Here is a 144179-nt window from a genome sequence, read left to right on the forward strand (position 1 = left end):
CACACTTAAACAGCAGAGATGTGCGTGAAGCGCTTGTGCTGTCGAGACATTCCTCATTCCTGCACAAGTGCAGAAGAGCTGGCACACACAGTTAATTCACATTTAAGGCTGCCTACTTCCAAGTCATAAGATCTGAAAGCTCTGTTGCAAAGTAGCCAAAGCAGAAGTTGTGGTTCTCCCTGCACAAGCACAGAATTTCTATCAGTCTTGATACTCAGAAGGTTTTTTTTTTTCCCCTAGCTGCTGAACAACTTGCCTCAACGCAAGGATGATTATGTGTTTTGTTTAAATTTTTGATGCTTAACAGGATTGAGTCCCGTCGCTTATGTCCATTTCTAATCTTTACGTCCACATTGCTGGAAAAGGAGCAAGTTTAAGCAGTGCGTTTGCTAACGTTACCGACAAACGCTACCTTGCGCTGCAGCACCGCGTTTTTATTTCTTGTTTCACTGCTCCACCTCCTGGTTGACTTAGCATTCATTTTTCAAGCAAGGGATGTGGAGGGATGTGTCTTTAACTGGGAAATTCTCCTTTTCCCGTCACTTTCACGTTTGTCCCTTCTGTCACACCGTCTCTAACTGTCCGTCTCCCTGGTGAGAGGGGAGCAGAAGCGGCTGAGGAAACCGCACCACCCGTAAAAATAAACACCCAAGGCTCCCCCCCCCCCCCAGAAGAGGTCCCCTCCTCCGGGACCTCCGCTCTCCTCAGCCCAGCTCATGTTTCTGCTGGGCTCACAGCGGTCACGAGGGCCGCTCCGGAGCGCGCTTCCCTCAGCGGACACAACCCGCCCCGGGAGCGAGGAGCGCCGGGGCGCCCGGCTCCCCTCAGGGCCCGGCGCGCGGCGGGCGCCGCAGCCCGCCGGCGCCTCGCCACGTCGAGATCAACGCCTCAGTATTATCTGATAAAATACCCGGCGACACCTTAGCAAATCGCCTGAGGAACCAAGCGGGGGAGCAGCGGCGGCGGCGCCCCGCCTCGGGTGACAGGCGGCGGGGGAGCCTTCGCCACCCACCCGTCCCTCCTGCTCCTTCGGGAACTTTCGGCTCTGCCCGCCGCGCCTCGAACTCCGCGCCGCGGCCGGCCACGCCCCTCGGCGCTCCGCCGCGGCCAATCAGAGGGCACCGCGTGTTCCGCCGCTCGCGCCGCTAGGGGCCCGCGAGCCTGTGAGGCGCCTTGCGCGTGCGCCAGGCGGGCGAGGTGTTGAGGGGGGCAGTGGCGGCGGGGGTGCCCGCTCCTGGCCCGGCTCGGCCCGGCCCGGCTCGGCCCGGCTCGGCTTGGCTCCTGGCGCCCCGGGGGACCGGCCTGAGGGCACGGCCAGGGGAACTGTTGGCTGCGGGAGTGGCTGTTGGCGTCTGGCGGGGAGGAGGAGGCCGCGTGGCGTCGTTTGGAGGGCGGCCGTTGCTTCTCACTGGAGCCCCTTCACCGCCCCGGGGCTGGCTGAGGTACCGGGGAGGGGGGGAGTACCCGGGCTGGGGGCGCGGTGGATGTGCTGGCAGCCGAAGGCGGGTGCCTTCCTCCACGGATCCGGCCCCAGAGACTGCTGGAGGCCGGCGGGGCTGCTGGGAAGGGAGGAGGAGGGTTCTTGTTGGGGAGGTGACAAGTCGCAGGGGCTGGTGCTGCTCGTCAGAGAGCTGGCCTCAACCGACCAGGCTGTAGGGCTTGGCCTGTCTGCTGGCTGGAGCTTCTAGCGTAATGAATCAGGATGGATTAAACCTCAACTGAAACTTGAATGCAACACCTGTGGTCCCCAAATTACACTTGGGTGAGGTTGCAGATCTTGCTGTGCTCTCTAGTGTAGCTGTCCATCTTGAAAATACCTGGCCAAGGTGCTCAAAGCTGACTCTAAGAAGCTGTAATTTAGCCACACTAGCTGTACTGGCACGAGACCCAAGAAAGCAGGGAAGCTTGTAGAGAAAGATATGTTTTTTTAGACCAGCTATACAGTTCTAGGCAAGAAACAAAAATTTCTTGGGCATCTTGAAGGAGATCTCATCCAGAAGCTCGTTTGTTTGCCCTAGCTGTATAATCTTGTCTAAAGAAAGCTATTGTTGTGCTCTGTGAATTTATCAGACTCTTTAGCAAAGAGTGGGTTGGAAATATTCCACTGGTTTAAATTTTGGTCTGTTTTTGCCTGACCTTCGTAAATGATACTCAGTTTCCCTGTTCTGTACATTTTTAAGAGACTAACCAAAAGAAAACTTGTGTGCCTGCCACTGTTAAAGGTTCCTTGGTATCTCTGTTTTTTTAAAAAAAATCAGGTATGTAAAGTACAAATACTTTAATGTTCACACTTCTGTGCACTACTTAAAATGGTGCATTTATCATCATTTATCATGTTTAGATATTCATGGCAGCAAATGAGAATTAAGTTGGGTAGGAAAGCTGATTTTTCTTTTTCAGCGATATTAAATGAGGATAAATTAAATAGTGCTGTTCATAATATTTATTGGAGTAAGATTGGGGAAGGAGAAGATCAGACACTAATATTGTAGATGGTTTTTCTTAGAAGAGAAAATGACAGGAAGAGCTAGAGCCAGAGCAAGAGGAAGACCTCGTCAGGAGACGGCTATTCCTTCAGTAGGAGCTGCATCTGTAAGTTGGTTCTCTTTTTAATTAGCACAACTAAGGTTTGAAATGGCACATCTCAGCTACTTTGTATTATTGCTGCACATAGATACGTAATGTCAGGTATGTAGTTGCATTAAATTCTTTTGATTAAATAAAATTTTGTGTGATTACAACAAATGCTTTATTGTAGTACAATTATCCTAAAAGAGCTAGTCAAAACAGGTAGATGTTTTTGTATTATGCTTTGTCCTCAGTGATATCTTGCAGAGAAGCAGGTCATATCAGGCTGTTGATACCACTGATGAATGTTTATTCAGAACCTGGGTCTGGCAAGTCTTCTGACCCGATCCTAATATTTTTTTGTTTTAAAATCAAGGGCTTTATGTCTCAGTATTTGAACTAGTGTTTAGGGCTTGCTTTGTATGTGTATGCCTTGTACTAAGTGCAACTTGGAGATGCCACAGACCTTGGGATTTTTCTAAAAATCTGTCAAATCCTCAAATCTGACAGTTCTTTATCATCTTTCATCTGAAATGTGGTTAGAATGCGGGAGTGTCCCTAATCCATTTCTCACCAGTGTCAAACAGATGAATTTAAATCATGACAGAAAGTCATTTATGCTTCTGTTTCACAAATAGTGAAATGTGCCTTGCTTTACTGTGCACCTTAATTGAACCTGGATCAGACCTAATAAACAGATCATGCTAGTTTGAACATGGGCTCTGTGACTTCAGTAGAGTTGATAGCAGAAGTTAGGAGGTGATAACAGTATCCTGTTGTGGATGACAAGGAAAATTAAAGAAACAGTATAGCTGCTTTACATGGAGTAGGAATGTTAACAGAATCTGAGTTGAGACAAGTATATTTCAGCTTTGCTCCTCCCTTGCCTAGGCTGCCACTGATGTGCCATGCAGGCTATGTGTGCCTTCCTCCAAGGGGTTAGTTTGTGTTTTAGCCCTTAGTTCCAGAAGGGTTTCCAAGCTGTATTTCAAAGAGGTGGCAGAATGAAAAGAGTTTAGTATGAAAGCTTTGGAAAAGTAGGGCTTAGGTGTACACTTCTGTCTAAACGTAAGAGAGAACATAATCCATGCTGATTGCAGGGAAAGATGGGATGCCCATCATCGGGATGAATCAGCTGAGGGTAACTGGGGTCAGTGTCTAGTTGTTGGATTAGAGAAGCCAGGCAGGTGACACTGTAGCTTCCTGTTGGAGCAAGGATGGAATATAGATGAGAGAGGCACAGCAGAACTCATCTTTTCAGAGCTATTTTGAGCGCTATAGAGCGCACAAAACTTGTGGAAAATATGCTGTTACTGTGATAGTACTGTACCCTAATAGTTTTAACATACTTTGTAGGATTGTGCACAGTAAATTCCTACAGTAGTGCTTATGGTTATTTACAGATTTCCCAGAGGGTATGCTATTGATGGGATATTGCATAGGGGAATTGCAAGATACGTACCTTGTACTCTGAGAGCAAAGGGGTACAGCAGATTCAGAAATGAATTGCTGGCAGGTTACAACACTGGTTTCAGTGCTTTATTGTAGGACAAGACAGAGCCAAGCTGGCTGTGTAGCTCAGGTTTCAGGATCATCCTTGATATTGGCCTGTTGCTTGCTTCTCTTTAAAGTAGATTTTGTTACTCAGCAGGAGGAACAAACCATACTCTTGTGGCAGACTGCCATTTTGTGGTTACATGTAATGTGAAACTGTGAAGTGTGGGATTGTTCCTGTCTGAAGATTTAGTGTTGTAGTCACTGAATAGAGTAAATTTTTTTTTTTTAGCATGAGAAGCTTCCTTTTGGGGCGAGGGGGGTCCTCCAGCTGATTCAACGTATTCCAAAATATTATTCTAGACATGACATTTTCAGTATTTTTTTTTTTTATTATTCGCTGGACACTAAAGTTACAAGAGCTGTTTTTATGAAAATAAGTAGTCCTTTGTTTGGAGTATTAGATGATGTTTTACAAATGAAAAATTCAAAGACTTTGGATAGAGCTTGGAAAGAGGAGGATTACGTTTAATACAGGTTAAACGAACATAAAAGAAATCCAAAAGCCTGTTATTTTGGAGTTTGACATGCAGAGGAATAATTCTGATTTCTGTTCTTCATAATACTAGTTATGAAGCTGAGGGTAACTTTAATATTACTCAATAACTGATACATCAGTCTTTATTTCCCTGTATTAAGTAACTGTTAAAGAAATTCAGGTGTTCTGGGGTTGGTTAGTGGCTTTGTTTTTGCAGTACTCTCAGCAGGATGTTATTTTCCTACTACAAGTAAAGAAAGTTGTTCCCAACTGTTGCAGGCTTTGCAGGTTCAACAGACTTTGCCAAGTCAGCAGTCTGGCCATCTGCAACCTCAGCAGCCATGCCTCCTGCCACTGCTATCAGCAGGAGAGCTTGCTGGCCGTGGGCGACAGAGAGGCCCTGGGGGTGTTCCAAAACCAGAAGGTGAGAAAGGGAGAAAATGAAGTTTATTGCCCACAAGAACATGTAATTTGGCAGAATGCAGTTAAAATGTTTTTTATGTTGTGTTTTTGAATTTTTCTTCAGAATGAGATTAATGACAAAGATTTGGAGAAGTATGTATATTCTGTGATCATAGTATTGTTGTTCTAATTTGCTATGTAACTGAAACGGAACTTTGAAAACTACCTTAAATGTGCTAGACTTGAACACCATTTCCTCTATCAAAATAGTTTGGAAAATACCAGCTGACATGGTTAACTACATGTATTCCAACAGTAAACTTCATTTGGATACCTTATTATTATTCTTGAATTGAAATCAGGAAATGCAGCTTTCTTACCTCTTTCACATCCATGTGTTTAAGCAATTCAGTGAATTGGCTGAAGCTGAAATAAAGGATATGTCTTCTCTGTTTGCAGAAGAGATTATTGACTCAGATGATAAATTACTCCAACTCTTTCAGGTGGCTCACCAGCTATTCTATCTAATCATTAGTTAACTGTCTAAATCTTGGGAAGCTAATACATATTACCTGAATGTTATGTTTAGATGAGTTTACTATATAACAAAAGCTGAAACTTAACCTTTTATAGTTTCTCTTAATTTTATATGGATCTCACTTTCAAAATTAAAACCGTATTTAATTCTGATATGTATCTAAAGCTCCTTTGTCATTCTTATCCTTTCCCAAATTTCAAAACTATAGAATTTCAGATTTCAGCGGGCTTTCAGGAAATGTCTTTAGGAGATAGGGGTGGACGTCGTCGAGACTTCCATGACCTTGGGGTAAATACTCGGCAAGCCATAGAACATGTTCGAGAATCAAAAACTGGTATGTTAACATTATATATAGATCTATAAGCAAACCAAAATGTTACCGTTTTATTTCTACTTTTAGCTTTTATTTGAAAATGCAAACTGACTGTATTACATTATCACTTAAAGAGCTAAATAAAGAAATTTTCATTGTGTTTAAGAAAATGGGTTGCTCCTGATACATGAAGAGCAACAGTTAGATAACATGTCTGATGCGAAAGTACTTCAGACAAACTGTGTGTAGTGTTCTAAGTATTTAGATAGAAATAATACTTTTATTTTCCTCATGTACACTTCTCCAAGCAAGACTTCCTTTAGTTTAAAAACTTAATGATATGCTATTGAAATTGTTACCCGTACTTGTTTGCTTTCTTATTTCTCTGATTGTTTTGTAAGGATCTATGTTTTTTTTCTTGATGGCAGTATTTTCTACCTTGACAAATTTAACTAGTGTAGTTCTGTCTTTAGCTTACTTAGACTTCTGACCTAACTCTTCTTTGTGATATTTTGGAGCTTTCTGGAGCTCTTCATGCTACAGCTGAAGCAAATTATCAAATATTTATATTCTCTTCCACACAATGAAGGCAAACTGGAATTATTTGGCTTCTTACGAATGTATTTTGTAATACATTCACCTGACCAAATACATACAGATGTCTGAAAACATGGAAATTGAGACCCCTTTCAAAGAAACATTTTAGTGATTAAAAAGGTGCAAGTTCTCTGCTAATAAAACTTTAAATTAACAGGTGTCTCAGAGACATCATAACAATATTAAAGAGCAAATATAGTCTTCTCTTGCTTAACTGGCTGATAACTGAAGCATGATGCAGGCCCAGGAAATGGAAATTGCTTCTGCTTGAGTCACTTTGGCCTGGAAGCAGTATAGCCGTTTTCTTTCTCATCTAGATATTTTCTGTCTAGCTCACATATATCCGTACTTTCTAGGCAGCTGTATTGATGGCCTTTTTTCTCTTTGTAGCTTGTACAGTTTTCTAGCATAATTAACATGCTCTGTATCCGCTAGGAGTTTTTGTTTCATGTGGATTATTCTGTTTTGGATAGAAAAAGTGGTTAATCACTGATTATCCATTTTTTAATTGATTTTTTTTTTAATCTACTGCAAAGTATTTTTTGTATCAGATTTGTGTCTTTAAAAGAAATGGAAATGAAATGTAAACAGATTGAAAGAAATACTTTAACTGATCTGGAGTTTCTTCTCACAGTATTGGTTTCAAAATCTTGAAATACCAAAAGGAATTTTTTATCACTGCATATGAATGGGAATGTGGATATCTTTGGTGATTGATACCTGGTTAATTTTTTATTCTGTACCTATAATTCATGTAAAGAAAGAATAATTTGTTCACATCTTCTGGCCACCATTACCTTCTGACAGAAATTTCTCTCTATTGTATCTGGTTCTGCTCCTTTAGGAGACAGGCTACTGATCTAAACGCTTAACTCCTTCTATGTGACAGTTTTCCTGCTAGATGAAAGAGTTATAAAAAGATCTGATAATCAGGCACAGTATGATCATAGGTAGCCACCTATGTGAGCATTTTCTATAAGCTACTGTGTTGTTAAAATATTACGATTATTGACATACTTGCTTACCATTTTAGGTTCTTCAGGTATTATGATAAGATTAAATACGAATTATTTTCGTTTGACATCTCGACCCCAGTGGGTTTTGTATCAGTATCATGTTGACTATAATCCTCAAATGGAAGCACGCCGTCTTCGATCAGCTTTGCTCTTTCAGCATGAAGAGTTAATTGGCAGGACACATGCATTTGATGGAACAGTATTATTCTTGCCCAAAAAACTAGGGACTAAGGTATGGTAAGAGAGTGCTGTATTCTTTCTACCTTGACTTCCTTTTTATTACGCTTCCTCTTCTAACTAGTGTGGGTGAACTTTGTGAATTATTGTCTTATGAGCAATACTTACTGGACTGAATATATAAGCTAATTTACTTGCCTGTAGGAATTTGGTAGTGAACTTCTAATGCTCAGGTTCTGCAGAATGGAATAATCCACACAGTTGTCAATAGTGCAGACAGTATTTTTCCTTTAGTTTTCTTACTGCTTCAATCTTTTCATAAGTTGTGTATTCTAACATCCAACATAATTGAAAGGGTGGGTCAGAGTGACTATACTGTACTCTTACTAATGTTCTGTTCCAAGTTGTCTGCTGGTATAAGATGCTTTGGAATAGCCTCCGTTCTGCTCAATTAGTCTTCTTCACCCAATGAATGAACCAAGCATTCTAGATTGCAGTTTACAATCATAGACAAAACAGGAACTTAATTTCCTACTGTCTTGGAATTATTACCTAGAGTCTTAATGTGCTGGTAATTCAGTATTAATGGAGCAAAGTCCAGAAATAATCTTGTTTGCCTCTGGTTTTATTAATCAACCTTCACTCTCTCAGGTTACTGAAGTGTTTAGTAGAACCCGAAATGGAGAAGATGTGAAGATCACAATCACCTTAACTAATGAGCTGCCACCTACATCACCTACATGTCTGCAATTTTACAACATAATTTTTAGAAGGTTTGCTTTCCAAATTATGTCTCTATTTGAAAAATATTTGGCTTAAATGCTCCCTTTCCAAAGGATGGGCCATGAATCTATATGACAAATGTAAATTTGCAAAACTCTGTAGCTACCATTACTACATGACCAACTGCATCCAGCTACATTTTTTGCTCTATGAAACATGCATTCCATGCACATGCTTTTGGCACATACCAGTGTGAGATGAATCTATACCTCCTCTCTGAACAGGTAGATTGACTGACACTAGATTTGTCTACTGTTGTAGACAGTTCCCTTCCCTCTGTCCATGTCCTCTGCATGTAAATTTTCCTGTTAAAGCAGAAAGTAGTACAGAGTCTTAAACTGACATCCTACTTGCGTAATCTTTCTATGTAATTTTGATATCTGGAGTACCTAGTTTCACCTGAAATGTAGCCTGATTAAACTACTACCACCAACTGATGGGCAAAAGGCAGTTTTATACTAACTTATTCTCAAGTGCTTAGTTGTCATTATCTTTGCAAGTGTCCATGGCCTTTCTATATTTCATTTGATCAGAAGTTCACATCATGACTTGTTTTCATCTAGCCAGATGAACGAAAAATGAAGTTGTGCAGTGTTTTGCAGAAGGATGGGATTGTGGGTGGTTTGATTGACTGAATAATAGTAGTAAATAATGTAATTATTTCAACTTCTAGGCTTTTGAAGATAATGAATTTGCAGCAAATTGGACGTAATTATTACAACCCCAATGACCCAATCAGCATCCCTAATCACAGGTTTGGAAAAAAGGATGCCCAGGTTTATGGGGGGGTGGGGAGGGAGGGAAAGGATGATGTTTTGGTATCAATCCAGTAGTTCATCTTCTAATAAAACCATAGAATTTAATATTCCTAAAGCAGTACAAGACTTCTCGTTTTTAATTTCTTCTGTATATATACCTCTAAAAGCTGATTATTTTTTACTAATCTGTGTTCTGCTATTACATTTTACTTAAATGTTAGAAACCTTATTTAAATATGTCCAAGGCTGAGCTCTTTGAGTACTTTAATTCTAAAGCTTGTAAGTGTCCAGCCTTCGTTCTGAAGGCTATTTAATCTGTCAGAGAACTTCATAGTTGGTTGCATGCTGCTGGATGGGTGGTTTTGGAACTATCTTATTGGGAGCTGTCATTTCCCACCCACCTTACCCCCTTGGGTGGCCTAGAGCGTGACTGATGCTTCTGGCTAGCCGTAGGCCTGTTGTACATGTTAGTAAGCTCTAACTCAGCTGGGGCCTGGTCATATGGTTGTGGTGCAGACTCTTCCCTTAGACTAGCCTGTGTAACCTGGTTGGTAGAAGAAATTGGGCAGTGTTCTTCTAGAACACTCGTTTCTGTTAGCCTTTGACTCTCTTAAGCATGCATTGAATACTCACACACTTCTTATTTAAGATATTTAAGACTAACAGCATGAAATGAATTTCTTAGGTTTTGCAGCATCCTTAGTGAGGTTATATTGCTACATCATTAAATTAATCTTTCAAGTTGATTAAAGATATCTGCATTAAAAATGTTTTCTGGCCTTTTGGGATCTTGCTGATATTTAGATAATGGTTTCTTTGCATCTTGACTGCTTTCCAGTGTCTGGGGAAGTAGATGGAAATAATTCAAGGGCGAAAATAGAGATATTTTAAAACATGCTAAGGTTCTGTATGTTCTCTTCTGACAGGTTGATGGTTTGGCCAGGCTTCACAACTTCTATTCTCCAGTATGAAAAAAGCATTATGTTGTGTACAGATGTGAGCCATAAAGTTCTTCGTAGTGAAACAGTGCTGGATTTTATGTACAATCTGTATAACCAAGTCGAAGAACAAAGATTCAGAGATGTCTGCACTAAAGAACTGATAGGTCTAATTGTTCTTACGAAGTAAGATGTTTAAATTTTTTTTCCCTAATATATGTTAAGCATCAGTTAGTGTAGGTGGTTGTAACAGAGTACATGGCCCAGTCAGATGGGATACCAAGATGTACTAGAAATAACTGAGCGCCAGATTAATGGTTTAATGTAGTATTCTGTAGCTAATGCTACTTGATGTGTGCATATCTGAGGTCAGACTAAATTATATATTTATTGTGGATATATGGCTTGAAAAGCTGTTATCTCTGGCTTTTTCATGTTGCAGTCTCTTTGCTTGGCAGTATATCTTACCAAATAAAACATCTAAACTAAATTTGCTATGAATGAGTCAGTTGCACTTCATTTAGCCAAGGTGACTTGTGAAAGCTAAGAGGGCTTCATTGTTTAATTTGCTTTAGTTATGGTTCTTGTTAGACTGATTAGTCTATTCTTACGTGACTCAACACTTTTTCTCCCCTTACATGTTTTTAGATTGCTGTATAAATAGTGAACCTGTTCTCTGATGATGAACATAAAAACAAAAAATTCTGCACTACCCTGGCAATGATGTTAGTGCTGTTGCTTAGTATACAAACCAGGGATATAACATCTCTGAGAACCAATTATGACTTTCTGTCAGAGAAAGATAAATTGTAGGAGATTCAGTGTTAAAACTTATACATAGGTATTTTATGCTTTTTAAAACATTCACTGAAATCTTAGTAATATTCTTTTCCCCCTTTCCCCTTTAGATCTTAATGATTCAAAATAATCTTTTAGTAATCTATGAGTTGAGTTGGTATTATGTAAGATAGTCTTTTAGGATTCTTATCTTCTCAGACTTGTTTGTTTTTCTGGGATTTTTTTCATACCCTGAGGTAGACGACGAAGTATCAGAAAGCAGGAAAATAGTATCGTTGTCAGCTTAACAAACTAATCAAGGTGACAGCGTTTGCAAAAAGCAGAAAATGCTTATTGGATTGGGTCTGGTTTTTACTCAGTTCTTCTAAAAGCTAATTTGTATCTGTTATAATGGGTAACTTGAAGTTAGTGCTGATGGAAACAAAACTTCAACTTACGTGGATACTGCAAGTAACTCTTCTCACAGTTATATTTCATTTATATTTGGTTTAAAGTTTTTAAAAACTAATGAAATGTTTTATTCAGGTACAATAATAAAACATACAGAGTTGATGACATTGACTGGGATGCCAATCCAAAGTGTACCTTTATCAAAGCAGATGGCTCTGAAATCAGCTACATAGACTACTATAAAATGGTATGGAGTGTTTGCATTCTACTTAAACCTGAAACTTCAGAGCATCAATAGAAGACTAGTTATAATGTATGGATTAGTAATTAACAGCCATCTTTAGTAGAATGTTCTCTTTAATGGATGTTATGGAATCTGGAAGAATCTAGATGGCATGCATTCTACCTGTGTTATTTCATAGTGCTCAGATTACAAGGTTGCTCTTATAATAGCTGAAAGGGCACAGTCCAGTTTGACTATTACATTTTGATTACTGGCCGTAGAAAGAATAAATGGACAGCCGTGTTAAGAGTTTGATGCTGTTTGATAATTCTTGGAAATGCAGTTTATATATGTATTTCATAGCTTAATGTTCTCTGCAGCTGAGGCCACAGGAATTAGAGTATTTTTCTGCACATCAGTTCCTTCTGTAAAATGGAATGGGGCAGTTGTGTCCCTTTCTCCTGTTTCTGTTGAAAGAGTAAGGGAGTATGAGTGATCACCTAAAATATGTGTATTTATGGCATTGGCTTGTTCTGAATAACATTGTTCACTGAGGTAGTTGGGGAATACCTACTAGAAATAGCATGTGATCACTGAGCGTTTTCAAGGGAATAAGCTTTTTTTCCTTCTAAGAATAAGAAGGGCAGAAAGTTCCCCTGACTCACTAGAGCACCTTCCAAAACAAAATATCAGACTGTTCTTTGATGATTTAATAAAATAGAACAAAAATTTATATTGTCCATTGCAGTGCAGGATGGGATTTATAGTTGATAATTTTTTCTCTGGCTTTTCTCATTTGTTGTGATCTAATTGTTGTTTATTTTTAAAATGCCTCCTTTTGCATGTATGCTGAGGTGTAGTTCTCCTTAGCATGTCAGCACACACTTAAGACTGGAAAAGAGATAAAGTAGGAAGTAATGTTTGTAGCATCACTGAGAGTAGTGACTGAGCTTGTCGTATTTATTCCTTCTAAATCAAATTAGTGTCTGTTAAAGCAGTCTTGCCAAATGCAAGGAAAGGTTGAAGAAGGGTTGAATTTCAGAGATCTAGTTAGAATCTTGTTTGAATCTTGTGATGTCTTCAGTTAAATTGCTGTATAGGGCAGGGACCTGAGCACTGGAACAGATTGCCCAGGGAGGTTGTGGAGTCTCTGCTGGAGATATTCAAGGCCTGCCTGATGAAACCCTGTCTAACCTGCTCTAGGTGACCCTGCTTGAGCAGGGAGGTTGAACTAGATGATCTCCAGAGGTCCCTTCCAACTTTACCGATTCTGTGATTCTAAATGATCATCCTAATCTTGAATTAGATGCTTTGGGTGGTGCTGACTTGAGCAAAGCAGGAGGGTTGTTTCTGCTGTAAGTAGAGGATAGTGAGGATAATGCCTCATTTGGCATTTTCTGGTAGTACAAGTTCCCCTTAAATTAGATGTACTGTTGGGCAGGGTTTTTTTTTTCCGCTTAGGAAAAAAATTCATTCAGTTTCTAAAGTGAGCATTATTATTAAGAAAAGTGTGTGTTATGAGTAAAATAACACATGTTTCTAATGCAGCAATATAATCAAGAAATTAGTGACTTGAACCAGCCTGTCTTGGTTAGCCAGCCTAGGAGGAGGAGAGGAAGCATCATGCCAGGACCAGCTGTACTAATTCCAGAGCTGTGCTACCTAACAGGTACTGTTGCAGGGGTTTCTAAGCACCTGTCAAACTGTATTTCCTACCAGAACTGATAGTTTGACAGCAAGCTTTTGATAGATTAGTCAAAAGTAGAAATAGTTTGCTTGTATAAATGTGAGTTTAGAATCAAATTTTGAAAGGAAAACCTAGATATTTAAATGAGGCTATAAAGTAGAGGGATTTTTGCTCTTACATAGCCTTTACATATCGTATTGAACAGTGACCCCTTGATAACTTGTAGACTTTTTGGTCATAGAACTTCTCTTTAAAAGAGAAGTTTACCATGTAGAAAATAGAGAATTTTATAAAAATGTAATACAGAAATACATATTTTCATCTGTGAGATGTTCACTTTGCACTTGCAGTATCTGTACTCTCAGCACTGCTTTGTTGTGCTTTGTGATTATAAATATTGAGCTGTGCTTACTTCAGGGTTTTCTTTTTTTCTCCAAGTAGAAAAATCCAGAAATTCATTTTCCTTGATATGCAGGGTTAACTGAGAAGATGCGTAATGATTTTAACATGATGAAAGACTTATCTGTTCATACACGACTGACACCTGAGCAAAGGCAACGTGAAGTTGGAAGACTTATTGACTACATCCAGAAGTATGTTACCTTGATGTTCTATGCATTTTTAGCATGGAAGATGTCTGAGATCATTTATGTTTGGGAGACTTACTGGAACAAAACTTGGAAAACTTACTGGTGTGCATGTGTGTGTGTATGCCTGTAAAATGGATATCAGCCAGACACTGTTCGTTTGTTTTAATCTAAATCTTGTTTTTAAATAGAGATGACAGTGTTCAGAGGGAACTTCGAGACTGGGGTTTAAGCTTTGATTCTAACTTGCTATCCTTTACGGGAAGAGTTGTTCAAGCAGAAAAGATCCATCAAGCGGGAAGAGTGGTAAATAAACAGCTTAAAATCTTTTAGACCTCTCGCCAGTGAAACCAATTCTTAATGGATGAAATACTACTTGCTGATTTATTAAAAGAAAAAGGATTATGTGTGAAATCATAAACAGATCATTTATTGTTCAAACAGGACATTTCTAAGCTTGTCATTGTTTGTAAGTCCTGTTTAAAATAAGTAAAGATTTTTTTCTGACTTGCGTTACTATAACGTCTTCCTTTCAGAACAATCCCTTCTGTCTATACAAAGTGGTTTAAGATAGACAAGGTAGGAGAATAGGGATGTTTCTAACTAGTTGCTGTTTGTTTAAAATACTAAAGCTTTCAAATGAAAAGCTATTAATTATTTGATTTTGGTGGACAGTACTCATGCAGAATGTATTCTGTCAAAACTGGGTTAAGTCTTCAGCATGAATAACTGAAGTTTCAGTGAAATAGTAAACTGGTTGCCATAAAACACTAAAAAATCTTCTCTATAGAAGTCTGTGCCCTAATGCTGTGTCAGTCTCACAAATCTACAGTGGAATTATTTTTTTTAACTAAATCATGTCATGCGCTGCCTATCTTGGAGGTTCTTCAGGAAACAAGATGTCAGCATCTCCTAACAGAGATGCAGTTAACACTTGAGCACAAGAACGCTATGATTTGAATCTCAGATTTACTGTGTTCAAACCTGTTGTTAGTTAGTTGCCAATTTTTGACAAAACTTGTCACAAAACTGAAATTAACCAATCTATATGCATGCTAGTTTACAACTAATAAAATTGATGCTCGTGGTGTTAATTAACAAAACCTGCGTAAGTGGCTCAATTGCAGGAATGAGCTATCTAAGCCCGTTCTATTTGAGAACAAAGAATGTGGCCTTCCAGAAAGTTTGATTGTTTGTCAATAGATGCTAGATGGAAAAGGTCATTTTGCAGTATCTTTATCTGTGTACTCGCTAAAACTTTTTTTTTAATTCTAATTCTTGAAAAGAAATCTGACCTTTGTATTATATTTCCCTGTTTCTTAAGAAGTAATTACCTTAAATGAAATGTCAGATCTAGGGAGGAAAATATGTTTATACAGAATCAGCTATGTATCCAGCCAAAATCTGTGCAGCAAATAGTAACAACTTATGTGGGGTAAAAATCAGAAGCATTTTCACATAATTCCAAATGAAGTGTTCAAAGAGGATGGTTTGAGAGGATTAGATAAAGCTTATTTTAAATTGATTAAAATCATGTCAGATTTTTCTAGGCAGAGAATTAGACATGTATAAGGAAGTAGCTTTAGTATAGCTTGTTTGGTAGGACATTGTTTTTCTTTATTTCCTACCCCTTCATACCAATGCTCATTTTTACAGTTTGACTACAATCCTCATTTTGCTGACTGGTCGAAGGAAACCAGGGGAGCTCCCTTAATCAATGCAAAGCCTCTGGACAACTGGTTATTAATATACACACGGCGCAACTATGATGTTGCTAATGCATTACTTCAAAATCTGTTTAAAGTCACACCATCCATGGGAATCAGAATGAACAAGGCAATTATGTAAGTTTCTGAGAACTCTGCTGGGAAATACTTTTACACTTACTAAAGTATTTCTGTTAGCATGCTTAGGTTGTTAATTGAAGAGAATTCCATGCTGCCTATTTCTGTAAGATCTTAATAAAGCTGATTTTGATATGCAGATTCTTCAAGTGACAGTTTTAGTCACATTTCTGTCTGTGGAAGCTTTTGCTGGGATTTCAGCTTGCCAGAGCCTAACAGTATTAGACATCTAGTTATTAAGCAAAACCTTCTCAGTTGCAGTTTATATATAGTAGAAGGAGGAACATAAACGTTCTTGCTGACTTTGGGCACATCCTGATTTGTTTTCTTTACAAATACGTTCTTTGACTGCGTGTGCTTGTTTTTAACTTTAGCTTTAGTTGCTGTGGGAAGCCTTAATTGGAGGCAATTCCTCTGAATGTTGAAGAAATGTGAATATTGTATGTTTGTTAGCAGGTATAAATTTATAAAGTACTGATGCATAATAGGTATTTATACTTTTGTTAAAGTTTCAATAACTGCCAATTATTTTTTCTGTGGGTATTCATAGTTTTTTCTCTTCCTTTTCAGGATTGAAGTAGATGATAGAACAGAAGCTTACTTAAGGGTTTTGCAACAAAATGTTACCTCTGATACAAACATAGTATGTATTTGAATCCCTAATTTCAAAGCATGTTAATCTATAATTGGTATCTTAATAATACTAGTGGATACATTCTCAGAAAAGAAAGCTTATGGCTCCTCAGCATCTACTGTTTCCTGCATGCCCGCTCTCATACTCTTGTTCAAGTCTCAGACAATTTAGAATGTTTCTCTGCAGAAGAACCTCTGTACTTGGTCCTGAAGTATAGACAGTAAAATATTGCAAAATTTCTTTTTATTATGAACTTTTGAATTTCTCTCTTGTGTATAGGAAACGTTCTTGAAAGAACTACAAGTGTAATACAAATTTGAGACTGTAGCTGTTTAATTTTTTTTTTCCTTTAAAGGTAGTTTGTCTTTTGTCTAGTTCCCGAAAGGATAAGTATGATGCTATCAAGAAATACTTATGTACAGATTGTCCCATTCCAAGTCAGTGTGTGATTGCTCGCACTTTAAGCAAACCTCAGAGTATTATGGCCATAGCAACCAAAATTGCCTTACAGATGAACTGTAAGATGGGTGGAGAACTTTGGAGTGTTGAGATCCCGGTAAGTGAGGGTGTTTTTTTTGTTGTTATTTCTTTCGAACTACCCTTCTATACTTGAGTCTTAATTAAAAGTAAGACATTCTACTTTTTGTTTTTTAAAAAAGATCTGTTATTCTTTTCTGTAGCTTTTTAGCTTTTTATGTCTAGTAGAGAGGGTGAGTGGGTGGGTGGCAGATACTTTTGGTATGTGTGCACTTACTAATACATGTTCTGTGTTGATTTCTTTTAAGCTGAAACAGCTAATGATTGTGGGAATTGATTGTTACCATGATACTGTGTCTGGAAAGCGGTCAATTGCAGGATTTGTTGCTAGCCTGAATCAAGGAATGACACGGTAAGATTCTAGTACTGAAGACAAAATAAGTCTTTCTAACGGTCCCTTAACCGAAAGGAAACTTTGTGATTGGTTATATGTGTGTGAACTGTTAATTGTTCTTACTGTTAATAAGATAACGTGTTAAAATAAGAACAGACTTCACTTGTGAATTCTTCCTTGTACTCTGTCCCTTATGGACAGCTTTTTTTTTTTTTTTTTTTTTTTTTTTTCCTTCCAGAGTGCTTGTAGAAGGGGGCAAACGGTGGGGCAAGGGTTGGAATAAATAGAGGGCAGTAGGGTGACACTCTTCTGTCTTTTGTGTTGACTTACTCAAAAGCTTTTTGGTTTAAGAGGAATTTCATGTGATGCTAAGGAGCTTTGCAGGGGCACTATTCTCTTATAGTAAACTAACTCTTACTTAACTGCCTTGTCTCTCAGTAACCCTAAAGACTAAGTGGTTATAGCCATTTTAAAAACAACTCTTTATTGAAGTAGACCTAGGAAGTGCTTTGAAGTCATCTTTTATTTTCATCTTCACAGGTGGTTTTCACGCTGTGTTCTTCAGGATCGTGGGCAAGAACTTGTGGATGGGCTCAAAGCCTGCTTACAAAGTAAGAGAAGGTCCTGCTGAGTCAGATTTAAGGAATGATAGCTTAGCTTTTTCAAAACATGCCTCTGCTGTTCTGAGGGGAAGATTGCAAACTTATATTTAGATTGCAAACTTATACTTAGATGTATTAAAAATACATTTGTAAATGTTGCTGACAATTATTAGCATTTTGCATACATTCGGTCATTGATTCCCTTGTTTCTTAGCCATAGTTAAGTAGTACCAATATCAGTGCAATGTAAAGAATATTTTGGAGGAGACTGATTTAAAGGAGACCAGAATTAACTTGTTCACTTTAAAGTAGAATTTTCTTCTGACTCCTGAAGAAACCTATCATGCAGAACAAGTGGAGGCAACAATTGTAAAATAGATGCGGTGAGTGGCCTGTGAGAGGGGTTTGTTTTAAGCTTACAAATGAGCAGCCCTGAAGTTCTCAGAGTATAAAAGGAGGGAATGATGCTTTCATTTTGGCAAGTATGCTATCCTAGCAAATCCATACTCAGTTATATAACCATGAGATTGCTGCTTGTTTCTCATCATGATTCTTGCATATGTTATCTCTGAACAGACTTTAGTAATGCAGGTTCAGAAGTCTTTATCTTCTTCCCTCAGTCTGATGTTCCTTCAGTCTGATACCTCATTTGCTGAATCCTGTATATAAACAATTCTAATTATGTAATTGAACGTATACTAGTACTTCTAATGTAATCATGTAATGTATATAAGAATGAGATCCAAATGTGTTCAGTGAAGTGAATCATTTTAGGTGAGATTTTTTTGGATGACTGATTTCAATGTAGAACAATCTTAAGAGCTGAGGACTGAATAAGAATAGAGAATATGATGAACTGAGATTTTGGTATATAGCTAATCTGTTTGCAAAAGATCATTTGTTGAATTACACCAATTTCTGCAATAAACATGTTCTAGGGAGCAGGTTCATGCGAGAAAGTGTAAATAGGCATGTAAGATGGAGGATGCGTGAAGTGTTCTGTTCTGCTTGGCATTGCTAAAGCTTCAGCTGCTTTAGTACTGCACATGCCAGTATCTCAAGAAAGATGAAAGTTTGTGGCAGAATCCAGTGGAGGTGATACTCAGAGGTTTAGAAAGCATCATCTCAGTGAATGTGGGGTGACTAGATGGAAAAGATGATGGTTGTGAGGGACGTGTTTTCAAGTCAACAAAGCTATTGCAAAAGCAATGGTAATACCTGACTGGGCAGTGAGAACTAGCAGACTTAAGTAAGTTTTGGCTAGGTATTGTCTATGCAGGCTTGAAGTCCACGTTGTTGAAGAGGTGGGAGAAAATCTTGGATAACAGTTGAGAGGGATGGTAGCTTCTTGCTGTCCAGTGTCACTAGATCACTAGATTGGATAGCCACTTTAGGTTCTTTCTGTGTTGGTGCACAGGTAAATCAGAATTCTTTTCTTAACTTCTGTGTATCATGATGCATATCTCTTTCAGGTAACTGAAAGACTTGAGATCCCAGATTTCAAAGCTTACTGCTATTTTTTCAGTAATATAAATCAATTTAGAATTTTACTTTTGGAATGAATTTTCATTATAGATAACTGAGTCTTTCTTACTTTTTTGTTCTTTTTAAAGCTGCTCTAAGAGACTGGTTCAAGTGGAATAAGTATCTGCCTTCTCGTGTTATGGTGTATCGTGATGGTGTAGGAGATGGGCAACTAAAAACCTTGGTTAATTATGAGGTACCTCAACTTTTGGACTGCTTGAAGTCTGTTGGTAAAGACTACAAGTAAGTGTTTCCATCAAGCCACTCTTTTTAATACCGAAAGAAAAATACATGCTATACTACCAGAAATTATTACTGAGGAAGATTGTGTCATCTTTTCATCTTTTATTTATACTGGAGTGCAAATAATGCTTTTCTGCTGAGTTGTCTGTGCGATTTGATGTATCTAACTAGTACAAATTACAGGCATACTAAATCTTTTTTTTTTTATCTTCCACACATACACATGCAGATGCACTTTAGGCCATTCTTAATGTATGTGATAGTTAAGACCTCTTTTTTTTAAACTGGTTGATCATAACCTGACTATGATTACGTGTGTGTGTGCGTGCGCTAATTTTTTTTCTTTCCACATCTAGAAGGACTGTCCATTTGGTCTAGTCACTTACATTCTGCTCAGTCAGTTTTTACCATTCAGCTTTAAAACTGTTACTGATTGCAATGATTCTTTGACTTCATGTTTCTCAGTTTCATTATTCAGAGCAAATTATTTGTTGATACAGCAGGCAAGGAGATCACAAAAATTTACAGCTGGTAGGAATTGAAGTGCTTGCTTCTGTTCAGCTTTTGTCAATGGCTTGATCTTTACCAAAAATACTGTTAAAGCAAAGCACTGTTGGCTGTATGTAAAAGATGGGGTGGAAAGATAGCAGAATCAGATTTGTATTTAAAGATCACTTTTGGGGCTTTGTGCAATGTCCTACTTAATCTAAAATAATGAATCAGTAGAGACTTCATCCGTGAAATTAATGCACTGGAGAACTTGAAAGTTGCTTTCAAGTTTAAGCCCTAGAGAATCTGCTTCTGAAATACTCTCAGTGCAGTTTTTCAGGATAATTTTTTTTTTTTTCAATTTAGTCCAAGACTTAGTGTGATAGTTGTGAAGAAACGAGTCAATACCAGATTCTTTGCACAGTCTGGTGGAAGACCTCAAAATCCACCCCCTGGTACTGTTGTTGATGTAGAGGTTACTAGACCAGAATGGTAAGTTTCTATAGAAGTAATACTTCTGTTGGCTGGCATCCCATAATAAAGAGAATGTATCCAATGTTAAATTGACTGTGGGAAGTAGAGTAATACTTTCTACACTTCTGCCTATTTGATAATAAATCCTAGTGAATATGTAGATGAAAGAAATGGAGATGCTTAAATTTTATGCATCTACTGTGCAGTAGTTCATGGTTTTCAATATGTATGTTTGCATAGATCTTATATATATTTTAAGTAAGTTTGTGTAGCTTTTTAGTGTCATTTTATTACTGTTTTCTGGTTTAGTACTGAATCAATGACTATTGATAGGATTGCCCAACTGCTCTAACTGAAATTCTACCTGGCTGTAGTATGGAAATTATACTTAAAATTCTGTTACTTTGTAAGGGTGCAGTTTATGGGCAAGCATTGGAACTTTCAGTTGGTGGCTGGGAACTCACTTTAAAAAGTCTCAGAATTATATAATGTATTGGGTGCATACATAAATGTAACACAGACATCTCATTGGCTTCACTTGCGGGCTGTTGATAGTGGTCATTCTTGGAAGTCACACTCCAAGGATCTCTCTGTTCAGGCACCTGGGAAATGGGGGAAAAACATTCAGTGCACTATGGAAGGCTTGACTTTGGCAAGGGGACTCTGGAGCATGTAGAACAGAACCCAGTCTTCTGTGGTAGTGCATAATTCTGATAAGTAGTTTTGCCTTTTTTCTTGTATTATCCCACCTCACTTACTGCATGTATTCCAAGCTTTGTGACGGTAATTTGCAGACATCCAAAGATGACTTAGGGTGGTGTGGTAAATAAGGCTTATAAGCTAAGTGTATGTGCAGGTTAGTTATCAGGAGGAAAGTTGAATAATGAAGGGCTGAGATCTTCATGCCCTGAAAACCTGTGGCATATCACAGCACTTGTATTCCTTCAGATACCCTGTCCTTTCAGAAAAGAGGAAACTGCATTATTTTGCAGCCAAAGCATAGTCATACTCCTGGGGTTTACTGACCATGCTTTGGGGAAATAGGTAGGGCGAATCTGGGGGAACTTGCATATTTCTAACAAAAGCAGCCCTTTCCATATCAAACTTCTGGGGGTTTTGCTTCTTTTATTACAGGTATGATTTCTTTATTGTGAGCCAGGCAGTGAAAAGTGGTAGTGTTGCACCCACTCATTATAACGTTGTTTATGACAGTAGTGGACTGAAACCAGATCATGTACAACGTTTAACCTACAAACTTTGCCACATGTACTATAATTGGTCGGTGAGTATTTTCTCTGGGAAAGGATAGTATTTTTCTTCTAAGATAAGAGCATCTCTATGCAGTAAGCAGTAAGACTTATAAGGTGTGCAAAGAGGAAGGTGGAAGGAAGGTAACCTTAGAACACCCATGTGCATCCCAAAAGCTTGCAATTATGCCTCTTGACCTGGTGTGACAGTCTGAAAACTAGTCACGTTAAAATTGTCATCTCTCTGAAGTTTGAAGATCTAAAGTAACTTAGTTTCACTACAAAAATACTTGCTGTCTTGAACATTGTCCCCAAATTCTATGGCAAAAGCAGAACTGAAATGACTGTTTCTTACCTGCAGAAATACTTCCTCCTTTGTGTGGAGTGGAGATGGAACTGCATCTCCATTTCCCTCAAGACTTGCCCTTTTGCATACTAAGAACAGCACACAATCAGCTCATGCCTGAAATGTGCTTTAGCTTTGTCAGTTTGGTAGCCGTAAATACCTCGCTTGACTTCCTGTGCCCCATCCCTGGTATTATAATACTGAATGTAAAGCTGCATGGCAGGGGTGTGTGTGTGTGTGTATTTTGGCTGGGGGGGGGTGATGGAGGAGAGAACCTCTCTGCATCTGTGTTTCTGTAAAACACTTTAATAATTTCAATGTATGTAATGTTTGATAAATCTACACAAGTTATGGAGAACATAAATTTCACACATACCACAACTTCTGAATTTCAGGGTGCTCATTGTTAGAGTGACTGAATGCTTTATGCTTTGTTAAATGAATTGAAAATAATTTTTTTTCCCTTCTCTTCTGTAGGGTGTTATCCGAGTACCTGCTCCTTGCCAGTATGCCCATAAACTGGCTTTCCTTGTAGGTCAGAGTATTCACAGAGAACCAAACTTGTCGCTTTCAGACAGACTGTACTATCTTTGAAGTTGAAATATCAGCCGCAAAAAGTAGTGCGCAATAGAATGTACACTTGTTGGGGGGGGGGGTTGGTGGTGGTGTTTTTTTTAAAGCTAGCTGCATGTGTGGGGTAATGTAAATGCACAGCTGTGAACCTTAATTTTCATTGCAGGGGGAAAAAGGACTTGAGACAGCAGGGTTGCATTTTGAGTATGACTCTGCTTGCAATAAAAAGTGTACATTTTTTTCTTCTTGGATTCTTCACAAAAAAAAATCATTTACTCTTGGTCTTACATTTTTGGAAAATCTTAGCCTTTTTTTTTTTTTTTTTTTTTTTTTTTTTTTTTTTTTTTTTTGAAACCATACAGGGTATCTAGTTATGGTGACCAAAATCCTTCTCCAGCTTCTCCAGTTCTTGCATTTAACTTTTCATTTTCAAAATGCAATCAGCTGTTCTTAGTTATTAAGGCTCTGTTTTAAGATTGCATACTGCTGCAAAACCTGTGGAAGAAATTTTTAATGCTTGCAAGTGAATTGCAGGAAAATGAAAAACGATCTTGTGTTCACTTCTCTTCCTGGTAATAGAGGAAAAGGGATTTTAGGCTGGCACAAACTTAAGGGAGAAGTTCTAGGTATGCCAAAGTTTCATGAAAAGGCAGGCAGAACCATTTCTGTACCTATCACAGATACAGGAGCACTTCTATTATCTGAAACTACAGACTGTTTTCTCTTAAAAGTGATGATTTCTACCAAGCTTGAATGCTGTTACGTGGGATTTAATTACTTAGCATGGGCTTTTTCTTAGTACAGAAATCATATGAATAGCATAGTATAAGTAAATCATTGTTTTAGATAATTGCAAACGCCTAACTAGTTGGAACAAAATGATCTTTGATGTAGTTATTTTTTAATTTAACAAGCATTTAATTAGTTTCTGTCAAAGAACATCAGTGCCTATATCAGCACTGGCTTGCAAAAAAAAAAAAAAAAAAAAAAAAAAAGCATCCTAGATAGTTGTACTATTCTTCTTCTTCTTTTTTTTTTTTTTTTTTTTTGGGGGGGGGGGTGTGCAGTTCCAAAGAAAAGGGAAATGGCTTTGGCATTGGTTGGAATGTAATTCCATGCAACACTTTTGTTTCTAAGATTTTCATAGCTAACTATTAAGCAGGATTAGCTTAATTTCTAAAGCAAAAAGTACACTGCAGTTGTGTTTGTGGAAGATGATTTTGGGGCTGCGTGTGTGCGTGCGTGCGTGTGTGTGTGCGTGTTATGAGGTGGCGAAAGTCGTGCATATGGAGGGGGAGCTATTTGAATTACTGCTGGGTTTTTTTAAGTTTTTATTTTTTTTTTTTTTTACACTAACTGTTGTGAAACTTGTTCCGGTATTTTTGAGCAATTTAAATAAAGTTGTTGCTGCTGTAGTAGTTGCTTGCCTGATCATGTTAGATGTATTTTTATACAGACTTTTAAGACTAGCCTCTGGACATACTGTGTGGCACGCTGGAGTAACTTCTGTGACTATTCTTTTCACTCTGAAAAGCTCCTTTCCTAGCTTGAGGAAAACGGTACCAACCTCTTTCTTGCCCCTAAGGTTTGTAATGAAGAGTATGAGGGTGTGGGGGGCAGGTGTGTGTGGTTTTCTCTTCTTCTTTTTCCTCCCCTCAAATATTTTAATCTTAGTGAAGCTACTGGCATGTGATGTTTCCCTATTCAGTACTTACTATCTCTTTATTTCTTTCTTTAATTTCTTTTAATTTGTTCCTAGCTGTCACAGGCATTCATTCTGATCTGGTTCCTGGTAGTTGAGGTCAGTGAAGAAGCTAGTGCAGCTGTTGCCTAACATGAGCTATGGGAGGGTAGAAGCTGAACACTGCGCACTGTTTCTTCTCTGCTTGGGTGCAGTATTTGAGCATTCTGGCTGCACTGTTACTGTTTATTTACTTAACAAATCTTCTTTCAGCTATGGTGGGTGTTTTTTTTTTTTTTTTTTTTTTTTTTAAGAGCAGAGTCTAGAAATCAAGAAGGTCATACAGCAGCTATACAAAACATACTGCAGTCTACAAAATATCAAATTATTTATTTATATAAAATATATTACACAACATTGTACACATGCACACACCCACACAGTACTTTACCACACACTTAGGCCAGTTATTTTTTTAATTAAATGTTATAATCTAGCACACAGTATCTTACAATAATTTACATTATCTGAAGACACAATGGGGAAGCTTTGATCATTCATTTACAAACCCTCTGTAAATTACAAAAAGAAAGGCAGTCTGAAAAGTATGTATAAACAGTAAAAACAATTTACAAATGGACAAAAATTACAAAATAGTCACAGCCAATGACTGCCATCAATGTGTAAGGTTTTATTATTATTTGAGATGCCAATATTGTAGATAACTTAATTTTTCAGTTGTTGCAGCCTTTTTACTGGCTACGGCTTGTGTACGTAACAGTTTGGGGTTTAGACATGCATTTTAGTGTGAATCTGACATCAGCAATATGAAAATGCCTTTTAACTGAAGACTGCACCTCCACAGGAAAGTAAAAGGGGGAGCAAAACTTTTTTTCCTGGTAATTTTAGAATATTGAACCAGGAACTTGAAAACTGGAGTTTATGTAATTGAGACTGTGGGTGCATTCTCTGAATAACTTATACTGTATCTGGGTTTAATTTAGTGATTATGTTGACAAAAGAAAGCCAGACAGGGGTGTTTTGTTTTTTCTATGTTTTTTTTCTTTCTTTTTTTCCCCTTAAAAAAAAAAAAAAAAAAGCATATTGCACAACACTTTCAAACTCCCAGGAGTTACATCAGACATTGAATGGAGTCAGCAACATAGTACTTGATCTTAAATTACCATGTCTTAGGGAAGATGAAGACAGTAGAATACACAGTACATACAAAGTATACGCTGTATATTTATTAGACAGTACAAATCATTGTGCATTAATAAGGCAAAACATCAAGGCGGCTTAAACTAGGAGTTTCAAGACCATCTCTTTGAACCATCATCAGTGAAGAGGGTTTTCTTTCCCCTGCTCATAGTTAAAGAAAACTAAATGCTGAGCTATATCCAGTGAAGTTACAGGTGTGGAGGTGACTTCAAATCAAACAGTGGTCTCCTTCTGGTCTTATCCCTCAATTTTTTTTTTATTTTTTTTTTTAAGCAGCAACAACTCCATTTCCTTTTCTTGCTAGTTTGATTATGCAATTCACATGATTCTATTGATGTCAGTTAGAAATGCAAAGGTTCGGTAAGTAAGTTGTACTGCATAGTCATGAAAGCCCTAGTTTTGATGTTTAAAAAAAAAAATACACAGAGTGGAAGCTTTACAGGTTGTCCAGGAGTACATGAATCATTTCACTGCACCAAGCTTTTTCAGCAGTTTCTTGCCTTTGGAAAGCAGACCCTTTTTCTTTTTCGAGGACATATCCCTGCCTCTCCCAGGACTACCAGAACCCATAGATGACGTAGGTGACCCAGAATGGAGATGAACTGTGGGGGATGGTGCTCTCCTTGATGTACCTGTATTCTCAGGAGGAACCTATTAGGTACATTGTTATAATTTATTGAATGTTTGAAAGCTTAAAAGCTATTAGCATCAAGAAAGTTGGTAACATCACTTGTCCCATTACCCACTTACTTAAATAAAATGTCTGGTTCATTTTTTTTGTGACTTAAGATACCATAGGGATTTATGGAAACTAGTATATAAATTTTGAGGAAAAAAAAAAATACAGGCAGTAGGAAATGCACACGCTATTAGAGCGCAAAGTTGATCACACTTTTAAACAGAGTTGGATACGCTGGTTTGGCCATAGTTCTGGCAAAAGCCAACAAAACTGGGTTTGCTTTACAGTACTCTTGACAGTGAGCACAAAAATGAAGAGGGACACTTGTAGCTATGGATATAAGAAAATTAAAATGTGTTAATTGCCACAGATCAGCAGTCTGTAGAAGCCAAACCATTTCCAGAAGGAACTACTGCAAATGCTACATAATCTCCCTCCCCACTTTTTTTTTTTTTTTTTTTAATGTCCCTTTAAATGCCTTTTCCTTAAAATTAACTAGCATATTTGTATACATATTTGAGAAGATGGCACACTGGCTTAATAGAAAAGAAAAAGAAAAAAAAGCTAAAAATGAACCTTAATTACAATCAAAGAAAGCTTAAAGACCCTGACTGCTTGTGTATGCTGCAGCTATGAGGTTGCTGAGTGAAAGTGAAGACTTGTACGATAGAATGACGGCATTCCTAAAGTATTTTTAAATAGCGCTATATTTTCTTTTAATCATCAAAAACACTTCACTGAAAAGGCTAAAAACTACTTATGCTAAGCCTATGGTAACTACAGTGCCCTGCTGACAAAACATGGTACTATCCATTAAGGTATTTTCATAGTAGAACCCATGTCTTATGGACCCCAGCTATTTTATATTTAAAACATTAGCAATTAACTGCCTGGTTGTGCAACAATGAATTAAGCAAAGGGGCTTCAAGCCAACTTTGATTTTAAATCAAGGTCTAATTCTAATGAAAAAAAAGAAAAAAAAAACTTAGTAAAGCACCCCAACGTACACCTGAAGATACCATATATTTAGTCTAATGCATCCATTGAGCTGCATATTTCATATCAAGACTTCTATTGCATTGGTAAACCAAACAAATGCTAGTATTTCACGTGTGTGTATTTTCTGGAAATCCTAGTGAATTTCAGCATATGAAGGGATCAGTTTTTTCAGAATTGTTGATAAGCAAATGGGGTATAACCAATCATGGAAAATGCAGTTTAAGGCAGACAGCTTAAATATAGCTATATTTGCATTTAATGAGTTTTAAAACCAACTATACCCTTGTAAACTACAGTACTTATCAATCAGCTTACATCATCTCGTTCATATGCTCTTTAAGGGTTGGGGGTATTGTGCTTTTCTCTTTATATAGGTTCTTGGATTTTGTACATCTCAGGTTGGCTAACAATGCAATATGCAGCTTTTGTTTGTAGGGTAATTAAACATCAAACTCTCCTTTCTATGTAAAAACAGAAACATTTAGCTCATGAAGAAATATGTTCCAAACGTTGACCTTTATAAAGTGAGGCCTAATTCACTAATTTCTAAGAGTTCCTTTTTATAAAGGATTGTCTCTTAAAAAACTAAATTGATTTGAGTATATACAGTTAAAGTATACAGCCTGTTGTTCTGTGGCCAATGATTTTGGAAACATATTTCTTCTTTTTTCCCCCACAGTTAAATTTCAAGACTTGCATTAGATAGTCAGGTAGCTTTAATTGATATCATTATTGGTATCTTCAGTTGCTCACTTACGTGAAGGCTACATTGCCTTATTAAGGTGTGAAATGAACACTCTTCTTCTGTTTCCAAGCAGATGAGCAAAGAAATAAAAATATATATAAAATATATAATATATAAAGGTATTGCAGTGATGAAACAAAACCAAAAATGAGAGATTCTAAACATGACTAGTCTGTCATAAAAGAGAAGTCCGTGGGCAGTTTAATGCCAGTTGGAACAGGAAATCTTAAGGGTTAAAAGACAAACACTGTCAGTTGTATTTACAATTTGTATTTGGAGGAATGCTTGTACCAGTCTGTCATCCGCAAGGACTCTTGTTTTCACCTATGTATTGCATGTAGTAGGAATACCTTAGCGGTGTTAAGAAGTAACTGTTTTCACCAGGGAAAAGCTGACAAAACTCAATTTGTAATTGAGATAGTCTATTGACTGCAATTAAAATTTAAATTTAGATTCTTCATTTACAAACATTTGCAACATGCTGGTTTAAGGCTAAGCAAAATCATTATTCTCCAATGTTTTATATATTTGAAAGTTAAATAATTTAAAACGGGGAAATGGATTTAAAATGGTAAAAGTAATGTCTAAATTATATATGAGACAGAATGGAATGGAAAATAAAGATTTAAGGGTTTCCCTTATTCAGTTGCTTACCCTTTTTGCTTTTGCGCGCATCGGCGTATCTTGAACATAGCGTGAGGGTGCATCAGACAGATACACTTCAACATCATCAGGCACTTCTTCAAGAAAGTTGGAAGGAACCAGCCCCTTCTGTCCATTAAGCTCACCCTATATGAACAGTTTTCTACTGAGTGAATATTACAATTAAATCAAACGTAGGCGCCCAAGAAGTTAAAAACTTCTAATGGTATTGTTCAAAGCCAATGAGGAAGAGGACGTATGCACCTAAGGTTACATCACACTATCCAAACTAGAGTCAGGCTTGTTTGTGTCTGCTAGATTTTCCTGTTTCTGTAATTTAACAGTGATTGCTATTCATCAAAATACGTGTCTGTAATTCAAGATGATGCTAAAATGTGTATCTTAAAGGTGTTTCAAGTACGCTGGCAGTTTCAAGTACTCTGTTTTTTTTTTTTTTTTTTCTCCAAGTGAAGTATCATGCCCATTAGGAAGAAGTCATCCACATGCACATACAGAGACATGTGCAATCAAAATACAAATGTTCCAGCCAAACTAAGTGAGTCCAATTTTGCCTGTAAAATGCTAGAGGCAGCACTGAGCTGTATGAATAACAGTCCATAAATACACGTGTGTAGGTGGCAGGAGTGAGCCATCTTTAGTCCGGTATTGGTCTCTTCTAACTGAGAGTGTCTTTTGGGTTCCACTACAATCTGCACAGTAGTGGAGTGTTGTGAGGCTGGAGTCTGATCTTGGCTTGCTAAATGGACTGTTTTGTAAGCCTGTTGCACAGCTGGAACATGGGAGTAATGCTACTAACCCCATTTTGAAAGTGCTTCCAGGTATACTATATAAAGTTGCTTAAAAAAAAAAATAGGGTCATACCTATTGATACACAAAATATCAAGATGGAATTGTAACCTTGTGTCCAGCCCAACCCTCACTTAGTAATTCATGCTAGCAAGGGTTGCTGCAACTGAGCAAGTCAAACTGACAGTTCAAACTGACAAGGTAAAAGCCAACTTACATAGTAAAATCCATCTTCATCGATTTCACCGAAGACAGTAATAATGTCCCCTGTGCAGAACGTAAGCTCAGCCTGCGGAAAGAGGAACGCGTGCCAGTTCATATTGTGCTAGGTAAGTAACATTGGTGAAGAAATTCTGGTGAAACTGAGCTGAACCATAAGAGCAAAATCCGACACACCTACACGATGGGGGGGGGAGGGAGGGGTTTGCTTTTTTTCAAGCATTGCCACCTCTAGGAACGTCTCTCGCTAGGCTCTAGATACCCACAGGAATTCTTGGGACAAACAAGCTGAATATGCCCAGTCCTCGGAGATACTCAGCACCCATCTGCAGAAAGCCGGGAGCACCCTCAACACCGACACGGGCTCTGCGCTGCACAAGGGGTTGAACTAGCCGACTTCAACGGGCCCTTAATGACAGTCCCGTGGCGAGGACAAGGCTCGGCTCTCTCTACTAACGGATACAAGAACAGCTGAGAAACACAACACGAACCAAATTGTGGAGACAAACCAGATTCTTTTTAGTAAGGGCTTTGTAACAGGCCTCTCCAGGCTCTTACCTGCAGGCTATATATGGGGCAGAGTATTAATTTCTTGTGGTTTAAAATTAATTTATTTTTTAAATTTCTTGTGGCCATGGAAAAGAGGAAGAACAAATAGTGTTGTTCGCAACGTATCAGTGCAACATTTTTGATTTGTTGCCCATATTACTTTGTAACACTCTCTAATTTAGGATCAGATTTGGTTCACTGTAAAAAAAAAAAAAAAAAAAAAAAAAAAGACTCAACTCTGGTTCATTTTTAAAATATCAGGGCCCAAATATTTCTAAAATGCAGGTGCAGGACTCAGTTCCTCAATTAAAAAATTTCAAATTAATCTACACACCAGCTAAAAGATGTATTAAATGATACCTGAAGAAGCTTCTAGATACGCAGTACTTTGCTTCACACTTTGAGTGTAGCCTGACAGTTCTACCACGGTGCATTTAGTTTACACCTAAAATAGCATCGGTGACTGAGGAACTTAACGATGTAACATCAAAAACAATGTAAAAAGTGACTGCACTGTTTGATTCCTTTGTTGCTGAGGACCAATATGAAGAGATGGGAGACTGCAACCATGTAAATGGAAGATAAACCCATGATGAAGATCTAGTTAATGCTCAACAGTTGTTTAAAGTATCATTATGGTTTTTTTAAAAGGATTATAGACAAGATAGATTGCTGAAAGCTCTGTGCAACAGTTAAAGAAAAAATGTAATATAAATGCTGTTCTGTTGTAAAATATTGCTGTTTCGGGTGGGAGGGAGGCTTGTTTTCTGGATGAAAGGGAGGTTATAGGCATTTAAAAAGCATGCTTCACACTATCAGTTTGTCAGTGTGAGCTGGGATGTTTCTAGGAAATAATCATCCTCTTACCTGGAAACATACACGGGAAATTTGAAAACAGTAGTTGGGGAAGACGCATTCCCTTCAATTTATAACTGTATGTTTTTTTCCTTTATACGCTTACTTTACATACATACATATATATATTGCACAACCATGTATCCATAAATGACTAAGTAATGCATTGAGCCACACTAGATAAATCGTACAAGGGATATTCCTTGAATGTGTTTGAACAAGAACCATAAATAATTGTGCAGTGGTCATGAACCTTTCCTAAATACACATCTGTCTGCAAACATCTGATCAATGTTTGTATTATTCAACTTTATATTATTCTTCTATACGCCAACTACTGTATAATAATGCTAATTTTAACTATGTATTAACTAAATTATGGATATATAACCTTAAAAAAAAAGGAGTAAATAGTCCCGTCAATACCTCTACATCAACATTAGGAGAACTTTCTCTTGGATCGTAATCATACAGCGCCACCATCCTTCTTGTAGAAACTGAATGTTGTCTGCCACTCCGTCTGTTCCTTTCTGTTCCAGTCATAGGGAGAGGGAGGGAAGGAAAAGCTATCAAAGTTATTTTGAAAAGACAAAACAAGGCACAGTTTTTCCCTGTGTCGTTTTCACAAGAGTGCAGTAACAAACTCCGTATTTTCTCTAGTGTAATGGTAGGTGGCCACAGATTACCAAACCTATTAACACAGATACAGGTTTCAAAACAACACGTGCATTTCAGAAATAACTGGACAGCTGGGTTGCCCTCATTCTTCTACGACACTGAATCCTCTGAATTATTTGCAAAAATAATGTTCAGAAATTTACAGCAATCCTTGGTTGGAAGAAACAGATGTTACCAGGGTTTATAAACATAAACGGTCAAAATTCTGCTTGGTTTCACTTTAGTCAAACTTCCACATTTAGTGACTACTACCTCCCATCCACCTCCAATTTATTAGGAATTCTGGGCATGGGATTATTCTTCTTCCACTTTCTGCGATGTGACTGGAATGAGAAACGGACATTCGCACAGCTGTCCCAAGACAAAAGAGGTTTCCATTATGCAAGTAGTCTGCAATATTTTCAAGACTCTATCACTACAAAACCACATTTCAATTATTGTTTAATTTTACAAATTTCCTTTGTGGGGAACAAAAGGAAAGGAATAAAACTTGCGATTTCCAGGAACCGCATGAAATGTTTATTGACCAATATTAAACATTTATGGAGAAGTCCAAGTTGGGCTTCATTTTAAATCTGAATGATACCAGGATGATTCTTGCAGATGGCTGCTGTAGCAAGGGAAACAGGCTTGTTAGTACGACTCACAAAGAGGCACTGAGGGCAGGTCTGAGGAGCCGTAGGAAGTGCGACAAAGGAAACCTGGGGCGAGGAGGAGCCCTACGACTGGTCCAGCTCGAGGGTGAGCGTTACGGGCTCAGCTAACGGAGGAGCAAACACCGAGTGTGGCGCGCGCGCAGCGCGTTCACGTCGCCCACCAGCTAACACCGACGTGCTCGGCCAGAGGAGATCACTCACTTCTGCAGCACGGGGATTTGAGTTATTCTCCCAGCTACCAAGGCAAGGGATTTACACAGAACACGGGGAGAGATCTGCAGCGAAGGCATGGCCTGTACCAGACGGGGGACCCATTCCCCCGTTTCCCCAGAGCCTGGCCAACCCACACCTAAACGTCTCAGATCAGCACTTCCCACTTTGATGTACTTCTCCGGCACAAGAGAATGCCCAGCGCTCAGGGACAAGGGGCCCTGTATGTAATTGCTACGTGACAATATTCTCCAGCTTCTGGTTTGCAAAAGATCAAAGGCAGAAAAATAAAACTAGACAGGTCAAGTCATTTCAGCTAATTTACAGCTTGAATCAAATTATTGTTTCTTAGCACAGACCTCTTTTAGACTTTCTGGATCTGCGGTGTACAGAGCGTGTGCTCTCTTTGAAACGGTCACAGCTGACTTCAGGAAAGGAATGCATACAAATAAAAGAAGAGAAGATATGAAGCTGTTCAAAGTTCTGTTTTTTAAGGATTTAATGTGGGCAAAGGATTAAGAAAAATATAGTCATATGAACACAGTATGTTAAAGTGTCTGATATGACATTAAAAATGCGAGTAACAATATGAGACAGACTGGCAGTTTTGAGCCTGCTTCTGCTAACAGATCCATGTGGGTAGCCTCAGTGACAGCAAAGGTCTGAGCACATGGATCTGTTTGCTGTGCTGAATTTGTTCAGTTTAAAATTAAGCCAAACTAACTATTCTGTCCAAATTCATTAGTAAGAGAGTTCATTTCTTTTAAAATGTGACTAGTAATTTTAATTCATGCTAGAGACAAAATAAATGATGCTTTTAAAGTGCTAAAATATTTAAAGGTGAACTGCTGGGGGTAGGTTGCTAACAGCTCTCAGAAACATCCAAGAGTGAAAAAAATCGCTTACAAAAATAAGGAAGGGTAACTTTTCTAGCAAGAATTGCCTCTCCCTCTGTCCAGGATTAAGGCTTTCTGATTTCTCAGCTATTTCAGGAAATACTGACAGTTGAGTGCAACAGAAAAGAGCCAATTACATTAGCAGCATATGACCCTTAAAATAGACAAAATATTCAAATTATGGGGAGTTCTGTAAGTAACCAGTTTCATTTTCAAGGATATTCTGTATCAATAACTTGTTTCAAATAAGGATGTAGCTGATCAAGCAAGTTATTTTCTGTATTCAAATGTGACCTCAGGCTAGAATTAGAAATAAATTAAGACACTTACTAATCCAAACAGACCCTCAGCTGAATTTATTGAGGTACCTAAAGTAGGTTAGGTATCTATTTCCAAAAGACTTCAAACGACGTAGATCATATTAACAACTATCTTTGAGGAATAATGCTCTAGACAGCTAAGTGATTCAGGCACATCTGTAAGTCCTACTATGTGCCTATCCCAAGTTTTTGGCTTTTAAAGGGACATATAGGTATGTGCTATACATACAGCAGCAGATGTGCAGTGGCATTTACAGGTGCATGTGGGTAGCAGTATTTGGTAATATTTATATGCCATAAATAAATGAATATACAAATTTGAAAATACAGCACTTAAGAACTTAAATCACCCCTCCTTTTCATGGTGGACTGAGAATTTTTAAATATCTCAGTATCTTGAAAAAAACCCAACAATTTGTCTCATATTTACTAATAAGATTTTGGAAATGATAAGGTTTTATTCAATCTAGGAAAACAATTGTGGAAGATTTCTTTGTTTTCTAGCAACCACTTTTACAGTTCACTTTTAAACAGGACTGAACCGATTCCAGCCCTTTATACTCTCTGAATTATGTTGAAAGTTTTAAAACATATTGAGATAGTTGTATAAAACGTATCTTCAGAAGGAAATGCAAGTTAAGATATTTGCATGTGTATCTCCGTACAGTACTGAACCAATGATTTAACACTACTGATTCATAGCAGAGAAACACTTGGTCAACCTCTGCTTTTTAAAGGGTTTGTTATTGTAGTATCTGTAAAATTTCCTAATATCCCAAATTATATTGTACATAACCCTTTGCCACCATCCCTTTAAATTACTGGTAAAGTAGGAAAATGTAGAAGAGTAAAAAGAACAACAAATAAGTGATTCTTTTTATGCTTTTCAGCAGTGAGCATATCACAAAGCACCTCAGCACAGCACACTCCAAAGCACAGGCATCTTGTTCTGTGTCTAGAAATCTTTCCAGTGACAAAGTAATAATAATAAATAAATAAATAAATAAATAAATAAAATAACAGGTGCAGTAGTGAAGATACAAGTCCTCATTTACAGCAGAAAGTGGGACCAAGATTACATGTTGAATAAGGTCATCCAGACACTGACACAGAATGTATCCCATAATGGAGTAAATTGCTGTAAAATTTAGATGCATCTGCATATAATAAAAACAAAAGGCAAAGCAGATCCAGCCAAGTTAATAGCACCCAAAAGTTAGGTGAAGCATACGTATTTCCCCTTACCTATTTTCTCAACTGGTGTGTTCAAAGGAAGAAAACCTTGTTTTAGAAGCTGATCCATCATCTCTTCATCATCTGCTTGGATCTCAGAGACCATATTACATGGGATAAGGCCAATTCTTGTACAGGTTTCACCCCGATAGAATCCATCAGCATCTTTGTCCCCATAAACCTATTATTCAAAGAATAATAATGTTGGTCAATCAAAGTTTTATCATTTATGATTTTAATACAGTAAAATGGTTACTAAGTCATAGAGGGCTACAGTTTAGATGTGAATATATAATATCTGTTTTTGAATACTCATACTACAAATTTTGAACTGTTAATTTGTGACTTTAGATGCATCAGCAGAAATTACACTTTTTTGTTAACAATAAAATGCACATAAAAGTGAGAGATACTTCCTTTGCGTGGCAAAAAAAAAAAATACACTTAATGGTTTACACTGATGTTTACGGAATTATTCATATTTCTTGAGGTACTATGCTCAATATTAACTAGTTGCAAAACTGAGCTAAAGTTTTGCTATTTTGAATAGAATATCCAAAAAATCCTGTATCACAACTAATATACTTGATATATGTAGTCACTTAAGCTCTGCTATTATCTTTTCAGACAAAATGAATTAATGTATAAAAATAGCACGGATTTTTTCAATAAGAATAGGTAATTCCAAAGTTTGTCTTAACTTCCAAAATGTAGACAATTCATAAAGGCTACTAACGATAAAAAGGCCCAATCTATGACTTTATTATAAAGGAATGAAGTTCTTAAGGCCAAACTAATCATTGATTTTAGATTGTTCCTTGTTTAAGCACCACAGTTTTCTCTCTTTACTTTTAACCCCCCCACACACCCCAAATCAATCCCTTCCATCCAAATCAGTTTGTTAAAACTGATCTTTAGAGAGCCTCAATTTTCTGAAGCTGGAACATTTTTCAGTTTTAGTCGCTACAAGTACATAACGTCCCCGGCATTACTACTGCCTCACACAGTGCAGCACACGTGACCGTGATGCATGCACAGGACAGACTTCATGCAGCCTTTGGTCCAGCAGATCCACCCATCATCCACTTACCCACTATGTGGGAAAGGTGTGACAAGTGTTTTGAAAATACGAACTAAGCAACTTTCACAACAATTTGATGAGAAGTGCAAAGCAACAGATGACACAGTAATTTCCATGGTCCCAAATACAAAATAAACATTACTAAAACTAAGTATCTGATGTGTGACCTCTATAGACTTTTCAGTATCAAACCTACCTAGTTGTGAAGAAATAATTAAAATAACCCAAGTAAAATGGTAATTTTTGCAAAGAAAAATAAGTTTTTATATCAATTTTCATATTCCTAGCATAATTTTGTATCTAATATTATGTCATATAAAGAGATAAGCAAAATAGCGAACAAATTATTTACCATTAAATACTGTGGTTTAGGTTATGGACATTTGTGTTAGGATCTAAATCAACACAATCAGAGGAAATCAGTATTTTAATAGCTTATGTTGCAATTTCATCTTGAAAACTAGTATTACTAGAAATGATTTGATTTATTCAGATTTAGTTTCAGATCACACTTAAATCTGAGTTACCCCTGGACAACCAGCAGTCCCTCCTTCTCACTACTCCGCTTTCTTTTGCATCAGATGCATTAGACAAAGGGCTGCAGAATTAGACACTTAGAGCTGTTGACTGAAGAGAAAAATCTGTAACTTTGTTATAATCAAATCAGCAAGCTGAGATAGTTCACTGTGCAACTGCACAATCATAAGATCTGCGACAAGCTGCGGTCAAAGGCATGGCTAAGATAGGAGCAAGAGTGGGACAGCTCTTCCAGTGCTGACGTGTGCTTAATCAAGTCCCTAAATACCTGAGGCAATATTGAGATTTTTGCCTATTAACTAAATATTTTAAAGTCATTAGCATCAGATACTACATTCTAGCTCCAATAAGAGCTAAAGCCTGAACCTCGGCAGGAAAAAAAGTCTTGGACTCTAGTCACACAAGCTGCTTTCTGTGCAGAGAACAAAGTGGACCCTGTTTGTAACACTGGTCCTTTGTTTCTTTTGTTTTTAGATCCCACCTTAATGATCTGTCCTTCTTTAAATGGCAGCTCTTCTTCTGCAGCATCAGGGTTTGGGGACATTGTCAATGGATCGTAGTCAAAGAGAGCAACAAATATTCGAGTAGAAATATCCTCTGTGCCAGGATCTGTTTCTGATTCTTCATAAATATCTGGAGAAAGATGGTCATGACCACCATAGCCATCTATGAAAGTGAAGTCAGAAAAGAACAGTTCAGTAATACAAATTGGCCAATGTTCCAGTTCATATTTGAAAAGAGTTTGGCATTTTAGTGGAAAATATAACTCAGTGCATATCATATGAAGTTTGAGCATTTTTTTAATGTTATATTTATACTGAATGTGGTCTTATGTACTACACCACATTAACAATTACACACGTTAACATAACTTGCTAAAAAAGCATATTTTGTTAGGTTTACTAGAGTTGCCATAAACTAAGGAAGTATGTAAAAGTGACATAATCATGAGTCCTGTAGGCTGTAAAAATAACCACGCTTTGGATCCACCTGTTTTCTAGCACAGGTGCTTCTGCTCTTCACAGACACATGAAAGCACACCCCAGCTGTGTTGATATACCACGCTTTAGGCACCATTTAAAACATGGTTATAACCTCCTCTCTCCAGATAAGCAAGAAAACACATTTCATCCCAGGGTTGGAACTACACTACCCATAATTTAGTTTAAAAACAGTCAAAAGCAAACATAGCTGTGCCCCCAAATGACACCAAACACTAACAAAAAGTGTGTTAAAATCCAAAGGAATGGTTAGGTTCGGCCTTTAACTATAGGCTCATTAGGAAAGATCATCCATGAATATCACAATACTGACACTGCACTAAACTCCACTGCAGGGAACCAAATCAATTAGGACATAAAAAGTGAGAACTGACATTTTGGCTCATACATATTTTAGACATTTCAAGTGACCTGAAGAACGCATTTAGTTTGTGATTCAACAACACATTTAAGGATGTATTTCAATAAAACATCTAGGTAAAATAGCTAAAAATGAATGTTTTATTTGACAGCTTTCAATGGCTTTTAATTTTATTTTGAAAGAGCACATAGCAGCACTTTCCCCAAAAACAGGCTCTTTCAAGACACATGAAACTGAAGACCCCTAAATTAAAGCACTCAAAATAAAAGCCACTTTTGAAAATCTTGGCTTATTGTGCAAGTCCCACTAACTTCAATGGGAGTCTGGTACTTTTGATATGTTCTTTACTGAATCAGTATTTTTCATCTAGTTTGCAAGATCTTTATATGGTAAGTTGAGAATACAATGGTGTGATCTACAATGAAAATGCATTAACTATTTCAGATCTTTAACACACCATTTTCATACTGATACAATTTCTACTGTAATCAACTCTTGCAAATTAAAGACTCCCATTTTTGGAAATAATTCAAACATTTGTTTTAATATTGTTGATAACATTCCTCTTTTTGCCTCAATGTCAGATGCATTTTATTCAACATTTGACATTCTTAAAATACTGCAAAAAAATTTCAGAGGGGCACAGCTTTGAGGGAACAGCTACTGACTCCTGGGTCCAGAGCGCAAAAAAGAATGTGAATAGGGGAAATGCAGAACAGCAAAAGGGTAGGGAAAAAATTCCAGCCAACAAGCTTTACGCAGACACACAGCACAAAACGGAGGAGTGGAAGAAGGGCATGTATGGGACAGAAAGCAATGGGACACAAGGAACGGGATTCTTTCCTGTTGGGTTCCCCTTCCTATAGTCGGGTTGCCATTTTATGATTCATCAGACCCACCAGGCAGTGGAAACAGGGAGGTTAAGGGGTGTTTTCTTTTCTTTTCCTTTTTTTATTTTTTTAATTTAAAAGATGGATTTCTGCATCAAACTTCAACTGCAGTTAATAGGAGTTACATGCAAACATGAATTATAGCCAAGTGCATCTCAATTAGAAGCACTGAACTATAACAACTCTGACTCAGAATAGTTACATTTGCTTCAGTTAAACAGCATGCAAACATCTCGAGTAGCTAGCTCATTAGCCAGTTCTGTCAAGAATGTGTGTATACACATATATACACATGTATACACATATATATGTGTGTATACATACACACAGAGAGATATAACCATGTATGTAAAATTGCAGTCTTTGCATGCCTCCAGCCAGATTCCCAACCGGTGTAAATTAACATAATTGCACTGAATTCACTAGATAGACACTGATTCACACAAATTGATGATTTGGTCAGATATGTTTGCTTTGAAACCCAACATTAAATTACAGTTTATCTAAACTTTAAGGGCCCCTTGCAAAAAGCTGAATGCTCTTCCCAGCTCTATATATGGCCTAGGCTGCTTCTATGCGTTGTGTGTTAGACACTTCAGTTCACTGTGTTATGAGCTACGAAAACTGAGTTGTTGATCATGTAATGATTTCTGTGCTGATGAAGCAACAAATACTATCAGTAGTGGGTATAATTATTACCATACTCACGTAATGCAAGTTACTCATTATGGTCTAATTATTCCTAAAAATAATAATAATTTTTTCTTTACCAGGTGACAGAGCCAAAAACCTGTGTAATCACTGTGAATCAACCTTTAGCCCAACTGGTAGATCAGAATAATGTTTGGTAACACTTCTTCTTACTACAGGTCATGGGGTTGTGATATCCAGCTACTGTTCAACCCTGTCTAGTCTACATGAATCAAGTGGAAATGCAATTGTTTTGATGAATGAGTGTTTAGGTATATAGAGTAAATACTGACTGGCATTACTAGCAGCGTAGCTTCACAGAGGTTCATGCAATGCAGTGTGCTTGGATTCAGTTGAATATGGAAAGGTGGCTGCACAGCACTTTCAGAACAGATGACTAAGGGCCGGAGGTCCCTTACAGCTGAGCTGGCAAAACTTACCTGAGAGCAAGGCAGACAAGACTTAAGAGCTAGTTCCCCTTGCATTGTGCATTGCATGCAATGTTGTCATACAGAAACCGCACTTGTTAACACGCAGCTCTAAAATGTGTCTGTCAGAAAGGATGAATAATGTTCGGCATACCGTATCTATATTCAGAGGCCATGGTACGCTGCTGAGGCCATTTCTTGTGTCCACCAATGCTGCGATAATAAGCTTCTTCTTTTACAGGTGAAATATTTCCCTCACTACCTGACCGAGACCGACCGCCTTCACTGTTACTGTCCATTGTAATTTCTATGGAGAAAAAGGGAATGATCTATTAAAACATATTGTATAGTCTCCTTTGCGGTGGCTCCGAGGGCAGGCTTTGCCTACCTTCTTTTCTGACTCACATACAGTACGAAGGCTAAACACTGCATAAGCTTTGCCAGATGTCTGTCTCAGCATCCAGAAATACTTCAGCAGGGGAATCACAGAAATAGACACCTCCTTTTTAAAAGCATCTTAACTTTGTGCTTCTTAAAATTCACATAGGGTAAATACTGTTAGCTCTATAGGTAGGAATCATCTTTTATTATGAGGTTTAAATAATCCTACCTGCCAGATCTGCAAGGTCAAGAGCACTGTAAACTGTGCTTCACCTTCTAAAGTATACAACCTAAAAACAAAAATTAGTTAATTTACTTAAATCCTACCTGCAAAAAGATACTAATCCAAAGTATTTGTAAATTAATTAAAAAAATGCCTCAAAGAATTTAAGTTTCAGGATGATTTACAGAAAGATTTGATCACTGGAATCCCAGTCACACTACATTTTTGAAGGTCCTTCCCACTAATTTAACTCCCCAGAGCTACATAAGGAACTTTCCATCACTGAAGCAACCTTTTAAAGCTGCTGAAAAACTCAGTAACTACTCCAGGCATATGCATAGAGGAACAAGCTAGGAAACTAGGTAACCACTTTTTTAAGCTATATGCTGAGATCAGTAAGACTGTCATTTATTGAAGCAGTCTAAAATTTGGCTTAATCTTTCTCTCTTTCTTTCTTTTCATGTCATTCTCTCTTTCACCCTTTGCAGAATTTCTTATTATAATGACAGAACCATAATAGCTTCCTTCTCCTAAAACCATACTTGCAGCCCTTACTCATGGGAAATTTTCTCACTACTCAGCAGGAGTTTTAAACAGTGGGATAAGTTTACACAATGCTCTACTATATGCTTTTGGATGTCCTACTTGGGACTTTATTTACTTGGGATTTTATTTATCTGACTTGCTGATACATTTCATAGCTTCTAGATTTTTTCCAGCAAGTTTTCAGGAAGCAACTTTTGTGCAGAGTTTCATACAGTGTTTATATTTGCTTCAATTATTCTCAAAGTGATTTGTTCCAGTACGATGTTGAAAGTGAGAAATAATGCATATATATCTTTCTGCATTTTTAGTAACTAGTCTATTTAGCCAGAATTAGGACTCTTGAAATCTAAGCCCCATACATCATCAGTTTTACAGCAAATTGTTTTTTTGTTTGATACTGAACATAGTGTTCTGTAGTTTGTATGTTATCAGCATTACACAATGTTATAATTCATTTCTAATGCAACTTCCTCAAAGAACATCTGTGTATCATACTTAGCACAAAATACACTAATTCATTCTTTATGTTCCACTGAAAGAAGTAAGATATTTCGTTTGCTGTTTAGTTATCTGTTTGAGCACAGATGATTATAAGAAATTAATTTCTTTATCTCATTCCTAAGACGTTGCTCTTGAACTACTAAACAGCAAAGCCATTATTTAGTAGTCTCCATGTTTCAACTTTTTTGACAGAAAGTGAGTGCTGATATGTTTAATCATTTCCCTTGTCTTTTATTTAAAATCAAAATGAAAAGGAGACCCAATTAGTTCAAACAAATCTGATTTAACCCACTCTCCTGCTATTTATGAAAAAAATGTTCTAGCAGATAAAATGAAAGAGGAACTTAAATACATAACCAGTTTTGAGTAGTCTAAATATATAAAAAAAAACCCTCCACTCTTCAGGGAGGAAGACTGCTTTCAGACAAAAAGAAAAGAGACATTAAATTCTAACAGACCAGATACCATCATCTGAAAGCTATTTGGTTCAGCTAACAGTAACTTGTCAGCAGAAGCACAGAGGCTCCCTGGAGTTAATTCTCCCCCATCCCCTTTTTGTACTAGTGTAATTCCATTGACATCTGTGAAGATAATTCTGGTTTATACCAAGATATGGGAGCAGAATGAGACCTCTCAGTAGCCACACTGTATTGCAGACACTAAGAAAGTTTCATGCGTTACAGCTGTGTCCTTCTCATCTATGATTTCATTAATAACAATTACTATTCAGCAGATACCGAATAATTGTGACCATTAGGAGAATTTTTCTTTAAGTTTAGAGAACAGCAATTCAATGTAAGCCTATGAAAAGGGAAAAATATTTAATACTTTAAAATAACAGCATTCCTTTATGGTAAATCTCTGTACTTCTGACAGTCCCAATTTGTGACATCTTTCCCTCATATAAATGTCAGGTAAGAATTGCCTGACACTGCCTCCTGGTCCTCCTGATGATGCCTGTAATATTCACAAATTAAAGTCCACGTTAGGAACAGGGACCAGGGTGATTTTATACCTTCATGGAAAAAATTTCTGCTAATATTTCACAGAATAATTCCTGTACCTGTTTTGCTTATGTTTCCTGACTTTATGTGTGAATATTCCTTACTTGTTAGCGTAGAGCTCAAGTTTTAACAGATACGTATTTGTCCATCATGTCTTCATTCCATTATCTTTTCTGCACTACTTTTTGGATTTTCTGGTATTCACTGACATATATTTTAAGTCATGAGTAAACCAGAATAGAGATGATTGTTAGAAACAGCAAATACAGTAATGCAAGTCTACTAATTTGTTGTATTTAACAACTTCCATTTTCTCCTGCTTAATTCCAAAAAGTAGTTAAGAAAATGGAAAGTGATTGCAAAATGATGGAAATGAATGGAAAAATGGATGGCTGAATGGATGGCTGAATGGATGAGTGATTGTTTTTTTTTGATTGTATAGTAGCTTGCCTGCATTATAGTTTCCTTTTAGGTAAGATTTGATAGTATCTTATCTTAACCAAACTTAGAAAAGCTCCAATGCTCACTAAATTCAATGAAAAGACTCCCAGTGATGTCAATGGCTTCTGATTCAATCCCAGTACACTTGTATTTAGTTCATATTAAGATGGAGACACTTTTAGTTTCATTTCATTCCATTTAAGAAAATAAGAGCAACCATGCTTCAAGATAAACTTCCACTGTTTCTGATTTAAGGACTGCTTTCCCAACTCTGAGGCTGCAAAGCACAGAAATGCACCAATCCATCCAACTAACCAATGGAAGGGACCAACATTGGTCGAGACCTTTGTGGCACTGCACTGCCATGAGAGGACCTTCGCCCTGCATGCTCCGCCCTTTCAGGCCGTCCTGCAGATGATGGATTACCTAAAAGCTAAAAAACAACAACAGAAAAAACAGGTTTGTAAGTTACATGGGTGATATCATTATGGCTACATGATTGGACATTATTATGTTAATCACACTTGGAAGTATAAGCTCTAAAGGCAACTAAACTTAGTTTTTAACTGAAAGGTTAGCTGAAGAGTTACTGTTGCCTAACAAACCTGCAAAAGAAAAAATGGTTCCCTGAATTATGGCAGAGTTTTGCAAACAGCAGTCACATATCAGAACAAAAAGAAAAGAAAAGAATTGTTTTGGAAACATTCTTTTGCCTTTGTTGTTGCTGCTAAGATGACATTAAGATCTCCTGAAGAGGGGTACAAGCAGTCATTAGAGCTGTGGAGATCGGACACCACTGAAAAGTTAAGCCTGTTCTGGTTTCAGCTACACGGTTTTGTCCAGTTTGCAGCATGTGAACAACCGTACGTTCTTCTGTCTTTGCAAAAATGGCTTTTCTATAACGACCTTCTGTTGTTAAAGCCTTTTAAAGGTCATTGAAACGTGCAGAAGGGAATGCAGACATACTTCATCTCACTTCACAGCTGTTTCTTTCTGTTCACTACTTTGAAGAACATGTTGCTATTTTAATAACTAAATGATCCTATTTTAAAGGTCTCCAGGGTTTATCATGCAGCGATGGAGATTAATACATCTTGGGCACCAATTTTAATAGGAGAAATTGTAAAGAATCATTTCAGAATAAACTGCTGGGCTAGAAGAGCAGGCAGCTGATTTCTATTCTTAAAACACATCAGATTCGAGATTTCCACTCTGGACTGTTGTAGACTGAGACAGTAAAGCACTTGCTTTGGTCTTTTGGGGAGCAGGGAAGCCTAAGGATGCATCTATCAAAGCATGGAGACTCCACCATAGATTAATGGACAGAAATGCAAATAGGCAAGATCACACACAGGCATCCTTGAAAGCTATGGATCTGCCCTGGCCTCTCCCTTTGGATGAAGCTGTTTGCCTGCATTCTCAAGCAGAGATGCAGTCTGCAACTTCAAAGGCAAGAAGAGATGGTCTGAAAAGGAAGGCAAAGTAGTGACAGTGCAGAGAGAAGGTAGAAAATGGAAATATGATGAACCTGTGACCGCATTTGTCTGGGTCACTGTCACACTAGGGGAGAAATTGCTTGATTCTTGTCCAGAGATGCTTCATGATAAAGAGCATATCCTGAAAATTCTGAGTGACATGAATAAAAACAACATCATGAAATGGAATCCTCAAGACAAACATTAAAAATAATAATTACTGATGAAGTATTTTTTCCAGCTAAAATACAGCCTTTTTTAAAGCAACATTTAGATGGGCAAAATAAAAACAAAGAAAAACAATCTTTTGGAAAATTATAGTTCAGCTAACCCTTAATTAAAATTTAGATTCAGTTGTCCTTTAATAAAAGCAGTCATTATTGTAATTTGTTCTGTGGGAAAATCATTGTAAAGCAAATTATATTGATTTTAGCGTGACACAAAAGAGGACTATAAAGCAAAATGCAGAATAATAAACAAAAATGAATGGGGAGAGGGGAAAAATGCAGCAGATAGGCCCAAAAGATGGACTCTAAAAAGTAATTCAGAAAAAAAAAAGATAAGGAAAAAAAAGAACAAGGGAAAGAAAACAGACTGATTTGGCAAGCAGATTTTAGAAGGAAGATTTATTTCACACACCAGGGAGTCTTCTGCATCTCTGTGGGATGACTTTGCAAGTGGACCAGCTGCCCTAGCTTCAGCCATTTTTAAGTCGGTCTTCCAGCCTCCCTGAACATCTTCATTAGACATATTATCTGTTCTATTACATTTATGAGTCTCATACTTTCTCTCGTAACTGGGCTTGACCTGTTCACTCCTGGGCTCTACAAATGAAGGACCCAGGTCACCAAAATCTTCTTCGATGCTGGTTTGTCTGGTTAAGGTTTTCCTGCGAGCAAGCAATGGCCTCATGCTTTTTCTGCAGGAACAGTTAATAGTCTCTGCACAACAGCTAGATGCAACATTGGCAGAAACTGAATCGCAAGCGTATCTGAAATTAAAACGAGATTCCTCTTCTTCACTTCCACAGTCTAGTCCACTGTCTGGGCTTCTTGATAAGGATCGGCTATATTTACATCCCTTGTCATCTGAAGCAAAATCCTCCATGCCTGCAATTCTGTGCTTGGCTGGGTACCAGAAGTTGTGCTGCTGGTCTTGATTGTAGGACCTAGGTGCTCTAGCATCTCTAGCTTTTGTAGGATTCTTTTTATAGGGCATACCTAAACCCTGCTTGTACAGCAATTCAGAGTATTCACCATCTTCTTCAGCTACTTCTGGAATACTGAAAAGCTTTTTACTGTGATGTATTTGCTGTGAAAAGTCAGGCTGTTCCAAAAAAGTGGCTTCAGTGGTCTTATTCTTATCGCATTCCTTAAGATTATGTAATGTTAAAAACCAGAGAGGGAACAAATAGTGTGTGACAAAAATAAAATGGGAGGGAAAAGGGAGAAGAAAAGAAAAATAAAGACAGAATTAGTTTTAGAGCAATGGCAAACATAAGACATGCAGCTTATTCAGTGAAAAGGATGTCATGCTTTGAATGAGAATCTGTGAAAATAAAGACATGATTAAGAAACTGCTGGGTGTCATATACAACATGAGAGGTCAGTACAAACAACTGGGTGATGCTCTAACAAGAATAAACCCATGCATTCAAAACAAAGTAATAAAAGCTGCATACAAGTTCCAGCATGGTGAACGAGAATGGTATTAAAACACAGCACTAATGCTTAGTATGCTCCTTGCCCCATACCAAATTGTGATTTAACTTTAGTTTGTAGTGATAAACCTTAATCTGAGAATGAAAATTCTATTCTAGTAAGCTTTCTTGCTTTGTACCTGTTAAAGCATCCTATATGAATAACAAAATACTTGAAGATCTCCTACCAGAGGAGAGCTATTTTGCAAACTTGGAGCTCTAGTTTCCTTTGAAAAATTGTAAAAGTTGCACCATTTTTAAAGCTTGGCTTCCACACAAGGAACCCTGAGAAGCAGGCTGCTTTCTGGTGTCACTTGGTCATCAAATCTCTCATCATAATCTTGTATCTGCTTGATAAAACCAGTATTTGAAAATCAACCTACTAATACAAGTAGAAGTTTCTAGTTGTATCAGAAGAAGGTAAAAGCTCTCCCAGCCTGGAACAAATAAGCATTCTGAACATGATAGATTTATTTTTCATTTTTGTACCATAACTACATAAAACGTTGGTTAGTGTTAACAGAATAATGCTATGAGATATCTTTGTTGGCCTCTGAGAAGAGATGAGAATACTGACACAAGAGGTGCTGGTTTAAGAGGTTTATAGATTCTATGTGATGGATATCACCTCTCCTTCTGCTTTATCCAATACCCAGATCATCTAGGTCTCTGGAGACAACAGCACCCAGAAATAATGACAGAATCTTCTTGGAGGCTTCAACAATTCCTCTCCGAGAATGTTAGACTCAATTGGCTTTGGAATGTCTTCCCTTTCAGGTATTAGGGGCTAAGTTATTTTCTCATTATATTTGTTTGAACTATTTAATTCTTTTTTAAATATATATCATACTTGTGAAAATTTTATGACAAACAGCCATTAAAACAGAAGAAAAGCTAATAAGGATAGTTTTGATTTGAGTTTAAATATCTCACATTTTAGAATGCTCAAATCTGACAAGTGAGTTGAATCCTGCCTTGATCACCCATGCAGGCCTCTATTTTAGGGACTATCGGAGGGAATAATAATCTCCCAATAAAGTAAGTAATGTATCTTCACATGAAACATTTTGCTGTTATCTGAAGGTATCTATTAACATGGCAGAGCAATACTGAATGGCAGCTATGTTCAACCACAGCTGAAAGTGGATGGCTGGCATTCTTTCAGGTACAAATGGAAAGGGCATCTGAAGGATTACATTCTGGAAATTTCAGTAAATACGTTTTTCATTTTTTTTTCTTAATTATGGATGTTACAAAGTGAAATTGGATCTAGTAAAAGAGAGGAGAACTATGAAGCACTTTTGGATCAGAACCTGAATTTTACATCAGCACACTTACCAGCCCAGTGAGCAATATTCTCAAAATCATATTCATAACACCCCTGAGTCCTTCCTCAGAAAGTACTCACATACTGAATTCCACTTCTGCAGAATGAGTGAACCAACCACACCCCACACATATTACATCCACAGTGGTATGCCTGCAGACTTTACCAGGTCTAAAATGATTTATTACACCAGTTAAGGATCTGGACTTCTGTATTTAGATATCAACATTGACAATACTAACGCAAAATCAAGAAGTAAATATATTTTCTGATGCATGAAGAACATGAATAGTATATGGATGCTTCACTATTTTCCCAGAGGAAAAGGACTGAAGCAGCACACAGAGGGATTTCAGTTTCAAGCTTTATGTTAAAAAGTAGAATCAAAATATTATTTTTTTTTCTTTTAAAAAGGTTAAAAAGAAAAATTGAATTATTATTTTTCTTTTGAAAAAGTACCTGTCTCATTCCATAAGATATCAAAATAAAAGGTCTGAATTTAGAGTACATGAAACTGGTGTCTTCTACGCATGAGAAAACAACATGGGTTTTTAGTTACATAACAGTATGTTGGAGGAAAAATCCACCTGCAGCTTCCTTATCATTCAAGTTATCCAACTTGCTAAGAAAACACAATTTAGTGTAATTGCTAGACAATAAAAAGCAGATACAATTTATACATAAAAATATACTATAGGAAATGCAAATTCTGCATTGAGTAAGTTCAACATCTTAAGTATACTTTAATTGTAATAATACAATTTTCTTTCACAATGAGTATTCCTGTTGTAGAGTTAAAGTATTATTCCTGGTGAGTATTTCCACAGAGACAACAGTCTCTGGTGATTCCTCAATAAACATGCATATGGATTTCTGAAAACATTTTTATCAAAGTCACCCAAATCTCTTTCTTTAAGTATGCTTTAAAGCCTGAGAAAGAAATGGCGTTGGTGGGGAAAAGGTGAAGAACTCCCCAGATATGAAAAGCTGTTTTTTTTTCTGTTTTGTTTTTTTTTTTTGTATGAGAATATATGTTTAAATAAACTTCATTCTCCAGAAACAACTCACCACGTGGATTACACATCCAGGTTTTCTTTCGTATAGACATGCAAAAAACCCTAGATACAGAGCACAAATCGCAACTTCCACAATTACATACAGGAATATAGTCAACTAGCTAAAACATTAGCTATCAAATAATGAAAAAAGTGTAATCAACGTATTAAAAGTGGCCTTGACATCATAAACAACGTGTACCCTAGATCTAGGGCTATACCACAGCGTATGTTTTCATGGCCTGTAAAATCCATAACTGACTTTAAAAATGCCTTGAAGGGAGAATAATAAATACAGAGACACTCTCGAGGTTTCTCTGCTGTTACTCGTACCTTGAGTGCATTGTGTGAAGTCACACTGACTCTTCTTCTTCCTCCATCTTCTAGCTGCATTTCAGAGTACAGCTCTTCCTCGTCTTCTTCCATAATATCAGACAAGTCAGAACCTCTGCTGCTCTCTGTATGGTACTCTTCACCATGGCAATAGTGAGGCTAGTATTGAGGGCGAGAGAAAGAAATCTTGACGAGCTGTAAAGCTGAAAATCCTGGCACACCACCAATGAGGATTAGAGAATTTCCTAAGTTTGAATATTGTATTAATACCATATATAAATGCATGTTTCTTTCTGCTTTATTCTAGTGGGCAGATCATGTACAAAATTTATTTGCCCAGTTATGCCTCCAATTCAAGAAATCCAATCTTAAGCCCACATAGGTGATCCAAAAAGGGAATGTGTGCATTCACAGCACCAAATCTAGCTTTAGTCTTGACTAAACTTCTTTGATTTAAAAAGGTCCTTCATGCATCAGTGGGTTTTTGCTGGCCAAATTGTAAAGCCCTAGGATAAGCCACATATCATCTGTTCTCACAGCTGTTTTTTTACATCACATTATAATTTACAAGTGATCAGCATTTAACTCTTGCAGGATGTTACCATCATTGTATACAGCTGGCTGATGGAGTTCAAAACTTTAATTCTCTTAAACACTGTAGGAATAGATTGGATAAAACTTTAATGTTCTTTTAAAAGTAGTTCAAATATTTTAAGTTCCTCCCTGTTCTCAATTAGTTGAAAGATAAGGATGAAATAAGTATGTCCTACTGAACTGCTATTTTTAAATAGGAGTGGCCTTTATTAAACTCTTGTTTAGCCAGAATTTTCATCTAACAAATCTGACCATAAACAAATGACACATTTTAAAATTGAGGTATCTGTCAGATTGAGCAGAATATTTGAAGAATCAGGTAGCAAAATTCTAGAAGGCCAGCAATTACTGCAATCTTTCCCCCAACAATATTAATGAATAAATAATTTCTGCAGTACTAGATACATTTCTGTATCTATATAACATGCTGCCAGCAATCAATCCCAGCAATGAAAGAAAATGTCTATAGCAAGCACTTTCTCCAAAGTGAAGATGCATTCACTCTCCAAGAGAGAAAAATTCTCCTCTTTTAATACTTTGAAGATAATTGTCAAGATAAAAAGACTGGAGGATGCAGTATTTAGCAGTAATTCCCAGTGCCTCTGAAGGCCAACCCTGTAAACATTTCAGATCCTTCAGATACATTATGTTAGGATCATCTTAGAAATAAAGCCACTGCAGGTAAACAATGCTTTTGGTTTCTCTAGGAAATTAGAAGATAAGACTGTGCTTATCTTTCACAACACTGTCACTCTTATACTAAATGTGGTTATTTCATCAGTTCCATCCTAGGAGAATCTTTGTTCCAATTATCGATGAAAATCACTCCTTCACTCCTGTTCTCAACAGTATCCAAATAGACTTGGGCATTGCACTGGCATAATACTAAATAATTTGCCAAAATCCACAGATGCCTTGTAGATTATCAAAGGCCAATATTCCTGGAAGAAAGCTGCAAAGAATCTTAGGCGATCATGCAGCAGACCTAGCAAACTGTCTTCAAGGCTTCTCCAGTGTGATTCCGACAGCAGAGGTACTACTCAATTATTTAAAGAAATCTTCTAATAGAAGCACTAGATTAACTAAGATATGAAATGTAACTAAGATATGAAATGTAACTATTACATAAGCAATAATTGTGCAATTAATTCTGCATGGACTAGAGTATGCACACCCTGCTCAATAACTGAGTGCATTTACACATGCAGTTAAATCCATATGTGGCCACATGTACTAAGGACCTGTGGTTATTATTTTACATATTTTCTATCATTGTCCATTTTGCAAGTGTCTCAAGCTGTGTCTGATGTTCAAGGCCTATCTCCAATATTTACTTCCTTTGTACTTATTATCTAGTTATAGAGCACATCAACAGCTTACAGAAAATAGTATCTTCACACATCTCTGTGACAAAAGAAAGTATTATTATTCCCATTTTACTGATGGGTGATAGGTCCACTGATCCAGATCCTCAGAGGTATTGAGTTATTGGCACTTAGATACATAAATACTTGTGAGGATCTGGGCAAGAAAGACTTGAACATTATAATGACAATAGCAAAATAATAATTTCCTACGGGGGGGGGAAAAAAACAACCACAAATTATGTTACTCCAAACTGTATTTTCCTAGAATCACAGTACAAGTCTTATTAAAAGCTCCCAACCACAAATGAAAGATTCCAGTTACATTTGGATATGTTACAATTACTATAGGAAATCCAGAAATTGTTCTTTACTAACAAACCATGCAGTAAAAGTGATCATCTTTCACAAACAATGCAGATAAGCAATTAAACTACAAGTAGATGCATCTCATAAGCTATAAAGAAAATGTTTAATAATCAATTTAAGCTATAAAGTAAATGTTTAATAATCAATTTATACTTAACACACAGCAGCTATGAGGCTAGACATAATTTAGCTGTTACTCCTCTAAGTGCATTTTTAACAAAGTGTTTTAAAGCAATAAGGAAGTACTTTAAAGCAATAAGGATTCTTGCAGTCTCACATGAAGACTAAATTTAAATCCTAATCAAATCTGAGAATGCTTGCAGCCAGATTGTATTTCAAATCTAGCTTTGAGGACATACCTAATAGAGAATAGAACTTAATCTTTTTAATCTTCAAGGAATATAACTCTAAGTGTTCCCAGCCATCAAATGCTCATGTTCAAACCCTCTCTTTTGTAAATTCAGTAAAGCAGACACATGACTGAAGGTGTAACACTCTCAGCCACATTTTAATGATCTGAAGTATTAAGTCCACATGGAGCAGCAACTTTGCACCCATGTGGCAGATGGACCTAAGGTTACTTACCAAGGTCATCTACAAAGTATGGTTAGCAGAAAAATGAATTTGGACCTTCTTGGTCCCTTATAAACACTCTAAATACTTGACGTCAGGCATTTTTAATAAGATCACTAGTTTCTTTAGAATATCTTGGCCTATATGTATCCAGAATAATTGAGCATAGAAGCAAAGAGGTATCTCACTCCCAAGTGTGTTTTGTAGACACAACATGAGTGCACATATTCTAAAAATGGGAACTACTGTGGTGAAGGTAGAATCAAATCGAATCTTGAAGGCAAATATTTAGAGCATTTGAAACTTAAAATAACATCCATATATTTATAAATACTTGAACTTCTGTAATGAACAGAACCAAAATTTCAGAAAATCTCAGAACTGGTGTGTAAAGAAGGCATGCCATTGCTTGGACTCCATCAACACATGAGGTCAAATGTTTGGCTAAAAAAGATTATTTGATCATGCCAAGACATAAGAAAATACCTCTTTGCTGGAATCTACATCTCTCTTGAAACTAATGCAATAAATTACTTCATGTTTGTTTTCCAGCAGGGTGAGATCAAAAGCTAAGCAGATGTAGAAAACACTTTTTGGCAGTATTTTTCTTTTCCTTACAGCATGCCAAGTATATACAGTGCTGTTTTTCTGCTAATCAGGATTACAAGTTATGACTTTTATGGAAGACAAAAAATCCTTTTCCCTTTCTCTTTTTTTCACAGTATGTTTTCATATGCAGCAATAGCATATGCTGCAAAAAAGGCCTATTCACTTTAATTTCCAGTGCTTGGGATTGCTGCTTGGGATAAGAATCTGTTTATACGGGTAGTTCTATGCATTCAGTTCTTAATTACAGGACAATCATCTCCATCTCCATCCCTTAGCTCCTTGTTTGTATAACTTACAAGAATGGCCACTACTGCTAGCAGTCGGACAGTGCTCTGGATAGCCTGCTGAGCTTAGTAAAATACTTTTTTCCTGTCAGACACTGGACACAATAACAAGACCAGGCTACTTACTTGCTTTCCAAGTTCCGACCCTTTCAGGAAATCGTCAACTGAAGCCCCCCTCCTTTTGATATTAGGAGAATCATAGCCATCTTCCTCATCATCTGAGTTAGCATACTGAGCTGCATTACTCCTTTCGCTGAACACATTCCTCCTCTCCATCTAGAAAAGCAATAGAAAATAGAAAATTGTGAAGCAGATTTGTTCCCGCAGCCACTGAGAGAAATGGCAAACTTAAGACATAAGGATTCCACATACCTTGCTTTCAGGACTCAAGAACACAGAATTTAAATATATTCATGGGCTTACAGTAATTTGTTGCTCTTGACTGCAACCTCTTAGGTGCTTTGGGGTGTTTTGTGCTTATAGTATTATTTTCACTCATAAGCAATTATATGCTTTTACGTGACCATCAACTTAGTTGATAACTTTCTTCCCCTGTACCACTATTACCTCAAAATACTGCTGAAGGCAGGGTGCTCCTACAGGACACAGTATCGTAATCCTTCCCCTAAAAAAAATGGGCAGTTGAGGGCATTATTTAGTGTTTAAACTCTCTTATGGAGAAAAGTACTTTCTGCTTATGTCACCTCTCTGACAAATCCAGAACGTTGCATTCCTTGATATGTTATGATTAGCAAATGACAGGAAGTGCTTCTTTTCCATCAAGTTTGCCTTAAATTTTTCAGAGTTCTACAAAAATTTTACTGCCAGAGGCTGCCTGAGGAAGACACTAATGATCAAATTTCTCTCTTGGCAGGGGGTTACCAAAAGATCTAGTCACTTCAGCATTTATGACCTCTGTACAAAGAAAGGTAAGAATAAGACTTTATGCTCTTCCTCTGCTCAGAGATGAATCTTGCCATCAGCTATTGAATTCTGCTGCCCCCTTTAGTGTTAGGACCCCATGGTCAATGCCATCTAACAGGCTGGGTGGAGGGCAACAAGAACACACAGATAGCTCACTCTGCAGTAACCTACTGCAAGAGGAGAGCTTCTACTACCGGGGACTACCCATGACAAATATCACTGGCAGAAGTTGGCTTAACGTAGATTGAATGTGGTCTTAAAATTTTTCCCAGATTCCATGAATGACTCAAACTACACCAAAATTACTGTAATTAAACAGTTTGGGACATACTTTATGTCAGCAGTTTTCAAACACAAATAAGTATTTCAGTTCAGTATTTCCTCAAAAAGGAAGAAATACATATATGTATTTTGCAAACTGTATTGATGCAATGATTCCAGAAGTATGCAGTTTTCCAAAAGATGAACAATCACTCACTAGCTCAGTTCTACCCTGAAAAGGGATAGTCAGTGAGTTGGGGCTGTTAAGGTAGTGCGAACTGTCAACGTGAATGGAATATTCTGGAAATACAATGGGAGATCAAAGACTGGACATTAATAACAGGTGACTGCCAGATGGAAGGCAGAGAAAATATATGAAAGCAGTAATACTGGAGCTTGAAACAAGTAATTGGCAACTGTCAGCAGCCTGTGATGAGAAAGTAACTGCCTATGACACAAGGGGTATTTAAATATTGGATGCTTGGGTAGGAAAAACAGAGCACTTGTCATGATGCATACACATCAGCTATGCTTACCACTCTGACCCAAGAGCTTCAAATATGGGGCTTTAGTTAACTAGCAAACATGAGTCACTGCAACAAGCCATGGGTCATAATGCACTCAAAAACAGGAGTCTTCTTTATGCCATGATGTTCCTAGCATTGACAAGAGGAGTTGTAATGAAAAGCTTTTTCTCAAACAGTAGTTCTGTTGAAGCAGTTGTAAACAACTGTTAGCATGCAGCATCATGAAAGGGACCTTCCTGGAGGGCAGACTGATGACATCATAAGAAAAAATGTTTTATGTGTATGCAAACTGCTTATTTGTTACTTTGAAAAAATTTTGATGATCTATTGCCATTTTTTCAGAAGTAAGGCTCTGCAGTTTTTGGAAGTGACATTTCTGGTTATGCTATAGGATTTCTGCAGTTGATCAAAGGTCAATAAATGCTCCATATGGAGCATATTTGTGGTAGTTGCTAAAGAAGTTTATCACACTGCTTCTTAGCAAGCTACTGATCTTCAGAATTCAGGAATGAGTCACTGCTCATTAAGACATGTACTACAAAAAATTCTTTGATGAGAATTGCCACAACAAATACAGAGAGCCCAAAAAAAGCCATAGGAAAATACTTCCCCTTACCCTATTGCTCTCTGCAACTCGCTGTGCAGCTTCTCTTGCCATGGCTTTTGCGACAGTATTTGGGACAGGTGTGCCTTGAGGCTGAGGGAGTATTCGGTTAGGCGATGGAGACCTCCTCCCCTGAAGTGGGCCATGAAAGTTAGGGGCAGGCAGCTCCAGTGTGTGCCCATGAATGGGTGATGCCGAACGAGTCTGCTCCCATGACTCATCCATTTTTAAATGTGGACCTAAATGTTCGTCTTTGGTTTCTGGGACTCCGGCACTTGCTAATGGCTTAGATTTAGGAGCAGTTCTAGGGTGAGGGGTTGGAGGCACCAGTAGGTCAGATGGAATGGCTGCAACGGAAGAGTCCACAGATTCTCCTTGGGCAGAGAGTGTTCGAACAGTAACTTCCTTTGCTTCCAAGTTCCTTATTCTCATTAGCTCCACCAATGTATTCTCTGCTGTAGGAAAGATCACCTCTGCCACCTAAGTACACAAACAAGTAACTTATTAGCATGAAGGCATCACTTTCCCTGCTCCACTCTCACTAAAACACAGCCTTCAAAGTATTAATATCGAGTGAATTATTGCCAATGCTGAGGAACCCACATTAGGGCTCCACATCACTTAGCACCAGTTGTGTTTAATCCTTTCAGCCCCCTTGCCCCTCAAATGAAGTGCTTACAGAAAGGGAGCTAATAATCAAATTACACAAGAACAAACACAGGGGTTCTGTGGAAACCCAGAAAGTCAAGCACACATTCAAGTGCTGTCACATGCTTATTGCTGCCTTTACCTGTCAATGGAAATGCACCCGATGAGCTGGTCATTATAATGCTGGAGAGAGAACTCACCCGTTGACCTTTTGCATAAACACCATAGCCAGTGACATTGGCACCATGGGAGGTCCCTGTTGCTGTCAGAGTTGGTGGTTTCCAGGACACCTGTACAGTTGCCGCTGTGGACCCAGCCCGGACAGTAACATCTTGAGGTGGAGCTGGAGGACCTAAGAAGGAAAAATCTGGTCACCAGTCAGCATTAGATCAGAAATATGCAGGTCCATGACACAACTGTAAGTTGCAAACACAGAGCTCAAAGCACTTATCTACATATTTATTTACGTATTTATTTTTAAGGAGACAAAATATATTTATTGCAGTTATAAGGTACAAACAAAAGCATACAAGCACTCAACAGGTCATGGAGCCAAGAACTGACCCTCGGCTTTCAGCCATTAACTAGGCTATATTCATTTGCAAGCTGCTCTGTACCTACTGCCTGCTCTGAGCTTATTTTTATCCCTCCAGGCTATATAACTGCTATTTACTCTGAATACAGGAGACATTAACAGAAAAATGTGGTAAAAAAAGTACCAGAGAATGGCACTATGTTAATGGAAAACTGCTGCAAGTGACTTTTTGGTGTATGCTTCTGGGACATATGTATACTCTTGATTTATCTGACAGTGTAAAAGGACTGGAAACTGTAACCTTAATCTTTTGAGTCAGCAGAACGCTGGTGTAAGGGACAATCAGACTCCTCTGCATTGCAGAAAAAATTAAATTTACTAGCCTTTTTAGGGATTTTATAGTACATTAGCGTAACAGCACACCAAGTACATCTTTAAAGTCATTATTATCCTACTATAAATAGCTCAATTTTGAACAAAAATCCAAAGTAAGAATATCTTAGAGATTATTAGTTCACACATATTTCAAGTACCCTTTCTGTTAATTTAATAGTCAAACACTGAGAAGCATATCACATTACAATACTTCAAAAGCAGGGGTCAGCTACAGCCACCTCTGGCTAATAGCTGAGAGAATACAAACCTTGGCTGTTGTGAATTTGTTTTTGTCAGTGAACTTTGCACAAACAATTTATGTTCATCTACTGAGACAGAAAAAGCTACAAATATTACAACCGTGTGCATTCACTGCCACTGGACAAAGTATGATACAATTGTAAACATCACACAAGTTTCAGCCTTGGGATATTCTGGCAAACTCTCAACGTGTATCCATAGTTTGTTGTCACTGAGTTTCATCCTGTAGAGGGCATTGAAACACAATTCTGATCATGTTCAGGACACTACAGGCAGAACATTACATTCTTGCCTATACCATCCCTTCCACCTCTAGCATATTTTTGACTTGCAGGGTCAAAGCACATAAACTGACCTAACTATTCTTGCCAAAGACATGTATTTAGGATTCAATTTCAGCTTCCCCATCAAGTTTATTTTATGACAGCCAGGAGCTCCAATCTAGCAGAGCTCTTCAGTTTACAAGAAATAACATATCTGATCTAGTCCAGTATCTTGTGTCTAAGAATTACACTCATCTGCTGCATTAGCAAAAAAGCCAACCTCCTCTATCCCCCCCTCCCCCCAAAAAATAAACAATTCCCCTGTTGTCTATCTTCACCTTCAAAGGCCACAACAGAGATCAGTTAAATAAACTTTAATGCACAAGGCTTAGTATGGTTTCTGTTTTCCTATCACGAATTGTTCTACCTCTTGATTACCTTTGTTATCAACATAAACATGTATTTTGTTTTGGAACTCTGCTACACTTTGGTCTTCATGAATCAATGGCTTAAATTAGCACAAAAAAAAAAAAATCACAGTCCCATTGGTCCTGATCCTATATGTACTTATGTCTATTTTTAAATCTGAGTGCCTAAAAGAGGACTGCCTCTCCTGTTTTAACTTAAGCAATGGTGAGTTCATTTTTGCTTAATGTATTCCTAAAAAAACCCTGGGATTGCTACTGTGTGAAACTTTACAACGTTCACTGACCTCCCCTCCCCATTCCCTTTTACTATAAGCAGCTGACAGTATGCTTTCCTGTGAAACACAGACACCAATGAGCCCACCAGTAAAGAGTAGAGCTTCTCACCTTCAAAGAAAGTGAGCATATGTACTCATTTGTAAACACTACTGAAGCCCTCAGAAAAATGTCAATACAAACTTTATGAACTGCCTGTGGCCATTTATCTTGCACTTTGTGCTGCTCTGGTTACTAAAACTGACATTCACCAGAACTAAACGCTTATGTGATACCACTCACCCCATGCATCTTCCTAGAGAAGCACAATAATGGAAGATACCCTTTGCACAGAATATCTTTATTGCTTTCTCAGCATCTTCTAAAACATCTTTGAAATGTGTCCCTTACAATGGAAATTAATTGAAGAGATAAGATCAGTATATAAAAGATTAGTCATATTAAAGATACTTTTTCTACCTATTTTCTTTCTCTTTTTTTACCTGTAGTTTGGAAGAAAAGGTACATGATTACTCAGAGATAGTAATATTTGCAAAACAAAAACATAAGACACTATAATAATAATCCCTATTGTTCACTTAGATTTCATGAGCATACTTTTCCCTTTGTTTCAATGATATTTGAAATATAAGCATCAACCTCTAATTTCTTCAACACTTGCTATTTTCTTTCCTCTAACACAGTGAAGAGTTGACATGCTTTTTAAAAATGCCCACTGGGAAATGAAATGGTGGGGAAGATTCTGAGATCTCTAAACCTAAAAGCAGAGGCTTTCTGGCATATTGGCTCCTCAACAGAGGATGAGTCATTCATTGTTTTAACATACTTCAGCAACTAGCAGGAGGTACAGTGTGTTACACATCTAGCCTGAAAACTTTACTCTAAAGGCCTTTCCCAAACAACAAAAAGCAAGATACCTAACAAATTCAAGTCACCACCTAGACAGCATCACCTAGCTCCCACAGAACATAAACAGAGATTTAAAATGTCCCATTCTTAGCAGATGCTACAGTAGCAATATCATTTTATCCTGCTGAAATGATTTAAGGCAAATGAGTAAATGTCTAAGCTTAAGACATTTTTACTGAAGCTAAAAAACCAAAGGCATACAAGCTTAATTCCCTTTGTACTCAGCTAGTATTACTTCCCTGCATGTCTCCTTCTATAAAAGTCCTGCAAACTAAGGAAGAGACCAGAACTAATTCCTAATACAATGCTGAAATCAAATCCCAGCAAGGAATCAAAGAAGGCATAGCACAGTACATGCTTTTGAAATTTCATCCACCAGGAGTCACCTGTACTTCAGTGCCTCTGCTTGGAAGGCATTCAGTGCTCTGAAAGTCTGAATATATATATATAAGGAGTTTTCTACTAGTCCTTGGTTAGATGAATATACAAGTGTTCTTCAAATTTCTCAAGTACTGCTGATTATATCATATATCCCATAAATTATGAGACTATTCTTTAAAAGCACTATACATTATTTTAGCTCCAGTTTTCAACATTACTTGGGTGATTTTAAATATTGAGATAACACTGGTAATACTGTCAAACATTCCTAATGTAAAAGCAAGGTGGGACAAAATAACCTGACTTTTCAAAACATGACCAATTTGTTATCTTTATAAATTCAGATTGCACCTGTGATTAGAGTCTCACAGCCAAAAAAAGATCTGCAGCCAAAGTGCATCCTCTAAGTTACTGTGAGATCCTCTACGCTATCTATGTTGCTTTTCATTATAGAAGGGCCAAGATTATCCTGGTGAAAAGTGCTTTGAAACACAAAAATAACATGCCATAAGTAATAATTAAGTATACTTTTTTCAATGCTGGCCACAGCAAAGAAAATAAACTACTACTAGAACAGCTATAACTGGGTGAATTAAAAATAAATGGAGATTATAAAGCACAGGTCTTACAGTATGTGACCCATCATGATGATAAGTATGGCTCTTCCTAGTTTACCTCCCGCAAACGCTTCAGTCCTTACCCAGGTATAAGGAGAGAATAATGCAGGACAGAGATGAATTATGCCATAATGCAATCTAATAATCCTCAGCCTGTTCATGGAAGTGACAGGGATTACAGCATGCAGATAATGCTTAGGTTCCCATATCTAGAATTTTCAGAAAAACTAAATTGCACAGTTTTGGGGTACGTAGAAAAATAATCAAACCTGCTGGCAACGTAGAAAATTCCACAAAAGCTTCCTTTTTCTCTCGTTGTTCCAGGGGAAGCTGCCAGGGCATCTGATGGGGCTTTGCCATAACCTTCACCTTGTAGGCCATATTGGGTTTCAAATTAAAAAAATGGTACTTGTAGCTAGCAGCCTTGACAATGTCAAATTCTTCTTCGTTAAGAAAAATCACATGACTATAATTACTATTTGTAGGGAGCCAGGACAGCTCAGCAGAAATCTGGGTTATATTCTCCACTTTAAGATTAGAGGGGGCTACAATGACATCCTTCCCAACTAACAAAGTGCACTGCAGTTCATCTGAGTTACCCTTGTTTGTAATGCTCTGAATTGATATTCGGTATGTACAGGCAGAAATGTTAAGCTTCTCTATAAGAGCTTTAGTTCTGCTTCCCAAGGCTATGTTCATTCGTACTTCTTTGTCAACCAGCACATTGTAGCTGCTAATGGTTCCCCATCCAGGTGGCACTACTGGTGGCTCCCAGCCCACAATGACACTTTTGGCTAGTTGTTTAATAAGGGTGATTTTTCTAGGATAAGGCACAATGTCTTCTCCAATTTCATCTATATTCACATCCAGAGTCCCTGCGCCATTGCTGATTATGTTAGAGTCCATGTGACTTGGTGGACTTATCTCTAGAAGATCTCCTTCCAAAGTAGGACCCGAATGATTGATGAAATTCTGATCTTGTTCACTGCTTAGAGTGCTCGACAAACGGGTCTCATTGTCTTGAACAAAATCCACAAAATTTGAAGGGACCAGTCCTCTTTGTCCATCTAGAAGTTCTCCTGGCGAGAGAAAAAACAATGTCGTCAGCACCCTTGAAAGAAGAGACTTCTTTAATTGTTGGCTTAAGTGTTTTCTGAGAAATGCTACCATGTTGAAATGAAGTAGTACATCAAATAAGATGAAATGGATCAGTTTCATTTGGTTAAGAAGATTTAAATCTACGTATGGATTAAAATTCTACTTAAAAGTAAACCACATATTACCACAGCCATAAAACATATTTATACTGCAAAATACCGCATGATGCCTACTGAATAAAGAGTTAACAAAAAGCAGAATCCTTCTTCTCCTTGGACTGTTGGTTTCTTTCATTTTGTTTAAACTTACTTCGCAACATTGCTATAAACAAAGAATAGTCCTTAATATAAGAAAAAAAGTTGCAGGCCACCACTGAATCAGGTGGCTAATTACCAATGAAGATCAAAGTGTAAGTGACCTGTACTTGAATTACTGAACATCAAAAGAAAAATGAAGCCATGAAAATTAAATTGTAAAGGGTGATTTTAGAATAAAAAGCTCTGTAAAGTAACTGGCAACTTTGCTGCTATTAATCAACTTGCATGAAACCATTAAAAGTTTTCATTTCCAGTGATTTACATTAATGCCTTGCAACAAATGGACAAGATAAGGAAGAAGATACAGGTGAAAATTAAACATACATTGCATTCACAGCTCAGGAAAGTAAAAGAACACTAAGGCAAATCCCATAATTGTCAGTAAGCTTCCTTGTCAACTTAAATCTTGCAAGTAGGAAAATCTGACAATTTAAAATGTCTTATAATTAGCTATGCCTGCAAGGAGCAGCTTTGCTGGTGCAGAAATTCTGGTAATTAACACAAATATGATAGGGCTAATTTTAGCAACTGATTTGGTAGTAAATGAAGAAAAGCATTGGGAGCGTGTTTGACAGACAAAATGATTTGAATCTGCATCAATTAGCATATATTTACAGATAAAAATATATTTACAGGTAAAAAATACCTTCATAAAAGCCATCTTCGTCCATATCTCCATACACATAAAGGTATTTTCCTGCTGTAAGGGGGAGCTCTGCTTCTGGATTTTCATTTGGTCCATCAAAAGGGTTGTAACTGCAATGGAGTACAGATGGAGAACATGCATGTTCACTTACAATCCCCACACAAGTGAATACTAGTCAGAAAAAGAAGCCGTACAGTTTTGCATAGGAAGGTAACTCCAGTCTTTTTGCTTACCTTTTGAAATATGTATTTTGAGACATGCCTACATGAGTTAGTGAGTACTATGAACTGTAAGTGGATTGCAATAGGCTGCCATGAAACACAACTTATTCACTTAAGTGCTAAAAATTTAAAGCCATATCCTTCTACAAATAATTTACCCATGAATTTCTCACTTAGGTCTCTTTGAATACACTACTGAGATAAACCTTCTTCATATTAAAAAAAATATATAAAAGTTCACTTGCAGGGCTGAAAAGACAGTCCACATATTCCATTCATTTTTATACAGCAGATTTTTACACAAGTTAAAAAACTTCAGCAGAGATAAGTTAAAGAAAAAAGCAGTACATTATGGCTAAAAGCAAGCTAGTCGTAGAATAAACTTCTTAAAAAGTAATTAAATCCATAGTCTTGCCAGACTGTGAATGGCTGCATTCTGCTGGTAACTAGACATCACTCCTTGCTGTAAGTCATGGTAGAAAACAGAACTCGACAGGAGTCATTTAATCCATGCTGTCTAACCCTAAACTGGCCCAAGCTATGTACTACCGCTCACTCAGGCAATCTCAGGGAATTTAGGTGAATATTAGAAGCTATTTAAAACCAATTTGAAATGTAAGAGCATAAAAGATCAGAGCTGCTGATGATTAAAGATTCAGTATACAGTTATTCTCAGCCTGCAAATGTCCCTAGGGATGACTGCTATCTTGACAGACTCCAAGAACTTTGGGGTATGTTTGCATCTCCTTTGTAAATAAACACACAGACACTTTGTGCTGTTTATTTAGTTAGCTGTTTAAAAATCCTTTTGCCAAGAACTGCACAGATTAATCTGCATTTAAAGAAAACAGTGCCCACCTACCATGCTACAGTCTTGCAAATAGTCTTACTTGTAGCCTGCAAGCTGATTTAAACGCACACATATTCTCCTCCCTAAAAGCTTTCCTATCTATAGTCTACATTAGTAAGGTAATACACACATGAAAATGATATAAGCTATATAGGCCTCAGTCACATGAAAATCATATAAACTATATCTGAACAGAATACTTCCATGAGCACCACACTGATTTCTGTCTTTTGAGATCACAGTACCCTGATGTGGTGGAGTTGAAATATATAAAAAAAGAAAAGCCTGCCTAATTCTGAAAATGTACAGAATACAACACAGCAGAATTCTTCTCTTGCAGCTCCTATGCTCTCTGTTTTTCTAGTGGTGAGGGCATGTGATACACTTGAAACATCTGTACATTGAAAAGAAAGTGGTGCTCACATCACTTATCATACCAGGCTTTGAAAAACTCGGTGATACTGAAACTATAATGAATACATTGCCAAAGGAAAGATGCTGTCAGGCATAAAAAGTTTTTCCCAATAATACCTCACATCTGAAATTTTATGTGCAAAATAAAGGACCTGTGGAACTACTAAATCTTTCTGGCATGGATGAAAGAACAATTCATGTGAACAGACTGATATATCCTCTATAAGGTAGGAGGGTAAGAATTCTCATTTAGGCATTGAAGTTAGAAACACAGTGGTGGGTAAAAGAGTCATGCCATGCTAAACTTTCTCTGACAATTAAAGCACATGAAAAGGGCCATTATTTTGCAACCAGTGCAAACAGGAAAGAGGTCTGCTATGCATAGCATGCAGGCTTGAGTTTGCCTTTAAAGCCTAGAGGTACAATGATCTGTTCTTCTAGCATGACAATATCAGAAGAAAGTGAACATCAAATATTAAGGAATTCAACAGACCAATTAGTACATTTAGTTCACTTACTGGCCAGTGCTGGGATCCAACCCTGAAGAGCCTAGATTGTCCAGATCTAACAGGCAGACCTCCTTGCCTGCAGAGAATACTGCTGCCCTGTATGTGCTGTAAAGTAAATTCACAACCCAAAGGAAGCAGGAGTATTGCTTTGTTAACCCACCTATCCAATGTGAAAAATGCATTCGCACTTAACTTTTGACCATGAACAAAAGGTGCATGAATAAAAGTGAAGGAAAATGTTGAATATTAGAAATACATATTACATATGTAATGAGCTTTTTATGTTACCTATAACGGGCAATGCAAAGATGGACTTTCCCAGAATATCTCTGCTTTGAGGTATTCGAATTCCGATCATTATCCATCTGTACAGAAAAAGAGACAATGTGATTTCAAAAAGATGAAAACACTGTTTTCCTGACAGGTGATGTAAATCAGAAACAGAACATGCAATACTAAAAAAAAAAAAAAAAAAAAAAAAAAAAAAAAAAAAAGATGAAATTGTGACATGGGATAGAATCGATTAATTTTATTTAGAAATGTTTAGGCCAAAAAGGAATTGAAATTAGATTCTAACACTGCAAAGAAATTCAGCTCACTGCCTGATCTCTTGCTACAGATTCAGATTGTGTGCCTGATTTTGAATGTGGGCTTTTCTCAAAAGCCTCCAAAACTGACCCATCTGGAGACTGATGCCTCATCATTTGGGCAGTGGTCATAACTGAAGGGTATGTGTGGTCAACCATACCACTTGCTTGGCATGACTTCAGCATACCAGTGTCTCCTGACCACTTCACCCTCCTGACTGAGCTTTTATTAAAGTCACTGTTATAGTATAGTAAAGTCGGTTACTCCAGGTTGGTCTATTATAAGGGATATGTCTAGTGTTTCTGGGCTTAGTACAGCTATATAATTACACAGCTAACCTATAACGGCACCCTAAAATTTTAATCAGAAAACAATAGTAGTACCCAAATACCAATGACTAAGTACTTTAGACAAATGCTAAATTTTTGAGCTACTGCAAGTGTCAGCTTCCATACCCTTGCAGAAAACGAGTATCAGGTAAAATATACTCCTTTGCCAATTCAATCCGCAGCAGCAGCAGCTGAATGCCACCCTGTAACTCAAACACCACAGTCCCTCTGAATTTACCATCATACTTAACGGAGCTCTTCAAAGCGACACATTTATTTCATCACAAGTCTGGTCTAGAGAACCTGGAGATTAAACTGTGCTGCTGAATCAACACAGACTACCTTATTTTAGCACTGCACTAAGTATCTTACTGGTAAAAGAGTAATTCTTTCAGATTGAGTGTAGTAGAGTTTTGAAGTGACAGATGAGCTTTTTCCTCTCCACTTACACTATAGTTTGCTACAGGCCCTTTAAGGAAAAATGAACTACTTTTTCCCTGAGCTGAGGGAACTTTAATTAAGGTAGAAATATTAGGTTTGACAGTGGGATCAAATAGATAAGTTGTCTAAAAATGGAGTCTAATTTCACAATCCAGATAAAGAGTGAAGATTGAACTTCAACTTTCAGGTTTAAAATGGTCCCTGCTTGGTTCCCAGGATGGAATAGGAGGACAGTGAGAGTCAGCTAACAGATATCCTCCTCTGTGTATCCTTTGGGGATGTAGGTAACCTTTTCAAGGGTTATCCTCCTGATGTCTTTTTAAGGGCATGTAGTAATGCTCATAACTAATGCAATAATAACTGTTCCAGAGGCCATTGTTGCTAGTAATAATCAGGAAAATTGCAGAAATAGTTTTACAAAATACCATTTTTTATTGTACACTTCACAGCATTAAGTCCCATTTTTAGATTATGTTTTTGAATATTATTTCCTTAGGATTTCATTCATACACTCTCTCCCTGGGTTCTGGATACCTCTAAAAAAGAATGGAGCTGAATTCCTGTGAGCTTGAATAATGTAAATATGTATCACATAAGTATACTCAAGAAGGCACACAAGGAACAATTTGGCAAAAGAGGGCTCGACTTTCTCAGTGAGAGATAACTGAAAAACAATAGAAAAATGGAATTAAATTTGACATGCAGTTCTCTTGCTCCTTGCTGTTAGTTCTGCTTCCCTAAACCTCGTTGCTATGCTGCCTTTTCTAGTTTAATTACTCTGGGCTGCTTTTTTTGTGGCCTCTTCAAAAAGCAGCAAATATTCCCATGTTGCTAACCATACATATATATTTATTTGTGGACAAATCCTTAGATATGCTTGAAGGATGCCTACTGTACATGAATCTAGTATTTTGTGGAATATCTTACACCATTCTTAGACTTGCAATACATTTAAAAACATTTTGATTCCATCATCTTTCAAAGATTCAGCAGTAGTGAATATGAAATTAGCTAGAAATATGCACAGAGCTGCATTTTATTTACTTCTGTAAAGTGTAAGAATGCGAGTCAGGACTGTATTTTATATGAGTGACAGGTATAACCTAAAGACCACTTCCTCATCGTTCTTTGCCCTTACAGAACAGGCTTACAATATTTAATAGAAGATAATAACTTCCTATACTTTCTTGTATTTAACAATTATCCTAAATATCAACAACTGACTTGTTATGGCACCTTTGTAAAGGTCTTCTGAAGTTTCCAGCAGATTTCTACTAGAATTCTACTGAGTTCCTAGGAAAAACAGAATCTTTTAAAAGTACATACAAATACAAGGTGGAAAGTTGAACGATATAAGAGCCTGATCATAAAATCCTGTAACTTTCATTTCCAGATTACAGGCTCAAAATCAGTTTGAAGAGTGTGCTGGAAACTGCTCTTAGCAGGTGGTATCAGTTTAACTGCCGTGAGAAGCTTTACACATCATGAAAACCAGGCAAACAACAAGTCCTGCAGAATGAGCCACTTCTCAAACCTACAGCATACCTGCCTGGACAGGGCAGCGCATGGAATCGCTCTTCCAGTTGCCCAGGCTGTGTCAAAGTGACACCTTTTGGAAGATATAATTACAATAAAAACAGAACACAACATAACATAGACATACACCAAAATAGATGCAGACAGAAGTGCCGACTTTCATCTCTTAACACAGTATAGAACTCTTCAAATGCATTATCAAAGGCTGAGATTTTCATAGAAACTTGAGGATCACACACATCCATTTTTCATGCTGCATAACTATTGAAAATCTCAGTTAAATTCCCACTGATCATGTTGCCAAGATATCTAAGAAAATGCAGACATTCCACCTTTTAACTTTTTAAAAGCAGATGGATCTCCCTTCATTGGTCCCGGGAGAAGAGAAGTCCTAGCTCCATGACACACATTTCTAGTAACAAACTTAAGACTCACGTCTGAATCAAATCTGCATCTTGGGCTACCAGATCTTGACTTGGACAGGAATGTAGGTTTGACGGACAATTGTTCTGGTTTATCTCCAGATATCTGCAGGGGTCGTATAAACTCTGAAATCACACAACGACTTCCAGAAGGACTTTCATGACCTGACAATGAACAAAATATATACAAGAACAAATAATTGCTATCTATTAGAAACTCCACCAACCAATACCAAGAAATGCAAAAAAACCAACAAGCAAAAAACCTCGAAGCTAGTTTCCTGTAATGAAAAAGTCCACCTGCTTTCTGAGCATCCTAACATCTTTTGAAAAACAATTTAATGTGTTGTTTAACACGCCCACTTATTTGAACAGCACTGAAAAGATGCTGTTGGAGCTCTTCTATTTCTTGCTTTCTGAAATTCTGGCATCTATTGGAAAATAGTATCAACTTGTGCACTTATCTTCTGAGAAAGTGACTAAAATGCTGGTAATTTAGTCGGCAGGATGTTCATTTTGAAACAAAGGGAGGTGGTTTGGTTTGTTGCATGGTAGTAAATTCCAAGACCACCTTCTTCATGCTTACTAAGAGCTCCTCATTAACACCAGTACTAAAACGCACAATGTGATCACAGTGCTATCTCTCAGGTTTCTAGAAAAACAGGAGACAGAACATGAAAATAATAATAAAAAAAAAACAGAAATACTTTTGTTTGAATATTTGATTTTTTTATGGAACACCTAAAAACAGAAAGGAAAAGATAGTTCATTTGACACATTTAAAGGATCTAAGGAGGCAACCTTGCAAGAGGCTACACTCTCTAATCTATCAGCTCAGATAGAAACCAGGTCTAATGGTGAGAGGAAACAAGCAAAAAGAACCACCCCATTAACGTTGCAGGAGACACTAACAAAAGTGGTATATAAAACACCTTATGTTTTTCCCTTTCATTGTTAGGTTAGTCCTCAAACCACACAGAAGCAAGCTGTAAATTGTAAACTGAGCCTAATCATATGTGCAGTAGCAGCATAAGCTGTAACAAAGCACACAGTATAGGGCATTGCTGACACAATCACATATTCAGGGCGCATTATCCTCTCCCTCTTTCTCTCCCTCTCCCTCTCTCTTTTTAACATAATGAGTCTGTGCTCTAATTTTTCACACCCTGAATATATGTAGGTTCAGCATTCCCTCCCCAGTTCTGCCAGGGATCTGGAAGTACAAGCTTCTCAGATGCATGTCACCAGGATTCATTCCTGGAATCTCTTTATTTGTACTGCGGAGGAGAATGAGTTCCAAAACACATCATCAGAGGGTTTTCTGGTGTGCTCCTTGCTCCAGTATGATTAATTTTCTCTGTATCACTGTAATTTACAGCAAGACAGCTTAAGCACGTTAGCGGCAGGGAAACATACAAGTCATCATACAAAAGATTAATTATAACTAGCCTTGCTTGCAGCAATCCTCAGACTGGAAAAGGGTACATTTTTTATTCTTGGAATCTTTCTCACGTATATAACAGTAAAGTCATCCTCATTCAGAAACCTTTAGCCAATTTAGCTCCTTCTGTTTGCTGTTAATGTGCTTGCCATATCAGCCTGTCAGTGCCAAGTCTATAAATAATTGGTCTAACTGTGATTACTCATTCAAAGGAAACTGCTGTTGGGTCTCATGCCTCCTGGACTTTTCAGGTTTTGCCATTAAATCACCTACACTAGATACAAAACATGGAGAAAGATTTTTAGACTGGGTATCCTTTGCTTTGCATAATATACAGAATGATGATGATGTACTATTAAGAATTAACTCAAGAACTAGCAAGACAGAGACAAATATTCAGCTATCTTATTTTTTCCACCTGTAAAACAAGGAGCAGAATATTTATCTTGGGTCCTTCATAGACACTATCTAGGAAATGGACTCTGCAGCAGTTGTACTTGCATCATGTGCTGGACACTTGCATGGTTCCAGATGGTGCTAATAAGGAGATACAGCCCACTTAGATATCTCACTTTCTATCTCAGTAAGCCTATACCCACATCATGCATGTGAAAAACACAGCTTTTGCCCCAAATCTAGCTAGGCAAAATGGATCTATTTACCTAATGGGATTTACTGCCTCCTTCAGTGTCCTCTGTTTCTCTATTTATGTAGCTACTTGTGCAACGTAGTATTTCCTTCCTTCCACAAACGCTGCACTGGATGCTGTCAACTCCTGTCTCTTCATGAAGAAGTTTATGAAATAGCAGCAGCTGATCCTCTAGGGTTCTTGCAGAGCTGCTTTTATCTAGGGTTGCTTTTATCTAGGGCCACAGTGTAACCTAATTCCTGGAGCAGCTTAAAAATTACTGCAGTTCTGAGGTATTCTCATATCTACAATAAATTGGAAAGAACAGACCTTGCACAAGCCATATCACAGAGTTCTAGCAGTTAATTTCCATGGACTCTGCACAGCAGTGTAAATTCATGCTGACTACGTATGTCACAGTTGGATTAAAAATATATAAACATACCATTTATCAAGAAATGCCTTAGCAAAAAGCTAAACTGAGATTCACTATGCATGCAGTACATTCCTTCTGATATCTCCTCAATCTCTGAAATCTTTTTATCATTTCTGTAAAGGATGTCTACTTTTGTGGATTACGAATTGATAAGTACAGCCATATATGGCTGCATTTGAAAACTAGTCTACTTTTACCATCAAAGAAAGAAACAATTTCAAACTAAGTTCTCTTCTTCCTCTAATGACAATTTCACTAATTTCCCTGAACTTGAACAACATATGAATATGGAGAATATGAGGAATATGGTGGAACCTGTCCTATTAAGAATGCTCTAAAATTTCTTTGACCACTAGCAACTAAGAAAAACAAATAGCTTTCCTTTCATAGTTGCACTCTGCAAAACACTACAAGCTAAAAATAAAAAAATTGCCTTTATTTTGCCATGGCTGGCAGCTAGTCTGTTAATGAAGTCTGAAGAACATCCTTTTAAGGAAAGAGGCAAGGAAGAGTTCCAGACTATTTAATTTAGATGTCTGAGCCAGACTTAAAGCTGACCATACTTAAGTTCAATTAGACCCTCCATTTTATTTATGGGACTATTAATTCATTACGGACTACCTAAATTATCTAGAAAGACCATTTAAATGCTCCCTTTATCTGATATATAATAAATCTTGATGGTTTCTGTATCTGGTTGTGACATTATTATATATTTAGAGTGAACTTCTTATGCACTAATCTATTCTGGCTAGGTTTATTTCATTTCCTGATACATTCAAACATCACAAATTAAGGCAAAGCAGCTGGTCATAAACTGATCTCATTTCCGTCCTTTGCTTTGCTTTGAAAGCTGTCCTTGTGTTCTTTCTTCTCACACATAATAAAAATAATTACACTTCTGGTTTGAAGAGCTTGCTGTAGTATTACCATCATTATTGTGAAATGGTTGATTTCAATAATTTTAAATCCTACTCACTCGCTTAAACATTACTTGATTGTTATCCGTGTATTCATACTTAGCATGAGTACTGACCATGGATTTCTGATGTTTGTATACCAGTGCTGCAGGGCCTGGATTCTAAGTAGCTTAAGTATCAACAGGTAATGAGAACAGTTTTACAGAGCAAAGCCTTTAAATGACTTCAGTATAGACCTTTACTGTGCTTTAAGTGTTTTTAGTCAAAGATTTCTTGGAGGTTTTCGCTACGTTTTGGAGGTTTTATTAAAAGCTGTTTCCATTAGTATTTAAAGAATAAATATTAGGCAGCTTGGAGAGTTTGACTCAGGACCTTGGAAAGCTTAGTTGTTCTTCATTCAAAGACTGGGACCTATTGAGATAAATTCCGGAGATGGGGACTGTACATTCACAAGCTGCCTAAAGAAGATTTCAATTCCTAATTACCTTTCCCTTAAAATTACTTGTTGTTTTGAAAATCCTGTCCTTAGAGAAATAAGGAGCTAATCCTGCTGTTATTAAGGAAATTTCCACTAATTTCTACTAACCTCTACCACGTCTTCTGAATTCTCTATTTAATGTACTTCGGTAAGACAGTTGCAGCTTCAGAAAAGCCTATAAACTATTACGCACCACAATGGGTAAGACTGCAGGCACCCTGAATTTTGTGCTTAAAAACCCAAACCATACCAAGCACACAGTCACTGAAGTGAAATAAAAGGAGGATGTCGTCTTGGTTTCACATCGAGTTTAACGCCCTTCATTGAAAGTAATTGCTCATCTGCAATGATAGGGAAATGATTTGTGATTTCAAGACCCTACACCTCAGAGTTTTTCTAGAAGCTTAGTAAGATGAAATTTAAAAAATTCAGGACTATTTAATTTTTTCAGTTCCACTTCATGTTTATTCTAGAACAATTTGGGGGGATCTCTAAGCAACAGAAACGACCTAATAGGCAACTACGAACGTTCCTTTGCAGATCAGGTAGTTCATTCCATCTAGTTCAATCACTCTAGCACAGATGATACTGAGCTAAGTATCACATGGCTATAAGCACACTCCTCAGTGATGATAATAAGGTAGTTAAACACAATCTAACATGGGATTTACATGTGAGTGAGAGTGTCCTCCAGTAACCTCTTCACCAATGTATTGCATTGATCTTTGAAAATTTCTTATGCACAATGAACTGTTAACGAACTTGTATACTTTGCAGGAACAGTTGCCTTTGGCAACAGGAGATGACCTGGCAAAAGTTCAACGCAGATCTTGGAAAGGCACACACTGAGATGAACATATTAAGCACCATAAGCACAGGAAAACCCATACAGATGTAAATGAATTTTATTCTTCTGATGTTACAGTCTTTGTTTTGTTTAAAACTCAAATCAGTATTTTCAGTGTAGCCTCCTTCATTTTGGAAATACCTAGTAATTAAAATGTTCACAGACTAACATAAACACAGTTAAAAATTTAAATACACCTTTGCACAATTTGGTAAATGTCAACAGATATTATCCATAAGTAAATCTGTTATAATATATCCCACAAAGCTCCTTTTCAATCCAAATCCATCTGTGATAGAATTAGTGGTTTTGTGGATACCGTCTGCCAGTTTAAATTTTTTTCTGTCAAATTTGTATGGAGAAGTGCTAAAAAAAACTGTTGAAAAAATGTAACTAATATAAATATATTTTCATATTTGTCAAAATAATTCACTCAGTTTTCCCATTGTCTCCTCAGCTCTAACTACAAGTTTCTTTTATATGATGGCTAATGTAGTCTGGGGGTGTCTGTTCTTTCTCTCCCTACAACCTTACTTCAATAAGTTAGCAGACCAATTGCTGCAACTGAAACAATAAAGGTTTTCCAACAAAGCCTGTGCATGTAGAGACTCATTACACTTCAAACAGATATCGAGAGTTACACGACGAATACCTTATTTTAACATTGATTAGGCTTATCATCACCACACCCAATCACCTATCTGAATAAAGCTGGAACAATCTCAATAAAGTCATAAGAAATAATGGGAAATTTGCAACAAGTCACAAAAAAAGGATCAGGACCAAATTCAATCCTCACATCTGCACAGTCAACCTCTATTTACATCACTGCATCACATCTCAAAACCTGAAAGCAGAACAAAACGCCTACAAATAAAAAGATATTCCTTACCTTTGCCTATAGAAGTTGCTATTCCATTCATTAACTGGGATAAAGATTTACTAGGAGAACCAGGGATATCTGAGGATGCCACCGAGTTACTGCTCAGGAGGTCAATCTTCCCAGCTTGCTGCCGAAACTTCTCCAGTTCTTTAGACAAGAGGTTAAATTGTTCGCTCTGTGTCCGGCATTTCTCCTCTAGCTCTCGGACCTTGGCCTGCACAAGCAAGACATAAGACAGATGTTATGACTGAGATGAGAGAGATCTATGTTTGCATGAGATTTTTGTGAAGTACCAGAAAGCAGGGATAGGCAAACTAGTTGGGATAAACAGGCTCACAAACACATTTTTCTCTCCTTAAATTCTGATGATATTTAGAACAAAACCTTTTAGTAGCTCTGCAATATGGAGGTAAATATTCCCCAAATCCCAAAGTGCAAATTCCTCATCATGATTTCTGGAGGTGCTAAGAACATCACTGCCAAGAACACCTGCAAACAGAACCTACAGTTTTGGGAGATCTACACACATTTGAATGTCACTTTTGTGTGCTTTTCCAGCTTTCTCTAAATTCCAGAGGTTTCTAAGGTTTGTCCATACCATAGTTGGCAAATATTTCTGTTTTAATTTGAAGCATCAGGTTTTAACAAAACAAGTTAAAAAATAACTTCCTGTGCTGACTTTGGAAATTTCCCTATGTGCAATTTATGAATTCTTGAAGTGAAAAAAATGGATGAGATGATGAAAAGGAAAGTTTCCCTAGCTGAGACAAATGACAATGAACATAGGAATTCAGGATTTCTTGTATGACCTTCACTCAAAAGAATGTAAGCAGTGGCAAAGACACTAAGGAAGGAAATGAACACAGTATCTTTATTTTACCCAAATTGTGTATTTATTGTACCAGCTATATTAAGGATAAATTAATGTTTTCAATGTAATATATTCACACCCAATCTGCATTTATAAACAGCTTGCATATCTGTTTGCATTCACTATCAAATATTGCTGAAGAGAAAATAACAGAAATTCAGAGTGCCTAGAAGGTTAGGAAAGCACATATTAACACCTGTTGCAAAGACTCGAAGGATCAGCAGAGCTCCTGAGAGTTTCACTTGTGAGGTCTCACCTTTGGGTAAGAGGAAACAGTTGGTCTGTGCTCTGGAAACGTGCCAGAGACGGACTCCACCATTTCAAGCCCCAGGAGCACTCAGGTCTCGTGATGTGACCCAAACATTGCTAGCAGAATTAGCTCAATAGAGGCAGTAATAGGCTCCTTACTTGAAAAGCTGATGCATTATTTCCCAATCTGATGCTTTATCATGAGCAAACATCCCTTTCCCTCATTAAAACTCCCTTTATTGCATATGCCTGGATAAACAGCTGTGTTAACAAAGGAAGGCTGGATATCCATTAGGTTCATTCAGCTGTACTGAAGTTTTATTTTATTTTTTTCTTGAAAGAGCAAAATCTTCTCAGTTCATATGAGGAAAACATGGATCTTAACACAACTAAACATAAACGAACACACAGTATAGCCGTCAGTAGAACACAAAAATCCAAATTTCCTGCTACTGAAGGTGGCATTGTTTACTCCTTTTTTGTAATAAATATACTTCTAAAATACAATGAACTTTGAGGATATAGTTTCCTCCTTTTGATTCAACAAATTAGTTTAGTTCTGGTAAAGAAGTCCCACTGTATTTATCTGACCAATTATGAAACTAAACATAACAAGATGGAGAGACATTGTGGGAGCTGCACAAAGATTAAATGTTTTTGTTTTGTCTTAGAATCACAGAGTTGGTAAGGTTGGAAGGGACCTCTGGAGATCATCTAAGTCCAGTCACCAAGCGAGTGGCCCATACGGGGACTGAACCCGTGACCTTGGCCTTATTAGCACCACGCTCCAACCAATCGAACTAAACCTAATTCTCACTGTAGCTTTAAGCAAATCACCAGACTGACCAGCTTTAAGCAAACCAGAATGACCAGAAAGTGAGCCTTTGCTTCTTGTCACTTTGCTCATGAATAAGGCACCTATGTACAATTTTAAAAGAATATCAAATAGACAAAGCAGTTAAAGCCATTTATAGGTCCTGTCCTTCCAATGCAAAATTTTAGGAAGACACTATTCAGCTCTGTTAGGAATAAAAACCGACTTTTCCATATGCAGTCGTAGAAACTCTATCATGAAGCAAAAAATAAAAACATCATAATCCAGACTGCAACAAAATGCTAAGACTAGATTAAAAATATTATTGAAATATTATTTATTTATTATTTAAAATGTATTTGCATTTCAGGATTGGCCTTACTTGATTTTTCCCTTGAATATCTAAAATTCTCATTTTCAAGTTGTTCTCTGACAGTATGAAGCCTGGAAAAAAAAAAAAGCTTTACTGTTTTTTTCTAGTGAAGGTTATGATTTAGAGGTGACCACCAGACCAATACCATATAAAGGAAAAATTACCATGAGATCCACAATAGTACTGACAGGAGGCACCCCCAAGCCCATTCTTTTTTCCTCACTTCAGACAACTGTTAGCTTCACTGTTAGTATCTAACAGCCAGAATCATCTCACTGTAGAAAACCTACAGAATATCCATGTACTACCAAAATTCCATTTAAAACTTATCAGGATTTTGGAGTGGCACAGACTTTCTGAACAAGAAAAATGTCCTATTACAAAATAAAATCTAAAAAAAATCAAAACAGATCTCTAGAAAATTATTTGAGTAGACACAGTTGAACACTGGTGATTTGTACGTCAGAACTGAAATACAGCTAAGCAGCTGATGCACTCTTTTCATGTCACGTCTTTAATATTTTAAATGTTCCTTACAAAAAAGATTTATGCAAAAATGACCGCTCATGAGAGATACTAAATGGGCTTTAAACAGAGTAGCATTTATATGTTAATAAAACAAACAAATACAGATTTCGACAGCATTCAGACAGAAGACAGCTGCTTTATACTTGATGTTATTTACTAGTTTTTGATGTATACCAAGAAGCTTTGTGGATTTGATTTACAATTAGTTCATTTTAATTTATGTCCCTTGTCCTTTTAAAACTAAATAATATGTCTTGGTAGAAGCTGCTAAATGTTAAATTGTATTGAAATTTTAATGAAAATAGAGGATCTTCTACTGCTTTTTGAAAAAAAAACCTTGGAAATTTAAGATAGAAGTTAAGATATTGATCAAATACTGTAATATTGAAATAGTAGTGCAGCAACACACAAAAATATATAGATGATTATAATTGTACCACTAACAAGAAACACCAACACCTCCTGAAAAATGCAACAGATCATTCTTCAGAAAGAAAATCAATATCTTCACCTTTTCCTTAAAGATTCTTGTCACTTCCCAATTTCTATGCAAGAACTGTGAGAATGAATAATTGGTGTTGGTTGAAGGGTCCAGCTGTCTATTCTTTTCTGTAAGACATTGCCACTTATGTCATGGTGCACTACTAGACTCCTATCAAAACAAAAATAATAGATGAAGGAATGGAACACAGACTTTCTTCTGATCAGGGAGAAAAAGTTACTCCAGAATTCACTTCTTAATCTTACCATGAAAATATAATTTACTTGGGAAATAAGGACTACTGTAAATCCCTACAATTTAGATTTATTGATTGTATTTCCTACTGACAAACTTTGTTACACCTACAGTTTTCTTAGGTACTGAATTATTGGCATTTGTAGTACCATAAACCTAAGTCTGATTTCAGTTCTTCTGAAAACCTGAAGGAAGCAGCAGTAGTAGAGCATGTTACAATAAAAAAAAACAGTTAGCTCTTTCTATAATACTTTTAATCTTCACAGAGCTTTGTATTTAACAATTTTACTCTTTCTATGTCTAATATAAGATACTACATATATCACAATGCTGGTGTCAAAAACTAACAGCTGAACTTCGAGATCTAGAAATATTTTCGCTGTTACAGATCTGGCAAATGGCTACTGGTTATTTCACTTTCCAACTAGCACTGGAAGAGTCTATTTTGGGTAGTTTAGGAGTTTACTTATAAATGCCATAGATTGATGGTGTCTATTAATAGTGGCAGATTACAATACGATCCTGTGCGAGAGCCCTGCATCTAACAGACTATTTGAGCATGTATGTACCATGTCCCTAAAGAGGCAGGCATGCACTTACGCTCTCAGTAGGACTGAATTTTTATTCTATATCATGGCTCTGCCCGTACAGACCATCCTAATAATGATGGCACAAAAGTGCCAAGTCTACCAAATTCCTCTAAAACTGGATCTACTGATAGTAGTAGTTTTATGAAAAGACATTCTCTACTGCAGACCATAGTGACAGTATTTAACTCAGGACTTGCCAAGTTTTTCAAATAATACACAATCTTGTTTCTAAAACTTAAATATCTTAAGTCTAAAATGAAGCTGACGATCTGTTACAATACACATACTATTCACACAGGACACATAAGATGATGAGCAACTTTCCAGGTGGACAGTCTGAATACAGATTAATGATTAGCTCACATATTTGGCTACCAGGTTATCATTTCATAGCTTAACTGTATGCAGCAGCAATGGCCTTCAGTAGATGCCTCAATATATCAACCTCAGGTGAATATATCATGTAAAATTATCTTTGTATTAGCAAAGAAACAATCTGAATTCAGACAAAACCCACAGTCTGAAAGCTACTATCTTGAATAAACTATTGAACCATTCTCACTGGGCATGCTTATAAGAATTTAGCTGAGTTGTCATTAAATCATGCCATATTCAAGGACTAACCCTTTGTAGAAAAAGTTTCAGTTTTTGGTGATTTGGTATTAAGCTAATCAATGCCAAGCATGCTTGCACAACAATGGTTCTAGCACACATCCCATGCGAGGTAAGGCAGGACTATCATACACATTTTCAAGTGAAAGGAGCAGGATTTAGGATAGGGAAAGGAGAATTTATGCCCTAAAATACCTGCATGCTGTCCAAGGTGTTCTGGATGAAGTGCAAAGCAATAAATTCCAAACAAGACACAGTAAACAAAGAGATGTGAAATAAACAAAGAAATAAAAGCAGTTTTGAACACTTTTTTGTTAACATTTCAAAACAAAAAACATTGAAACAGTTAAATGTAGAAACATGCATTAATGCAAACCCACTACAGAATGCTTCAGGAATCAGTACTCCTGCTGATTTTGAATCATAAAAGGCAGATTAAATAAACAAAGTGCTAAAAATTAACAGGCTTATGGCAATAAAAGGCAAAAGCTTAAAAAACTTTGATGAGGTTATGCAAATCAGGAGAAGCAGACAGATCATTTAAAAAGGAATTTAGATTAGCTTGTCAGGGGTAAATAATCACTTCTTTGTTTCTACTTATATCTTCTTGCATCATATACTTTGCTTTAGGTATTAAAATAATTATATTCTTAAAGAAAAAAACAAATTTATTATATATGATAACAGTGAAAGTATACGAGTAAAAGATTTTATGTGGGAATATTAACTTTCATAGATTCAAATAAACGCCCTATATATATATATATATATATATATATATTTTTTTTTTTTTTTTTTTTTTACAGATGATGAATGCAGCAGAAAATCGTCTTCCATCAATGCATGACCAGATAACTATACAGAAAGAATTACTCAAAAGAGGAAAGGGACTATCTTCTGTTAAAAACACATTTCTAAGAGAAATATTGCGAAGATGTTTGCTATAGCCAATCCATGATATTGCATGTTCTTTATGATATGTTATGTTATGAATTAGTAACTATTTAATGTGATTTTTTTCCCACAGGTAGAAAAAATAGTTTGGCATTTATCATTGCAAATTTATTATGCATGAAATAAAGATGAAAATAAAAAGATAAAAGGAAATCTGGATGCAATTAGCATGCTATTTCCTAGTGTGTGTATTTTCTGACACTTTATCTCATCCAAGTGCATCAAATTATATGACTGGAACTTTAAACAAAATCTGTAGAGCCTAGTTTTGAAATAATGGAGCAGAACTGCTTGCTTTAGGAATCTCTTTACAGGACTTCTAATTTCTTCCACATGTGGTTGTCATTTGTCCTATCTTGCACAACACTGTGGGTCAGTCTGCATTTCTGAATAGCAGACTGGGAAGGAAATAAAAGGTTTTGTCAGCACCAGACAGATATTCAAGTGTACTAATTTATTGTAATTTTCTGTTGACCTTTTCATGTGGTTGCATACATCATTTAACCTTAATTGTATGTATCCATTCTAAAGGTTCCATTATTATAAAGATCCTGGTTTTACAACTATGAAGCTTCAGCCTAAGAAAAAGAGGCTTTGCAAACCTTGCCCTATTCCAGTTAAAACTGACAGCAAAGCTCGTGGCTTTTGAATGGTAAGAATTGAGTGAGTTACAACTTGCTTCTATTCTTCATGTCATTTGTATAAAAGAAACAAGGCATTGTATATCCTTACGCACAAAAGACTAAATTACTAGATTTTCCCTTAGGATTAATGATGATTCTGAAGCAAAGCTGGTCAATAAACAACCGCTAATTAATCACCAGGAAACGCCCTGTGTCAAAGTCGTAATTGCTATGAGCAATTACCAATGAAACTATTATGATTTTTTTATGGATGATGTTGCCTTAGCCAGTAGGGGCAGGTAATTAGTGTTTTAAAAATTAGTAAATCACATTATCTGAATCATCTCTCAAAACTTGAATTTATTTAACAGTGTTACTTATCTAATGTAACAAAATCACTGGAAAACTCTAAAAACACATTGCAGCATAGCTGGAAGACATTTTAAAAAGGCCATTTCTGGTGGTATACAGCAATAGGCATGGGTTGCATCAGGAAAAATTCTAATAGGATGCAAGAATAATATTCTTCAAATGAGGATGATCAGAAACTGAAAGAGGTTGCCCATGGAGGTTGTCTTATCTCCATTACTGGAGATATTTAAAAATGGACTGGACAAAGCCTTGAGCAGCCTACAGTAACTTTGAAATCCTTGCTTTGAGTTCGGAGTTCCCTTCTAATCACGATTATTCTATGACTCTCATTAAAAATTAGAATATATTTTTGGTGCTCTTTTATTTTCAGTAACCAGTTCAGGATTCCTGGAATCTCCAGTAACAAGTGTTCCAGTGTCTTCTGTCTACTACAACCTTTTTTAGGTATCTCAAAGTAGTCAATTTAATTTTCTTTTCAGGATGAAAATTCTTGGTTCCTTATTTTACACATTGTTGTATGTTTACTAGACAATACTTAATAAGGAACCTTCAGTAACTGATTAGTATTTGCAGCTAGCTAGCCTTAATATTTGCAGCCTAAATTATGAAAATCATTTCTCATGAAAAAAATCACTTCCCTTTTACACATCTGATAGTAGTGTAAAAGAAATGGTACCAAAATTTTCATTTTATACAAAGAGAAACTGAGGTACACAAATGTTGCTTCCAATGTTGCTTTCAGTCATAACTGAAAACTTTAAAAGATGTAATCACATTAGAAGTTAAATTAGAAGTACATATTACTTGAATCTATCAAAGGGTATTATACTGTCATGATACTACATTCAGAATGGAACCTCCACAACCACAGGTAATACAAATGATATCTTCTTACCTCTAGCAACTGAACTGCTCCTTCATGTTCCTTCTTAGCTTCAACCTGAGCCTTGTTTTTATAATTTAGGAAGAAAAGAAAAAAATCAATTAGTCATGCCTTATATAGTACGCTCATATCACATATATCAAAGTAGCATACTGTCTACTCAAACCAAAGCCAATTATAGTCTTTGAGGGCTGGATCCATCAATACAGTAGAATGCTTTGGTTCCAAGCCATCAAAGAGAGTGAGATTGATATATAGAATCTCACTGAAGTTTAATTGCTTCAATATTTTGTTGGACAAGACAAGCATGTTCCACACACTGCAAGAACGACCCTAAATAACTCTGAAACAGTCTAAATTGAAAGTGTAAAATAAGCTCTTTATTTTTGTTAATTTACACTGCAGAAGATTCACAGAGCCCACAATACCTGTAAGGAGAAAGTTACACAAAAGTTGGACACAGTCCTTAGATAATAGATACTGTTGCTGAGTCTAAGTAAATAGATAATTCGCAAAATCTTGGAAGATAAGTTGTATAATGACAGAAGTGCAGTATTTAGGGTTCAATTCAACTGAGCCAAAGAGGAAAAGAGGGGATTAATCAGAGCAGGAAAGAGTATTTTATGCATCTCAAATTCAGTTACCAAAGTTCGATCAGGAAAAGTCTAAAGCCTTAGAAATACAAAAAAAAAAGCACATCGTAACTTTGTATTACTTCATTTCCCTTTAAGTTTGCACTATCTCCTTTATTGAAGCTTGTTCAAGATGATCAAAACTCTGCATTAACCAAGCAAATGACAAGCTGATAGCAGTGTGATGCATCAGCTATCCCTCTCAGCTCCCTTGTCCTCAAGGACTATATTCTGCACTTCCTCATCGAAGAAATCTTATAAATCCTCCAGTTTAGCAGAGGGTAACATGCTGCAAACTTTCCAGTTTAAGGTGCTAGAGATTCCCATGACACCACTAACAGAGTTCTATAAACTTCACTTTCCTCATCTATAGTGACTCTAATGACCTATCCTGTTATTGGTTCAAATGGGAGCTGGGACAGGCTGTAGTCACAACAGAAAACATATACTCAAACTATATGTTATCATTCTGTATAATAATAAAGTCTCTTTTGGCCCTCCAAGCACAGCCATATTTCATCCTATACTACAGTAGTAAGTCTTTTTGCTAGCACCTGATAAAATACTGGCTCCAGAAGCATTGGCAAATATATGACAACAGGTAATAGAAACCCTTGTGTTATCCATCGTTACAAGTTTAATAAAATCCACCCAGAAAACAAGCTCTTGATAAACGATTAGGAAAGCTGCATCAATAGCTATCTCTCTTTTTTCATCGTACTGTCTTGTATTAAAGCTTTCTTGGAGGAAAGTAAAAAGCACCTTTATCTGATTCCCTATCGACACTGAACCTGGATGAACAACATTATATTTTTCTTTCTAGGGTGAAAATCTGAACAATCTGATGGGGAGAAACACATGTGGAATGATTTTTATTTAGTATATCAAAATGGGACAGGAAATGCATCAGGCTGGAGCAGTTACTGGCCTTGTTTTAAAGTGCACAGTACTGTGGTTCATCAGCAAATTTGTGATGGTATCAAGATATACAGCAGAATGCCATCCTGTTATTGCCTACAGATACCAGTTTCATTTCATGGCCCCTTTTAAAGTAATTAGATAAATCTAACCAAAAAGGAGAAAAGAACTTAACACATGTCTATTAAGCACACCAAGTGGTCAGCTCAGGATGAAATGTGAGCCAGTAATTCCTGTTTAATGATAGAAGTAGAGTATTACAGTTACCTAGGTAACGGATATATTTAAATGACTTTTCTGACAATATACACTGCATTATAGCATTGAAAGATGATGTTCTGGATAACAGCAGTTTAGAGGCTAGAAGCAGGATAAATTAGTCTCAGTGTACATCTCCACTACCATGCCTGCAGGTATATGAGCTAGTTTGGTATCTCTGCAAGATAGATCAGTACAAAATATAGACATCCTCTGAAATCTTTTAATATGTTGAATGCTTTCCCCCTTCTGCCTATACAGGGTACTAATCTGGTGTTCACTGCAAGGTTGTTACAGGAATAGCTCTATAGAAGAAACTAGGCATCTCAACCAAGCTGGGATCCTGCTGTGACTTGACAGAATGGAAAAGAATCTGAGCTTGAAAGGGCTGAAAATCAAAACCAGAAAAGAGGCCTTTCTTTTGAGAGGTATCTAAAATGAATAATACATATAGACTTTCTCAAGAGATGCAATAAGTAGCATGGTCATTTAAGTTATCACAGATCCTTATCATAAAAAGCAATAACAATTAAAAAAGACACAATAGCAACTTAATCACATAATGAATTAGCTATTTCAGGGCAAAAATTAATGTCTGCACAAAGTCCTAGGAGGAATATTTCAGGCTAATGAAGAAATGAAGAAGAATTAATTATTTCTTAAATGTTTCTTAGTAATGCATAACTGAATTGCTACAACGTATTTTAGTACAGGAATTCTAAGCTAAAAGTGGTAAACTCAGTGAGTGGTAAATGATTATTAGATAATTTTTATCATACACGATCATTTACTCCATACTACTTGGATCCACTGTCAGGAATTTAATCACTAGCTTCAGACACTAAGCCAGTTACATTCAGTAAAATACTGAATTTAAAACCTCACTGGTGCTCAAAAAAGTCTATCTTGCTAAAGCTTAGCAAAAACAACTGGAAAAAACAGTATTAGAGAGATTGGTCTCCGACTGCCAATCTGTAACGAAGAGACCTACATCAGTTGGATTTAGAAGGATGTAATAAAAATGAGCAAGACAAAAAGCTGTATGCTTCTTTGATGAATAGTAACGCTTTGCCAAGAAATCAAAGTTCAGGTAATAGCAACTGAGTATAACAAGAAATGGCATTTTGAAATATCCTTAGACAGGTTAATTTTACAAGGCTTACAGAAGATGAACTGGAAGATTTCATCTAATCAAGTGAAACTTCACAGTTAAGGCAAAACTATACTTAGACAAAATGGGATTTTTGTTGTTTGGTAGCTTTGGACTAACATCCTTTAAACTAAGAGATCTGTTTTATTACCCATGGTCCATCACTGGAATTTGCCATTTCACCTGATTTTTCCTTTCTCCACTTACCTTCTGCAGGAGTTCAATTTCCTGCTGTTTTGCGTTGAGAACAGCCAAGGCTTGCTCATGCTCCAACTCCAGCTGTTGCCGCCGTTCAGCAGCCTCTCGCATATGCTGTTTCACAGGAAAGATGACCAAACTATCAGGATATTTCAATAGACTCCACCAGCAAAAAAACATGCTGACATTGTGGGGCAGGCAGATATTCATCTCAACACAAAAACTCCCTGGTTTCACTGAGAGACAAAAGGCAAACTGGACAGGATGTCAATTCAGTCAGTCCCTAGAGACATAGTGCTACTCTGAAACTCAGGCATTTTGGTAATAATCTCTGTTACGAGATATGACCGTTTACCATTGCTAGCACTGTGTCCTCCATAATATAGAAATGAGCAGTTACTATTGTATTCAGCAGGAGGCAGAACTGATGCACACTTACATATGGTGTTGTGCTGAAAAATTTAATCTCGGAAAAGATTAGCTTGACAGTTCCCCAAATGACTGTTTAGGATATGATTTTGAGATTTGTGTTTCAAATTATGATCCCTAATGAATAGCTTACTATTCTTAATCTATAACTACTATTTATAGTAAATTAAATTAATATAGTAAATTAAACAGAGCAAAATTAATACAGGTGGATTTGGATAGAAAGGTCTACGCAGTACTGAAAAACAACTTTTAAAGAATACTTACTACTAATGATTTAAAGTAATATGAGGCGAAGTTCTCAGTAAGAGTGCAAGCTGAACAATGTCAAGATATCCTTTGTAGATGGAAGTCTTTTTCATTACAAGTTAATATTATTCTACCCAATATCATTATACTGCCAAACACTCTGTTTAATAAACGGGAGTTACGAAAGAACTCTACAGATTTTGATCTCTTCCCTGGTGAGGCTGGTATTAAAGATTTTTATTTTCCAAATTATATATTCTTCTCATAATACTCTCAGAGCAGAAGCACAATTCCTTATCAGTATACCAGGGTTATTACGTAGAAACCTATTAGGGATCAGCACTTGGAAACACAAATACATGGCTACAATTGACTGGAGTAAGCCAAAATAACCCTGTATTGTGTACAAGAGAATATTTTATCAAAGCATATTGCTAACCTTTAATGAGCTGTTATTCTGTGCTACAGATTACTAATAACAAAGAGAGGCAGTAAAATGAGGCTTGCTTCTCTCAATCTTAGTATGTTTGCAAAGGAAACATAAATGTTTCCAATACTCCATTTGATCTCTGCCTAGCGTTTATTTTCATTTGATGCGTTGGTTAAAAACAAAATACTTCAAAGATTTTTCCAATTCTATAGTTTTGACCCTCAGTAATAGCTTGTTTCCTGAGGATTTTTTTGAGGATTTAATATTTTGGCTGTAGACATTTTTGACCCATGCATATTGTGCAAAAGTTAATTGGATCTGTTCATGGATAATATCTATTCTTGATATTTAATAATGACCAAAAACTGCGGTCCCAATTCTCATCTCATCTGAACAAATATAATCTATTTTACTCTCTAGAATTACTCATGATTTAAATTAGTATGAAACTACATTTACTGAGCTCATCAGCTTCCATCACGTCTCATGTAAAATTTGACACTGATAGAGTCTCATCATATTTCTTATATTCAAGAAATGGTGAGGCAATCAAGCAATTCTCATACTGCAAATCTGTAAAACCATTAATTATCACAAAAAAGGTCTCTCTTCACTCTCCGAAGATTTAGTAGCAGATTTGACATAGCATATTTTGATATTGTTAAATTCCTACTACTTTTACAAAAGCTACTACAACACATTTATAGTTCTCTGCAAAGATCACTAAATAATTACTACAGTGACCATATAATGAATCCATAAAATGAAATAAACAGATACATTGCAATGCAGGAACTGTCATTCTCCCCAGCATTTAATTTCTCTGTTTCCTAAAATCTGTATTTGATAATCCGCAATTCATATATTTTAAGGCCAGAAAGGACCATTTGGTCATCTATGCTAACCTAAAAGTATCTTATAGTCATTTTAGTACTGTCATGCTCTACTTAGTATTTAAAGCAGCAGAGATCTCTCACCCTAACATCCGTCCATCTGTTGGCACAGCAATTAACCCCCCCCCCAAACCAGAAACCATTCCCCGCTCCCCACTATGCCCACAGATTGGTTCTGTCTACAATTCTGTTTTGCACTTCCTATTCTCATATCAGCTGCTGTCTTTGCTTCTTCCAAGCCTCAGGTTAGTGGAGTGGAGGAGGGCTGTAGATATCATTAGAAGAACAGTAGGAGGAAAGCGCTGAGTTGCTGAATTCCTTCTGCTTTTTCCTCCCTCCTCAGACAAAAAGGCTTGTGAAGAGAAGATGAAAACTATCCTTTATGGAGCAATTCTGATCCAGTTCCCCTTTTGCATAGATGGGCCAGCAGGGAAAGGTAGCCAGTTAGAACAGGTTTTATCTTAAGCAAAGAGAAAACCAAACCCACAAATCTCAATAATTAAAGCATCCTGAAATTTTACTTCTGAGTAATTGCACCCTGGTGCAATGTAAGTACTAGATTTTTAGTCTACCCAGACCAGGATACAAAGAGCATTACTTACAATGAACTTACAATGTTTGCTCTGTCTGAAAATTAAGCTTTTCATTAAAAACCTTACATTATCAGAGTTTCATCTTTAAGAGACAGGGTTGAAACTTTGCCCATTAAGACATTTGGAAGTTGCTCTTCTAGGGCTTTAGAGGTGGTCATCAATTTTGGCAACATTTGACTGCTTCCAGATTGAATTCCATGATGACCACATTGCTGTGGGTTTGCACAGGTGGTAGGAGCTGTGAGCAACAGTTTTTTTTCACAAGGCCATAATGACACTTTGTATCAAGCCAGACCAGAGGACAGAGCTGTCTCTAAAGTGAAATATTTCAAAAGCTGTTCATATTTTCCTCATCAGCAGTCACTTCTCATCCTTTTTTTTTTCATCTTGACTCGCATTCAGTAACTAACTGTAGAGTGAAATTCTGCAACCAGTTGTTGATAACGTTTTCCAAAGATACCTCTCTTCCTGATAGTTTAAGATCCGTTATAGACACTTTGTCTACTGCACGTCATACTGTCTGCCTTAACTAGTAGGGGCATTCAAGCTCCTAGTTTGGAACGTATGTTACGTTTCTGTGAATCACTGTATGAACAACATGAGTATTAAACAAGTAATAGAAATACTGGATTATTGGAATTCACAGCATTCTACATACCTTTAGGACCTGCTCTAAGTTCTCCAGCTTGGCTTGGAGCTGATGTTTTTCCTTTACAGCCAAATCTCGTTCTTTGGTCACTACGATAACGGTTTCTCTAAGATTTTCATAGTCTGATTTCACCTAGAAAAATAAAAATGTGATTACTCCCTGAGTAGATAATTAACCAAGAGAAAAACACATCTGACACAAACAACATTTCTCCATGTGAAAATCAAAATAGGAAAAAATTGAAAGAGCTCAAGCGGTGTACTATCTAAAAGGTCTATATGTATACATAGAAACAAAATTCACACATTGCATATTTTCTTGGAATAACCTTTAGTATAAGTTGACTTCAGAATAAAATAAAACATTAAAATAATATATATGATCTACCTATGCTAACAGGTAATATTTGTAATCAGTTTCTCTTCAATTCAAAAATATGCATTCAACAAAAATCTTTCTCTCCCTTCAAGTATTTGGATATTGCAGATTTTAAAGAATTAGTTACTCATCAAGTAGGATTTGTTTTCCTATTTAATTTACTTGGTGCTAACTTAACTATTTTAATATGACTATACAGGATTTTGTAAATCATCAGTGATAGTGACCTGCTCATTTCATAAATATGTACATATAGAAAATAAGAAAATATGATATTAAACTACATTATCCTGCCATGGAAAAGTTCTTTTATTTGAATTCAGATCAGTTGAAGATCTGATTTCTTATTCCAAAGCACTTTGTCAGTTTATATACCATACTTACATATAACCATAGGATTTTTATAGCTTGTATCATATCAAGAATTGCAATTTTTACATTTACATTTTACATTTACAACCACTAGTACTAACCACTTGGGTAAAAAATGTTTACGTATTACTACAAAAATAATGCTCTTCCCTTCCTTGCAATGTTGATAAGAAGTAAGAAAATAAAAAGGAGCCATAATATTTCCAGCGAACAATGTTCCAGGCAGCACCTGTTTTCCTTTGTTAACAGCAAATCAGACACACAAACAATGCTGGCAGGATTACTAAGGAAAGGGAAAACAGTATGAAGTACTGGGAAAACATGCAGGTTTAATCTTGGTGCAGCTCATCTTTCCTTCTAAACTCAGTCAAGGAAGTGACAAGATCTTTCTTTCCGTTTAATTAGCGTAATTTCATTTTTTTAAAAGAACCAAGGGCATTAAGCAATCTCCAACACTGTTATCTCCTAGAGGAGTTCCAAAGGGACGTTTTGGAAACTGACTGAGCCTTTCTATTTGCCTTCTGGTTCCAGTTTGCTAACTTGGAAATTCTGCTATGGACCAAACAATCTAAATTGCTCCAGCAAGCCCTGATATTTTGTAAGAAGCTTTTTAGAGTGCGATGAACTAGGGAAAAAAAAAAAAAAAAAAGGAAAATGGAACAAATCATGTTTTCCACAAGAACTGATGCAATTATTGTCAACCTCAGGATTTTTTCTACACAGAGTTTTCTTTTTCTTTCCCTGCATTTCTTTATAACTAAGGAAATTATTAAACAATGGATTTTCAGAATCTATTAACTTCCTGCATCCTTTGCATTGTATTTCGCTGCTTGGATCATTCAATGTATATTGTTGGAGAAAAATGGGAGTGGAAAAACGAAGCAATGAGGTATTGCCATCAACAATGCAGGTTTGTTTTGTCTGTGTTTCTCAGTTAATTTACTGAAGGTGAATGAAATCAAAGATTTTGAACAAGTTTCAATAAAAGATCACTCTCCTAAGGCTTCAGTTTTTCCTGTCACTAGAATAGGTGAAATGGACTGACTACATTTGTAAAGTATTTTCTAAAACTTATTATTATTGTAGCCTAAATGTTTCGGGAACTGGTGAGCATGGAACTTTCCTGCTATGTGTTTTTTCCAGCTGGCAGTGAAAGGGCTGTAGGCTACAAACAGTACATACAAGATTGCTGATGTAATTTAGAAAAGATACGAACTACAAATGAGTAGAACTGTAGTTGTTTTACATATCTCAGAATCTTTCATTCAGGATCTCAAAGCACAGCAGCCAGATTAGCTAAAGCCTAGGAACAAGTGCCTTCCAACAACTGCCTTTACCAACTGCATTTTGATAATTGCCATTATTTTATCTAGCAATACTCATGACCCTCAGCATTTCTACAGGGCATTCTTGTCAGGACCTTCACCTTCTGAAGATTCTGTTATCACAGATAATACTATGATAAAAGTATTTATAGTACTCATAAGGTGGCATAAAACATGCAAGTCTATCATTTGCTTATTTTTGCTTATACAAAACTTGTCACTAAATACATATTGAACAATCTCTCTAGCAGGCTGTTTAAGAACATATGGCCATACATGAACTTGAATTACACACAGAACACATCAAAATATCAAAATACACCATGGCAAAAAAGTTGACATCCTAAACAGATCTAATTTAATGAAAGAAACACAGGGATCTGTGATGCTTCTCTGTTCAATGCATCAAACAATTTCCTTTCCAACCCATACCTTCCTACGTCTTAAATTTGTCCTCATCTGAGTCAATTATGAAGGTCAAAACATTGCTAAAGTGTATTCCACATTCTGAACTTTTAAATCCAGAAACTGTTACCAGAAAAACAAACCAGCAGTTTATTTCAGTGGTGAAACAGTCCATCAGCCAACTAGTGAAAGGCGATTTCTTCCTGTGCCAAATACAGTTTTCTTTCACTGATATGCTCAGACTGAAAAATGTTCTCTGCCATTCACAGTTTCCCATGCTGTATATAAATCACAAATATTGAGCTTTAATTACTGTGCCTGGCATACAGAAAAGCAATCTAAAACCCACTCTTTGCTGTAATCCTAGATTTCCTTCTCACAAAACTGATACAGTTGAGAAAATACAATTCACAAACTACCATAAAAATGTTTTTTTTTAATATATATATACATATCTATCTGTGTGTATGTGTGTGTGTGTGTGTGTGTGTGTGCATGTGTGTACATATATATATATATATATATTAGAAATAACTTGTGAACATGTAATGCCGACTCTATTTTCATATAAAAACACGCGCCCATATAGATTCAGATAAGCAGTGAAATGAATCAGGGCCCAGCATCTAGATGCCACTTTGAACAACACAACAGTCTATCACAAGTACTCTGCTCTTGGAATGCATCTGCACTTCTCCTATGTAGAGGGCCAAAACTGTGTATAAATGAAGTACAAGCTAAGCTTTACTTGGAGGATTTAAAGTTAGGACAGCCTTGTACTTGCTCTTTTTTAGTGTCAAATTCCAGCAACTGCACTGTATAATAAACAAGCAATAGTTTTATCTGTGCTATGTAATAGAATAGGTGTACAGTACTGTAACCCCATTTTCTAGGAGAAAGTGGGTCTGCTTTCCTAAAACAGTTCTCAATGGGGAAAAATAATAAGTTATTCTGCACAGGTTTTCCCTTTCAGTGCTTTCTCCCTGTGTTAAAATTCTTCTCCAACTTAAACATGCAGTAATTTTATAGTTTCACAGCTTCTGAAATAGTACTAAGTAACCTGACGTGCGCAAAAAAATCTATCTTTAACCTCATTTTATGTGTTGTAAAACAAAAAAAAGCAAGTCATTCCCTCAAAACACCTGCTATGCAATCCAGAACACACAGATTTGTCAACATAAAGTATGCTGCGAAGATGCTCATCTCTTGCATGTTTTTAAAGCTGCCAAAGGCGAGAGGGTATATATAAAGGAAGTCTCTGGTCTTATTGAGGCTATGATACTAAATAGTGCAGAAACCCAGAACTGTTGCAAAATGCCTTTAAACAGTATTTCATATATTTGAAGAAACAAACGTCCATAATATGACAAACTCTGACCCTAGGATAGTAAAAGGTAGATTTACTACTAACACCACTTATGTTGACACTTCACTTTTATACTTTAAATTGCTTGTACTAGGTTGTTCAACATATCTCAAGTTCTCTATTTGGGCAGGAGACAAACTTTATCTATAATAAAATATAAATATTGCATAGTTCTTCACCTTCTGATAACAAAAGAGGACTAATGTTTCTAGTGTCATGAGTGTACTGAGCCTTCAACGCATTAGTACTGCACGTTGTATCTGTGTCAGCTAAAATACAAAACTGCCTAAGTAAGATTCCTTATCCTCATGTGCCTAGTGAAGTAAACAGTAAGGGTGATATATAAGCAACAATAAAGAGAAGAGAAAAGCAATTAGGAGTGGGAGAAATTCTAGAAAGACGGATGAATAAAATTAAGTGATGATACGATCCACACAGTTTCCTTCTGCCATAAAAAAATATTACACTGCTTATTTATATAAAAACAATTTACATTCTTCACCAAACTGCAACAGGAAATTTCAGGTCTGTGCTACATACAAAATGTAGAATATATGCATAACCACCTTTGAATCTTAGTAATTTGCCCCATTTTTCTAAGGGACTAACACCTCCTTTGGTCTGGAATTTAAACACTGGGCTACTCCATGCCTCACACACATCAGAGATATTGAAACATACAGTTATCAATGTGTTTTGTGCATTTTGGGGATGGGCTTTCATCAGAGCCTATGTGAGCTATGGCTGTTCTGATGCAAGTGAGGTTGCTGAGCAACTCACTTAAATCCTGTACACATCCCAGATTGGAGTTATATTTTTATCTAAATGTAGCCATGTAAAGTGGCTGGTTCGTGATGTTCCTTCCTTCCATCGTGCGCATGTGTAGTGAGGTAAGACACATCAGCACCTTCTTCCATACTACTTACGCCATGCAGTGTTTGCCACAGATATAATCACTAAAGTCAGAAAATACATATTTTGTCCTGTAACAGGGATCAAAAAAAGAAAAGAAAAAGAAAAAAAGAAAAATAAATTTTTATAAACTATTCTTAATTAAAATATTTTATGTACTCAAGCGAAAACAAAGAAAAATGACTATATATTCTACTTTTATCCACTCTGCAGCCTGATTTTTATAACAAATGAATGCACATGTTCTATGCTTGTGATGTTACCTGGTCATATTGCAGTGCTTTGTTAGACACACTTGCATACTGAAGGCTCAGGCGATTCTTTTCTTGCACAGCATCCTTTAGTTCATTTTCCTAGAACACAAGTAAAGTGTGTTACACACCATTTATCTTCATTATGTTGCATCCTATTAAGTGCTGAAGGAAGCAACATTTTGCATTACTTGGTATTAACAAACTATTACGAGTAATAACAGGCACAAAGCCAAAGGCACTGAAGATGCAGAAGCAGCAGATAACCTTGCAATTTGTCAGCTCTATCATAAAACCAAGTATTTTCAGTAGATTATCTGATTAAAGATGTGCAGACAAAGGGAGGTGACTTGACATTACAGGCCTACAAAAGTATCTCTGTGTGGTTACAACAAAGAGCTCAAACCTGGCTGCCTCTCTTAGAGCTGGTGAAAGACTTGGCTCCCAGAAAAAAACAATGCTCTCAAACTTAGACGATCACAAGGCATTTTCAGGTTGAAAGCCAACAACCAGAATACATAATCATTTACACTTTTTTATATTTGTATAAATACTTTGTTTATATTGTATATTTATTTATAATATATGTACATTTATACATTCAGATAGAATCACTTTTAGGATCTGGGTAGAACATCTATGTAATACAGTCGTAGGGAAACTGGAAATGCAAACCGAAGTCTACAGGTAATTAGTCTACCCCTAAACATCAGAGTATTATGTCAGCATCAAGTATATTCATCTATTTATATGGTGTTATAAGAAGGTGGCAAAAGCATAAATAAAACTCAAAGATACAATCAAAGGTCAAACTGAGGGGAAAAACACTTTCTGACATGCAAAAAATTCAAGGAGCTCAGGAAAAACAGCAACATCCACTGGTAGTTCTCAGAACCTCATTTTTGCATGAGTTTTTGGAGATAGTTCTCTGAGAACAAATCTCTCATACCCATCACATGGAAAATAAATATTGAAAACATTTCAGAAATTCATGAGATTTCACTGAAAGGTTAGGAGAACTCAGGGGAAAGGTTACACACTAGCCAGACCGGGAATTTCCAAATAACTACATTTTAGTTGTTATATCAACAGTAAAACTGAACTATCTCAATTCGCTCCAGCTTCTCTATCCCTGCTTTATGAGTTAAAATGGGTTTTCTATATGGTACATGCATCTTTTCCTGCAATTAATTACTTCTAAGATCAAACTTGATTAAAATTTAGCCACTGGCTTCAAAACTTATAGGGTTGCATACACAGACAGTGTGATTATATGAATCATAGGAAACAACATTAAAATGTCAGTTATATAAAATATCTCACACAGAAAAGGATATTCTTAGTTCTTCTAGGTGACAGTGATTTTAACATACCAATTCATTTTGTACATAATATTCCACTTCTGACCACACTCTGAATGGTAGTCTGATAGCCAAGTTTGAATGTAAACAAAGGACAACAAAAATATTTAGTTCAGCTTAAGTAATGATGTTAAAAAACACTATTATCTTGCAGTTTCGGAGTGTCTTAATGTTATTTGGAAGCTGTCCTTCGACTACTAAATGTTAAGTGCAACAGTCATGAAATAAAAACAAAAAGGACTGAAACTGCAGAATATTCACAGTCTCCTAACTACAGATATAGCTATTATCTCACGCATAAGGAGCTCAGCAATTACCGTTTCTCAAGTTCTGTTAAATCTGTTGTTTAGGATGCAATTAAAAGTGGCAGTCACACCCTGTGAGATGCTAGACAGTTCTGAGGGCCAAAACAAGGAGAATTTCTTAGCTCATGTTACAATTTTTATAGGTGTGAATTAAATCAGTAAATATTTTTATAATATGGGCAAACTGCACTATACGGTTCCTTGGATATGCAAATAAATCATTGTATGGTATTAATTACTGAAAAACACTTGTGAAACATTGTACATCTATTCTGAACTTTACAATGGAAAAATAATCTACACTACCTGCTTTGAAACCCTTACAAATTACAGACCGTACCTGCAACACTTAAGTCAGGCCAGATTTAACACTGACTATAATGAAAGCTTGCATTTTTTGCAAATCAGTATTGCTGACTTTAATGTGGAAAAAATGACAACAAGTTACAAGTTTTTAAATGGGGAGAGGAAGAAAAAGAAGTAGAGTAACTGACATGAATCTAAGCCAGCACCCTGCACACCACACTAAAATTCGCCAGAAAGGAAACTGGTTTATTGAAGATGGCAGAGCAACTGGGCTGGCTGTTAATCCTGCCTGAAGAAAATGCCTTTTACGATGTTAGTTGCAAGGCTGAATGGAAGTAGGGCAATAACCATCTCAGTTTCACTGGTCCTTATTTCTGTTATGTTTCTGTTAATTTTATTAGTAATGCCTATATTCCCTATCCCAACTAAATCCTTTAGGATCAAGAACTATACGAACAACTACTGGCACATTTCTAGCCTAGAAAATACAAAGATAAAGAAAGAAACACAGCAACCAAGAAACCTGGAAGCAAAGGTCCATTTGCAATATCCTATTGCAACAAGGATATGATGTATTTATAAACATTACCAGTGTGTTTCAAAGTGACATAAATAAACTGCTTGCTCTCAGAAGAAGCATTAGGAACAAATGATTCATCAATAGTCTCAGTAATGTGAGGTAAAGCCAGAAATTGAAACTAAGTCTCCTAAGTTTTAGCCAAGTTACTTTATCAGGTCTTCTATTCGGAAGATGACACACGTCGTAACTACTGCCAACTCAAATTTCCATATTAGTTTCAATAGTTTGGTGATCTAAGTCATCTCTCAACAAAAACAAACACATACAACAAGGGTAGCTACTGCATATTATCATCGCTCATGTTCTTCTGCAAAAGGTTATCAGAGTGGTCATCTCTTATTTCTCTTCCACCTCAGTCTATCATTTTGGTCAAACTACCCATAAAGAAATCATGTCCATCTACAGAGTAAATGGCTGTGGTATGCACACCGACCTCTTCATTTGCCTAGTATAGGAACGACAACCTCCAGAAAAGGGACAGATATCCAGCTGGAAACAGTAACTTTTTAAACCACTGCACCTAAATCCACTCTAACTCATGTGTTAGATTTATAATATATCACAGTAACCATAGATAATAGTATTTTTTTCCCTATCAAGTGTCAAGGGATTGGGTTATTTTAAAACTCTTTTCCTATCTCTGCAAGGATTGGAAGATAGAAATAACAATTACTAACTTTACTCAACTTCTTTAAGAGGTTTCTACAGCTTCTGAGATGTGCCTAGGACTTTGGAATAATATGTAAGCCTTCAGTGGTTTGGATCATGGAGAATATTCTCTACTAACAATTTTAAACAAGCTGTCTACCCAGAATTTCCCCCTACACCCATATTAAAAAATGAAATGGAAAGGAAAAAAAAGAAGTTAAAGTTATGCTCTTTGGCACTGTAGGCAAAGCTGGAGAAAGGAAGCTATGGAGGTTTGTTCACCTCATGGGCGAAATACTACATAAGATCAGAAAAAAAGCATACAGATTAAGTTACCCATCTCACTTGTAAAATTCCTGAGGATACTTTCATAGCTCAATCACACAAAACTTTAAGATACAGCAACTGCATTTGTGCTGTGTTGCACAAATAAGGAGAAAGAGATTATCAGTACTCTAAAGAAGTCTGGTTTTTAAATTGAGAAGACAGAGAAGCAGTGGAAGAGGAACAGAAATATGGAGAGGTTGAGTCACTTGCTGAAGGTCATGCCCCCAAACCAAGAGGTTGGATGACAGACCTACTTCTGATCTGTGTTCCCACAGACTAGCCCAGTGGTTTGCCATAGTCTAAGAGTAACCTGTAATCCAGTGATTAACTGAAGGAGCATGTAGTTGCTGCTCAAATAGACAAAAAAGCTAGTTTCTGTGTAGTATATATGAGTATTACAGAGTCACACAGAGCTGGGATTTGAAGGGACCTCTGAAGATTGTCTCATCCAACCCCCATGCTCAAGCTGGGTCACCTAGAGCAGGTTGCCCAGGAGCACATCCATCAAGATACTGAGTATTGTCAAGGATGCAGACTACACAACCTCTCCAGGCAACCTGTTCTAGTGTTCAATCATCTTCACAGTAAAGAAATGTTTTTGTGAGTTCCTATGAATATTCCTGTGTTTCAGTTTGTGCCCATTGCCATGTCCTGTCACCAGGCAATATTTAGAAGAATCTGACCCCATCTTCTTGACATCTTGGGGGGGGGAGGTTGTCAGGTTCTGGAACAGGTTGCCCAGAGAGACTGTGGAGTCTCCTTCTCTGGAGATATTGAAGGCCCACCTGCATGCAACCCTATCTAACATGCTCTAGGTGACCCTGCTGAGCAGGGAGGTTGGTTTTGAAAATCACAGCTCTGCTCTTTCTCTCAAGAGAAGACTATGCTTCCTTAAGATGTACTCAAATGAAAAGCATTTTTCCATTCTGTTCTTCTTTGCTTGGCAGCTAGTACTGAATGCATTAACAACAGGGCAACACTTCTCACTTCAGCTCTTAACAACTGCCAATTTGAAACAGAACCTCCAAGTCAACAGAAAGTAGAGGTCAGCAAATACATAGGGTAGCCATCACAAACGACGCACTCACTGGCAACAGACTGGATATGTTCTTCTTGCCTCCAGCCTGTCTATGAATGCTAGGGCTTCTCCAATGTAGTGTTCCCTTTTTCTCAATTTAATAACTCTATGAAAAGTATAAAGGGAACATGCAGGAGCACCTCTCTCTCACTGCTTGGGCCTAAATTTTGTGGGGTTTTGCAATTTGTTTTGGAGCTTGAAGCACTGGATTCAGATTCTTCAGTTTCTTGACAGCTAACCAATACCAATCTAAAAAAGAAACCTGTGGAAAGCATACCATGCACTCTACCATCATCCTAATTTTTTATGAAAATAGTTTTTGACTTCTTTTTATAAATGTAATGAAGGTTTTGTCCTTTTTCCTCTGCTGCTTTCTGCCCTATTCCTCATTTGTTCACTCTACAAAACATTTCTGATAATTTAATTGTACCTAAGAAGCAACATTTTACTACATTCAAATGAGATCTATCATTTAACATATTCAAATCAATAGATTGCAGCTGTTAATAAAGGCAAGTAAACTGAGGATTAAGAACTCATCAAGCCAGTTACTCCAAAACACTGTATAAAACATACGACAAGGCAAATGCTGATTAAATATTAGCAGACTAATGTGCAAGTAAAATGCAAGCAGTACCTCATACTTCCAAAAAGCTTCTCATCAACCACCAGTCTTGACATTGGGTTTCAATTATTAGTTGAACACACAGTTGAACATTAGTCTGCCCCCCCTTTCTAATGGCGTTGCTGCACAAATACACATTTAAAAATATCAAGGGCTTGAAGCAATTTATTTACTAGTCTTATAAATGACAGCCTGTATCCAAAAATTTTGCAAACAGAGAAATGAATCTGGGAAACAAATTGTAAGAAAACAAACAACAGAAGCTGTATTTAGAACTATTTCACCTCCCCTCCAAGGGAAAAATCAAAGTATCTTTTGCTCACTACCACAGCTTAGCATCAACAAGCTACAGAACAAACACAAAAACCTCTTCTAATGCATATAGGTACAAGTTGCACAGAGCTTAGATATCTCCTGCTTCAGCTTTCTTATTTAGAAGAGCATAACCCATACTTACATATATCGCATATGCACTAGTATGCCAGTCAAGCATGTACTCACACCAGGACCATATATGGAGCGAGTTGCAAAAAGAAATCTGAAACCTTGTCTTTAAAATACAACATGTCAGACAAAATTCTAAATAGTAAAGATATTTTCTGCTGGATATAAGGAATACTTCAGGCATTCTCAGCTCAGACAAGCATTTCATTTTAGGAAAACAATGCTAACGATGTGAATTGAACTGATTCAGAAAACTGACAGTGCTCCCAAATGTATACAAATACTCCTGCAGTGTTCCATTTTGAAGGGGTGCTCAAAGCATTACATGGATGTAAAGACTCACTCACCAGTATATCCATCAGAAAACACAAGACCATTAACAAAGAAACATTTACAAAAAAATTAAAAATGAAAGACATATTAAAAATAAAATACATTACCTTATATATGAGTTTCATCTTTTTAAGTGCAGAATTAAAAGCAAAAATGTGAGTTCATAATACAGCAAAAGTAGAAATTCTCCTATGGATATGAGGACTGACTATAAAAACTCACGGTAGGAGGATGACTTCTGTAGATGTAATACAATCTGACACTACTGTCTGGGTAACAAGGTTCTACATTGCCTGGAGTAAGGCATCTGTTGCCTTGTATGCTAGTTTGCTCATCCATCAATTATTTTTGTTTTTAAAAAATGTTATACACTATTTATTTGTAGCTTTTTTTCTTCGAGATAATTTGTTTTTGCCAGTAACCTGGACTGACTGTATTAGAGCACTCTGATCATAATCCTGTATGGTAGTTATCTATTTTGATGATACATGAATAGAATCACATTACTCCAAGAGAAAAGCAAAAAACCTCTGGTCTACAGGTACTTAAATAAAAAGGAAAACATGAAGAATCTTCTGATCTTTTCTCACAAATTCTTGCCCTGTAAATGTCACCATTTTTTTTTCTTGTAAAAGCTTGATTTTAAAGGCAAAGCTGACTCATCCTGAAGAGTACACAGTGGAGCTATTTAAGAACTTCAACAGGGACAAGCTAACAAAGGGAGGCTGAGAGGCACAGCATGTACAAGAAGCTGCCATTAACACCTTTCTAATTTTCTCTTTGTAATTAACATGGAGATAATGCAAGAAAAATACAGGCTATCCTGCATAATTCTAACCACCATATAATATAGCACTGAGCAAAGTGGAACTGGAAGCAAGTGGAGAAAAACTGCATTCACAAGAGATGTTTCTGTTCTGTTACTGTTTGTTAATGTACTGACACTCATTCCATTACATCTGACAGTTTTGTATAGATTCCAATAAGATAAAAGTGGGATTAAATAAAATCTAAAGGATATTGAATGTCTCCTCCACATCACATGAAGGGTACAGTACTCCCCAGTCTTGGCTTCCAGAGTTATCAAGTTTGATCATTAGAAAGTTACATTTTTAATAAACTATATTATGAGTTAGATATAACCTATTTCTGTGTGGGTTCACAAACCAGTTAGCATTCTGGCCTGCTACATTGGAATATACAGTAAAGACAACTGCTTATGAACACACTGGATCCTGGAATTCCTGAACTCAATAGAAATTTTGCTATTTTCTTAAATAAGACCAAAATTTCATCTGTTTTGTTAAAGTCCACTCCTATACCATTTTAAAACCTATAAATGCAATAAAAAGTAATGAAACCAAAGACCGTTGTTTGAGACATTTTATTTTTTCATGTGGCTCTGGCTCTGAATTATCACGATGAAGTAAATATTAGTAAGTAGTAAAGGAAAATATAATCTGACATTTAACGCTGTTAGTGTTTAAAGACTAAGGAATTAAACTTGTACAGAGAATATTAGGCAGATACAAATTTATTCTGCTACTATTCTTAGGATAAAGGAGGCTCTATTTCTATTTAGAAATGCTCACATTTTAAATAAGATCACCTCACAACTAGATTTTCTTCATTTTAAAAATAGGAACATTTCCATGCAAATTACATTCTGCCGTAATAGAAGAAAACAAATGCAATTTTTACCCTCTCATCAGTAGGTTGAATTTAGCATAAGAAACACCATTTAAAAATTGCACTTTTTAAAAAGCACTGCTGAATAAGGAGGAACACAGGAACTGCAGGAGTATGTTGGACTTGGAAATCACTGCAAAGGGTCTGTTGTCTTAGCCCTAGTGATCAAGACCAGATATCATGGAATAAGCACAAACAGTCATCGGATTTTATTATTTTTCACTTCAATAAGACTTTTCGGGCAATAGGCTTTCCACTACCAATTCATTTCACTCACGTTCTTTTTGTTTTGTCCATCTGGAGTAATAGCTCTTCATACGCTTAGTTTGTTCACACACAGTTTTGTGTGTTCACCCACACAAATCCATGACTCCTGTAGTTTCACAAGATAAAGTACTCACTGCTATGTTCTGCAGGATTAGGGAGGGAAAAGATATTTCTAATGACACTTGGAGGCTTTGATTATTCACGTTTGGTGAGTGTACCATCAGTGCTGGTCAGAACTACATTGATAGTTTCCTCGAAGAATCTACTCAAATTTAAGTCAAACATTTGTGAATAGCCTTCCTGGAACAGGGCCTGGTACGATAAAACCAAATGAGTTTCATTCTTCCCTTTTCTCCTTCCTCACAATACACATATTTATTCACTTTAATACAAGTTGCATCTAAGCAGTTTCTCCAAAAATGATGTTCAACAGTCAAGATGGATCACTGAGTAAATGAGGCATAAAAAAAGAATTAATCATTGTTTTTAAAATACTATCTGCGATTGAATTTCCAAAGGACATTACATGAACATTAGACTGAATTCTCTCTGGAAGCAGTGCTGAGCTTTGAGTTTTAGCTGCGGTCACCTCTCAGTCTGAACTTCTGTATATTAACTACAACTGCCATGAGGTAGGTTTTTCTTAAGTCTATCAGATTCCCAGTCATGTCTATACAATTCTTGGCAGTTTTGAGGTATCATTACTATGCACATTGAATGCTTTACAAACAAAATGAGACATACCCTCTATCCTAAAGGTCACGGAAATAATGTCAGGTTTCAAATGGGAAAGTTGTTGCTTGATAAGATAGTGTGGCAACCGAAACATTTGAACTGATCTTGAAATCTTCTCTTTGTTGCTCCCTCTTGGGGATTTTTCCATTGCTGAAAAAACCTACTTGAACATTAGCTTCTCATTGAAAAAGCAGCTTTTGAAAGTTTAATGCCCACAGTAGAAATAGCAGAAAAAGTTAAAATGCCCACAGTAGAAAAGCTGCACTCTAAATTGCAGAATCTTTAATATCAAATGTTAATAGTAAATATAATACTTTTCAATATCATCTTTTTAAACCTTCTCAGCAGTTGCAATCAAATGTTATCATTAAGTATCTGTCCAATTCCTTGATGACAAAACCATGTATAATCTTGTTGAAAAACAGGAGTATACAAATATGTATCTGGTAACTGAAGAATCAATGCAAGTCGATTTTAGGCCTATCAGTTTCACAGAATAAGCAGAAAAAGGGAGATCAATTCTCATCAGTAATGAGTCATTTATGTACATTAACACTGTAATACTTCTGGCCTAAGGCTGTTTCACTAACTAAAATTATGCAATATTGATAACGCTTTCAATAGGGACCTTATAGGAATTATTTTCATAGGCACAAATTTTAACAGAGGCTTCATACCAATGTAATTCTACCACCTACAATGCAGCTATTCCTAACTCAACCACTTCAAGCACCTATATAGTGTGTGCTTCAGCCTTTCATTGGGCTACCCTCTAAGGGAAGATAGGTAGCCATATACATTAACAAATTTGAAGTAATCTCAAGTTAGTCAAACTACTATTTAGTATTTCCATTAAAAAACTAATGCATTTATGTTTCACCATACTGTCAGATAACAGCCAGCTGCGAGGTACATAAACACAGACAAAGACACAGTAAAAATACATTTTACACAATATTTAATAGTGGATTAATCTTAACCTTTATATTACAACTGTGTTTTCCCTTGGATGGTATTACAAAGTTAATTCATTTGATTTGTGGGTCGAGAGAAAATCAATATATTTCAGGGCTTTTTCTTCAATTATTTTTACACTCAGTCCTCAACAAAATAAATAAATCAGTGTATCTAATAGACAGAGGGTCTAATTCTCATTTACTACAGCACAATTCTAGTGACTTCAGTGGCAACCTACCCAATGGAAAGACAGAAGTATCTTAAATTATCCAGACAAAGAAAGAAGAAAAAAATCCCCAGGGAAGAAATGAGTGAACAAGATCCTTATTCTCGCATAAAGGTGCAGAGAAAATACAGTCTGAGGTAAACATTAACTCCATTTGGATGCTAGTATCAAAATGGCACTGCTTGAAGGGGACATTTCCTACTGCCTGCATAGCACTAGCGAATATATCTTATTTCATTTTACCATCATATTCCATACTTCTTGTTTTATACCTCCAGGTGGTAGTGATAGTTCTATAGTCTTGACCCCAGTGGATGTGCCATGGAGGTTATTTTTTTTTGTAGGTCATCAGCAACCAAATATCTAAAATAATTAAAATGCATAATGTGGTTTTAGTTGTTCATGTGTACACACATGAATTTCTGCTCATACTTTATGATAATTTATAAGAAATTTGCTATCCACCTTTTCTACTTATTTTGATTTCACTAGTGGGAGAGCAAACAAAATGCATCGACTAGACAAACATGAACGAAGTCCTTCTGATCACCACGGGAACTCATTAAGGATAACGCTGCAACTGAAAGCAACTCAATTATTTACTGAGGCATTAAGATTTCCATTTGCTGATCAACACAAGATACACGGAAGACTGGTGAACTGCAAAGTGAACTGGGAGTTCTCCCAGCAGAATACCATATTGGATGTTCTAAAGACCATGTACATTAACAGACCTGTTGCAGATGCCGTTATATAAGACTACCTCATAGAGAGATCTTATCAACTTTGACTAAATAGTCGATTTCATTGCTCTACTTCTTATAAGAGAAATTTCTTTTTCTTATAGAAGCGGAACAAGTCATTTCTTTTTCTATTTCATTGATAATTAAAATGCAATTAGTTATATCAGCTTTCACAACCATGTCTCAAAAAGCTTTCCTTTTTGTCATGCACAAAGAGGAGAGAATAGCAAATAAGATCAGCTGTTGTCATGGTAACATCATGCCCCAGCAGGTGAAAAATCCAGTCCTGTGACACTTAAAAAGAAGGATGAAATGTACTGATTCTAAGTGCAACATCAACCAGCACCCAACAATATCTTTTCATGGATGGGTATCTTTTAAAAAATAAATTGAGAGAGGCAAATGTTAAAAAAGAAGTGTGAACTCTAGTGGCACTAGTAATCAGTAATTTTAATGAGCAGAAGATTATACTGATATGTTCCATAATTACTGAAATCTATACAATAAGTTCTGAACAATTTTTTAAGATTACAAGTGACTTGAAAACAGCAGATAATTTTTCATCTCAAGACAGATAAATAAAACCTTGCTGAATAACTTTACAAGTTAAATGCCAGAAGCACCATACAGAAGCAGCTTATCATGCTCCAAAAGTTCTGCTTATAGAACAGAAAACATTATGGCCTTTGAATAAGACTTTACAGTCAGTTTTGCATCTTTTCATATGTTGAACATAACATATATAAACACTAAAGTTATGAATTAACCAAATCAAAGTGCAATGGGCTACACCTTTCTCTGTAAGATTTTTTTTAAGAGAAACTATACAAAACTGTACACAATTGTTTATTACTGGACAGTAGATCCTTCTAATCTTCCTTAATTAAGATTAGCTACTATTGGGTATTCTCCTCAAAACACTACATTTCCATTTACAGCTATCAGAACAATCTTTTGCATTCCTTTCTTAACAAGAACAAACATATAGCTAAGCCTTCTTTTCACCTGCAGACCTCTCAAATGATGGGGAATCACCATGTCTTATCTTCTGTTAATCAAAGATGTTTTTAAACCATTTTCAACATAACTTAAAAACTAGAAAAATGGAAATACATACGATCTCTTGCATAATACAATAAACATTAGGACTGCACAGTTTGTTCTAAAGAATACAGTTTTCATTTTCTCTGTCCACTTAACAAAATATAGTAACTTCAACAAAGCTTTATAGTTTTACTCTATGCAGGTGCCTAAACATACTCCCCCCCCCCCCCCCCCAATAATGATTCTCAGGAAAAATATACCACAACACACACAAAAAGAGTAAAAAAAGTCTATCAGTCTGAATTTGAAATTACTTCACTAGTCATGGTCCATGAGCAGGCAGTAAGTGAACTGTGCATTCATCCCACGTAAGGGCTAACGAAGAGTTCAGATGCCTCTATTGCCTGCCATTACAGGTAGTATACATTTTACAGAAAACAGATCTGTTTAGAGTATCCCCTTAATCAAAGCAATGCTGTTTCTTATTCTTTCACTCAATATGATCTAAAGTCCTGTTGCAAAGACACCAAGAGCCAGAAATACAATAGCTAACAAATACCAGAATACATTAAAAGTAATAGCTGAATTTTAAAAATAAAATGGTATTATTTTATTTTTGCTCTGCTCGAATAGTAATGTACTAGACTTCATACTAAGCACTACCCAATTAGAACACAAGGAAAGTCTGTGTCTGAATATATTATGCTTTGTCTTTTAAAGCGTAAGACAAAATGAGGACTGCAAGCAGTATAATTTTGGAAGCAAGAAATCCATTGCTACAAGAAAAATAAAATTAGCTGTTAAACATGATTTTTAGGCAACAGCAGCTTGAAGACACTTTGCAGCTTAGAGTAGTAAAAATGGTATTAGAAAAGGTAATTTGACAGAGTGCAAGGAAAGATGATAAGAGCAGTATCTCCATAAGGAACCATGTTTGCAAATAGATATACATACATGCTGAGTTTGTTGATAGTTTGTATAGTAAATCTAGGGGGAATATATGATAACTGTTTTTCACAAAGCGGAACTTAGTAATTAATTGTAGTCTCAATTCACTTCTTTGAAAAACTAGGGCAGACAAAATGAACAATTCTGGAAATGTGGTCTTTGATGATTAACCTGGTGCTGAACAGCATTATGAAAACAGATACAGAGCCAGATACTGACATAAAAATCCTTCCTCTTGTATAATACTGTTCTCCATGGAAACATGCAAGTCTTTAAACCTTTAAGAACTACCACAACTCCTCTGGGTTTTTATTTTATTTTACTGTCATAAATCTGTTCTGCAACTTTTTAATCTATGAAGACAATTTTCCAGCATTTTTGAGAAGAGTACAAAGTGCTTTATGCTAACATATAATAAAAAGCAACAGAAAATCCAAAAAACCTATTTAGCATGTTCCTCTCCCTTTTTTCTCTTTCCTGAACCTAATAAATGCTGCCAGGGAGGTATTTGTATATTATTCTGCTTAATATAAAATCAAAAGAAATCTAAATCATCAAGGCCCCAATTCAGGCAAGGAAGCAACTGCTTAATATCTGTGGAATATTGAAGCAATTTATCCGGAGCCCTAAGTATTTTACCCCTCATTAAACTATGACATTAATCCAAATAGATTCTTTTCTCCTTTCAGCAGGGTATAAAACCATCAGCTGGAAATCTGCATTAGCATTGCAATCAGGCTTATCTCTTTGCTACTTTTAAGTCTTTAGCAAACATGCTATTTGGCATCTTCAGTTAATCTTAAATTTCCTTCAACACGACTAATTAGGTGTATATTACCCTCAACCTTAAACCATTAATTATTTCATTACTTAAAGGTATATGAGGTAGCAATGAAACGTATTTCACCCCCACTTACTCAGAAAGCAGTCTTGTATATATGCATTTGCATCCATCTTCCCTCCTTAATGACACAGGCAAACAGAAAGTGTCAGAGTTACTTTCTGCTCATTCTTGCTGTACCGCATCATACTGTTAAATTAAAATTAATTTCACTTACTAGTTGAAGCTGACCTTTTAGCCGCTGCCTGGAAAGAGAACATCACTCCCCTGGGGGCTGTTCAAGGGGAGGGCCTTCTTTTCCCTGACACTTCTCTTAACCACCAGGCGAGATGAGGCAAAAGCACAGTAAACAGGGTAAGCTGGTAAGGTATGATTAATTTTATTTATACAAGGAAAGCCGGCAAGCCATGCTCACCTTCATGCTTCCCTAAGTACCATGGAGGAAAGCCATTTGTACTCTTAACACCAGCAAATACTTAAATTCTGGTTCGTTCTTCAGAAGTTGATATTACTAATTATATATGCTATAACTAATATTACTAATGCCAAAACTAGGGCAGGGACATTCTGGGACTTAAGGCATTTGTATTCACTTAAATAACCAAAGTTTATTCATTGATGTTACCCATTAGGAAAAGTTCAGAGTTTGTTCTTGTTGCTTAGTTTCTTGAATTAGATGTGTGAAAGTTGTAGAGGATGCAAAAGGCTTTTACTTTCTGTCACTCTGAACAATCTGAGCAATGAGAAAATTAACTTCCCTTTGCCCATAAAACCTTTTTTAAAAGAAGCATGTATTACTCATATCCTGAATATAGCTTTTATAACCCTGTTCTCACTTGTGATTCATATAATATGCATATTATTTTATATCTTTGAAAACATATACAATCTGTGTTGTTGTGATTGTACATCTGCTGATATTTAACCAAAGACTTACATGTGAATTACAAACTACCTGAAATATCATGAGTCTGAAGACCCTTTTGGAAAGCAATCAGTGAAGGTTTTACAACAGCACAGAATTCATTTTTTTATATAAAATAGCAGCTGATTAACTAATAATCTTGCTTAAGGAGAGAAATGGAAGTGGCAGGAATAATTTTGTAAAATATTTCTGATTTGTTAATTGACTTTAAAATCTTAGTTCAAACAGTAGATAAAAGTGGAAGTACAATAAAATTAAAAATGTAATGAAATCATTACTGTATATAATAAAAGGATGTGAACTGACATAAAACCTGATGTGTTAACAATGTAATCAATATTAGAAATAGTAAGACCAACTCATTGTGCCATCTATTTCACCAATCTTCTTCTTTTTGCAATACAAGACATATCAAGTGATAAACACATTTTTAAAAACACTTACAGTAATATACACAGCATCCCTGAAACTGAAGGAGAATGAGTTCAGTATAAATACTCGGAAGATTTAGACTAGTTCTGTTTCATTTTATCTGAACTCATTTCACTTCACACTTTCTGATTCTGTTTGTTGTCAGTTCAACAGAGGAAAAGAGTGAAAAAAATCATTTACTTTCATTTATTAGAAATAAAATTTCTTAAAGCTATCAAAATCATATTTCCCCATGAATCATCAATAGAAAAAATAACAGGAGCAAGAAAGATAAAGATATTTGATTAAAATGAGCCTTGTGTTTCATCTTTGTAGAACAATTTCCTAAATCACATGTAGAGGATATCAGCCCAATTCCTGAACTCTCTCAACTTATCAGTTAAAACCAATCTATAGTTGAATATCTATTCATGAAGTATGAAATGGCTCATAAGGTAATTATAATTCTCTATGCAAAACAAATCTTTAGAGAACATTTGAAAACTACAATAAAATTTCAGGCATTTTAGATGCTTAAGAACAGATATTGTTCACTGTATTTCTGTCTATTATATATTTCATTAACATATAATTTCTATTCACATTAAAGCATTTTTAAGTTTTTGCCTTTTTCATGCTGTATTTATTTGTAACAAGGAGGGCTCAAGCAAACTAACTAGCTTTGATAAAGTAAAAAAAAAAAAGTTTGGTTAACTATGAACAGATAACAAATTTAAGTGATGCATCTGAATTTCAGTGGGCTGAATTTCAAAACTAAAGGATAAACCATAACAGGAGATAAATTAGACCTCCTCCTTCATTATGTTGAAATGAGCAAGCATCTCGAGGGATGTGAAGAACTGAAAGAGCCAGTGACATAATTCATATGATGGTTTACAATTAGGTTGTCTTTCAGAATAAATCTTAGGAAAAACATAAGTAGACTACAATACAGCAAAGACTATTCAAAAAACATACATCTTAGCTGTATTTCTGAAAATATTTATTTAAAAGTATCAATAATATTAGCTGAATATTAACTCTGCCCTTATGCTTCCAAAGGACATTGTATAGTATTTAATCTGTCACTTAATATGTAAGTGAACCAGTCCACTACCTACCTAATTTTAAAAGAGACTACACTAATAGTTATGAATGCATTTTAAATATTGTAGTGTAAGGATGTCAAGTGCAAATGCAAATGATTCCAAGATCTTCCTTCGAGACACAGATGAAATCTCGTCATACTGACACTAGGCTTAAATGACGTTGAGCATCACTGAATTCTTTGATATTGCTATCAAAGTGAAGAATGAAACTGAAAATTAAGGATAGACTCAGAGGATCATATATTTATTAAATTTTCTAGAAGAGACAAATTTTATCTCAGTGCTTTTTTTCCAGCTGTGTATTTATTAAAGAATAACACTTGCCTGCAAAAAAGTGATTACCAGAGATCGTTGAGGTAATCAGATTTCTTGGCAGATCCCCCTGCTCCAGTGACAGTCAAAATGTCTGTCATTCTAATAGGCATATTAGCACATAGAACGTTAATATTTCTCCTGAATTCTATCGTGCTGAATATACAACTCCAGAATTGCTATTTAAAGTACTTTCATTCCCTGTAGCACTAAACTAACTTCTATTTTAATAAAAATATTTTGATGAGAATGCACATCCATGAGAACCACTTCTTAGCACCTCATTACAAATGATACCTAAGTCTGCAAACAGGCTGCTCCCTTCATGAACCATCATTTCAGAGATGATGCACATTCTAAAATGGAAGAACCATGACTGTGGAAAACATACATAAGTATCTGAAAATCATGGGCTTACTTTCAAGATGCACTGAACGAAAAGCAGTGGCTAAACATCCTGCAATCCATGAGACGTTTTTGATGAAATGTTATTTAGTTGTTGTACACACCACTTTTTATGTTGCGACTACCCCTCCCCCAAAAAGTGAATTATAGAGAGGAGGGTAGGTAGGTTTGCATATTCATGTCAGACTGAGCACACACACACACACTCCACTCAGAACAAAAAACAACCCGAAAAATCCCCACAGGAACTTATTCTGTTCCCAAGTCTCCGCAAACTAGTTACAGAGCGCTGCTGGACCAGTCAAAAAGATAATTCTTTACATGAAGAATTGTTAAGTGTGTTATCTTTTGTCTGCCTAAACATAGCCCAGGCAACTTCCCAGCTGTCAGGTCACCTATCATTCTTATTCAAAGGAAAATACAATTTTGCTGCATCTTCAGAGGCTTGTGTTAGTCTGACAGTAAGCCTGCCATTCCGATCATTAAAGAATCGGTTTGGACACTCATGCCAATTCCTTCAGTCCTCTATTACCAGCTTGGTGCCAAGCCCATCTCAAATCAGGACAAAAACTGCTCTTAGGAGTACAAATTCAGTTTTAATACTAAGTTACTCCTACTGTTTTCCTACTTACAAAGGCCAGCACCACCCATGTGAGAGTTTAAAAAAATTGTCAAGCATTTTACAAGTCATAGAAATTATTTCTGCAGAAGCTAGAAACAAGCATTGCCCTTGTGCATATCTTCTGACTTTCCTTAAAAAATGAAGAGAACATTACCACAGCAAGAAGACCTTCTAAGTAATATTAACACGGACGTTTCATCAGTCGGAAGATTTACCCTTGCATAAGTGGTCACAGGACAGGCACAATCATGCATCATCAGATGACCCTCAGCAACATAAGACTATAGATCTTGAAAGGACACCACACATCCTGTAGCCAAGTGACACTGGAAAGAGGACTTCTTAATGGCAGAGAAAAAGAAACAGCAGTGGGAAACAAAGGAAAAAGAAATGCATTGCACCTACCAATTTAAAGCAAACTGAAGAATTTGCAATTAAAGCAATTGAATGGAAAACTACTAAAATTAATGCTGTAAAATGCATCATAGACAAAATGCAAGTACCTGTACACTCGCAAGTACATTTGCATGATGAAACACACACTTCCTCAGGCCTCTATCAAATCTTCTGGAGCGCAGGACATGAATACAGGACTGCACATAGCATTTGGTTTATTATTTAACTCAACAGCAATGGCAGTGTTTTGGCTTTCTCCTAAATTTGCACTTTGTCCACTACTGATCCTTTCCCTCCAGTAGTAAAGTTTACTGTTGTTCTATTTTGCAAATAATCTAAGCTCTCAGCAAATACTAAATTGCAGTCCATAGAAAAGCACATTACAGGCTTTTTCTGTCATGCCTGATTTAATCATACTTTCTTCTTCTCTAATTTATGTTACATTTAATGGTGGAGATTATTTTTTGGACTGATTTCTGATGATGAGGCTTATTATATTCCAGAGGATTACTCTTCCTATTTATCTTTGACTAATTCGCAAATAAAAAATATGCTTCTAAAACAACTGACAAAGTCGAAATATGATATTTACATAAGATAGAATTTCTTTTTCCTTCTACTTCCCTTTCAAAACACCAGCACCCTATGTGTCACAGAAGACGGCATTAATTCCTCACATATTTCCTTCTTTCATGAAAAATACTGCCAAAACGATAGAAAAGGGGCAACAGAACTAAAACCAGTAGTATTATCTAAGAGCTAGCACTCATTTGAACTAGATGTAGACTAGTTCTACAGACTAGATGTAGATACAGAACAAATTCTTCTCATTGTGGACAAGGGATTGCTAAGCCTATAAGTAAAGACATTTCCTGACTGTTTTAAAGTGCTATGAAATCCTTTTAAGAAAAGGAAATTAATATTTATTGGCAGTATGTCATGAATAGGTCTTGAAAGAAACCATCCATTTTCTTTAAATTTCTCCATATAAAATTATGGCTTTTTAAACCCCTATGCTTCCAATCGTTTGAAGTAAGATAGGGGATTATCTACTTAATCCATTCCTTTCAATCAAGCATTTTAGATTTCATGCAGCTATGCAAAAGGTTTGATTCTGCTTAGATGACTTGTGAAGCTCTTCACAGAACAGAAAAGTAAGTCGAGGAAAAAAAATAGTCATAGGGCTATTAAAAAAAAAAAAGTTTAGTAAAACTGAGCTTACAGTGAGAAATGCAGAGCCACATCTGATACTGCAACTTGCTAGAGAACCATGTTACCTTTCCCCCTCCCCTTTTCCACTGAAAAGGTTTCCTCCGGAAAAGGCGGCCAGCTGAGGGAAGCTCATTAGCTCCATTTGTTCAAACTCACGATTCCGTTTCAGGCCTTGTCAAAATGGAAACTGTCATTTGATTAGGAGCTCAACCAAACACAGACTACTGAGGCACTCAAACACTCAGGCGATGCTTTATTTGCCCAGAGGAAATGTAACTCGTTGCCAGCATGTTTTGTATTCATTTTTTTGACTTATTCAGAGGATCACAAGCCAAGCCTTTTCTCTACTGTTTTCAGCATAATTCAGCTTGATTATGTCTTGGTCCTGCCAAGACTCCATCTCCTTAAATGGCCATTAACTGCATAATTAACCAAATAACTAACATCACTTTATTGCTTCTTTGAGAATGACTAAATTTCAAGTTAATGCTGTCTCCTTAACTCGATCTGCTAACCATTGCTAGCTGAACCACACATATAAAGAAAAAGCATTTTTCCTGCAGGCTCCCAAATTATCCACAATGAAGTGATACTCTCCCTGCAAAGGAAAGACAGCAATCTAAATGTTATGGCAATCTGTAGCTCTGCAATAGCAAATCTGCAAATGCCCATACCGTTCACTGGGCAGGCTGCAAAACAACTCAACTTCTTAATTCTCTGCCAGATTGTCAAATGCCATTACTTCTGTTTATGTAGAAAATACGTGCTGAAAATTGTTCAAATGCCAAAATTTGTCTAAGCCTACTATAACGTGGTAGAGAAAAAATTCTAAATTTAGGAAGTAATTGCTTTGCAGTCCAGTGAAATGTACACTAAAAATAATCTCCTCTAGGCAAGTCCTCATTTTAAACACCAATTCAGCCTTGAAATGCGAGCACTAAACATTTGGAAAAAAAATTAAGCTGTGTGAAGCCATTGTTGCAGTTTGCTAGTTGCATGGGTGCTTGCTCTGTATCACAACACAATCAAAATAATAATTCTTAGTGCTTCGATGTCATCCAATACAGTTACAAAGTGCTTTGCAAACAAAGTTCCCTTGGTATTTTTGCTTTTCATGGAGGTTTTTGACTTACCAGTTGAGGTTTTATTACAAATCTGAACAAAAACATTACATTTCTAACTTCCTTGTGCAAATGAAAGGAATGAAATGTTCTTGTTTTAAATATAAGCTACTTGACAGCTGCCCTAGAGCAATTTCTTGCCAACTTGAATCCTGGGAGCACTAAGTCTCTGATTTCAGAAAATCCAAAAAACTGACTTCCGAACCTCTACAACCTGGAAGACCCTAGACTGGACAACCAAGGAAACCTGCTAGCAAAGCAGTTCGCCATCTGCCTATTTAAATAATGCTTCCAATAGTCTTTCAATGTGTGTTTAACAGGCCAATGATTCCAATATACTGTCAACCCCCTACCCTGTCAGCTAATTAGTATCCGTCCTAGTTTTAAGGAAGTTACACACATTTACCACATAAAAGGTTTAGCCTAATATATTCTTTATCAATGTGTAGAATAGCATACATACAAGAATCAATGGACACACTTCACATGAACTTTGATTTTAGAGTTCATAGGACTGGGCACCAATCCAGCCGAGGAAAAAAAGAAAAAAAACTAAAAGTTTCCAAGACATTTTCATGAGTATTCAAAAGGAAACAAGTTGAATCCCAAACGAAACTGCCCAGAATAATTTGTGAGCTGAAATCACAACCAGAAGTTACAGAGAAAGAAGTGCTTGCCACCAGCTAGTTACAACCAGAAGCTTCTGTGGGAAGCACACAAAACTGTCAAAGTAGTTTGGCAAAAAGATAACGACAAAATTCTTTTTATTGTTTACAAGATTCCTTGTCTCTGATAGCTGGAGACAATTACTGAATTCTTCTTGCTCCACTGGCTAGAAGGGACTTTGCTTGTATTTCCTGAAAGTTCTTTGAACTTTAAGCTATAGCTTCCATTCTTCCATGACCGCCATTAATGCAGTCTCATGGAACACAGGAAAACTGTTAGCAAGACTGAAGAAGAAAACCTGAAAGTCTACAGCTGAGTCATGCAGATTCAGGAATTCACTGCTGTTCAGGACTATCATCATCCGTTAAAGTGGTGAAACGCCACCACATATTAGAAGAGTAGTATTTATCCTTTTGGTGAGAACTCTCACTATGCTGGATCACAGCCTTAGGCATTACAGTGTATCAGTTGCGGACCTGTATCGCTATATACGTGCAATCTAATTTTGCAAGTCTAGATAACACATGATATATAAGCATCAAGAATATGACCAATATCTATCAAAAATCTCTTTTTTTTTTGAGTTTCCCAGTTTGTTGTGAGCCTGTATTCATTTGAATAATACTACCACACAACTATGCCAAACCAATTGACTCTATTTCTATTCATGACCAATGCAAACAGTAGCATTAACTAAAATAATAAAAATCCATAAACCAGATTAAAATAAAATGCACTATAGCTAGTAATTTTGTGTTAGGGAGCTCAGCAGACATCACGAATAAATGCAAGAAAATATTTTCAGCAAAAGGAGATGTGATTACATTTCTGTTTAACCTTCACATGCTCTCTTCCATAACATCCCAAAGAGAAACACACAATTCAGTTCAGCTTGTTTGCCAAACCATCTACTTTTTTCATATTTTGGGGGGAGGGAAAAGAAAGTAGAAATCTTTCCACACACTGCAGACATCAGCCCACAAACTTGACAGAAAAATACTAACTCTTTTCCCCTAAAGCTTATTGATTTTCTCTGTTTAAAAATGGATAACACTTAGGTAACTTTAAAAAGCTAGTTCCTTGCTTTAGTCCTTGCTATTTCTAAAATTTATTAATATTGTTATCTGACTGTAGACTAGAGCATCAATGTGCACCAATAACCCAAGACCACATAATCATGTTGTGCCTGCCACAAATATAAGATAATAACTAAGCAAAACTAGTAAGCTGTCAAATTCTTGTCCATGTATCTCTTGCTGAGATATAAGAGAGGCTATTTTTACATAATAAAATCCAGTGGTAACTAAAGAAGTTAAAACTGTATTAAGCCATTTTGATTTGGAGTCTGCTGGACTTCTGGAATTTGGTGCTTATTTTGCTTTTGAGCTTTTAACTAAACTAACAAGTTTTAGGATTTACATAAAGATATGCAGGTAGTATTCACCTGCATTAACCCCAATCCACTACAAATCTTGCTAAGTTCTAGGAAGTTCAGATCTTTAACTGGATCATGCCTAAAACTTTCCACCCCATGAATGTCATTACGTCTACTTTCCTTCTTCAGTTTTGGGAGATGGCTTTAATCTTATCTGACTCAAGTTCATTCTAAAAGAGAGACATAAGCAAAGAGAAAAGGGAGCAATGAGTTTTGCCTCACCTGTGATAAATAATCACAGTAGCAGTGGAATTGGAAGGCTTTTACTGCATATGAAGTGTTCGAGGGAGGCAGACAAAAGATTAAGGTGACAAAAACACTGCTAGACTCGGTAGTTCTCGGCAGAAGGAGCAGCTAACCAGAGGTCATTGCTATCACATGGTGAACTGAGTAATAGGGTTAATGCACCTTCATTATGCATTTTTCTAGCTAAAATCAGATTTTTTCTACAGGACAGATTTTACACTAAGATGGCTTCTTAGCCTGATTTGGTGCAACTTCTCAGTTTGCCAGCAAGACAACACGTATAGCCTATCTCCCATTAGGCTGAATCCAGAGCTTGAAGTCTTAAAACTGCTTTCAATAATCTCTAGGTGGCCTGGGATCTAATAATTTAATTCTTACAACATAAAAAACTTGCCTTTCTGATATACTGCAGTATTGCAATGCTGCAGGGGAGCATACAAGTGAATTCACAACATCAAGAAAAAGTGAAACATCCATCTCCACACCTGATCATTTTTTCATGGGACTTTACTCGGATGCTCAGAAACAAAAATCTTTAAGATCTTTAGAACCTTTTCTATTTTAAAAATCTAATGATGATCATGGTGATAGATCTTAGAATATTATTCCAAAGAGAGTTTAGATTTTCAATATGGCAGTACTCTATGGCTCCTACTTCCAAACAAAAGAAGATATGAAATCTCTCTTATTTCCAAAGACATGAACAGAGAAACCTAGTGCCAGTACACTGCTGTGACAGAGAAATGACCATTTTCAATCCCGTGGAAACCAGTGACTGGCAGGTCAGTGCGACCTAAAATTCACTGCTCTTTCATCACTGACTGTTCAGAAGAGCAGAGTAGAGTAAGACTAATACAGGCATTTTCCTATGCTTTTGAAGAAGCTTTATTAGACATACACAGCATGTCTACAGTATACAATGACAGGCAGATAGACACAGAATGGCTTCTCCTTTCAATGGGTGAGCTAACAGAACAGGGCTTCTAAAAATAACTCTATTTTGTTCAGCAGTAGCTTTCGTCATTATTCTTCTTTTTGCTATTCTTGCAGTCTGTGAGGAAGGCTAATTTTTCTTCACAGATCTCTGCATGTGTTCAAACAGCTCAACATAGCCTCTGATTTTTCAAACTGCTTAGGCTGAAATTACAATAAACACATTACTGATACAATCTACAGAGCTTCTCTAGCTTCTTATTCCATCAGAATTTTACAAAAGAGAAGCTTTTTTTTTGACTTAGGTTTTGTATCAAGAGGCATCTCCAAGGTAGGAGAAATTAATGTCACTTAAATCAATCCTGCTTGAAACCTTCTATTGCAATATTCTAAAAAAAACCCAAAACAAAACAGAACAAAACCCAGGAATTATAGGGGAAGAAAATAGGAAAATAGGAAAGAAAAATCATAAAGCTGTTGTTTACTAGCAGAAACAGCCAGCCTCCTTTTCTTCTTGCTGCTTGCAACTGGAAAACCTGAGCATCTTTCCTTTCTTCCAAAGCACTGGCTAAAGTGCAATCTGGTTACATTTAACAGTCATTTTTATAAAATGTCTTTATCTTTCATTCCTTTAATGGGCTCAGCCCTTCCCAACAGAGTGAAGCACCATTCTCCTGCAGCAACTGACTCATTCACTTGCAGCTAAGTGGAACGTCCCTGCCACCCAACTTGTTTGTGACCATCCCATTTACAGGGGTGTCCTGTCTCTACCACTACTGACCAGAACATAACTCACATCTCCTTGGTTTACTGACACTCTCAGAGCTATGAAGTCTGGAGAAGGACACGTCTGACAGAAACCAGATGGAGAAGCCAGCAACATGCCCAAAGGACTCCTAATGATTCACAGATCACACTTGGCAACTTGGCCTTGGAAAATTACAAGCAGCACATTACTGATACACATCTACAGAGCATCTGTAGCATCTTATTCCATCAGTATTTTAGAACAGGTGAGCTTTTTTTTTCTCCATTTACTTAATTTTTGTATCAAGTATCCATTAACATAGGATTCCCAAAACATGGCATGTACACTACTTGCAGTACACACACATACACACACACAAAATCCAGCCCTTAAAATACCTTTTCAGATAGGTCAGAGGACTATTTTTTTTATTATTGAAATTGAAACAGTTATTTTTAATTTGACTAAATGAAAATTTGAAAAAAATCTGCTTATCTTCAATTAAACACACTTTCCTTCACTATAGACCATTACACATCTATTACCTTAAACAAAACAGAAGTGAATCTGCAAATGAAATCTGACACTGAACTCAAACAACATTAAATTTCTCTAAACACTGTTGTCTAATTTTTCTCATTCTAATTTGTCTAATTCGATACTTTTTTTGGAATTTTCTTTTAGTTGTTAGTGCTATCAAATTCCTCCTCCTGACAGTAACTCACAGAAAATTCTGGTATTACCAAAACTGTATTTTCCATAAGAAGAACTGCAGTCTCAAAATACATAGTGTGTTAAAAGACAACTAACTTTTCTGTGTTAAAAACCTGCAGGGTTTAAAAGGGTTAACACTGACCTTGGAGAAAAAAGTCACATTCTGTTCCTGGTAATACTAGATAAAACATCACACATCATTTAACAGCCTATGGTGTTCAGTTACTTAAGCCTGGCTCAACAAAATTTACATTGCCTTCCCAACTATTCTTTTTAGCTTAGTAAATATGGTGTTGCTTTTTCCCAGAAGTAGATATTTCCTAGTCACACTTGAGGGGTTGTCTTGGTTTTAAACTTAATTACATGGTAACGTGCTAAAAAAAATGCTGTCACGGGGAAGGGCTGCAATCTTCATTTTATAGATAAAGATGCAGTCCTATTTCAGGAAAATTATTTCCAGAGTCTGAAGAGATGAGATCTTGCAAAGGGTGACTCTATGTATGTCTTAGCTCATCTATCAATCTAATTTGTTTCATGTGACAATAAGTTGCACTCACCAGACTAGAATCCAAAAAATAGAACTGAAACAAAATTTAAAAACTAATGTTGAAAAAGCCCACTTAAACAGAAAATACTGATACAGCAATAAGGGAGGGAAAGAAAACACATAATTTTCTATAATTCTGATGTTTTGCAAAAGTAGTGTTTTTTTTTCTCCACTATTTGCAAAGTAGATGCATATTTCAAAAGATAAAATGCACTTCACAGGAACATAACTGCAGAAAAGTCAAGTATTTGATTCAGTGACTAGTTCTGCACGTTCTCCACATCTCCAGCTCTGATGCTTGCAATAGCTTCATTGCAGATATAAAAGTATGGAGAATTTACATGGCATGTATACACTGCATAGACATTAAGAAAGCCAGGCAGAGTTCTGCAGTACTCTCTCTTATTTTCCTTCGGTAAGTGAAGAAAACACTGAGAAAATATTTTTCTTTTTTAACATAATGCTTAGCTGCACTGCAAAAATGCAAAGTATCCTATTAAATGAATGAGATGAGGTTTCAGTAGAGTAAATGTGGTTGGTTCAGAGGCCTCGAATAAATCAGGAAGAAACTGCTATTTCCTTTATAACTGTATTTTCCAAAATACTGTCTACATAGCAGAATCCTTTGAGCCCTTCCCAATCATCATAAAGATAAACATTTTTTTTTTCTTTTTCAACTGACTTCCACTATTAGGGACTACCAAGCACTTATTTATTCACTTAGAGGTATATATTATTCATTAAGGGGTATATAGTAGAGCATGGATTATTCCCACCCAGACGCCCTATGTTAAGCTCCAAGAAGAGCTGCTTGAATACTGCCTGCATTTTGGGTGGAGAGGAACACAGCTCAAACCGAGTTGACTGTTGCTGTACTAAGTGTGTTAGGGTGCGCTCTCTGGAGTTTTCCTCTTAGCACACTGTGGAAATACAAATCTCCAGCTCATGTTTACTGATAAGGAGATTAGAACAATAATTTGTTTTAATTAGCATAGTTAGATCTGGAAATGACGCTTGTCCATAGCCTTATAAAAGGAGAAAGCCTAATCAGAGACTAGATACACCCCAAATTCATCTACACCTTAATGATTTATACAGATAACTTAGTGTCACAAAATGGAAAGGCACCAAAAATTCAATAGGAAGAGCTCAGACACGCAAGTCTGAGGAGATGGCCAGAACACCTGGTGAGATCAAAAGCATTACTGACAGTCATTCAAGAGCTTGGTCCTTAAGATGCTGCTGTCAAAAAGAGAAACATTTGCAAATCATACCACTTCAGAGTGCTAAAGCATCCTTCATTTTCCATTCCTCTTACCCCTCAGATTTCTCTAGCAAGCAAGGCGCCACAGGAAACAACGGTGTGAGAACAGAAAGTGCAGGGTAGGGAGCGGTGAGGAAGTGCAAGCGTGCTTCCAGGAACCAAAGGGGCAGTTACAGCCTGGGCTTACCCCAGCTCAAACGATACTTCATAAAACAGTGACCATGTAAAGCACAAACATGGTAAAATCAGCCATCTGTCTTGTTAACGAACCTACTTTTAGTGAAATTGCCTTACCTATTGATCAGTGTTGCTATTTAACATCACTTCCTGGAAACTGGTTAAAAAAAAAAAATCACTGCACTGCCACTGAAATTGTGACAACATTTCTGCTTACAAATCTGAGCTGGAAGAGACAATTCCACAGCTATACGAAGTCGCATACAACAGAAGCACTTAAGCCATACATCAGCTTGCCTGTTCTTCCTCAGCCCAATTTACTTCTGTCCTGGATAAAGTTTGTCTCTTTCTCATAAGAAACACTTCAGGAATCTCAAATTTCAGAAGATAGTAGTAAAGAATGTAAAATTCATGTTTTTATAAAATTATTATCTTTTCTCACATTTAGACTTTGGTAGTGTGCATGTTGTGTCTGCAGCTGATGTCAAACTGCTTGGGGAATTTTTACATTATGGGAAATACAGGGAGAAAGTGCCAATCATTGTATGGATGGTATTGCAGCCTGCCATCCTGTCTGGCTCTTTGAACCAAGCAACTTTAGTAAGTACGTACCACTGTGACAGTTAAAGGTTTCAGAAAAGAGTCTACTGTGAACAAACAGCTGAGGGTTTCTCTTTAGAACATGGCTTCACTCCAAGCTTCTCTGGCCCACGTTCATTGTAAGGAACAGTGGTGCCAAAGCAGTGATGCAATGCACAAACAGTAACAAGCACTTTGAAAAACTGTATCCTGTATCTTACTCTTCATGCAGTGATGCCAAAGAAATGTAAAAAGATGAAGTAACTAAGCCTCAGCAAGGTCTCTGCTTAGAGTACATGCTGAAAGGCTTAGCTCTAGTAAAACTTTGGTGTAGTCAAATGACTTTCAGTTTCTGGTTGCACTACAGCTATCTGTCTGCTATAACTATATTGATCTATGCAAGAATTCAGTTAATTCTCGTGTAAACTTTCTGTGACATAACTTTGGCATTCTTCTCTAAGGAAGAGGAAGGGAGAAAGAGGTATTTTGTTTTCTTCTCTCATCATTCTTCTAGAAAAATGAGATGAAGTTTTCTATTTGCTAGAAATACTGTATTTACCTCTGAGCACTTACAGAGTGTGGTTATAATGTAAGGTTCACTACAGCACATATGAAGTTTAACGTATTTAACATGTTTTTTAACATATATTCCTTTTATTTGACCTGTCCCTCAGAATCTTATACATCTAGATTCACAGAACGAAAGAACTCCGGAGAGTCAGGTGATTACAGGACTCATCAGGGACGATGATTTGTAATTTTACTCCAAAAACTCAGTTAGATTACCCCGGTATCTAGTACTGCAAAAGGGTTTATGTTTAACAACCCTGTGGCACAGTAAAAAATGTAGGAGGCATCCATTATTCAGTCAGTCAGTTTATAAAAATTACATGACTTTTAATACACTTTTTAATTGTCTTTAATTATTAACATTTACATTGCTCTCAAAATAACAAAGTGTCTCAGCTGGAGATACAGTTAAAATGTTAATAATTCTGGAAAGCAAAGCAGCAAATCTCAGATTATGGATTTTATACATACACAATATGCATGTGTGTTTTTAATGCATGTGGTTTTTTTACATGCAAATATTATACATACAGTGTATATTATATAAAATATATAACCTATAAATATATATAAATATATATTTATATATATATATTTGCATGTTTATGTCCTTACTGAAATCTCATTACCATGCTGTTCAAAAGGTAAAAAAAGGGATGAAGCTCAGGTAGCTTTTATAATGGGATCTGCACAATTGAACAAAAATATTTCAGAAACCCCTAAAAAGCCTATCTTACTTTCTCTTTGATTTGTGGAATTTTGACAGTTAAGAGAATGGTGAAACTACTAGAGATCAGTGGTATAACAGGCTTGTTCACTATTAACATATTTCATACTTTTAATGGAAAACACTCATTACAAAAAAACTTCACATGAAGTAAATGCATTTTATTCATGTATAAAATCAGCATCAATAACCTTGTCCATTTAAAAGCTTTTCTCTCCAAACAATTAGTTTGTTTTCAAATTTTACTTCTCTCTCAAATTTCAGTTACCTTGCAAACCTACATTCTTCAACTGGTACGAAGATCATTAAATACAATATCTGTTGTCTAAGATGGGTAAGCACCTGTGTTCTCTCTTTGCAGCTCCTCTAATAGGACTTTTCCGCAAGCTGCATTTTAACAACTTATCCAACTTTATATGCTGGATTGTCAAATTAAACCTACTGTTGTTCTTCATTTATTAAATATATTAGCCTTAGAAAGCTAAGGTAGGTTAAATATGGCAACATTATTTTTTAAGGAATTCTCTCATGATAATTTTTGCTACAGAACTGAAATTTTCCTGGTGATGTAACTATCAGATGTCTCTCATGCTGTATGAGCTGTTCATTTCTCATAAAGTTGATAGCCATGCTTACTGCCAAACTTGCAAACATTATTTTTCAAAAACTCAGCTCTATCTGTAGTGTTAACCACAGAACAGTAAATGAGCCACAACACTGCTAAGGCTAGTGTCATTAGACAGGTTGCCAAAAGATACCCTGACTGTAATTCATATTGACTCAGAGCTACAGACAGTAGACATTACAGGCAGTAATGCTGTTAAAACATCCCCACAGGCTTGTTGTTCCTTCTTTTCTAGCAAACTATTCATACAAAAGAGCTGAAACTATTTTCAGAAGAATAAGAGAAGGCAATGAAGATAGTGCCCCCCAAATACTCCGATGTGGATATACCCAACTGCTCAAACTCAATCCTTTCTTTAGGCATCTTTCCCTTATGAATGCTAACATCACCTTTTCAAAAGGGCTTGTCTCACAATTTTGGCCTATCTCTTGCTACATCACTTTCTGTTTGAGCCCTGAGGGGGTCTGATTCCTCTGATAGGAATCTTCAGAGTATATTAAGAGAAAGTCAAACTTCCCATGAAAGATTTCAGCCAGTTTGGAGAGCTAGTAGTACCTGAGCTCTTGAGATGTAAAAAACTGTATTTATCATAGGAAGATGATATGGAGAAACTTACTGCCCTCTTTAGAGAGAATTAAGACACATCCTTCCTTAATGAGGAAATGGTCATAAAATGTGTCAGATGAATGGAAAGAGAATAGCTCTGATACAGTGTTAGTAAACAAGATTCTCGTATCTTTCTGGCACTTCTGACTAAAACCTGCAATACTTGTTAGATCAAATCCAACCAATAAAAAAACCCTGACATCTACATGTGCACTAGAGGATGATTAACCTGCTAAAATTATCTCCTGAAGTAATAAAGTTGAAACATAAGGGATTAATTATATTATTGTACAAAGGCCCAAAAGACATCTTGCTGCCATTACTACTTTACCTATATTTATATTTTTATTTTTCCTTTCTACATTAAATTTAAACTAAATTATTGCCAAATTCCTAAACTAGTCAACATTTTTAAAAGAAAGAAATAAGAACAAATTCTCCTATGAATATTTTTTGTCAGTCTTCTTTGTCTTCTACTTTTTCCCCACTTCATAGCCTTGGTTTACATTTCAGAATCTGACAGGACCAGGGCTTATTCAACTAAACCAAATTACAGATATTAATTAATGGCTCTTACTTGTTTGCCAGCTCCTGCAAGCAGGAGGGTAGATAAAAATGTATTTACAACAGAATTTAATTACCCATTTTCAAGCCACTGGCCTCCTGGCAAAAGTCTCCTGATGTAGTGCAGAATAGGACTCGGATTAAGAATTAATTTACTGTCAGCAATGATCTGCAATTTAATGACTTAATGAAATTTGCTATGAAATTGGTAGAAAGCCTTGTAGCCTAATACTGCCCCGGAGCCTGCTGCATCTAAAGACAGGTTTCAGAGATCTGTAATGCAATCATCATCCACCAAATCCAAGATCTCTCTCAGCATATAATCAGGAATTGCCTCCAGGTAGCTTACTATTCACATTACAAAGTTGCAACTCATGGATTTGTTTATATAAAGTTCAATGCATACATTTGACTCTTTCTTCTTCCAGCCAAACCTCCCAAAGAAGGAACCTATACTTGCATTAATAACAAGATTAAGATGTAAACACAGGCCAGCATGTGACTAGCATATTTTCTCTCTTCTTTCCAAAACATAGTGCAAATATGGAAGAGAGAATGGTTAATAAAAAAGACAAAAGGCTTTAACACATAGACACTTCTTTTAGCTCTATTCAGAGCTAAAATTCTCCCCACAGTGACCAGTCTGATTACAGAGCTAAAATTCTTTTTAAAGAAGCACAGTCTAAGGGGGAAACAAGAGAATAAGACTGAGAAAATCACAGTTAAGGTAAAATTAGCTATGAACTGAGCAATCAGTTCATATCAAAATTTAAATCAACAAAGGTTGATTTAAATTTTCAGATTTAACAAAATTTTGTTTATCAGAAAAGCAGAGAAAAGAAGAGAGGAGAGAGAAAAGAAGAGAGGAGAGAGAAAAGAAGAGAGGAGAGAGAAAAGAAGAGAGGAGAGAGAAAAGAAGAGAGGAGAGAGAAAAGAAGAGAGGAGAGAGAAAAGAAGAGAGGAGAGAGAAAAGAAGAGAGGAGAGAGAAAAGAAGAGAGGAGAGAGAAAAGAAGAGAGGAGAGAGAAAAGAAGAGAGGAGAGAGAAAAGAAGAGAGGAGAGAGAAAAGAAGAGAGGAGAGAGAAAAGAAGAGAGGAGAGAGAAAAGAAGAGAGGAGAGAGAAAAGAAGAGAGGAGAGAGAAAAGAAGAGAGGAGAGAGAAAAGAAGAGAGGAGAGAGAAAAGAAGAGAGGAGAGAGAAAAGAAGAGAGGAGAGAGAAAAGAAGAGAGGAGAGAGAAAAGAAGAGAGGAGAGAGAAAAGAAGAGAGGAGAGAGAAAAGAAGAGAGGAGAGAGAAAAGAAGAGAGGAGAGAGAAAAGAAGAGAGGAGAGAGAAAAGAAGAGAGGAGAGAGAAAAGAAGAGAGGAGAGAGAAAAGAAGAGAGGAGAGAGAAAAGAAGAGAGGAGAGAGAAAAGAAGAGAGGAGAGAGAAAAGAAGAGAGGAGAGAGAAAAGAAGAGAGGAGAGAGAAAAGAAGAGAGGAGAGAGAAAAGAAGAGAGGAGAGAGAAAAGAAGAGAGGAGAGAGAAAAGAAGAGAGGAGAGAGAAAAGAAGAGAGGAGAGAGAAAAGAAGAGAGGAGAGAGAAAAGAAGAGAGGAGAGAGAAAAGAAGAGAGGAGAGAGAAAAGAAGAGAGGAGAGAGAAAAGAAGAGAGGAGAGAGAAAAGAAGAGAGGAGAGAGAAAAGAAGAGAGGAGAGAGAAAAGAAGAGAGGAGAGAGAAAAGAAGAGAGGAGAGAGAAAAGAAGAGAGGAGAGAGAAAAGAAGAGAGGAGAGAGAAAAGAAGAGAGGAGAGAGAAAAGAAGAGAGGAGAGAGAAAAGAAGAGAGGAGAGAGAAAAGAAGAGAGGAGAGAGAAAAGAAGAGAGGAGAGAGAAAAGAAGAGAGGAGAGAGAAAAGAAGAGAGGAGAGAGAAAAGAAGAGAGGAGAGAGAAAAGAAGAGAGGAGAGAGAAAAGAAGAGAGGAGAGAGAAAAGAAGAGAGGAGAGAGAAAAGAAGAGAGGAGAGAGAAAAGAAGAGAGGAGAGAGAAAAGAAGAGAGGAGAGAGAAAAGAAGAGAGGAGAGAGAAAAGAAGAGAGGAGAGAGAAAAGAAGAGAGGAGAGAGAAAAGAAGAGAGGAGAGAGAAAAGAAGAGAGGAGAGAGAAAAGAAGAGAGAAGAAAAACAATCCACACTAGCAGCCAGATGAAGGAATAATGAAAGTTTAAGTAGTGAAATGGGAAGTGCTGCACCAGAAATAATGGGGATAAAAACTGTTCTCTTGGGCTTTCAAGGCCAGATTTTAACGATCCCAGAGACTCCAACTTTTCTAAAAATACAAATAAACTTCTCATACTTAGATGTTTAGCTAGGTTGAAATATTCCAAGTTCTTCGCAAATTATCAAAGTTGTCAAAATACCCTGAGGGAACTCCTAGAACTGCTTTGAAACCGTAACATCACACCATAACATTACCTATTTTACTACTTTTCCCTGCTAAGATTATGAGTCATCCTCATGTCTCCCATTCTGTCACCTATCCATATTTACATCACATCTAAATCAATGCTACCAGCACATTAAAAATAGTTCCTGTTGTAGTGCTGATGTTTTTCTTTCTTTTTACTGAAAGCTTTTCTCCCTCATTCACTCTCTAAAATACATATATATTACTGATGATATACCTTTTTTGAAATGTCTTTCTATTCTATAAGCATTATGCACAATACCTCTAATGAAGCACTTCGTGAATTTGTGGAACAATGCTCTATATACTGAATGATTTAAGAAACATGGACTGAGATGTTGTGGTTCTCAGCTCTTAAAGACTGAATTGTCATTGCTGTTCCCCTGCATAAAGCACGAAAATGAACACAGATACTTTTAGAACTGTACAGGACCAATACGCAGCCCTGTATCTTCATTAAAAACTGACTCACACATGTGATGGAACAGTACATTCCCTCTTTACTTTTAAATGAAACTCAAAGGATAAAAACGATGAAGCTCAGGTGTAAGTAAATATCTAATACAAGTCTGAAAAGTATCAAGCTGAAGTTTATTTAAATACTAATTTCAATAAAAATCTCAGATCATAGCAATCTCTTGTAGTATTCAGGATCGTGGTTATACTGTTGTCAAAACCCAACTGTGAACCAAAGGTGAAGACAAGCAGAATTATATTGTGGTTTACAAAAAACACCAAAATCAAATAAAAAAAAAAATCAAAGATGTAATAAGCTGTTGAACTGTAAGCAATAATGTGGATGGGGTTTGATTAGTCATCACTTGTATAGCGTAATTGTCTAAATACAGGAGGTAGGCTGTAGAGGATGCACAAAGCATCTACAAAAAGAAAAAAAAATAGAAGTCTTGAACCATAGCTTGTCTTTCCTGTTAAGCTCCTGCTGTAGCAAGTATTTCTCAGCTAAAAATACATACTATATATAAATTTTTACATACTATATATAAATCGACAGTGATAAATTGACAGAGAGTCTTTTAATGACTCTGTCTGGAGTACCACACTATGTAGTCAGATATCCAGAAAATTCTCATTAACTGTTTGACCACATTCACTCAAAAAGGAGAAAGTTATGAGCAAATTACCGTAATCATCTATACCTTAATTAAAAAGGCTAATTAGGCTTTATTTATAATATTGAGCTTCCATCCTCTAGCCTTGAATCTATTCAAATGAGTTACCAGCTGATGATTATTTCCTTAACATTTGTATAAATCTTTGGACTTCTGATACATCATCTTCTTAAATGTATTGCTCACAGATACTCTACAATACTGCTTTGTGTAGTTATCTTCAATGACACATTTCTCATACCATGAAAACCTCCTCTGAAGTAGGAAAACTATTTTTTTACTGCAGTTCTAGAGGATTCCTGCACATTCTGTTCTTAATTTTATAGGTCGTATCTTACAAGAATATGCAAAATTCTTACAGAGTTACCCTTTTCCTCCATCAACATGGTATCTGTGCTAATTGGTTACGTTCATCCAGAACTTAAAAAATTACCATAGCACATGGACAGAACCTCGAGCAGGATCTGACATGGCAGCAATGACAGCGCTGGTGGATTTCAATTGTCATAGCTGTTTTAATAACCGCCCTGCCTGTTAAGGTACCATTTACTATTACAGCAGTGCACTGAGCAATGAGCTCAAATATCCTAAACTGCTCTTTCTCATCCCAGACAACTCTAAGTAGAACAAGCACAAGGAACAACAGGAATAAAATTCAGTCCTCACACTACAACTTCAATGCCTGATCTCACCCTGGTCTGTTCTCTTACACAGCAGCAGTCTCCTTTGTTTCTCATCTTTCCACATTAGTATGCCCAAGCTTTACATGTGTGTTTTGTTTGCTATAGTTGATTTTTTTGATTCCATCACCACAGGAAATTAGAAATTTTCAAATCTTAAAATTTTTCTGGACTATTAAAAAAAAGCTTATTTTAAATTCTTCTATATTTTTAAGCTGTCAATTATTTAAATACAATTTTTACTCTCTCAAATGAAGTTATCCCCTGCTGGATTTCCTGTTAACAGGAAGGAGTGGTCAATCAGGGTATAATGATTTGCTTTGTAAATTCAGAACAGAATTTTCCTTCTGAGCTTTCAGATCTTTCTAAGCAGCTGCAGAGGGATAACTGCTCAGAGCAGTCAACAGCAAAGCCCGCCTCCATCTCAAGTGGGAAGCTAGGTTGCAAACCATCAAAATGCCAAAGGCAAGAAATAGCATGCTTGTCCCAATTTCTTCATGTTATTTTGGTATACTAAAACATATATATACACACACATATATGTGTGTGTATATGTGTATATATATATATATAGTGTATACATATATATATCCCTCATTAATTACAATTTTTCAAAAGTGTTTGCCTTTCCCCAGAACCATTAAAATTTAGTAGCCAAAGTTCTAATAAAACTATTTTTAGCCTTTGTTACCTAGAGAATACAAAAAAGATTCTCCATTTTTTCTTAATGCAGATTCATTTAAGCAGTCAGTGCAGGAAACTTTAAAATATGTTCATCACTGTTTCCTTGGACTCTAATTCCTAACAACTTTGCTGATATGTATATACAAGCTAAGTAAAGGGAATATTGTCATTTAAAGTATCAATAGCTATTCATAGCTCCATAAAGTTACAGCTATGTTTTTTTTATTTCCACATTTATAGGTTAATTTCCACATTCAACATCCTTTTAATACATAATGTTCTTATTTCCTGTCGTCTGAGCTGAATTGCCACAGTGCATTACAAATGGAAATGCTTTTGATAATCACATGCACTGTTTTTCTTTTTAAAATGATTCAGTACTGATGAAAAGTAGCAGCCCTGCACACTGGAGTTCCCTGTTAAGCCAAAAGAAAATAAGACACTGTAGACACTGTCAGGCAGTAGCTAGGCCAGTTTCCCTCCAGTACATCTCCATTTAGATACGGTGGAGAAAAAGAAACACATAACTATCACATCTCTAAGTTACTGCTCTGACTTTTCCTGCTCTAATCCTTGGCCTCAACACTGAATTTTACTAGCAGAGAAAGTAATCAAAGATAGCAATGCATTTCTGCAACTGAGCTGCTACCGATGAACTGCTTTCCCGCACCTGTGCCTCCTTGGTTACTGTCCCTTTCCCTTAAACCAGCAGCAGCCCATATCACTCTTTGGCCAGCATACACTTCTTCAGTGGGTAGTTAAATGATGTGAATTCTGTCTCGTAACAAATTGAGGTAAAGTTAATGGGTCTTTCTTTGGCTTTATTATTATGTATGAAAATTAACATATGATTTACTAGCAATGTGGCCAAAATATTGGAAAACATTTTGGAGCTTAGTTATTTACCATACAGTATATAGCAGCAAGTAAGTATCATATCTCAAAGACTAGGCATAGATCAGAGAAGCATTCACAAATTAACATTCTTGTTCAAACTACCAGTACTTCCTAAGCTATAAAACTGAGCTGAAAACTTAAAGGAACAGAGACCTTTTTCTAATAACATATAAAGATTTCTGCAATTAGGAGAGAATATACTATCACAAAAATTAATAAATTAAAATATAGGATTTTAACATATCGAAAGTGGGTTCAGACACAATATGTGAATGCATGAACTGCAACAGAGTGCTATGGCCAGATACACGAGTGTTTCACTGTGTTCCTCAGACATCATCTCATAAGTAAAATCATGCCTGCCAATGGGAAACTAGGGAATGGTTAGTAAAGAGGTAACAGTTCATCCTGTTCTAAACAGACATTCAATTATATAGCGGCTTTATTACCTAAATGAATGATAAGAATATTTGCCTTGAATTTTTGAAATTCCATTGAAATTACTTCTTGAGTCTTCTGTGGAAGGTTTGTAACTGCATTTCATCTTCTATCAACTGAACTGATACAGATGGCAGAAAGGTTTTATGTGTCTGCATTCAGTTTTTCTCCCGGTGAAGATGCTTACATCATTGTTCTGGAATTTCAAATGTTAGCAATGATCTGCAAATCTTCATGGCAACTACACAAAGCATTACATCTACTGCTGCAGAAGGAACCAGGAAGTTTCAAAATCTGTTGACTGTACTAATATAGCGCGCCACTTTCAGCAGTGTTCTGTTCCTTTATGACTACATTTAACATTCTATGAATTCTAAAAACCCACACAGAAAAAGGGTTAAATTATGTTTGCCTTACTAGAATGAGTAGTCTCAAATAAGTTTCTCAGACCATGCACTTCAGGCAAGATGCTTTTGACTCTGTATGAGCGTATCTTTAAAAAGTGTTGCTAATTATTTATATAGCTCATTATCGCCTTGCTATGTTGAGCATGACTCACTTCCCTTGTCCACCTACTGCCTCTCAGGTAAAGATGAACTAAATTTCAATGTGTTTGAAACTATAATAATTTTAAGAAAGAAAAACTCGCACAGCAACTTTGGAGGAGCATTCAGTCAAAGCCAAAAGTGAGATTACACTGTCAGCAGATTTGAGAAGTAAGGCACTTATATTGCAACCTTCCCTACAAATGCAGAGAGCGACCTGTCAAGGTTTCTTCAAGAACAAAGTAGGTATTTTATAGACACCTATGCACATGAGGAAAGAACAAGAGTGATGGTTGCTTCAAAACAGTTTCTTTTAACTGCTGAACCTAATTTCTGATCCTAAAAAAAGCGGGGGAGAGGGGAGAAGGATATCACTGCTGGTATATAAGTAACTATTCACCAAGGTGACAAAAAGACTATTCTAATTGCAGTACTTCACACAGAAAAAGTAAATTATGCTCTATCTAGATATAAAGCAAATGTTTTAAGTTGCAGAAACATTCTCTGAAGGACTAAACTGGAGATTGTGGTACTTTCAATTTTATTTTCAGGTTAGTTTACCATGAGAATAAAAATTCTGGGACTGTGGTTCATATTTACTTTTGGTCTGAACACAAGCATTCTACATGACTGACTGTCAGTTTTAAACTCTTCACAGGAGGACGTTTGTTCTTTTTTTAACCAGCATTTGTCACTAAAGCACCTTTTGCGATTGGAATTCGTACTAAGATTCCCAAACACAGCTGCAAATACAGGATCTGTACATACAAAATATGCATAAGTGCTAAGCACAGGTTAAGACAGTAATTTATAAACTTTAACATATGCTAATATGCTCCTGTTCCCATATCTCAATTTTTCCGTTTGATGAAAGAAGACAGCTCAGAAACACAGTTTTATGTATCTTCTTAACATTCAATACACTCTTCCCCAAGATGCCTTTTATCTCTGCTGTACACCACCCAATCATGGGCTCATCAGAGACTCTAATATCCATGTTCAGAAAGGGATTTCATTTTAAATATCTTTCTCCCAGCTGTACTGCTTTTAAAAAGTGCTGTACGCTTAAACTACTCTGGATTTTTGATCCCACATTCCTGGTGGCTTTTTTAGCCAGTAAAAATGTAACTTTGGTAGCTTTAAGGAGTTTTCTTGCTGCATCTCTAATCATTAGTAATTCTCCAGGAAACAGATTAAAAAGTTTACTCAGACCATGTCTAGTCTAAATGTACATGCTGTTATAGAATAATTCAATTATTCCTATATATAGGGTGGTATCTTGCTTGCACTACTAATATTGCTAGCCTCACTGACTTAAGTGGCACCACTGGAAGTCAGAATTTGGCCTGTACTGCATGAAAAAAAAGAAAAAAATCAAGGTTATCAAAAAGAGCTGTATATATTCAGAAATGGAATACAGACTCTTCTGGCTTTAGGTCATTCCTTTTAACAGAACAAGTCCCCTAAATTACTTATAAATTAAATCTCAAACCCAGATCAGAGCACTGTCTTCTAACTCACCTCTGAATTCAATAGTAACACCACTGAGCATTAATATCTTAGTACAAGGTTTCAGCTTAAGGCTTATAAATTTTATTATCACCCGAATACTTTGTCTTCAACCAATTTATTGGAGAAGCAGCCTTGAAAATGGAGCTACTACAAAATCTAGTAGTCTGATTCACCAGTACAAAGTTAATTAAACTATATTCTCTCCTCAGAGATTCTATATTTTTCTTTTAAATATGATTAAACAAAAGGTAAATATAATTAGGATAAATATAGGCAAAAATGTTTAATCTTATCATGTATTACAGAAAAAAAATGTAATAAATCACCACGCACATAAGTCCTTTGTTTTGCTGTAACTGATAATGCATTCAGATTCTTCAGCTTTCTTGTCAGACGTGTTACATTTGTTGAGGCAATTTAGAAGCAAACTGGGACTGTTAAAACGGACAGTACATTTAGGAGAAAATAATACATATAGCTAGATTTATTCAGAGTCTTACCTTCTCAGAGAGCAATGAATAGAATGCAGGATAGTGAGATCTATATGAAAATATAGCCTACATTCACGAATGCAAAATCAAGATAAAAAGAACACATTTACTATCTCAAATAGAACGACACACTTGCACCCCAGGCTCAGGTAACATTGTTTGAGGGGAAGGGGAACCTTGGAAGGTTTGGGTCACTGCTTGTTTGTCGTTTGGATGCATTTGAACGACAGAGTGCAAAATGCAAAAGAGCAACTGTGCCCTTCAAGCACTACCTGGGAATCAGATAATTTGGATTCAGGTTCTGGCTCTTTCTTTGATTTTCTCTGTGACATCAACTGGCTCATTTAACCAGTTCCTTGTATGTAAAATGGAGATAAGAATGTTTTGTTTCTTTTGTCTGTTTAGATTAACTGCCTCAGTTAATCTAGAGACCATGTTGGGATGTCTCCTGAATCTGCAGTCATAAAAATCAAAAGTCTAGTTTTCCCTTAAGAAACTGCACAGTTTCAATATGAGTGCCTCATATACACTAGGTGTGTATCAGAAGGCCTTACATTTGAATTTTATGATCTAGTAGGAATAACGAAAGTATTAATCAGAGAAACCACAACTATAGATCTACAGGAGTTAAAATGTGTGGTATATTTTTTTCCAGAATCATAGCAAGGCAGCACTGCATGCAGCACAGGCAAGACTGCCTAGAGAGTGCTGAAGGCCTGACTCTGTTCTACGCTTCTTTGAACGTCTGAGCACGCCACTTCTTTCCATAGCTCCAAAAGCCACCACCATGCACCTAAACTTCTCTTCCCAGGCAACAGCAACAGTGCTGGAGTGTATCTGCTGCCAGGTGTCCCTCCTGCCCTATCCTGACTATGGCTCTGACTGTTCCATGAAAAATAAAAAAGATGGAAACTATGTTACATGAGTGTTTTTAGTAAAAGGCCATATTTGAGTCAATAATCTTTTTAAACCCAGAGAACAGGAAAATAATGTTTTAGGGGAAAAAAAAAAAGGGTCAGTCTATTATCACGGCTACTAATTTAATCCAATCTATTTTTCTTTACACTGGACATTTCTAGTGGTTTGGGGGTTTAAATACTTTTTACTGATTTCACTCATTCAGGAATTTCTCAACTCTGATTAGAAAAAAACATTTTTTTAATACCACATTATGGCCTATTTTTCATGGAAGATCTCTTCATAGCCTGCATATAGGAAAGGCTATTACATTGCCACTGTATCAACTAAATCAAAATAGAATTTTACCTTTGCACAGGCAATAGTTAATCCAGAGAATAATATAAAAAATGAAGGTTATGTAAGTCATTTCACAGATTCAAAGAAAAATAATGATGGAATGGTAAAGAGAAATAAACTATTAAAATAACTCATATGCATTCAGTGCCACATATTTAAAAGTGCTCAAAAGAGACACAAAATTATAAAAATTCAAATACATTACATTTAACTTTACTATTTGTCAAAGCAAACTACTGGTCTCATGCCGGTATGCATTCATAATGCAAATGTTACTGTCATTTTAATTCGCTAAAGAAATATACACATACCGGGAAAGACAGGTAATTTTAAAGAGTTCCTTTTATATAACTAGCTATCAAACTGAACACTAAAAAAGCATTCACTTCATCCTCACAGTTCTGCCATCATTATGAGACTTTAAGCCATCTCTGAATAGCAAGCAGTACTCAAAACATTTAGAGATTAAAAAAAAACGTTTCTTTCCATCTAGTTTTTGCCTATTATGATAAACATCTTGCATATGACCTTGGAAAACAATAAATCCAGGCAAACATTTGAGATACATGGCACATGTTGTTGCTTTGCTCAGAGAGACAGAAAGACTTAAAGGTACAGGGTGTATTTTAGAGAACACTATGTATTGCAAAAGACTAAAGCTGTTCTAATTTTTCCACCATGAACATGTGACAGAGGGCTACATCTCAGCAAACTGGTGTTGTTATAGAAACTGCTGACACATTGCTGCTGCAGTGAAAGTGGCACTATAGTTGCATTAACGTCCTTTTTATCTACCTCAGTTCAAAATCCAGAGCATTTTAATTTACAATCAGAGCGCTGCACGCCATTTACTGCAGCTGCAGGCAGTATCAAATGCTGCCGTTGCCTGGTAACTAACAGGTAACTGGTGGCAAGTCTGCTGTATTTATATACATAGAAAGCTACTGACAGAAGACGAAGGGAATATTTGTCTGTAGAAAAAGATTCTGTATCTCTTTATTAAAATACAGGATTTTCCTCTTGCAGTGAAACGCTTCTCAAACATACAGTACCAGAATGAAGAATTGCAGATTTCCTCTAACCTTCAGTATAAATGCCTACAATTTACAGTTACTGGTATAGTTGATATAATTCATTAAAAAGTGAACAGATACCAACAGTAACTTAAAAGCCCTGAAGTACTGATACTAGAGTACGAAAAAAGACATTATTTCATATTTTGTTAGGAAACTGTAATCCTGGCATCAACATATCTAGCTCTTCTACATACTACAACACTATGTAAATGATAGTGTTTTAGAAGAGGCTGGTTTGGATGTCAAAAGTACAGCCTCTATCCAGAAGGCTGCTACTGGGCCTTTTTTCTAACATTTAGATTTCTTGTGTTCCCCTCAATGTTGAGAGCCCCAGCCAGTGTGAGCAGACTGTGAATGGACTCAGAGACACAGTCTGTGCAGGACAACCTAACTGCGGCAAATAATCATTTCTGTGCCATACCCTCAACACTCTCAGCCAAATGACCGCTTTTGGTTTTACAGGATGGCTTTATGCTCTGTCTTGAAAGCATGAATTCTTTTGTGTGACTGAAATTAATACGAAAATTCCCATTAACTTGAATGCTATCCATTTTTGCTTCAAGTTGGTCTTTTATAACTTTACAAACAACTACCTCATTTCTCAAATGTCTTCTATTAATAGAACTTCTACACACAAAGTTAAAAGACTGACATCACTTTTTACTAGAAATGTCTTTCATCAAACCTTAAAATTCAGTTCACATCGCTGATATGTAATTATTCTTTCCCAAAGCAGAGATGCAAAGAAGGCATTAACAGCTGTTCAAAATATCACATTTATTCACTTTTCTCGTCATATTAAATATAATTACTTCTGATGCAATCAAACTCACACCCTTCAAATGGATAAATCCACCACCAAATTTAGAACCTCAAGCTTCAAATATCAAGCTCTTACAGCAAAGCTTTAAGCCTTTACTTTCATTTCAGTGAGGTACAAGATAAGAGAAATGAGAATATTAGGTTTAAAAACGGTTTATTTTTTACGAAATTTCTTTAAATAATGCAGTTAGTTTACAGTTGCAAAGTGCTTTGAAGATGAAATGCCATGCATGAACTACATCTTATGGTTCAGACACCAAAAGATGCAGCTCAAGTAACTGACCAACATACACGCTACTCAGAACTTATTCTCATTAGATAATAAATCACAGTATCTTATTTTTCGTAATAACATCCAATTCTGAAGGGTCTGAAAGGACTTACAGTATCGACATATTCTTCACACAGATATGGGCTGGCACAATATCTCATCCTTTGAAAAGGGAGACTACACATAATAACATAATGTAAGCCTAATTGCAGAACCAGGTCTTGTTTAAATACAGGAATAACTTTTGTTATGTGCTAGTGAATTACAATTAATTTTAGATGGACTGTAGAAACTGTGTAACATCTATAAAGCAAGCTTATACAACAAGACTTTATTAGTAACCTCTCTGTCCCTTATACCTTGAAAGTTGTACCTTAAATTCACTAAAGGAGTTAAGAATATTGCCTGCAATCATTAACCTTCTACAAAGGTTACCACACAGTATCAAATGCCAAATATGATTTTAGTACTTCCTATTGAACCTTATTTAATTTTTGTAAGACATTACTGTTTAAACTCATCATATATGCAATGGGGCCATTTTGTAAGGACAGGTACATAGAGTCAATAATCATAAAGAAGGAAAATCTATGCATATAAATAAGCACACAGGTTTCTACAACGATAGACAATTTAGGTTGGAAGAGATTTCTAGAGTCATCAAGCAATTATGTCAACTGTTGAATCAGTCAATTGTGCTTTTTTCAGTATTTCAGAAAATGCTATATAAAATACAGACACTTTCAATAAGTCTAGGAGATCATAAAAGGATTCTCATGTCAGAGCATTCTCATAAATATATAAAGACTCTAACAAACCATGGCCATGTATTGCTATTTTAAAAAATGACAACTTTTACTGATGATTGTACTAGCTTTTTCTTTGTATATCCACCTACATATTAACCATTGTCACTGTTTTTAAGGCAGAGTACACACTTTAGACAGGCAGAAAGGAAAATAGGTACAAAATTTCAATTCACACTACATGAAACATGTAAGAGGATCTCTCTCTCTTTAGTTGGGGGGGGAAAAAGAGAGACAAACATCAGGCTCATAAGTTCATTGCTGCATTATTAAGTGCTATTTTTTTTTTCTGCTGGCAGTAGCATCACTGCCAGACACCTGTCCATCACTCACTCTCCATATGCATACCACACCTTCAAACCATGCCATTACAACTGCTTCTGCACCTGCAGAGGGAATTATATGAGGCACTGATACGTGCTAAAAATAATACTGGGGTGGATGGGGTAGAAGTAGCTTGATTAAGCAAGCACTTCTGTGAAAAGGACCACAGTGAAATTATGGCCTAGTTACCTCAGGCAACTGGCAAGTTTGTACAGTAGAGGACAAAACTGTACAGAGTAGGTCTCCTTCTCTACTCACAAAGCTGCATTCACTGCTGGAAACAGACTGAAAAACGCAAGTAAAGCCAATGAGTTCAGCCTAGTTTTCTCCAATAACTTTTCTTCCTTCTTCACAATGTTTCTGGTTTTGTTACCAAGTCGAAAAAGAAAATAAATCATACACATTACAATTTTATAATCCAAAAAGAAGCAACTTCCTTGGTGCAATGAAAGCAAATGCAACAAAACAACTATTAATTATAGGAAACAAAAATGTAGAATTCCATCTGCAACTCCAATTTTAAAAAGAATCAAAAATTTGTCCCTTTATGTATTCAAATGCCTTTGAACTTAAGTGAGAATATTTTATCTAAAATGAGGACTTCAAAGGCACCTTGCTTGGGCCAAACCCGCATCCCTCCCTGGAAGTTCTTTTCAGGTACACTGATATCCTACAGCTGCTATATTCAAAGAATCCTTGCTGAAGTACTCTTCTATGCATGCAAAAGGTGCTTGAAAATTAGATATTGTACTAACACATACAAATTCAACCAAAACAGTCTGCTGACTTTGATGTATACACCAAAATGGATTGAAATATGCTGATCATAAGCATTAAGCAACAGATTCTGCAATCTGCAGAATTGATATATCCAAAATTAAGCACTGCATTTCCTATTTGTATCACAATTTTATTAAAACTCTCCTTTCATACTTAAGATTATGTTCCAATTGTATATTTATATTATCATTTAAATGCTACTACAGGGCTACAAGATTTGAAGAAATCAATACAAAGCATCTGTTTCTATAAAGATTGTGGAGTTGAAAGCCCCTTCTTCCCTCTGCCAAACCACTGATGTTAGTGCATGTGCAAAGAAAAAGCACCACATAGAAAAAGCAGTATTTGGAAAACTAGATTTGTCTTTAAATTCATCAGTTGCCAGAAAACAGTAAAAATAAAGTGAGGACTTACTAAAAACTGCCAGTGGTGATACTGTTGATTTAATGTTGTGGCATGAGACTTAGAAATCTGGGTCTCTTCTAAAACTGGGATCCAATCAAATGTTTTTTGTGAGGCTGCAGGCTGCAAATGTGATGGATCATTTCCAATCTGTGTAGAATCACACAAAACAAAGTGACCAGTTTGTTTTAACTGCATTTATACTAGCCTACTAGTATGTACTCTTTCTACAACATACTATGTCCTCCCTAAAAAGATGCTTGAAAGTGATAGTTAAATAATATCAAATATCCTTTCAAACATACCTCAATTTGCAACGGTGCACATTTTAGAACTATTTCAGCTTTGTTTCCCCTCTCTACCAGAAAAAAATGTAAATTTCCTGACAGATTTCATTTATTCTTGATAACATTCTACTGAATCCAAGACCTAAAAAGGAGCTTATCTGAATAAACATTTTGTCAGGGTAGGTAATGAGACTGAAGTCCAGTATAAACGTCCAAATAAGACTTAAATAGTGTGGTCAGTGGTTCTTGCAGGAAATGAATTTCAGAAGGTAAATGAAAACATTCAGTTCAACATCTTATCTGTAAAATGTATAGGCATGTAACTAAGCAGAAAAATTCTGACTAACATTTATCATTACAACCTGCAAGTTCACAACAATATCTCTTTATAGTTACAAGAAAATTCCAGCAAAGCTGGAAAGTAGGCAAAGTATCATTAGAAACTTTGGGGTTTTTGCCAGCTCACACACAAATTTACAGTGCTCCCTAGCTTAGGGGAGAATCTTTGTTTTTGATATTTCAAAGTTTTTTGGATGAAGTCAGAGATGTCAACATCCTCAAATTCCTTTTTAAGTTTAAGAATGACAACCCCAAATGTACTGCTTTAAATAAAATAAATTTTGATGTAAAGTCTAGCATGAAATGCAATTAATTTGTTCTTTCTGTTTCTATTCCCCAAAGAAGCTGGCCTGTTAAACAGCTCAGTAAATCAAGGTATAACTATCTCAGATGATTACATATAAGAATACCTATGCAAAAAACCACTTCATGTACAGTAACAAATACTGGAATATTTCACTGCAGAAAGATTAGGTGCAGTTTTGTCAAAAACTATTTGCAAGACTTAATTTACAAGACCATAATTCAAATGATAGCATGGCTTGAGTGCAAGGACAACACGTGAATATGTGCAAGAAAAATTTTCCATCTGAATGGTTAAATCTCCAAAATTAAAACATGTACAGACCATTACTTGTCACAAATATACATTAGAAAGGCTGACTATAGAACAGTATTAAATGCATTAATTAAGTGAACAGAAGAAATTATGAATGTAAAAATAAACTTTTTATTTTCAAATTTTCTGACCATTAAGAACTAAATACAAAAGATAAAGTATACTGACATAATTACTTGCTCATCTGTGTTTTTGTATTGTGGTTTGTCACCAAGCCAGGACTCTAATCTGTTTGGTGACCATCTGATTTTTGAATGAGATTTCCAGGTATGACTATGATACAAATAAAAAATATATATATAGCTACAAGATACACATAGATATTTAATAACATAGTTTCAGTATTCCATTTACAATTATTCATTTCCTGACATAAAAATGATGCTAAACAGAAACCTTTCTATCTTCCTCTGAAGGAAGCTATGGTTTTAAGTCATGTAAGTGTTTCATAGAGATCAGTTTTTCTAATACAGTTTGTTTTTTGTTTGTTGGTTTTGTCTTTGCCTTCGAATGAAAACACTTACTTATCTGATGCCCTCAGCACCATGATTGACCTTTCGGTAACTGCCATTTAAACAAACACATTTGATAGAAAATAATTTAATCTGCCTTTAGTATATTTCCAATTGCAAGATTCCATAATCTGAAGCCAGTATCAAATGTATTCCTACTCCTTCAAAAAGCAGAGGATGTTTTGCAGTTAATTTCTCTAAAAACTTGTTCTGTCTTCTCACTTTTGCACTAAATCTTCACAAATCTTCACATGCTCTATTTTCACATCCCTTTTTTTTGTGGTATTTAGGTCAAATTTAGGCATGAAGATTTTTGAGCTCTTGAAAGAACAGTTTTAAAAATAAATGATGTTTCAGTCAGGGTTGTGAAGCAGTAATGCACTACTTCATAATTATTTGTTTGGATTTAGCATTTCAAAAGCTAGAAAATAAAAAGAAAAAAAGAGTAGAAGGTATTTGCTGATTAAATTCAGCAAATTAAATTCAGATGAGCCCCCATCCTAGCCGAGATGGCTCCATTTCAGCTATATTGTGAGAGGGCGGAAAAGAATTTCTGAAATGCTCAAATGCAGCCCATCGTGCAATGAGGATTCAGCATACTATGCTGTGCAATCAGCCAGGAAAACACGATAACAGCGTCCATCCACCCTGTAAACAGCACCTAGACCTTATCCTATCTAGCATCACTTACAAACTAACAAGATGTCAGTTCCTGCCCCTGTACAGCTGGCAATTCCAGCCTTTATCCCTCACTGGTCAACAAATTTTCACATAAGCATATGTGAAAATGAACTTTGTACTTCTTCCTTGTGCCCAGGAAAAACTTCCCCATAAGCATTTGCAAAAGCTATCCAATCATTCTCCTTAAAATTCTCCATTGCTTTAGTGTCTATAAGAACTCAGCCATTTGACATACCAAGGTTACTGCTTCTCATCCTGACCAGTGTCATTTCATGACTTCCTCACACTCCTTTTCCTTGTCTTATTCATATTCTGTCACCTGCTAAACTGTAAATGTCCCTGAGAAATCATTCCTGTTGTTTCATGTATGTAACACAACTCTTACTGGAATCTGAAGTCGTAATAACTAATAACCATAATATAACAATGGAGAAGAGCTGACTTACTGGCCTCAGCAGCAGTAGATGATAAGCTTAAATTTTTTCAAAGATTTCAGAAATCTTATTTTTTGTTAAAACAGAATTCTAAAAATAACTTTGGATAGGGCCCCTCCATGCACAAAATGGCAAGATATATGAATTGCATTCTATATGAACAAGTTAAATATCAGAGGTTACTGTCTAACAGATCACTCCAAGTTAACGAAAGAAACTTCCACTCACACCCCCACATTTCCACATGCCTTTAAAAGTCGTTACTTACATAAAATTTGATGTCTTCCTCAGCACCAATCTAATTCTGATGGCAACATGAAGGCTGCACTTGCAGGACATACTGAAAAGCAGGCATTGTTACTTTCTGTCTTAGGCTCGAGCCTGGAAGCATAGGATCTTTTATTTATTCATGAGTTTCCTGAGAAGAACTAGTGGTTGCTTTGTGTCAACTGAATAGGATCGTAATTCAATCTTCACTAGAACCTATTTATCTGAATGACTCATTAAGGTGCAAGCTGACTACTAAGAAACACTATTTCTTAATAACAGAGCCTTTTGTTAGGGGAAGATATGTCTGGAGAAGTAACATTGCGTAGTTAACAAGTTTATCAAAACTCCTTTTTAGGAGATAACATTAGTTCTTAAAAATGTAAATAAATGAAGTGAAGCACATTCACACCAGTCATAGTAAATATTTTGGTGCAAGGATTGCATCACTGAAGGGCATGATGTTTTACAGGCATATGCCTTGAAAATGTGAGCTCACCGGGAAAGCTGAACACTAGACCAGGACAGTTTCTCAAGGCTCAAGACTTGCTATTCAAGTGCTCAGCATTTTCAACCAGTTTTTCAAAAAGAATTGTTACTGTTTTTCTGCTAAATAAGGAGCGTGGTTTAAAGGTCTGTTAGTCCTTTCCTTCTTACTGTTACGCTGATGCTAAGGTCCTCAGAAATTCTGGTCTTTTCAAAGGGCTGGCCAAGTATAAAAGACAAAAAGCCAACTAGAGTTTCACAAGTCTTGAAAGTTCTAGTAATCTAAAATATTATTATAAACACAGGTAAAAAGTGATCTTTTAGAGTCATATGCTTATGACAGTACTCACTGCAAAGTTCTTCACTTAAGAACTTTCAGGTAACAGAAAAAGCAACAACAGATGAATAATTACAGAGATCACTGCTATAGCATACAGATGATAGACAGAGAGCTGAAGAGTCATTCTAAGAAAATGATCTCTGAAGTAGAGCACATGAGGTCAAGTGATAGACTAGAGTTACTGCTGGCTGCAACTCTGTTTGGGATCAAAATAGCACAGTAATGTTTAAAGAGGAAACAGAGTACAGAAGGGTAATGCTCATAATGGCAAATAAGTCTGTTTTTACCTCCATTTTCATATGACTTTCATTATAAATAAAGAAGAAATCTAAAAAGCAGATGCCAAGTTCCACCAGTGGGGCTGGAGGTGTGTGCATTCATTCAGTTTTTTTTGAACTCTGGATAAGGGCTACCTTTAAGTTCTGTCCTCTGATTTGTAACCTTGTATTTTGGTTTCTTCTCTCAAATTTAACACCAAGACATGGCAGGAGGAGAAAAGACATTCCAGCTCTTTCTCTGTCCCATGAGCTTGAAGTCCAGCATTTGAAAACATGATCTTTCACTAGATAGGCAGCTATACAGTTTATTGTTATGTTTGCACTTGACAACAGTTTGAAACAGGAATAACTTCACAGCTAAACATTCTTGTTTCCGTCTAGGCCAGTGGAAGGTATCAATTTTTGAGGATGGGCATCACTTCAGCTCACAAGAGAAGTCTGCTTATTTGTCTTGTATGCTACATTGTGGCTGCCATACCAGGAGATTCCCACTAAACGCATAGGAAATTTCTGAAGACCATTGAAAGTTGCGTGCATTTATTTCTATTCTAAATCTTGTCTTTGTTTTCACAAGACAGAGATGGGTGAAGCTGAAGGGATAAACTGTTTCTGATGATTAAAAGTCACAAGCAAATCCTACACAGTCCACACAAACTAGAATACACAGAAGACAACTGGCTGATACCAACCAGCATAAAGCAAGTAAGCGAGGTATCAGTGCCTACACAAAGCTAATTTTTAGAGAAAAGACAAGCACAGTTCAGCTATGATTAGACTCCAGCTAAGGTTTAACAGCAACTAAAACCAGAAATAGTCAAGCTGATGCCTAATAGAATTGATTTCCTAGATTGAGTTACGTTATAAATACCTTTAGGATCCTCAGGGTCAGATGTAATCTGTACTGCCTTATTGCATGTTACAGAGTTCTTCTAACTACCACAAGTCAACAAAAGACTTGCCTACCTGACTTTTGATACCAACTCCTGAATTAGCCCATGCAGCTTCTAGAAAAAACCCATAAAAACACGTCAGAGAGCTATTTGTTAGCTGTCCTAGTGTCCCAGTTTTTTAGATTCACATACCTTTGGAGGAAGTATACCTTTTTTTATTAACTAGTAACTTTATAAACCACCCTTAACATAAATCATATTAAATGCAAAATCTAGATTATATATACACATATATTCACAACTTTGAAAACAGTCAACAGGAGTATAGATAATTATAAAAGATGAGTGAGGAAACAAAAATACATTTACTCTACTTAACTAAAACTAAACTTTGTATTCAGCTGACTGGCCATGGTCATTTCCTTACAAACATTTCCTTAGGGAACACACCTTCCAAAATATCCTGTCTTTTATGGTGTTCATTTAAAAAACTCCTCCTGGTGTTGCTTTTGTAGCTAATCTTTCTGCAGGTATCCCAGGGACCTTGCCTGATTTTATCTTCTTCGTCACCCCATTCCCAAGCAAAGCTTGCTTTTACTTATTCATGAGACAATCTAAAAGGGATTAAATACTGATCATTCATTATTGGCTATTAATTAAAAGAAGACATTATCACAATCAACAGTTCTGAAGTCATGATAGCTTAGGGTGACTGACTCCCAAAATAGTGACAAAAGCACTGTACATGTCTCAAAAATTTCATAAAGATATCTTAAATTTTCACATTACTTAATTACTGTACAGTTCAAAATACAGTATTACAAAGTATTGATAAATAAAGGTACAGCATAGTGAGACTCTATATCATGTTTCATTGGAGATTCTAAGTCATTATGAACTGACATACTTCCATATCAGCTGAATTTAGCAAGATGTGAATGTCAGCAAAAGATGGAGATAAAAGTCTGAATACTGGCATGCTAAGGAGCATGCCTCTAAAATACTTTTGTTATGCCTTCTTTAAAGTTTACATAAGGTTGTAGGTCACATTGAAGTCTAAAATAGTATTTCATGCAGATTACATCATCTAGCTTATTTTATAACAGCTAAAATTTTTCTGGTGAGGTATAAATTAAAACTTTTTGGGTGAGTTATAAATGCTCTACCAATTTGAAGACAAAACAATATAGCTACAAAACCAAATTATATTAATATTTCTTATTCAACAAGTTATGATACAGTGTTTTGGAAATGAATTGGAAAGATGTTGCCATCTTGTCAAATATATTACCATCTCCAATTATACACCAGAAATAATTCAATAATCACTTTTTATCTTACTTTGCAAAAGACAAATACTTCTAGTTGAAGAATCAGTAGCCAGGTTACATGAAAGACTAACATTCAAAACAGAAGGAAAATGTCAACAATTATAAAAATACCAATATGCCGAAGCAGTTCTTAAATGCTGAATTTGTAATGTAACCCATTCCTATAAATCCTCCTTCACAAAACACATTCCAATCTTTTTCCTTCAGTTGAAAGCATTACCCCAACCAACTTCTACCAGTAATATCTGACGTTTTTCTTGTGCTTCTATCAGAGAAATAAACAACAGTATTAGTGAATCAATAGTACTACAATGTACTAGTAACTGTCCAGTTCTACTCTTTGCATGTGGTTGTGTGCATGTGCATAAAGTTCTTAAATATTTAATACACATGCCAAAGGAGACAATACATTTTATTTACTGTCCACAGTACTAAGTCTTAAGTAACAGTAAAATAAACAGTGGACTATCAATAGCAAGAAAGATCCTCTTAATATTTAAATGAAATGAAAAATGTCACAGAGAACAAATCATACCTTCTATTCATTCTTTGTATTGTGGAAACACAATACAGTATTGCAGGGTGTCAGTCAAGGGCCATGGCACAGTATGCTATGCACAGCATAGAAAAATACCACATATCTCAACAGGCTTACTATCTCTATTACCCCATAACAGTTCACATACAACAACTCTAAAAAATGAAAAAAAAAAAAAAAAAATTTACATCTGTGTGCACATCTCAACCAATAAGAAAAACTGAAGATGTATTTTTCCTCTGGAAAAACAGAATTTGTTTCAGGATCTCTAGCTGATTTCTGTAATTAGATCCATGGCAGCTTTCTGTCTGCAAATTATAAACAAAACTTAGCAACATTAAGTAAACAACTCACTTCCAGAACATCCTCCAATTTTAAATGTATTCCAATTCAGATTTAATTATGTGGTATAGCTTACTTCTGATACTC

At 36.4% G+C, this 144179-nt stretch overlaps 2 protein-coding genes across 11 annotated transcripts; one reads left to right on the top strand and one right to left on the bottom strand.

The window, feature by feature from the left end:
• Positions 1-2514: 2514 nt before the first annotated feature.
• Positions 2515-22675, top strand: PIWIL1 (piwi like RNA-mediated gene silencing 1). The gene is made up of 20 exons (XM_062590096.1): positions 2515-2583; positions 4898-5024; positions 5749-5874; positions 7484-7698; positions 8295-8416; positions 9100-9180; positions 10111-10308; positions 11446-11557; positions 13082-13202; positions 13696-13813; positions 13999-14113; positions 15464-15651; positions 16222-16294; positions 16641-16841; positions 17071-17174; positions 17697-17767; positions 19372-19525; positions 20381-20506; positions 21623-21770; positions 22559-22675. The coding sequence occupies exons 1-20, from the start codon at positions 2515-2517 to the stop codon at positions 22673-22675; spliced, it is 2586 nt and encodes an 861-aa protein (XP_062446080.1).
• Positions 22676-24753: 2078 nt separating this feature from the next.
• On the bottom strand, positions 24754-83695 carry RIMBP2 (RIMS binding protein 2). Of its 10 annotated transcripts, XM_062589865.1 has the most exons (22): positions 83591-83695; positions 80438-80488; positions 77789-77809; positions 72830-73034; positions 67201-67352; positions 64160-64236; positions 61878-61987; positions 60086-60895; positions 55975-56126; positions 55139-55606; positions 52937-53086; positions 49018-49176; positions 45243-45974; positions 43444-43561; positions 40187-40339; positions 37144-37328; positions 35057-35225; positions 32955-33020; positions 31478-31581; positions 29646-29717; positions 28634-28768; positions 24754-26207 (listed from the first exon to the last, which is right to left on the bottom strand). In XM_062589865.1, the coding sequence occupies exons 1-22, from the start codon at positions 83690-83692 to the stop codon at positions 26019-26021; spliced, it is 4380 nt and encodes a 1459-aa protein (XP_062445849.1). In that variant the 5' UTR covers positions 83693-83695; the 3' UTR covers positions 24754-26018. The 10 variants fall into 10 exon arrangements, with proteins under 10 accessions (XP_062445849.1, XP_062445846.1, XP_062445850.1 ...); XM_062589862.1 differs by lacking the exons at positions 32955-33020; positions 77789-77809; XM_062589866.1 differs by lacking the exons at positions 32955-33020; positions 40187-40339.
• Between the last annotated feature and the right edge of the window lie 60484 nt (positions 83696-144179).

The sequence above is a fragment of the Rhea pennata genome, chromosome 17 (assembly GCF_028389875.1).
Source record: "Rhea pennata isolate bPtePen1 chromosome 17, bPtePen1.pri, whole genome shotgun sequence".
NCBI classification, from domain to species: domain Eukaryota; kingdom Metazoa; phylum Chordata; class Aves; order Rheiformes; family Rheidae; genus Rhea; species Rhea pennata.

Excerpts from the sequence above, each read along its gene's own strand:
- RIMBP2 (XM_062589865.1), bottom strand. The coding sequence starts at position 83,692 with ATGCGAGAGGCTGCTGAACGGCGGCAACAGCTGGAGTTGGAGCATGAG. Across the intron at positions 64,237-67,200 it reads GATGCAGATTTGATTCAGAC|ATGGATAATGATCGGAATTC; the intron begins GTGAGTCTTAAG and ends TTTTCTGTACAG. Across the intron at positions 28,769-29,645 it reads ATGAAGATGGATTTTACTAT|GGTGAGCTTAATGGACAGAA; the intron begins GTAAGTTGGCTT and ends CTGTTCATATAG.
- PIWIL1 (XM_062590096.1), top strand. The coding sequence starts at position 2,515 with ATGACAGGAAGAGCTAGAGCCAGAGCAAGAGGAAGACCTCGTCAGGAG. Across the intron at positions 13,814-13,998 it reads CTTATTGACTACATCCAGAA|AGATGACAGTGTTCAGAGGG; the intron begins GTATGTTACCTT and ends GTTTTTAAATAG. Across the intron at positions 17,175-17,696 it reads CTGAATCAAGGAATGACACG|GTGGTTTTCACGCTGTGTTC; the intron begins GTAAGATTCTAG and ends TCATCTTCACAG.